Source organism: Brachyhypopomus gauderio, chromosome 7, assembly GCF_052324685.1.
Source record: "Brachyhypopomus gauderio isolate BG-103 chromosome 7, BGAUD_0.2, whole genome shotgun sequence".
NCBI lineage: Eukaryota > Metazoa > Chordata > Actinopteri > Gymnotiformes > Hypopomidae > Brachyhypopomus > Brachyhypopomus gauderio.
In genome coordinates, this window is record NC_135217.1 from 3,369,766 (window position 1) to 3,513,944 (window position 144,179).

Consider the following 144,179-nt stretch of genomic DNA (forward strand, 5'->3'; position numbering starts at 1 on the left):
CTGCTCTTGGGCGTCCGGCTGGGTGTGACTCTGCCATTGGCTGGGATCACCCACCCAATCACAGGGCTTAGACCACTGAGCCACTCAGGAGTCCCAAGGACGAAAGGTTTTCAAGTGATATAACTTTCACATTATGCTATTGGCCATAAGACAGTAACACAGTCAGATCAATTTCATCAGTCAAGTTGAGAGGGTTGGAGTGATCTGAGGTTGTTAATGCAGTATTAAAGCAAAGCAATCAGGGGTTGGAAGAATGGACTCTTTTCAAGTATTTTCTGTCATTTTAACCCATCAGGACTCTTTCAAATACATGACCAAGAAACATTACATGTGGTTAAACACATTATTGTTCTCATTCATACTCCAGTTTCTGAATCTTTCTTTGACACAGAGAAGTCATTTCTCATTCATAATTCATTCATAAGCACTTGAACCTTTATTTTCAATTAGTCAGAATTCATATGAATGTAATGTATGGATCAAAGTTCTTAAAGTTCACTACATGTCTAAATATAGATATGTTTTCACGAAACCCTCTCTGATTGAAACTGTGTAGTCCTGTGCAGGCATGGAAAAAGCATGTTTTGGATGGCAGCATCCCAGTCAGCAAAGACCTGTGTGTCCACACTAACCACTTGGTGTCTGACTTGCAAAAGATTTGAAATATTTCTGCCTTAGAAATGTATGTATGTTTGAGTGCTATTCAAGAGTCTATGAATGTACAGCAGGGCTGTTTGAGGGCTAGCAGAGAGTAAGGACTGTTTAGGGTTCCACCAACCCCAAACTAGTCTCAGTACAGGAACGGCTGTGAATCTTTGTATTAGGAAAGGACAAGGCTGGTTTATTCTTATAGCGCTTTTCATGCATAGTGGCAAAGTAGCAAGATAACATGGCATTTGTAGAAACAGGCCCAAATGAAAAATTAGCTGTGTGTGTGTGTGTGTGTGTGTGTGTGTGTGTGTGTGTGTGTGTGTGTGTGTGTGTGTGTGTGTGTGTGTGTTTATACTTTATTAATCTCTGTTGCAGTGGCAAAGATGGTGTTGCTTTTGGCACAAAATCTCAGTAGTGTCGCAATCCACAGTTATCCAGAATAAATAGAACACGTTGTCATGGAAATGCCACACCTTCAAAACAATCATGCCTGTTTCAGGTTAGGCCTTGTGATGGTACACTGATACTCTTGATAAACTGTCTGACCACAGTAGTCAGAGTAGCTGACTGCTACTCTGTCCTTCCACCTCACACACATACACACACACACATACACACACACACACACTCACACACACACACACACACACACTCACACACTCACATGCACACACAAACACACACGCACACGCGCACACACGAAGTTATACAATTATACAATGTTTTGCAGTTTTTTGCTAAGACCCAATTTCTGAAACTATGTCTCTTTAAACCGCAATTACAAGGGGACAGTTTTTTTTTTGGTTTTGCATGAACACTACAGCAACACATGCTGTATATACTGTAAACACATAGACAACAAAAACAACAAACAAACAAAAAGAGAAAATAACATCAACCATCCTCCAACACCTGCTGAATGTATTTGCACTGGGGACAACGTCACATCCTTCTGCACACTGAAGTAAATCTGAATACTTTATAATAAAGACCTTGATGAGCTTTTATATCATAATTAACTAATCATGAGGGGATCAAATATTTAAGGTGATTAGAACGAGTCTCATACCTGGTTGTTCAGTTCCATCTGCTGTTCTCTGGGCTGTAGGTGGTGGATACTGCAAACACTGATAAACGTCCTGGTTTTGGTCCCTCTTCTCCCAATTTCATCTTCATCATACACATTCTGGATCACAGAACTCATCAAGGCTGCTTTATTTATATAACACATTTCATACAGACCAGCAATTCAAAGTGCTTTCCACAGGAAAAAAGAAAGAAGCTTATTACGGCCCAAGATTTATCACCTTGGGAAGGTTATTGCCAAAAAATATAATGAATAAAAATTTAAACAAGATTTTAAAGGAATAAAATAGAAAATAAAATGAATAAAATTTAAAGAAATCAAATTAACAAAGGGTTTAAAAAATAATATAGCTGTGACGCCGAAGCCGTCGGGACAGAGGCAGCCGGAAACGCAGGTGGAATGAACGGGGGTACTCAGATCGCCTCGTTCAGCCGCTGATGGGTGTCCTCCCACACCCGCTCGCTTCTCCGACACCACTCCTCGACGATGGGCTGGTCTGAGGAGGCGGCGTTCCAGGGGTAGAGCGACGGCCGATGACCGAGCACACACTCAAACGGTGTCATCCCCGTGAGTGAGTGAGGGGAGTTCTGTGTGTACTCGGCCCAAGGCAGAAGGGCGCACCACGTGTCCGCGTGCTCGCTGCAGTACGCGCTCAGGAACTTTCCCACCTCCTGGTTCGCGCGCTCCACCTGTCCATTAGCCTGCGGGTGGTAACCAGAGGTTAGGCTAACTGTGATGTTGAGCTTGGACAGGAACTCCCGCCACACACGCGAGGTGAACTGCGGTCCTCTGTCCGACACGATATCCTCAGGCAGACCGAACTGCCTGAACACGTGCCGAAACAAGAGTTCCGCTGTCTCCCACGCGGTGGGCAGGCTATGCAGAAGAAGGAACCGAACCATCTTGGAGAAGTGGTCAATCACCACCATAATGACCGTGTTCTCTTCGAAAGGAGAGAGGTCTGTGACGAAGTCCAGAGCGATGTGCGTCCACGGTTGCCTGGGTGTAGGGAGAGGGAGGAGCTTACCCGCAGGAGGAGTGTGTGGACCTGGACAGCGCATCCGCACGCTGGTTCTTCTCCCCCTACTCAGTGACTACTGAGTGTCAGGCCCGTCGCGATGGGGCAGGCAAACCAGGCAATTGCTTGGGGCCCCAAGCTGGCCTGGGGCCCCCAGACAACAACAGGTTAAGAATTAAATGCAGCGACAAACTGTGTGAGCCCCACTTTACATTCTCAAAGTCATGAGCAATGACACTGTTCTCAGAATCCCCCTCAACGGGGCCCCTCCCACCAGCTGCTGAAGGCAGGCAGACACTGTCCTGACAGACAGCCAAGTTTTAGACGCCGGCAAATATGAAACTTAACCATGAAGCGAATTCCATCAGGAAGCCAAAAGAGAAAACAAAAGAAGGAAGAGGAACACAAAAAACTAGTGGTGGGCCGTTAACGGCGTTCGTTAATTTGATACTCTTATCGGGCGATATAAAAATTATCGCCGTTAATCTATTCTTAAAGTTGGGTTGGGAACAAAATGGGTAAGCAAACTATGATGACTTTCAACTTGACAGTTTTTATTCCTAACCAAATTGCACAGTAGGGGCGAGAACGAGTTTTCAAACCTGTGAATTAAAAATCGTACGTGTGTTTACATGGATGCAGCCACGAAGTCGCCAGGTTTGCTTCATGGAAAATTCATTTTTAGGAATGTAAAATATTACCGGAACGAAGCTCGGAGCGGTCGTTTTCTGCATGGTCCTAGCGCAAGATTCGTCGCTATTTAAATATTTCTTTTTAACCGTTAAAACTGCAGAGGACCAAACCGGCTTTTGAAAAAGTCCCCCCCAAATTATGAAGTTAAATGTACTAAATGTTGGCTTACATTTCAAATATCATGTTTAGCTGAATAAACATGTTATCAACCCCTTTAATTGTACAGTATGTAGGCTTACAAATTCATGTTTAACTGAATAAACCGTTGAACACGAGTAGCCTACATTTTATTGAGTATGTTTTTTTTCTTCAAATATCAAAGTAGAACAGCTTCCTCAAGCAGTCATTGATGCATTTTGAAAACAGGAGATGAGCCCCTGGTCTAATGCACTCTCTGTATTAAGAAACCCTATCTCAAAAGCTGACTTTTAGTTATTACTTGGGTAGCACACATATGAGCCATTTTAATATAGATTAATCTAGATTAATTTCAAGATTTCAGTGAGATTAATCTAGATTAAAAAAATTAATCTATGCCCACCCCTAAAAAAAACACAAGACAGTGGTAAGTGATGATTTACACTGGATAAATTAGGCCTACCTGTACAAATGGTGTAATTTAGCAGCAGGTAGGCTAAAAACAATATATATGTCCCGGGTAATCCCATACTTAAATCTGCTATGTTCAGCTACAAGTAGTAAATTTGTAAAGTAGTTAGTTTGAGGTGTATATGCTATGGTTCTTGAAGGTGGACCGCGGCCAGATATGTTTTTTTTTTGGCCGGAGGGGGGTTTGGGCATGAGATTTCTGGTGTGGAGGTTGGGGGGGCCCCGGTTGGTGTCTTTGCTTGGGGCCCCCAAATACCTTGAAACGGCACTGCTGAGTGTATTCCAAGTGAATTTTCTGATTGTATTTCTGGTAGTTAATCTCTTTCTGGTTTTGTCTTCTGCCCCTGTCTAGCCCTCTCGTACTTCTGTCTGACCTCGCCCGAGTCCTCTGATCTGGCTGTTGGTGTCCTGTCTACCCGTATCCTATTTCTCCCCTTGCTGTTCCCTTTTGGTGTATTTTGTCCTCCTTTCATTAAGGGAACTCTGCTTGCACACTCTGCTTATGGATCCTCATTCACAGCCTGATCACCAGGCGTTACAGTATCTTTATTCCTCTTAAATCCACTCGTCTCTGTGTACTTGGCTAAATTTTGAAACATTGAACACACACAAATACACTTTCAAAATACACGTCAAACAGCTAAAGCTCAGTGTGTTGCCAACAAGCTGAGGATAATTGTCAGTAAGAGAGAGTTCAGCACTAGAAGACGAAGAACAATCGTCTTCCACCCTTCATGTTGAACTAAGAGAGGCACAATAAACATCAGCCAAAATAATCAAACATTACCTACAGAAATGATTATTTTATTAATAGCTGTATGATTAGACAGGTTCTTCTCCATTATTTATTTACTTTGAAATAAAAAAAAAAAGATTTTTGCTGTTTTTGCCCTGTTCTCTTCTGCCATTTTAAAGACACAATTCAACCCAAGATCTATGCATGCACACACCAATGTATCCATGATCAACTCATTCATCCATCCATCCATCCATCCAGTGTTACCTGAAACAGGTTGTTTAGTTCCATCTGTTGTTCTCTGGGCTGTAGTTGGTGGATACTGCAGACACTGATAAACGTCCTCGGTTTTGGTCCCAGTTCTCCCACTCTCATCTTCATCATACACGTTCTGGATCACAGAACTCCTCTGCTGCAACTCCATTGGGCAACAAACAAACACACACACACACACACACACACACACACACACACACACACACACACACACACACACACACACACACACACACACACACACCCTGATTAAACACACTTGGTTCCTGGACCTGAAACTACCCACTAAATGAAACTGCAGTCACCTCCTGAAACGTTTCTCTCTGACAGCAACATTTCTTTGCTTCTGCATTCATTTATGCTTTGTAAACTACACATTATTTATGTGTGCTAACCACTTGCTTCACATTTTCTTGCACTGATGATGCTGTGAAAATGTACAGTAACAACACAATAAAGACTTCCTACTTTGACGGATGCTGAGGCTTCTGTTTTCCATCTGACTCTATTTGTTCTGCACTGCAGTGAATCTCTGAATAGCTCATTTAATGTCAACACTGAGGTGGACAAGGACAAGACATGGTGGGTTCATTTGTATAGATACTGTCAATTCAAAGTGGCAAAGTAAAATGACTTTAGCAATTACAGGCCCAAGAGAAAAAACTAACAGAATACTGGACTCGGGACCAACCACAGTACTGTAGGCACAGACACAGATGTGAAAATGAATTCTATTATCTCTACAGAGCACAATATAACTGTTTCTGCACTGGGGAAAACCACTATTAGACAATGCAAGGCAAGGCAGCTTTATTTATATAACACATTTCATAGAGACCAGCAATTCACACAGGAAAAAAGAAATAAGCTTATTACAGCCCAAGATTTATCACCTTGGGAAGGTTATTGCCAAAAAATATAATGAATAAAAATTAAAACAAGATTTTAAAGGAATAAAATAGAAAATAAAATGAATAAAAGAATTTAAAGAAATCAAATTAACAAAGGGTTTAAAAATAATATAGCTGTCAATTGAGAGAAATTTAAAATAAGTTTAAGATAAAATAAATGATTAAAGAAGATAATATTAATGAGAAAGAGCGAGAGCGACTTCTGTTTATGCTGCAGGAATGTCAGGCACTTTGTATGTGTTTTCCCCTCCCAGCACCTTCCTGTGTTACAAGTCAACCTGTGGGACCAAATCAACCCAAGGGGAGAAACATCTGATTTAACTGGTTATTTTACATTTATATTATATAATAATACATCATATTATGATATTATATATTATATTTATATAAAATTTCTCCAGAAGACATCACCATAGGGGGAGGTTTCTGTGTGCACTGGAGCAGCTCTCACACACACCCATCCATTCACCCTCATCATATTGACCTCAGGGTCACAATCAGAATCTTCATTGTCCTGAGGAAGAGTCACAGCGATACAGATGATACAGCGAAACAGAGTAAAATTATCCCTCCAGGTCAGTGTTTCTGAACATAGTTCTCAAGCCCAACACAGAGTTCATAGTTTTTGCTCTAACACCCTCAGTACACTGGTGTCAGGTGTTCAGTGTTGTTAATCTGCTGATACAGACAAAAGTGTTTATTTCAATAATCAATATGGTAAATACCGAAAAACCATCTCCAGAAGCCTCTGATTGGTCTCTCTGCAACAACAGTTGCTTTCCATTGGCTATTGACATCAGCCCGGCCTACATAAATCCACACACACACACACACGCACCCGCACACACACACATACATAAGTATCTAATACCGTTGCTTCAGTGTTATAATAAGTGTTATGGCTGGTTAAATGGTTAAGAGTGGATAGACTTAAATATACACAATATGCATTGTCTTCTGTGTGGCTGATATGGTTTTAAATACTAACTAATAATAATACTAAGCAGGGCTCTCAAGTCTCACGCATTGAGCGTGTGACACACGCATTTGACCGTCTTCACACGCTCACACACCACACTTCCGATTTCACACGGCGAGAAAAAAAAATCTTTCGAAAAAATAATGCGCAATTTCCAAGTTTCGGCAGAAAAAAATGCGAATTAAGCCTTGTTTCCATTCATTACAGTTATGCGAATAAACTTTAGACCACGTGAGAGGACGCCAAACAATAGCGGTTTTACGTCCATCTGTCAGTTACGCATTTTTGCACGTTGAGGTTTTGAAACATTTTTTTCTTTTTCTTTTCTATACATGGAGAAGTTAAATTAAATTTTTGCTCTCTCCAGAACTGTATGCATTTTGTATGCATTTGCCAGCTTTACATCGAGATCATATACAGAACCACATGACTTGAGGCATGATACGTCATCGTTTATGCGAAAAACCCTTTTCCATCCAGTTTTTCCGAATTTTGGCGATGCGATAGTCTAACTTTTCCACCTCCTCCTAGCGTAAAAATCTTTTTGCGATATTTGGGGCTTTTTTTGAATTTTGGTCTTTTTCCATCCAGCTTTTTTCATGAAAAAAAAACTTGGTGGATGGCGATCAATCGCGATATACAAACACCTCCCCCCCCCCCCCCCCCCGCTCAATAACTTACGTTCGCCACCCCCCCCGTCAACAACTCTCACACTCTGACATGAATCCAAAACTTGAGAGCCCTGATACTAAGTCATTCTAGTGAGCAGTGAAACTGATAGAAACTTGCTATGACTGAAATTGTTAGCTAAGGAAAGATACATGTAGACAGATGTTGTGTCATTATGGGATGCCTAGTAGCTGTTGTGAATTAGCATGATGCTAATGTTTGTGCTGTGTAGTCATATTAAACAATCCAAGATAACTTCATCACTGCTTCTGTATTGATGTCTTACTCCCATAATTATAGTCAGTCCCACCAGGATTTCGCGGGCCTTTTTTGTGATTGTTGCGGGCTAAAATGTTTGATGTTGCGGGTGTTTTTCAAAAAAATTGCGATGGAAATTGCGGTGTGTTTTTGCTTTTTTGTGAGTACATTACAATAGGGAGTAAATGTTGTATGGTTTCCTCTATTTAGTAGTCCATTTTAATTATCTATTTACCTATTTATTCAGGGTTGCCAACTTTTCAAGATCGCTTGAAGTGAGATTTGAACCTGGAGGGGGTGGCGAACATTAATTGTTGACGGGGGGGGGGAGGGAGGGGGCGGAGTTAGCGAACGTAAGTTGTTACCGGGCGGCCTGTAAAATGGACACAAATTAAGTATTATATCGAGATCGATCGCCACTTGCGTGCGCTGCAGTGACTTCGCGGGCTACCGTTGCATTGTGGGGAATGTAGTGTTTGTGCGTGCAAAACACCATCGGGCGGCTGTGGCCTGGGGGCCGGTTCTAATAGTAATTAAATATCATCCAGGGGGCCATAGATAATCAATTCGCGGGTCGGATCTGGACAGTTTATCCCCGCTTTCATGTAGTGTACTGGGATACTACATTTCCCGATCTTTTTGCCGTTATTTTCGTCGCTCATGCTGCTTTCAGTCTGCTCCTCTTGAACGTATATACGGAAGTAAGGCGGGAGTTTGTCGACGTCACATCAATACGACATCAGTGATTGGTCAAATTTGCGGGAAAGTTGCGGTGATTAGCTGAAGTTGCAACACCGCCCTGAATTCGCGGGGTTTGCTTGAAGTTGCGTTGAAGTTGCAAATCGCAACATCGCGACTTTCTGGAGGGTCTGTATAGTGAGAAAAATATGTCTTAGCTACGCCCTCTTAGCTATGAATAATGGCGCATTTCCACTAGGGCCTACTTGGCGCGGTACGGTTCGATTCGCGACGGTTTGTGAGTGTTTCCATTAGTACCAGTTCCCTGTGAGGTACTTTTTTCGTACCGACTCGCTCGAGGTTCTAACCGTTCCGAAGCGGTACAGTTCTGTGACTAATAATTAGCGATCAAAAAATCCAGGGCGAACTGGACGGGGCCACTAGAAATGTAAAGGTTTTTAGCGAGGTTTCCGCGCTAATGGCCACTCATGGCTACCAGCGGTCCATTCAGCAGTGCCGGTCGGTCCAAGCTAAAAAAGCTTAAAAGCGATTACCGGGCGGTGAAGGACCATAACGGACGCAGCGGAGCAAACCGCAAAGACTGGAAATGGTTCCAGCAAATGGTTGTCATATACGGTCACCGGCCAGCCAGTAACGGAAGAGAAAACGTGCTGGACAGACACGGCAATGTTGGTGCTGGAGGCCACGGAGAATGGTGAGTGTATTGTGATTTCACAGTTTTACTACTAGGCTCGTAAAAGATGTAATATGAACGTAATATGAACGCATCTATTGTAAACGCAGGAATTTAGAGCTATCAATCAATCAATCAAATTTTATTTATATAGCGCTTTTTACAACAGTTGTTGTCACAAAGCAGCTTTACAAGTGCCGAGTCCTAGCCCCCAGTGAGCAAGCCAAGGGCGACAGTGGCAAGGAAAAACTCCCTAGTTTTTGCATGAGGAAGAAACCTTGAGAGGAACCAAGACTCAGGGGGGGAGCCCATCCTCCTCTGGCCGACACCGGTCACCATGACAACAACAACAATATAGACAGAATGTAGACAGAATGTAAAAGATGCAATAATGTCCATTTAGACCGAAAAAGATGTAATAATGTCCATCATGGTGTAGGCATCCGGTTAGGCAGGAGGTGGCCGGCCAGGATGGATCGCTTGTCTCTCCTCATCTCATTATACCTCAAGCAGGCGGGCAGCCATGTGGAGAAATGAAACAGGGAAAATTAGCTCTGTATGAGGACATATACAGGACAGGTAAAATTATAAACATTTCTGGAGTGTGGCAGCAACTCCGGCACTAAGTTAAATTATTACAGCCTAGCTAAAAAAAAAGGCAGAACCAGAAGGTAACATAGGCTTGGGGGCATTCTGAGACAATGGCATCCGTCCACTGCACTGTCAACAAACTTGAGTGACCACGAGCAGTGACAGGATGACAGCACCAGTACCCCAGTCTACCATAAAACCCTTCGTCTATGAACCCCTGGATCTGTACCTTTATCTAAGGGGGATATTAATTATCAAATGCTAGACTAAATAAGTGGGTTTTCAACCTAGATTTAAAGATTGTGACTGTGTCAGAGTCCCGGACACATTTAGGAAGATTATTCCAAAGCTGGGGGGCCTTATAAGAAAAGGCTCTTCCCCCTGCTGTTACCTTGTTAATTTGTGGAACTAATAACAGACCAGCACCCTGTGATCTTAGTTGATGTGGGGGTTCATAGTAGGAAATAAGTTCCTGGAGGTATTCAGGAGCAAGCCCGTGTAGTGCTTTATATGCTAATAATAGAATTTTAAAATCAATACGAAATTTAACTGGGAGCCAATGCAGGGCTGATAGGACTGGTCTAATATGCTGAAATTTTCTACTTCTGGTCAGAACTCTAGCTGCGGCATTTTGAACTACTTGAAGTTTATTTAGATTCCTATTTGAACATCCTGACAGTAGTGAATTTCAGTAGTCTAGTCTAGAGCTAACAAAGGCGTGCACCAATTTTTCTGCATCATCCTGTGATAATGCATTTCTTAATTTGGCAATGTTGCGGAGATGTAGAAAAGCTATCCTAGTAGTATTATCTATATATTTATCAAATGATAGGTCGGAGTCGAGTATGACGCCTAGGTTTTTGGCTACTGTGCCAGGTGTAATGGGATAGTCTGCAAGATTAAGCATTAAATTTGGAATTTTCTGTCTTGCGGCCTTAGGGCCCACAAGGAGAACTTCTGTTTTGTCCTCATTTAATTGTAGGAAGTTTAGAGACATCCAGCATTTAATATCTCTTACACAGGCCTCAATTTTTCCTAAACTGAGTTTGTCATCGGGTTTGGCTGATATGTAAAGTTGAGTGTCATCCGCATAGCAGTGAAAGTTGACACCATGTTTGTTTATAACTGTGCCCAATGGTAGCATATATAATGTAAATAATAGTGGTCCTAAGATGGAGCCTTGCGGGACCCCATATTTAACCATTGTATGTTTGGATGAAATATTATTGAGCTCTACAAACTGATAGCGATTTGTTAAGTAAGACTGAAACCATGAAAGGGCTGTGCCTGAGACTCTGAGCTACCTGTTCTGAGCTATGTTTGTAGTTAATGTTACCACCACAGTCACTACTGTACAATAGCTAGCTCTTAGCCTTGCTAGTTGCTAGTTAGCTGTAGCCATAAACACAGCATGAGCAGCAATGACGTGCTACACATTTTGTGCAGTTACGCTATATTGTTGTTGCTTTCACGGGAATGCTTGTGTTTAATATTTGTTATTTTTTACGTTCAAGATTCCCCTTCCACTGACGAGGCGAGCGGAGTTGGCGGAAAGTGTTTCCTTCAGCCGGGCTTTCCTCGGGGTGCTTGGCGAACTTGTGAACACCATGCGAGACAGACGCCAGTAAAAGCACACAAAATGTTGCTTGTAGTACTATAAATATTTATTTCATATAAAGCTATACGTATATATTTGCTTTTTGCACTTTTTTTAACTATAACTATATTATTTACATATGTTGTACTTTAAATATCTATATTTCATAATAAAGTTTGATTTAATTTGATTGTATGACTGATGCTTTTTATGCAGGGTGTGTTCAGCCTGTTTGAGTAATACCAAATTATTATCAATAATTAGAGCAACCACATACAATAATGAAGATAAAGATAAATAAGATACAATAATGCTATGTGTTAAGGGGCATCGACCGGTGTTGTGGTCGCATACAAACTACACTACACTGCGACACGGGCGACACTACAACCCGCGCGCCAACAGCGACTCCACCCACATTGGGGTGGTTCACCATTGTAATGGAAACACAACGCGACCGTACCGTTCCATTGCGAATCGACCCGTACCGAACCGTACCGCGCCAAGCAGGCCCTAGTGGAAATGCGCCATAAGTGGAAGTCTGAGAAAGTCTGATCTGAGAGAAATCTCTGTGACATTGCTGGGCTAATCCTCGTTTTGCACACAGAAGGGCAGACTAAGGCCTGGCATGCATATGTTTACAGGGAGGATTGAGGGTGGAGGATTAATCTGGCTGATGTTAGCAAGCCAGATTAATATCATCATAATATCATCATAGTAACATCAATTAAGAATATTTAATCAGTTGTATTGTGTATAGACTGTGTGAGCGTGTTTGTGTGTATGTCTACCATGTTATGGTCTTTATTCAGATGTACTGTTTATACACTGTGTGATGGTGTCTGTCTACCATGTTAAGGTCTTTATTCAAGTGTACTGTGTATAGTCTGTGTGAGCGTGTGTGTCTACCAGGTCAAGGTCTTTATTTAGGTGTACTGTGTATAGACTGTGTGAGCATGTGTGTCTACCATGTCAAGGTCTTTATTCAGGTGTACTGTGTATAGACTGTGTGAGAGTGTATTTGTCTACCATGTCAAGGTCTTTATTCAGGTGTAGGCTACTGTGTATAGACTGTGTGAGAGTGTATTTGTCTACCATGTCAAGGTCTTTATTCAGGTGTACTGTAGACTGTGAGCGTGTTTGTCTACCATGTAAAGGTCTGCTTTTGTGGCAAGCCTGGCCTTCCCCTCTGCACAGAATCTCTTAGCGCTGCTGCAGTTACCGTGGTTAGTCCAGACCAAATAGAACATGTCGTCATGGAGATGCCACATACCTGCCACATAATATACCAAGTGCAAACCCAAGTAGTCTCTGTGTTTAAACATGCACTGTGCATTCAGGAAGTCTGATCTACAGTTAACTTCTCCGTGTGATTTACCAGGGCAGCTCATACATGGCTCGAACTATTTTACCAGGAAATGTCTTTCTCTGCTTGGAATTGATTTAGATTTGGCACATGCTTTTGGAAATTTATACCTGAAAATCCTGTTAATTTTAGGCATTCAGATACATTTACAATATATATTTTTTACAATAGTGATTCTATGATTTGAATTAGTTCTGCTGTTTCATCACAGACTTAGCAACACTAAGGACTCTTAAATTATTTTCTCAGATGCTATTTCAAACCCAAACTAACATGCTGGAAAATGTAAAACTTAATTTATAGAATGATCTTCGCCTGTGTACTACACCTTTAAGTGTGTCCTGCGTGTTGATCACTCCCAGAGACTGCCTGAACTGAAAGTCTGGAAGTGCAGAAAAAATGCAAAATTACCTTATACCCATATCTGAAGAACATAAGAACATGAGAAGAAAGGATACAGAAGGTTGGAGATTTTGAAAAGAACTTTACTAAAAAAATATTTCAACATCATGTATCTGTCAGACCTGGAGTCATTACCTCCGTCGGCCACCAGAGGTCACAATCACCAGAGTTTTAGGTATCAGCTGTTTTCTATCAAAGTTAATTAGAACCAGTACTAAAGCCCGTCTCCTCCAGCCCAACCTCGCGAAGTATTGCCGTCTCTTTACGAGTGACTACTGAGTGTATTCTAAGTGAATTTTCTGAGTGTCTTTCTGGTGCTTGATCTTGTTTTGTTTTTTGCCCCTGTCTAGCCCTCTCGTACTTCTGCCTGACCTCGCCCGAGTCCTCTGATCTGGCTGTTGGGTGTCCTGTCTACCCGTATCCTGTTTCTCCCCTCGCTGTTCCCTTTTGGTGTATTTTGTCCTCCTTTCATTAAAAGAACTCTGCTTGCACACTCGGTTTATGGATCCTCATTCACAGCCTGATCACCAGGCGTTACAGTATCTTTATTCATCTTAAATCCACTCATCTCTGTGAACTTGGCTTACTTTTGAAACATGAAACACACACACAAATACACTTTCAAAATACACGTCAAACAGCTAAAACTCACTGTGTGTTGCCAATAAGCTGAGGATGATGATCAGTAAGAGAGAGTTGAGCACTAGAAGAAGAACAATCGTCTTCCACCCTTCATGTTGAACTAAGAGAGGCACAATAAACATCAGCCAAAATAATCAAACATTACCTACAGAAATGATTATTTTATTAATAGCTGTATGATTAGACAGGTTCTTCTCCATTATTTATTTACTTTAAAATAAGTGTAAATAAATTTTTATCATGTGTTTTCTTAAAATTGCTGTTGTTGCCCTGTTCTCTTCTACCGTTTTAAAGACACAATTCAACCCAAGATCTATGCATGCACACACCAATGTATCCATGATCAACTCATTCATCCATCCATCCATCCATCTAGTCTTACATGAAACAGGTTGTTCAGTTCCATCTGCTGTTCTCTGGGCTGTAGTTGGTGGATACTGCAAACACTGATAAACGTCCTCGGTTTTGGTCTCAGTTCTCCCACTCTCATCTTCATCATACGCATTCTGGATCACAGAACTCATCTGCTGCAACTCCATTGGGCTACCAACACACACACACACACACACACACACACACACACACACACACACACACACACACACACACACACACACACCCTGATTAAACAGACTTGGTTCCTGGACCTGAAACTACCCACTAAATGCAACTGCAGTCACCTCCTGCAACGTTTCTCTCTGACAGCAACATTTCTTTGCTTCTGCATTCATTTATGCTTTGTAAACTACACATTATTTATGTGTGCTAACCACTTGCTTCACATTTTCTTGCACTGATGATGCTGTGAAAATGTACAGTAACAACACAATAAAGACCTCCTACTTTGACGGATGCTGAGGCTTCTGTTTTCCATCTGACTCTATTTGTTCTGCACTGCAGTGAATCTCTGAATAGCTCATTTAATGTCAACACTGAGGTGGACAAGGACAAGACATGGTGGGTTCATTTGTATAGATACTGTCAATTCAAAGTGGCAAAGTAAAATGACTTTAGCAATTACAGGCCCAAGAGAAAACAGAATACTGGACTCGGGACCAACCACAGTACTGTAGGCACAGACACAGATGTGAAAATGAATTCTATTATCTCTACAGAGCACAATATAACTGTTTCTGCACTGGGGAAAACCACTATTAGACAATGCAAGGCAAGGCAGCTTTATTTATATAACACATTTCATAGAGACCAGCAATTCACACAGGAAAAAAGAAATAAATAATCCCAAAAAATATAATGAATAAAAATTAAAACAAGATTTTAAAGGAATAAAATAGAAAATAAAATGAATAAAAGAATTTAAAGAAATAAAATTAACAAAGGGTTTAAAAATAATATAGCTGTAAATTGAGAGAAATTTAAAATAAGTTTAAGATAAAATAAATGATTAAAGAAGATAATATTAATGAGAAAGAGAGAGAGCGACTTCTGTTCATGCTGCAGGAATGTCAGGCGCTCTGTATGTGTTTTCACCTCCCAGCACCTTCCTGTGTTACAAGTCAACCTGTGGGACCAAATCAACCCAAGGGGAGAAACATCTGATTTAACTCGTTATTTTACATTTATATTATATAATAATACATCATATTATGATATTATATATTATATTTATATAAAATTTCTCCAGAAGACATCACCATGGGGGGAAGAGTCTAGGAGGTGTTTCCTGTTTCTGTGGGCACTGGAGCAGCTCTCACACACACCCATCCATTCACCCTCATCATATTGACCTCAGGGTCACAATCAGAATCTTTATCGTCCTGAGGAAGAGTCACAGCGATACAGATGATACAGCGAAACAGAGTAAAATTATCCCTCCAGGTCAGTGTTTCTGAACATAGTTCTCAAGCCCAACACAGAGTTCATAGTTTTTGCTCTAACACCCTCAGTACACTGGTGTCAGGTGTTCAGTGTTGTTAATCTGCTGATACAGACAAAAGTGTTTATTTCAATAATCAATATGGTAAATACCGAAAAACCATCTCCAGAAGCCTCTGATTGGTCTCTCTGCAACAACAGTTGCGTTCCATTGGCTATTGACATCAGCCCGGCCTACATAAATCCACACACACACGCACCCGCACACACACACACACACATACATAAGTATCTAATACCGTTGCTTCAGTGTTATAATAAGTGTTATGGCTGGTTAAATGGTTATGAGTGGATAGACTTAAATATACACAATATGCATTGTCTTCTGTGTGGCTGATATGGTTTTAAATACTAACTAATAATAATACTAAGTCATTCTAGTGAGCAGTGAAACTGATAGAAACTTGCTATGACTGAAATTGTTAGCTAAGGAAAGATACATGTAGACAGATGTTGTGTCATTATGGGATGCCTAGTAGCTGTTGTGAATTAGCATGATGCTAATGTTTGTGCTGTGTAGTCATATTAAACAATCCAAGATAACTTCATCACTGCTTCTGTATTGATGTCTTACTCCCATAATTATAGTGAGAAAAATATGTCTTAGCTACGCCCTCTTAGCTATGAATAAGTGGAAGTCTGAGAAAGTCTGATCTGAGAGAAATCTCTGTGACATTGCTGGGCTAATCCTCGTTTTGCACACAGAAGGGCAGACTAAGGCCTGGCATGCATATGTTTACAGGGAGGATTGAGGGTGGAGGATTAATCTGGCTGATGTTAGCAAGCCAGATTAATATCATCATAATATCATCATAGTAACATCAATTAAGAATATTTAATCAGTTGTATTGTGTATAGACTGTGTGAGCGTGTTTGTGTGTATGTCTACCATGTTATGGTCTTTATTCAGATGTACTGTTTATACACTGTGTGATGGTGTCTGTCTACCATGTTAAGGTCTTTATTTAGGTGTACTGTGTATAGACTGTGTGAGCATGTGTGTCTACCATGTCAAGGTCTTTATTCAGGTGTACTGTGTATAGACTGTGTGAGAGTGTATTTGTCTACCATGTCAAGGTCTTTATTCAGGTGTAGGCTACTGTGTATAGACTGTGTGAGAGTGTATTTGTCATCTCAAGGTCTTTATTCAGGTGTACTGTAGACTGTGAGCGTGTTTGTCTACCATGTCAAGGTCTGCTTTTGTGGCAAGCCTGGCCTTCCCCTCTGCACAGAATCTCTTAGCGCTGCTGCAGTTACCGTGGTTAGTCCAGACCAAATAGAACATGTCGTCATGGAGATGCCACATACCTGCCACATAACATACCAAGTGCAAACCCAAGTAGTCTCTGTGTTTAAACATGCACTGTGCGTTCAGGAAGTCTGATCTACAGTTAACTTCTCCATGTGATTTACCAGGGCAGCTCATACATGGCTCGAGCTATTTTACCAGGAAATGTCTTTCTCTGCTTGGAATTGATTTAGATTTGGCACATGCTTTTGGAAATTTATACCTGAAAATCCTGTTAATTTTAGGCATTCAGATACATTTACAATATATATTTTTTACAATAGTGATTCTATGATTTGAATTAGTTCTGCTGTTTCATCACAGACTTGGCAACACTAAGGACTCTTAAATTATTTTCTCAGATGCTATTTCAAACCCAAACTAACATGCTGGAAAATGTAAAACTTAATTTATAGAGTGATCTTCGCCTGTGTACTACACCTTTAAGTGTGTCCTGCGTGTTGATCACTCCCAGAGACTGCCTGAACTGAAAGTCTGGAAGTGCAGAAAAAAGGCAAAATTACCTTATACCCATATCTGAAGAACATAAGAACATGAGAAGAAAGGATACAGAAGGTTGGAGATTTTGAAAAGAACTTTACTAAAAAAATATTTCAACATCATGTATCTGTCAGACCTGGAGTCATTACCTCCGTCGGCCACCAGAGGTCACAATCACCAGAGTTTTAGGTATCAGCTGTTTTCTATCAAAGTTAATTAGAACCAGTACTAAAGCCCGTCTCCTCCAGCCCAACCTCGCGAAGTATTGCCGTCTCTTTACGAGTGACTACTGAGTGTATTCTAAGTTAATTTTCTGAGTGTCTTTCTGGTGCTTGATCTTGTTTTGTCTTTTGCCCCTGTCTAGCCCTCTCGTACTTCTGCCTGACCTCGCCCGAGTCCTCTGATCTGGCTGTTGGTGTCCTGTCTACCCGTATCCTATTTCTCCCCTCGCTGTTCCCTTTTGGTGTATTTTGTCCTCCTTTCATTAAGGGAACTCTGCTTGCACACTCTGCTTATGGATCCTCATTCACAGCCTGATCACCAGGCGTTACAGTATCTTTATTCCTCTTAAATCCACATCTCTGTGAACTTGGCTAACTTTTGAAACATGAAACACACACACAAATACACTTTCAAAATACACGTCAAACAGCTAAAACTCACTGTGTGTTGCCAACAAGCTGAGGATGATTGTCAGTAAGAGAGAGTTGAGCACTAGAAGAAGAAGAACCATCGTCTTCCTCCATCCATGTTGAACTAAGAGAGGCACAATAAACATCAGCCAAAATAATCAAACATTACCTACAAAAATGATTATTTTATTAATAGCTGTATGATTAGACAGGTTCTTCTCCATTATTTATTTACCTTAATATAAGTGTAAATAAATTTTTACCATGCATTTTCTTAAAATTGCTGTTGTTGTCCTGTTCTCTTCTACCGTTTAAAAGACACAATTCAACCCAAGATCTATGCATGCACACACCAATGTATCCATAATCAACTCATTCATCCATCCATCCATCCAGTCTTACATGAAACAGGTTGTTCAGTTCCATCTGTTGTTCTCTGGGCTGTAGTTGGTGGATACTGCAGACACTGATAAATGTCCTCGGTTTTGGTCCCAGTTTTCCCACTCTCATCTTCATCATACGCATTCTGGATCACAGAACTCATCTGCTGCAACTCCATTGGGCCACAAACAAACACACACACACCCTAACTAAACACACTTGGTTCCTGGACCTGAAACTACCCACTAAATGCAACTGCAGTCACCTCCTGCAACGTTTCTCTCTGACAGCAACATTTCTTTGCTTCTGCATTCATTTATGCTTTGTAAACTACACATTATTTATGTGTGCTAACCACTTGCTTCACATTTTCTTGCACTGATGATGCTGTGAAAATGTACAGTAAAAACACAATAAAGACCTCCTACTTTGACGGATGCTGAGGCTTCTGTTTTCCATCTGACTCTATTTGTTCTGCACTGCAGTGAATCTCTGAATAGCTCATTTAATGTCAACACTGAGGTGGACAAGGACAAGACATGGTGGGCTAATTTGTATAGATACTGTCAATTCAAAGTGGCAAAGTAAAATGACTTTAGTAATTACAGGCCCAAGAGAAAAAACTAACAGAATACTGGACTCGGGACCAACCACAGTACTGTAGGCACAGACACAGATGTGAGGCAAGGCAGCTTTATTTATATAACACATTTTATATAGACCAGCAATTCACACAGGAAAAAAGAAATAAGCTTATTACAGCCCAAGATTTATCACCTTGGGAAGGTTATTGCCAAAACATATGATGAATAAAAATTAAAACAAGGTTTTAAAGGAATAAAATAGAAAATAAAATCAATAAAATAATTTAAAGAAATCAAATTAACAAAGGGTTTAAAATAATATAGCTGTAAATTGAGAGAAATTAAAATATGTTTAAGATAAAATAAATCATTAAAGGAGATAATATTAATGAGAAAGAGAGAGAGTGACTTCTGTTCATGTTGCAGGAATGTCAGGTGCTCTGTATGTGTTTTCCCCTCCCAGCACCTTCCTGTGTTACAATGAATTAAAATAAGAATAAGTAAAAGACAAATAAACCTAGAAATAATGTCACATTTTAGGTACAATGCTTCAGCGCCTACACAATAATTTACAAGACTAACCTCAACCAAAAGCCTGACCAAAAAATAAGTCAGTTTTTGTCTTAAATTAAAAAACATCCAGTGTTGGAGCACTTCTAATAGCCTCTGGCAGCTGGTTCCATTTAGAAACGACATATAGCTAAATGATGCCTCTCCATGCTTATATTTTACCTGGGGCAGGACTAACTGATTAGTTCCTAATGAACTAAGACTCACAACGGCCTGACTCTGCCTGCCTCATAGCTCTGCAGCATATCAGATGGACTAAGAGGGCAACAGCACACAAAATATTTAATTTAAAAAAAGCACTAGCAGGAACATAAGATTTACTGTACATTATACAATAAAAGTGGTAAAAACATCAAAGGCATCATAGTGCTTAGTCTGATTGTGTGATTTGTGTGTGACTTGTGTATTTGTCTGTATTTTGTGTAATTTGTGTGTTAACGGGCCGCCCAATGGAGGATGGGTTCCCTTTTGAGTCTTGGTTCTCCCAATGTTTCTTCCTATTCCCTACCATCATAGGGAGTTTTTCCTCGCCACTGTCGCCTTTGGCTTGCTCATTAGGATTCTGGACCCATAGTATTGTTAACCTTTTAAATCCTGTAAAGCGCTTTGTGACAACATGTGTTGTGAAAAGCGCTATACAAATAAACTTTGATTGATTGATTGATTGAGTGCCACTGTCAAATAAATTCGGCAGTGACCAAATCAGACCAAGGGGAGAAACCTGCACATCTGACTCAAATTTCACGTTGGTTATTTTACATTTATATTATCTAATAATACATCAAAATATGATATTTACATATTATATTTATATAAATTTTTTTCAGAAGACATCACCATGGGGGGAGCAGTTTCCTGTTTTCCAATTGTGTGCACTCGGGCAGCTCTCACACACACCCATCCATTCACCCCCATCGTACTGTCCTCAGGGTCACAATCAGAATCTTCATCGTCCTGAGGAAGAGTCACAGCGATACAGATGATACAGCGAAACAGAGTAAAATTATCCCTCCAGGTCAGTGTTTCTGAACATAGTTCTCAAGTCCAACACAGAGTTCATAGTTTTTGCCCTAACACCCTCAGTACACTGGTGTCAGGTGTTCAGTGTTGTTAATCTGCTGATACAGACAAAAGTGTTTATTTAAATAATCAATATGGTAAATACCGAAAAACCATCTCCAGAAGCCTCTAATTGGTCTCTCTGCAACAACAGTTGCTTTCCATTGGCTATTGACATCAGCCAGGCCTACATAAATCCACACACACACACACGCACGCACGCACGCAGCACGCACGCACGCACGCACGCACGCACGCACACACACACACACACACACACACACACACACACACACACACACACACACAAACCACTCAGGAAAGTATAGCCACACATACACACTAACATAAGTATCTAATACCATTGCTTCAGTGGTATAATAAGTGTTATGGCTGGTTAAATGGTTATGAGTGGATAAACTTAAATATACACAATATACATTGTCTTCTGTGTGGCTGATATGGTTTTAAATACTAACTAATAATAATAATACTAAGTCATGTGTCTACCATGTTGAGGTCTTTAATCAGGTGTACTATGTATAGATTGTGTGAGCGTGTGTGTGTGTCTACCATGTCAAGGTCTTTATTCAGATGTACTGAGTATACACTGTGTGATGGTGTGTGTCTCCCATGTTAAGGTCTTTATTCAGGTGTACTGTGTATAGACTGGGTTAGTGTGTGTAAGTAATAAGTAAGTAATTAAGTGTTTAATTATATAGCACTTTTCCAAGTAGGCCTATAAACTGCTTAACAAAAAATTCAAGCATAAAAAAATAAAATAAAAATTTAAACATAAAAAAATAAAACACTACGTAAAAACAAATAAAAGAAGTCATCACAACCAAATGCATAAAAAATGACTAACCTCATGACCAGCCATGACCAACCTCAAATGCTACACCGTACAAGTATGTCTGTGTGTATTTGTCTACCATGTCAAGGTCTTTATTCAGGTGTACTGTGTATAGACTGTGTGAGAGTGTATTTGTCTACCATGTCAAGGTCTGCTTTTGTGGCAAGCCTGGCCTTCCTCTCTGCACAGAATCTCTTAGCGCTGCTGCAGTCACCGTGGTTAGTCCAGACCAAATAGAACATGTCGTCATGGAGATGCCACATACCTGCCACATAATATACCAAGTGCAAACCCAAGTAGTCTCTGTGTTTAAACATGCACTGTGCATTCAGGAAGTCTGATCTATGATTTAAATTAGTTCTGCTGGTTCATCACAGATACTTGGTGACACTAAGAACTCTTAAATCATTTTGTCCAAAGCAAAATCACACCCAAACTAATATTCTAAAAAATGAAACCTTTAATAACACAGGATTACAAAAAAATATTTTTTGTAAATTGTCTATGTTTTGAAAACTGATTTAGGACAATTTTGCACTGCTGAATCCAAAAATAACGTCCTTTTTTTCAATCAGATCAAGTTTTTGTGATAATTAGATTGTTAAAAATCCTATTTTCTGTCTAAATGGATTACATTTTGTGACATTATTGGCTGAGTTTTAGCAATATTTCTGATCCAAATTAGATTTCTAAAAGAGAAATTGTTTTCAGATACAATTTATTAAAGAATTGAATGTTATAGTCAGGCCCGTTGACAGTCTTGCTGGGGCCCAGGACAAAAAAATTTCATGTGCCCCCACCCATCCCCCTCCCGCTTACGTCAGTTGAATTTCCTATGTAGCAGACAATATAGTATATAATATAGCCACACATCAAAGCGGTTTCTGACAGCTGACTGGTTTATACTTGATGCGTCGCGGCGCGAGTGTCTGCGCGACGACAATGATGTCATCATAGTGGCACCGCCCAAGCGAGTGCCTCACGCGCTGTCGAGGTCGTGCACCTCTCGCTGCGCTTCAGCACAATGAACAAAGTCATGTTTGCAGGGTTCATACACCTTTGCAAGGTGGAATTAAAACACTTGTATGTCACTTTAAAGGTCCATTTCAATACTTCCCAGCATGTTAAACTTAATTAAGTTAAATATTTATACATTTACTTGTAATGATTCGAAATAATTAGCTTTTCATCACATTATTTAATGGTTGTTTATTTTCAAAAAGCCCAATCTTAACGTCTTCACGTTCTCTCATGTTGCGTCCTGGAATTACAAGAGGCTCGTATTTGTTAACGTAATACGAGAGAACTGTTCAGTCAGATAGATATTTGTTGTGAAACGAAGTAGTTACAATTTCAAGCATTTTCAAGTACTTTAGCCTAAATTCCAGCACTTTTCAAAATTTGTCAGGTAAATGTTTTTCCTTTCTTTTTTGCGCTCCAGATTTCTGTATTTACTTTAACTATCCACCACTGTATTTCCCGCTGTTGGGCGGGTACCAGCCGGTTACGGTCGGTACTGGATCAAACCATTTTTCAGTGGGAGGCGGGGGTGTATGCACTTAATGGAAAATATGCAGATAGGTAAAAAACATATATATTTTTGCCATTGAGCTTATTTTGAGTACAGAATTTTATATTAATGAAAGATTTCAAGATTATTTAAAGTTATAGACTTAAATTGCTGGGCTCTTTGATGGGCCCCCCTGGCCCTGGGGCCCGGGACAACAGACCCGGTTGTCCCCCCCTGTCGACGGGGCTGGTTATAGTGGGCATTAGTAAAGGTACGTACATGTTAATTGCATGTTACATCTTCACTGTTGGAAATTTAGGGCTTGAACTTCTGTTTTTTGGAAATCCTAGAATGCTCAGCGACTGGGGTGTCTCTCTTCAGAGTCCAACAGTAATCAGCCATCATGACTGATCATCATGACATCATGATCCCAGATTCTCAGGAAATCAATCTATATGTGAGAATAAGTAATGCATTTTGATGCTCATGTTGCATCCGAGGTTTCTGAAAGCAGTCAGCATATTGGTGAGTTCTGAGTAGTTGCTGGCCTTGGTGTTGCCAACAAAGTTCTTCACAGCCAAAACAAAAGCCTTCCATGCTTCCACTTCAATTTTGTTCATTGAGTTCTCAAAGTCTGGATCTCTGATGAGCTGAAGGATATGAGGACCATCAAATATTCCAGCTTTCAACTTCTATATGGTCAATCCTGGGAAAGCCTGGCACAAGTAAGTGAAACAGTCACCATTGTTGTTTAGATCTTTGGTAAACTGTTTGATCAAGCTGAGCTTGATGTGCAGTGGTGGGAAGAGTATCCTGTCTCTATCCACCAGAGGGTTGTTGATGACATTCCTTGCTCTGCAAGGCACCAATTCCTCCCACACAGGCCAGTTCCTCTTCGTGTAATGCTGAGCAGTGTCCCTACTATCCCACATGCACAGAAAGCATAGGTATTTGGTGAACCCAGACTGCTGTCCCAACAAAAAGTTAACCATCTTCAGGTAAACACAAATGAACCACTCATGCTGATCATAATAATAATAATAATAATTTCGACTTCTATAGCGCCTTTCAAAGTACCCAAGGACGCTGTACAGAGAGGAAATATATATATATATATTGTGTCTATTTAGAGTGTGTCTATTTTGTGTGTTCCCATAGAACCGACCTAAGTTGAGGAAGATGTGAGAAAATGTTGATTAAATAGATGGGCCTTTAGTTGAGCCTTGAATGTGTTAAGAGATGGTAAGAGACGGAGGGAGAGGGGAAGAGAGTTCCAGAGAGTCGGAGCCGCCACACTAAAAGATCGACCACCCATGGTGCTCAACTTGAATCTGGGAACAACTAAAAGTCCAGTGTCAGATGACCGAAGCCGGCGAGTTGGGATATATATATAGCCAGGTATATGGGAGCCAAACCAGAGAGTGCTTTGAAAGTAAGTACTAGACTTTTGTACTGGATACAGAGACTTATCGGAAGCCAATGGAGATGCTCTAGGACAGATGTTATATGGTTGTACTTCCTTGACAGGGTCAGAACACGAGCAGCAGCATTCTGAACAGTCTGAAAGGACCGAAGAGACTTAGAGGGAAGACCATAGAAGAGAGAGTTGCAGTAGTCAAGTTTGGAAGTGTGTTGAGCATGAACCAAGGTTACAGCAGATTTAGGAGACAGAAATGAACATAGGCGGGAGATATTGCGGAGTTGGAGGAAGGCTGATTTAGTGAGTGAACGTATCTGAGGTTCGAATGAAAGAGTCGGATCAAACAGAACCCCAAGATTACGTGCAACAGGTGATGATTTGACCGGCATACCAGCAACAGTAAGCGATGTATTGGCAAGGGAAAGGGCCACAGACTTAGTGCCAATAATAAGAAACTCAGTCTTATGGGCATTTAATAGAAGAAAATTAGCATGTAGCCACAGGTTGAGGTCAAATATACATTTAGTGATGGATGGGGGTGGGAAAGGTGCATGAGGCTTAAAGCTGAGATAAAGCTGAGTGTCATCAGCACAGAGATGGTATTTTAATCCATACTGTCGTAACAACTCACCGAGTGGCAGAATATAAATAGTAAAGAGCAGTGGTCCTAGCACTGAGCCCTGAGGAACACCCTGAGCAACTGGAGCTAAATCTGATTTACAATTACCCAAGCGTATGAACTGACGCCTATCCGAGAGGTATGAAGTGAACCAAGAAATAACGGTACCAGAAAACCCAAGATCATGGAGCCGTGAGAGCAGTATTGAATGTTTGACTGTATCAAAGGCAGCAGTAAGATCGAGGAGTAAAAGAAGAGAGGCATGGCCATTATCAGAGGAGAGATTATCAGGGCAGTCATGGCCTTGCGGTTAGGGAACTGGTCTTGTGACCGGAGGGTCGCAGGTTCGATTCCCAGACCTGAGGCCATGACTGAGGTGCCCCTGAGCAAGGCCCTAACCCTCAATTGCTCACTTGTATAAAAATGAGATAAAAATGTAAGTCCCTCTGGATAAGGGCGTCTGCCAAATGCTGTAAATGTAATACCAAAATAGGCATGGTAAGCATGCTTTATGAAACTTGTGACTGGATTTCTGTTAGTCACAATGGTGTATTCGCCACAGATGTAGCACAATACGTCGGGTTTATTTTTGCAAGATCTTCTGGTTGAAGCCATTTTTATCACCAGCAAAAAAATGGTGTGGCTATAGTTCAAAAAGCTGACCTGATGCAGCAAAACCAATGTGATTTTTGGATTCAGTAATTAAAAATTGTACAAAATTTAGCAAAAAAAAAATTAGACAATAAATTTTGTGTTGACCAGTGTTATGCTTGTGTACTACACCTTTAATTGTGTCCTGGGTGTTCATCACTCCCAGAGACTGCCTGAATTGATAGTCTAGAAGTGCAAGAAAAGGTTTAATAAATCACAATTACCTCTTTTACCCATATCTGACGGATATAAGAATATGAGAAAGGATAAAGAAGGTTGGAGATTTTGAAAAGAACTTAATTTAAAAATTATCCAATAATCTAAATAATCATACATTCTTTATTCATCTGAAATTATTTTGTCTATATATTTTACTAATCTTTGACACATACACAAATACAATTTCAAAATACACGTCAAACAGCTAAAACTCACAGTGTGTTGCCAACAAGCTGAGGATGATGGTCAGTAAGAGAGAGTTGAGCACTAGAAGAAGAAGAACCATCGTCTTCCTCCCTCCATGTTGAACTAAGAGAGGCACAATAATAGTCAGCCAAGTAATCAAACATTACCTACATAAATTATTATTTTATTTATAACTGATCAGACAGGTTTTTCTCCATTATTTATTTACTTAAAAATAAATAAATAAATAAATTTAACAAACATTTTCTTAAAATTGCTGTTGCCCTGTTCTCTTCTACCATTTTAAAGACACAGTTCTACCCAAGATCTTTCCATGCACACATTAACGTACCCATAATCAACTCATCCATCCATCCATCCATCCAGTGTTACCTGAAACAGGTTGTTCAGTTCCATCTGCTGTTCTCTGGGCTGTAGTTGGTGGATACTGCAGACACTGATAAACGTCCTCGGTTTTGGTCCCAGTTCTCCCACTCTCATCTTCATCATACACATTCTGGATCACAGAACTCATCTGCTGCAACTCCATTGGGCCACAAACAATCACACACACATCCTGACTAAATACACTTGGTTCCTGGACCTGTTATGTGAGCTGAGTGAAACTACCCACTAAAAGTCACTACACTCACATCACCGCAACATTTAATTTCTTCTGCATTTATTTTTTTGGTAAACCACAAACTATTTTTGGTTGCTAACTGCATGCTTCACATTGCCCTGATGATGCTGTGAAAATGGATAGTACAATAAAGACTTCCTACTTTGACGGATCCTGAGGCTTCTGTTTTCTCAGAACACATCTGCAACCCACACACACACACACATACACTGACACACTGACTAAACACACTCTAGAGCCCCCATACTTTTTAGGCCCGTTGGGCATCTATTTCTGGCCTGCGAGCTGTTTTGAATTTTTTTATTATTTTTTTTTATATGTCAAGAAACTGTCGCGGCAATAAAAATGTGCAATGTGAAATGACACTATGAATCAAAACTCAAGCATTTTGAAGAGACATTTCCGCAAAACTTTGAGATTAGAACAACAAAATGAAATGCTCTTAAAGCATCATATGAAACATCCAACCGAATCCTCCACACTTCTTTGACAAAACAACAAACGGCAACACAATGCTCCCTTAGAGTAGCGTGGGTTTTGGCGAAGCACATGAAGCCATTCACCAGGGTTGCCAACTCACGCATGCCAATTGATACGCATTTGACTGTCTTCTCACGCTGAAAAAAATCTAGCTTATTTATCTCTGATCTACATCTATGATTCAACGAGTTACTACACCAGCCAACCACTGGTGGTCGATCTCTTTAGGTGAAAGCACCCCCACCCACCCCCCCGGTCATAAATGAATGGCCCCTTGAGTCATTGGAAAAAAAATTGTGGCTCCTCATCATTTCTATTTGAGTACCCCTGCCCTAGAGGGTGCAGACCCTTCAGGAAGGTTTTGGTTTCTGGACCTGTGTGTGATCTGAGTAAACAGCTGACTAAAAACACCTACAGTCACATTCTGAAATGTTTCTGACAGCAACATTTCATTACTTCTGCATTTATTTATGCTTTGGAAACCACACATAATTTTTGTCTGCTAACCGCATGCACATTTTCTTGCCCTAATGATGCTGTGAAAATGGACAGCAAGAGCTCAATGAAGACTTCCTACTTTGACTGATCATGAGCCTGCTGTTTTCTAAAGATATATCATCCTATTTGTTCCATCTTTCTGCTCTGCAGTGAATCTCTGAAGTAGCTTCTTTACTGTCAAAACTGAGGAGTGTAAACAAGGACAAGACATTGTAGGTTAATTTGTATAGCACATTTTCATGGATAGTGGTGATTCAAAGTGGCAAAGTAAAATGACTTTAGCAATTACAGGTCCAAGAGAAAAAACTAACAGAAAACAGGACTGGGGACCACAGTACGGTAGCCACAGACACAGATGTGCCTTCACTCCATAGAAAAGCCCCTTACATTTGCCCCATTGGATGCCCTTCCATTTGAGCAAATGTGATGATGAAAATAATCTCAGTGAAGACAGCTGCCCAGCAGTCTCCGCTACATGTTCTCTGCAGCAGGATTCTGGGGTGCCTTGATCCATCCAGTGGTGCAAAAAGGGGGTATGCAGCGTATGCGACGCATAGGGGCGCTGCACTAGAGGGGGTGCCAAATTGATGCCAGAAAATTATTTGCCGAGTTGGTGGGGGTGGGGGTGGGGGGTGGAGTGCGGGGGGCGCCGATAGTATGTTTGCATACACCTCAGAAAGTATGTAGTTGCAACCCTGGATCCATCTGTATGTAGAGAGGAGTCAGTTGAGCTGGTTCTGGCATCTGGACCTTCCTGGTGAGGCGTTCCGGACATGTCCAACTGGGAGGAAACTATGGGGATGACCAAGGACATACTGGACATTTCTGGTGGAACCAACATTTGCAAAAACTGCACTGTATCTATACAGTAAAAAAAATCAAATCTGTCAGCCAGTGTTTTTTATAGACAGACATAGGCTTATGTATTACAAACGTTCAAGTACTTACCCACTCTGTGTAACAAAGATATGACTACCGTGCACATGTGACATAAATCATCCAATCTGTCTGAAATTAGTCATTTTGGAGAAAATTTACTTAACAGTTATAATTGTGCACCAGTGAACAGTTCAGGTAATGCTAGACATTCAAATGGCCAGAAATGTCCAGAAATGTCTCACAATGACCAAAGGTGTCAGAAGTATTCACATTCATTACTCAGGTGTCACATTACAGCCCCTGACCCCTCCCCTTGGGGCGTGTGCAGAGGTGGGTAAAGTATTCAACAATTTTACTCAAGTAAAAGTACAGTTACTTGAACCAAATGTTACTCAAGTAAAAGTAAAAGTATGCATCCCAAAAATTTACTTGAGTAAAAGGTAAAAAGTACTTTGATTAAAAGCTACTCAAGTAGTGAGTAAATGCATGAGTACTGTCTCGTGTCAGTAAATTACATCATGGGAAATTGAATTACGGGAAACAATGACTTTTAATGATAAAAATAATTTATTATAAATAAATATTATATATATAAATTATTTATTATAAATAATATGTATTTTTGTTTGTTCCTAATTATTAGGCCTGTGTAACTTTAATGTGTTCCACAAAGGCACTAACTGATGAGACTGTCAGCCAATACGTGTAGCTACAACTTGACACCAACTGAATCAATTTGTAGCAGACTTAATCATCGTATATTGCTAGTGTACAATCAGTGTGAGAACTGGTTTTTAGGCAAGGCAAGGCAAGTTTATTTATATAGCACCTTTCATACACAATGGTCATTCAAAGTGCTTTACAAATGAAAAGAAAACACAGAAAAATGTAAAACAATAGATTTAAGAAATTAATCACATATATAAAGAAAAATATATAATAAAATAACATAGAATGTAAAAAGTACAGTAAATAAAATAATAAAAAGTAAATAAGATCTAAAGGGGGGGAGCAAAGATAAGAACAGTAAAAATAAAATGTTAGACTTAAACATAAAAAAAAGAAACAAACACAATAAAATCTAAAATAGGAAGCATGATTAAAACAGTAGATTTAAAGGAAGTTAAATTAATGAAGATAAAAGTGCCGTTACAGAGTAAAGGTAATTAAACTGAGCTGAAGGCCTGCTCAAACATGAAGGTTTTCAGTCTGGATTTAAAGGTATCTAGGGTTTGGGGCTCTTCTAATGCTCTCTGACAACCGGTTCCATTTCTGAACGGCGTAGTAGCTAAACGCCGCCTCTCCATGTTTAGTTTTTACCTTAGGCTGCACTAACTGACCAGTTCCTAATGATCTGAGAGTTCTGCTCGGCTCATATTGTTGGAGCACATCCAATAAATATACTGGTCCTACACCATTAAAGACATTTATAGACCAGTAATAGTACCTTAAAGTCTACCCTGTAACATACGGGTATCCAGTGTAAGGATTTAAGAATGGGAGTGATGTGCTCCCTTCTTTTACTCCTAGTGAGAACTCTGGCAGCTGCATTTTGAATCAGCTGAAGCTGTTTAATTGTCTTTTTTGGGAGTCCAGTTAGGAGCCCATTACAGTAATCAATCCTACTAGAAACAAAGGCGTGGATGAGTTTCTCCAGGTCTGCTTTAGCCATACAATCTCTGATTTTGTTGATGTTTTTGAGGTGATAGAAAGCTGATTTGGTGACAGCTTTGACATGACTGCTAAAGGTGAGATCAGAGTCCATTAGTACACCAAGGTTACGTACTAGTTCTTTAGATTTTAGGCCTCTCGAATCTAGATAGGCAGCTAGTCTGTGTCTTTCATTGCTGTTCCCAAATAAAATAATCTCCGTTTTATCTTTATTTAACTGCAGAAAGTTGTGTTTCATCCACTTGTTTATGTGCTCAAGGCATTTACACAGTGAGTCTAGGGGATCGTAGTCGTTTGGGCAGAGAGCCATGTAGATCTGAGTGTCATCTGCATAGCTGTGGTAAGATATCCCATAAGAATGCATGATTTCACCCAGAGGAATCATATATAAATTAAATAAGAGTGGCCCAAGAATTGAACCCTGGGGTACACCACAGGTCACTGGCACAGTCTCAGAAACATTACTCTCCATTTCCACAAAGAAGTTCCTTCCTTTAAGGTATGAACTGAACCATTTTAGGACAGTTCCTGAGAGTCCAACCCAATTTTCAAGTCTATTTATGAGAATTTTGTGGTCAATGGTGTCAAAGGCAGCGCTGAGATCGAGCAGTAGAAGAACAGACATGTTTCCTGAGTCTGTATTTAGCCGAATGTCATTGATAACCCTAATTAGTGCAGTCTCAGTACTATGATTAGGTCTGAAGCCAGACTGAAATTGGTCTAGACAGCTATTTGTGGACAGAAAGTGCATAATTTGCTTGAAGACAATTTTTTCTATTATTTTTCCAATGAATGGTAGATTAGAAATTGGTCTATAATTATTCAACAAGCTTGTATCTAGGGTTTTCTTTTTCAAGAGAGGCTTCACAACTGCAGTTTTTAATGCACTCGGAAATACACCTGACATGAGTGAGGAATTTACTATTTGAAGAATGTTCACAGATATTGCAGGAAAGACATTCTTTAAAAACTTGGTTGGTAATGTATCAAGGCTGCAAGTGGATGATTTGAGATGACTCACAGTATCAATTAAACCTTCTTCATTAATAGTACTGAACTGGGACATGTTGAACATTTTGCGTGGTTTTGGAGAGAAAATCGGCTCGTTGGTGGACGTAGGCGTACAGATGGCTTGTCTGATATTGTGGATTTTAGTATTAAAAAATTTTGCAAACTCATTACATCTCTCAATTGAAACTAGCTCAGGGGCCATATATGTAGGTGGGTTTGTTAGTCTGTCAACCATAGTGAAAAGCACTTTGCTATTGTTAACATTATTGTTAATAATGCTAGAGAAGAAGGATTGTCTAGCTTTACACATTATTATATTGTAATCACGCAGCCTATCTTTGAAAATCTCTTTATGTACGTGAAGGTTGGTTTTACGCCATCTGCGCTCAGCCTTTTTAGTATTGCACTGCGTTACATTTAATAATTACATCATACAAACGTTATGCCTCAGAGATATAGCATTACACAAAATTATACATACAGCAAACGTTATCGCATCGTGTTTCCTCATATTTGATGTTGAGTTCTTGTAGGCTGAAATATCCACACGTTTGCAGACACAATTGGCAGCGCCAAGGCTGCAAACTCTCACGTCTTCACACGCTCTCACGCCACACATCCGATTTCTCACGCCAAAAAAAATCTAGTTTATATACATCTGATCCACATATATGATTCAATGAGTTACTAGTTCGCTCTGGCGCCGACCACTGGCGATCGATCGATCGCGATTTAATACTTAATTTGTGTCTATTTTACACCCCCCCCCCCCCGTCAACAATTTACGTTCACCACCCAAACCCCCACCCCCACCCCAGTTTAAATCTCACTTGAAAAGTGATCTTGAAAACTTGGCAACCCTGCAGCGCATTATATAACTGTCCTTTTACACGTTTGTAATGTAAACATTGGCTGTATGAGGTCAGGGATGCTCGGGAGGTTTTTCTGTCACTTTCTTGCTATGGTGGAGAAAGTTTGCGTATGTGATCACGAGATTGACCGGCTTCATTTGATTGGTCACTCGTACTCAGGTGAAGAGACGTTGGTCAGTCTTCTCACTGAAAAGACGAATTATTTACAAAACGAAAGTAACGGTAACGCGCTGCACAAATCCGATTGTAACGGAGTAAAAGTCGCGTTTTTCTCACCACATATTTACTCAAGTAAAAGTAGAAGTCTTTCATATTAAAACTACTTCTACAAGTACATTTTTGTCCAAAAATCTACTTGAGTAAATGTAACGGAGTAAATGTAACGCGTTCCTACCCACCTCTGGGCGTGTGTTTACGTCGTCTACGTCTAGACATCTGTGTCTGTGGATCTCCGTGGGTGTGGTTGTGTCTGAACGTGTTCATTGGTCTCACCTGTGGCTCGTCTCATCAACACTCGTGGTTTATGTGGTTTGTCTATTTAATGTGCGTTCGCGCAGTGTCCCGTGCTCGTCTTTGTCAGAGTCATATATGTGTAATTGTTGCACGTGGGCTGTCTGCGCTATTTGTATGTCATATAAAAATGACGTTGTTGAAACCAGCAGACTCCTGCCTCTTCTGTCTCCCTGTGCCCAACATCACATCAGGAAGTTTAAAAATACTTCTGTAGAAGTTGACGTATCAACTCAACTTTTTTACTCAAGTAAAAGTGTAAAAGTACTGCTTTCAAAACTACTTAAAGTAAAAGTAATGTAAGGGAAAAAAAGCCATTAAGGACAAAAGCTTATGTCGCACCACAGGGGTCTATAGTGCACTAGCCCACCTCCCCAAAAACCCCATTCCTCTAAAAGCCATGACTATATTGTTATATTATGTTGATGTTGAAAAATGGGCACATATGCCCATTGAAAATGAATGTACTTTAGTACAAGGGTTGGTTGGTCTTCCTGGCTACCAACCTCCTCGCTGGTGCTTAGTTGGGACACTTTGCTCGAATTCTCTTGAGTCTCTGCCACGGACATCTTTATACTAAGCTACATACATCTGCTACGTCCTTGCTGGAGTGTGACATGTGCAGGTGCGGTAGATCATGTACAAACCAATAGGGTGTCAGAATATTATATGTTTATACTTCTCATCCAACCACAATCAAATTCACTCTATCCGGATGGCGCGATTAGTCAGGATAGGGTTTTTTTTTTAAACAATGACATGCCGGAATGAAAACAAGTCAAAATGAAATAGCAGTAACGAGGCTATTTTTTTAATTTAAGGAGTAGAAAGTACAGATAATGGTGTGAAAATGTAAGGAGTAGAAGTAAAAAGTCAGCTGAAAAATAATTACTCCAGTAAAGTATAAATAACCAAAATTTCTACTTAAGTTAACGAAGTATTTGTACTTTGTTACTTGACACCTTTGGCAATGACACATGAAGAATGGGAGACAAATGGGGGGGTCATGTTATTTAATAGTGAGCCACATGTATTCTTGTCCACCAATGCAAAATGTAGGAAATCTGAGCTATAATATTTTCACAAGTGTGAGAAATGTTTCACAAGTCCAGATACACATGAGATGCATTGCTCTTTGTATGTACTTGATACTTATGTGTTTATAGGTTCACATGTTCAGTTGCACATGTTTAAAAGTTGTACTAACCCAAGACTTTTATTTTGAAAAGACGTCTTAGCACTGAAGCGCTTACTGACTAGCATGAACTCGTTGTTAATTCATACATGTGATCTTTTCACATCTTCTAAAACTATCTTTATTGAAAGCCATTGTGTGGGGATAAATTAACAATATGTAGGAATTGCATAATATGTATTTATAGCATACACTATCTGATATTTTTAAAATAACGAGCCAATTCTTTCGTGAATGTCTGGCGAATATAGAACGCTGAGCCAACTTTACCGCGGGCTTGTACTGTTTTATGCACCTATTTATTTGAATGAGTAATTATTTCAATAAATCCCCCTCTCCTGCATTTGCGTCTCGCCTGCCCTAGTTTTACCCTACATCTGATAAGTCTGTATGTAACGTAGCTTGCGCCACGGAGCGAGGAGACGGACACAAACGCAGAGAAGAGCGAGATTTATTACAGGGCATTCCATAATCGTAGTCGAAGTCACGGGCAGGGGTCACAACGGGAGAGCCATCCAGATGAGACAGGTACAGGGGCATGATGAAGACAGACACGAAACAAAACCAGGCTGAAATAACACAGAACAGAGAAATAACCAACTGAGAGTATAACACCGGGAACAGGGCACACGAATACAACAGCGCGAGGGAGAGAACAATCAAACATCCAAAACAACCGACAAGGGACACTCAGGGACTATATATACACAGAACACCAAACATGGATCAGGTGCAAACAATGATGACAGGGGCGTGGTAACAAACGAGGAATCAGAGACAACGAGCTGGGCGGGATAAACAGGCAGAGAATAACAAAACCACGAGGAACAGAGACGTTGGAGTGACAGCGGGGAGAGGGGGCGTAGCCATACGTGACACTGTACTTTGACTGCGTTCATCAGCTGACTGTATTCTGACTGTGAGCTGTGTGATTTATTACAGGTATCAGTAGCGAACCGTGACCATTAAACCTGGGCCCGCTACAACCCCCCCCCCCTCGATTTTTTTCCTCTCCTAATAAACTGCACTAAAGAATAAAGAAAAAACCGAGATGACAGTATAGCTTTAGAAACGCATGTAGTGCGTTCAAATAACATTTGTACTAGATAACTTGTTAAGCAAAATAAGTTTCCAAACAAAATAAGGTTTCACAGCTCCGTGGTTCTCGCAAGCGGAATATGTAAATGAGGACGTCAGGACTGAATCGAAACTAGCTAGCGGCGGTAGGCTATCGACAGCTAGCGTCGCCACAGCGAGCGGAAATTATCATACAGTTAAGCCCGCCCACTAAGAGGGAAGATATGATTGGTCAATTTTACTGTCATTTGAAACTGGTATTGCGTTGAATTATAACTGCCAGGCCCTATGGTGTCAATATAGGACCTAATGTTTTGAGAATCAAAAAACAGAATCCATAACCAAGAAATTACGTTTTGTAATTGAGAAAACTGTCGTTAATATTGAGAGTTTAAAAAGCTGGTTTGTAAACACAATATTTATGTTTTCAATAGTCTATTTTGAGTTTAATATTCTTGAAGAATCCGTTTTCGTTTTCGTTGCGCCTTTTCTCGTTCGCGCTTCTCTCGGTCTCGCTCTCGCCTCCAGAAGTTTCTCGCTTTTGACTTTTGGACCTGTTTTTAAGGGTAGGCGGGATTTACACAGTCAGTGGCTGATGGAGTTAAGCCCCGCCCACCCATGCCATTCTACACACATGATTACAATATACAACAGGGTAGTCGTAACTCCACAACAATCTACTTCAGTCTATCTACTGTGGGTTACTAAAATAGATAATCGTTAAAAATAGCTGATATGAGAAAACATAAACACACATCTTGCCTGTGTTTGCCGGTGTTGTGCCGAATTCCGACTCAAACTAAGAATTACGAGAACAGTAACACACTTGATATACCGAAGTTCACCTCCGACTACGTGACCTCGCCATATTACTTTGTTCCACGTCGTTACAGACAACCGTGCATCTTATATATCTTAATGACAGTGAAATAAGTTATAATCACAGTACCCAAACCCACCCCGATTAACGGGAGTACTGTGATTATAACTTATTTCACTGAGCACTCTAGGTTTGTCCTAGCTACATAATAAGATATATTTAGGTAATAATTGTCTATTTTATATTTTATTTTATTAAAAATTAAATAAGTCAGGTCATTAAGATATATAAGATGCACGGTTGTCTGTAACGACGTGGAAGGCCCTCTGTAAACGAACAGCGGGCATCACAGTTCTGATAGGGGAAGACACTTAACCCCTCACCTTCCAACACAGATTGAATAGACACGGTTGAATATTTTATTTGCTTATATTTTTGTAATTGTTTAGATGTCGATTGTAAAACTGTAAGTAGATAAAATAAAATTGGATAATTTTATATATATATAATGTTTTAAGAATATTTTAGGCCCTCTGAGAGGGCGTAGAGGGCCCTGACGGTTCCCCACTGACAGGTATAATACACCCACATTACCACAGAGCTGTGTGGTTTATTACAGGTTTAATACACCCACACCACCACAGAACTGTGTAATTTATTACAGGTTCAATATCAGTCATTGTAAATCTGATCAGTCTGTACTTTGTGTTCCTCAGCTGACTGTATTCTGACTGTGTGCTACCAAAGTATCGGTTGATACAGCTGACTGTATTCTGACTGTGTGCTACCACAGTATCGGTTTACAGCAGCTACAGTCAGCAGGGTCTCCACTCTTAATAATATCAGCTCTCAATAATCCACACTGGTCCTTCATATAACACGTACGTAAGTTGTTGGGGGGAGGGGGGGGGTGGCGAACGTAAAATGGACACAAATTAAGTGTTATATCGCGATCTATCGATCGCCGGTGGTTGGCGCCAGAGCGAACTAGTAACTCGGCTCATTGAATCATATATGTGGATCAGAAGTAAATAAACTGGATTTTTTTTCGGCGTGAGATATCGGAAGTGTGGCGTGAGAGCGTGTGAAAACGGTCAAATGCGTGTGTCTCACGCTCAATGCGTGAGAGTTGGCAACCCTGCAAGCAGGCATGGGTCGAACCAGAAAGGCAGTCAGAACAATTACCAAAACCAAGACGAAGCGACATTACCAAAACAGAACACAAAACCAACCGTAATGCAGACACACGAAAGAACACGGGGCAAAATGGCAGGAACAGGAACAAGGCGAGTACATCCAACAACAACAAACCGCCACACACAAGATTAAACACCAGGATTAAACAGACCAGGGTAAATGAAGAACACATGAAACTCTAACGAGAGAACAGGGTTACAAAATACAAGGAGGGACTATGTACACACATGGCTGACAAAACAAAACACGACTGAATGACAGGAGGAGGAGGGGCTAGTCGTGCTTATAGGTTTTAGTTGTAACTTATAGCATTAGCTTTTGATACATCAGTGTGAAGTGTTTTAATGTAAGGTGCAAAAGGTAGACATATTTAACAATTGAAAGCCAAGTTCTGATCCCTTCAACAATGAGCACCTTCAAAATTCATGAACTGATGAACTTAAATAGCTCGGATGCTCCTCATGGAATCACTGAATATGAAACTTGAGTCAGATGCAGCGTCGGTACTTTATTAGTGATCCTTTGTAAGAGTAACAGAAACAGCACCTCCCCTCCTCAGCAGGTCTGTAGAACAGACACCACAGGGGCAGGTCTGTGCTTTTTAGTGCAAAATATCAAATATAAAGTTAAAAGATCTTTATTGATTTGATGGATTTATTAATACTGCGATTATCTGATGGTAAGCTTTTATAGAGTTGATTTACATGTTATTTTCATGCTTATTTATTTTTATTGTGCACTTAATTTAGGGTCCAAATGTGACTGGATCCAGTTGAGTCTCTCATACCTGTATTGTTATTTCAGAGTTTAAAGAGGAGAGGTTTCCTAGACCTGCTCTTAAGAACCTAATGACCTTGTTGGAAGGATGGAAATCATGGAAGTATCAGCTGAAGGAAACTGAGACTGAACTGGAGCGAACAGACAAACAAACACCCAGTAAAGGAGAATTAGAGGAAGAGAAAATGACACAAGAGGAGAGAGAGAGCATCAGTCAGATCAGAGTGGAGATGAGAGAGATGGAGGAAAAAATAGTGAGAGAAAGAGTGGAGATGAGACAAAGAGAAGAGCAGGAGATGAGAGATGCAGTGAGGGCTGTGGTGGAAGCTCTGAGGAGTTCAGCAGAACCAGTGGAGAAACTGATTGAGAAGATAAAACAATACAAACATCAAAAACATGAATATAGAAATAGGTTATCAGAGGAGAGAGATGATGAGAAGAGGAGAGAACTGGAGAGAGAACTGGAGAGAGAAGATCAACAGATGAAGGAGGCAGAACAGGAGCTTAGAAGGATGCAGGAGGAGAGGAGGAACATGATGAAGAACCTCAGACTGGAGATGAAGAGCAGAGAGAAGAGTGCAGCTACAGCAGTAGAGACAGACAGACAGCTGATCAGGATTGTGCCCGTATATATTATCCAGACCCTTATGACACAGAAACAAAAAGAGTTTGATAGTAGGATGGATAGTAGTTTATACCGAAGCACCTGGCGAATTAAAGCTACTTTTATCCTATGGAACTTAATGAAATAACCTAATTATTTATATATTTGAATATTTAGGACAAATGAATTTTGGTTTCTCATAATCTATCATAGCTAGATTATTGCTCAGCTGTTAACTCTGCCTTCTGAATAACGTGTTCTCCATTCTGTCTGGTTCTGCTGTATTATAGTGAGTTTAGAGACTCTAGACACTGCAGAACCAGGATATAGGAGGAGAAAAAATATGGAGGGACTTCCTCCACGAAGTAAGTGATATATAGATTTTCATATAGTACCTTTAGTACTGTATTAACTGATTTACTAAGTTGCAGTAAATATTATGTGTCAAATGATTTATTCTTGTTCTTTTCCAGTGGGTGGAGAATCCTCCAGTCCAGACTCTCCAGTGCTGGTTCCTGTACCAGAACTCAGGCTGGTGCTGCTGGGGAGGACTGGGTCTGGGAAGAGTGCAGCAGGAAACACCATCCTGGGCAGAGAGGAGAGGAGCCAGGCTGCTACATCTACACTCCCCCAGCAGAGTGAGAGCAGACAGGGGGAGGTGGCTGGGAGGAAGGTGACTGTGGTGGACACTCCTGACTGGTTCTGCCCTGAACTCTCTCTGGAGGAGGTGAGACAGGACATGGGACTCTGTGTCCATCTGTCTGCCCCAGGACCCCACGCCTTCCTCCTAGTAATACCAGTGAAGCTGCCTGCAGGAAAGGAGAGAGGGATGCTGGAGAAAATGGAGGAGATGTTTGGAGAGAGATGTTGGAGGAACACCATGATCCTCTTCACTGTTACTGAGGAAGAGCAAAATCCTGAACAGTTCATTCAGTCAGGAAACCAAGAGGTCCAGACACTTGCGGAGAAATGTGGGAACAGGTTTTATTGTCTCAACATTAAGGAGAGTGGGGATGGGCCTCAGATCTCAGAGCTGCTGGAGAAGATAGAGAAGATGGTGGAAGGAAACAGAGAGAGATTCTACAGCAGTGAGATCTATCTGGAAACAGAATCTCAGATCTGAAAGATGGAGAGAAAAATCCTCAAGGAAAGAAGTGAAAAAAGCAAATGAAGAAAGAGAAATGAAAGAGAAAATGGAAAATGAGATGCAAGACTGAAAAAGATATGAGTGATACAGCTCCGACGGATAGAAATTGAAGAAAAGGTGAAGAAACTGAAAGAGAAAAGAGAGGGAGAGAAGAGAGATGGAGGAGAGAGACTCTCAGAACTCATAGAGACTCAGTCACTCAGTCAGATGTGAATTAATCTAAGCTAAATTGTATGCAGATTTTTCAAAGTCTGTGGGAATTTTTGTAAGTATACATTTTCTAATAACTGATTATCCAGTGTGTACTACTATTTACTGGAAATTACTTTATATATGTAATTAGGTTGTACATATTTTTATTAATTGTGGGTTAAGTGCAATTTCTAAATGTGAATCAAATAAAATGTAAATACTTCAACATTTTCATGCTTTTATTTCATCCTTAAATGTGCTATATGTTGTCAGTACAACAGTACAACAGTAGGAAAACGCACATGAAGTGATTATTAGTGCTGATGGTGAAGAGGAACGTGGCCAGGACGTTCCTGTTTGTGTATTTCCAGACACTGGCCTGTTTCTCTCCACATAATCCTTCTCTTTAGAGTATGTTTCTACCCTCCACTGAGTCAGTCGCTACAGGAGTGTGTCCAGGTTCTGTAAGAGTCTGTTCTACACGTTCTTCTGCATCTCCAGACACTATTGTTGGTTGTTGTGCTTTGCTTGCTTGTATTACTGGTTTGCAGCACAGTGGATCTTAAGGATGCAGCGTGCAGGGAGAGAGAGCAGCTGTGATCTGACCAGGAACCACAGCTGCCCCTGATGTCTCCTCACTCCATGGACTTCTCCGGGAGAGGAGCCAGGGCTTTGTTAGTTGGGCTAGCTCCTCCCTCTCTGTCTGCAGGTGTGAGTGTGGAGGGCGTGGCTGACGCCCTTTTGTTCCTGAGGTCACTCCATCTGCACACTTCTTCTCCTGCAACTGCTCCCTTCAAGTGTGCAGCCACACTGGTTCTTGTATATCCTGCTCACCAGAGGGGGTTTGATAGGGAGCTTTTTTAGTGTCACCAGAACCTGAACCTGAAACCATTATTACTTGAAAAAACAGTCTGTGAAAATCATTCAGGTATGGGCGCTTTTCCTACTGCACCCCATTCTCCCCTTCTTGTGCACCCCATTCAGTCCCCCAGGGGGCTGTGGCTTCCGGTAGAGAGTATGCTGTGTGCAATTGGCTGCCTTTCTCGCCGGTGTGTGTGATTGGTTGTCTGTGACTTGTACCTGTGTTAAATTGTAAAGCGCCTTGGGTATTCTGAAAGGTGCTATATAAATCAAACATTCATTCATTCCTTCATACTGCACCCTGTCCTCCGGTGGGCGCTGTCTCAGGGATGATGTTATCACAGGAGGCACCACAGAGTGGGTCATTTTAACTGGCTGATGCTGAGACTGTTACGTCAAAAGCTAGGTTTATACTTGATGCGGTAGTAATTCGCCATTCACTTTTGGTAATTCGTCATTCACCCCCGCTCAACAACTTACACTCGCCGCACCAAAATCGACCCCCCACCTATTTTTTTAGGACTACACCACTGCTCACAACCAAGCGTTAGTATGGTTAGTCAGGAGTGTGGATGTAGTGTTTTACTTGGTTAATCTTCTCTGAACACTACTGTCTGAACACTACTGTCTGTGTATAAGCAGCCAGTGGAAACTGAGGTTGTCAAAGTCAAAGTCAACTTTATTGTCAAATCTGTGATACGTACAGGACATACACAGGATTGAAATTACATTACTCTCAGACTCCATAGTGCAGTGGTAAACATTTACTTCTTAAATTAACATTAACTAAAATAGTAAAAAAAAAAAAAAACAATAGTAATGGTAAAAATATAACTGAGTTGTGTATATATATATATATATATATATATATATATATATATATATATATATATATATATATATATATATAATAAAATAAATAGAAGGTCTCTGACATTTACATTCAAGTAAGTGGCATATGCAGCAGTAAGTAAACATACTGTTTGTGCAAAGTGAATGTATGAGGAATCTGGTGTAGTTAGGATTAAAGTGAACGTATGCAATGAATTATAAATATAATGTGGAAATGTAAACAGGAGTGCAAATTGAGTGAGCGTTAGACTTCTACAGTGATGGGTGTAGAACCAGTTCTTATCAGTTTATAAGAACTTATCAGAGTTCTTTGTTGAACTTAAGTGTTGTAGTTGTTGATTTTGAAATGTGTCTTGTTTATTAAGGATGAAAGAGTGGAAGAGCAGGGAGTGAGTTGTATTTGATGTTACTGACTAAATGATTTCTAACTCTGAAGTTGTCCTCATGTTCCCAGTTCTTCCTATTTTAGAGAATCTTTGAATACATATATACTATTTTTTGCTGAATTAGGTGGAATAATTAAACTGTTTTTGTGTCTGCTAGTGTTCAAGTAAAATGTAAATTGTAACTTAACTTCAGACATCTACTGCCCCCCTGTGGCTAAAAGTTCTTAATTCTTTTAATTACTACTTTATGTATGATGTACAGTAATTCCACAGATGGAGAAGTATTACCCACGTATCCACTGTTAAACACCAAACACAAGAACCTTTAGAAAATTGAAAATATTTGACAGTTACATTTGACTAATACTTCTTATAATATCGTGGCCTGCTAGCGGAAGTAAGAGTGTCACACGGGTTTTGCATAATTCTTCCAACAGTTTATTGACCCTTTTTGAGGCAAAGGAGGAACTGCACATTTTCGTCTCTCCCCTTTTCATACACTGCTCAGCCTGGGTCGTCACCCTCCAATAACTGTTACAAACAGCATTATTAGATGTTGGTATGTGTTGAAATTACATGTTGATTTTGCTTTGCAAACGGTACATGGACAAAAAAAAAACATCGCTGTATTGTGAAGAGATGTCGACCCTAAGAGCAGAGTTGAATAATCCAGGTTCAGAAAGTAAATGTCCTCACCAGGATTTTGCACAAGCTTGCTAGAATTTCTAATTAGTGCAATCCAGGTAAAATGAGTGGAATCAACACAATCCAGGAAGCCTGAGCAAAATCCTGGTGAGGACTTTTACTTTTTGAACCTGGATTATACAACGCTGCCTAAGAGTGACGCTCAAATGCTGCGACTGGAATAAATGTAAAAGTGAAAGTACTTCAGTCTTTCCTCCTGCAGAACAAAACGGAGATTTGGTTTGTACCATGTGAACGTTTACTATCCTACTGTATACTGTCCTACTAGTCATGCTGTTATAAGACAAAGATCCAATTAGAGTCGCTCTCAAATGTCCACACAGTCTACTTGACCTAAAGCAGCAGATGTGTGTGAAGAACCGTGAAGGTAAGATGAGTTAGCATCATGCTAAAGGGCCCTAGTCACCAACAAGACTTAAGACTTAAGATTAAACAATCCACCATATTACAGAAAATACTAACCATCTCTCTCTCTCTCTCTCTCTCTCTCTCTCTCTCTCTCTCTCTCTCTCTCTCTCTCTCTCAGATTTTATGAGTTTGAACCTTTAGGAGATCAAGATGGCAGCTGCGAGTATCAGTAAGTCCAGAGTTCATCAGTCCACAACTTCACTTCAGTTATTTTAATCAGTATAGTGGTAATAATCAGGAGACACATGAAATCAAAGTAATTTTGTGTGTGTGTGTGTGTGTGTGTGTGTGTGTGTGTGTGTGTGTGTTTTGCTACAGATGAGTTTAAACTAATTTGCCCCTGTAGAGAGTTTCGGTTTGGTTCTGCTGTCACTCTCTCCTGTCTCCTGTCTCCTCAAACCAGTGCTGTTGCTATGGAGATCAGGTGGTTTAAGGGGACAGACTGTGTTTGTCTCTATAAGAACGGACAGGTGACAGAGGGGAGGGGCTACGAGGACAGAGTGAGTCTGTTCACAGAGGAGCTGCAGAGAGGAAACGTCTCCTTACAGCTGAGAGACTGCAGAGAGCCAGACATAGGATATTACCTGTGTCAGGTGACCAGTGGAAACACAACACAGGAGCTCACAGTAGTAGTATGGGGTGAGTATTCCAGAGCTCCACTACATAATCTCAACATCACCATCAGTCTCATCTCAGAATGAACATGAACAGACAGAAATACCAAACCCACATGTTGATAATCCTGTTGTGTTCAGATAAATGAGGTTCAGTGTACAGGGGGTGAATGAATGTGGAGTGAAGGACTGATGGTTCATATTGGTGGAACAAACAGTAACAGTTTCTCACTCTGACACAGGTCTACACATCATGGTGTAAAAGCAGTAAGATGAACAGGTCTGGATTAAAACTGTAGACTAGTAATATAGACTAAATTACAGATTGGCTCAGTATCAGTTAGGGGTGTAACGGTATATGTATTTGTACTGAACGGTCATGTTACGGTGGTCCCTGTTCAGTGTGCAAAGTCGCACGGAGAATAGTATATGTATCCTATAGTACGGTGGCCCTGAAAGTCCATCGTGCTGCAATAGACGCTGCAAATACTAAAGGCTAATGCATCAAAATGACAACGCATGCACTACATTTGAGAAATGTGCTGCAAATTTAGAAATGCTGCAAATCCAGCCCCAACACAATGGAAGTGGCCCAGAACACAACGGAAGTGTTTCTGGAGGAAACGCAGGGAGTTTGGAGGTTTTTAGCCATAAACAGTAGTTGTGTTATACAGTTTTCTTTTTCTAGTTAAAAATGCTAGTGTTATTCCCTTTGTCTTACCAGGTTGTGTTTTGTCTATTTTGGTGACATAATGCCTCATTTAGCTAACCCATGATAAAATCCCTTACTTATTACTAGGTAGTCATTGCCTATATCATGGGTCAAATCAAATCAAAGTTTATTTCTATAGCGCTTTTCACAACACATGTTGTCTCAAAGCAGCTTTACAGGATTTAAAAGGTTAACAATACTATGGGTCCAGAACCCTAATGAGCAAGCCAAAGGAGACAGCGGCGAGGAAAAACTCCCTATGATGGTGGGGAACAGGAAGAAACCTCGGGAGAACCAAGACTCAAAAGGGAACCCATCCTCCATTGGGCAGCCCGATAACACACAAATTACACAAAATATAGACAAATACACGTCACACATAAATCACACAATCAGACTAAGTAAAAGGTTAAAATGAAAGTTCTGTAAATGTAAATGTCACTGTAAATGTCTGTTGATGAACGCCAGGCTTTCATTCCGTGTCGGAGAAGTAATGCTGATATTGTAGGCTCCGACTGCAGTGTTACTCCCCAGGTGAACCTCGGAGAAAAAAGATACGTGATGTGGTAAATATGTAACAGTTTAATCAAAGGCCAAAGTAAACAGATAAGTTTTTAGTCGGGATTTAAACATTGAGACCATGTCTGAGTCCCGAATAGAGGCAGGAAGATTATTCCACAGTTGTGGAGCTCTAAAAGAAAAGGCTCTTCTTCCTGCTGTGATCTTTTTGATCCTAGGAACAATTAATAACCCTGCGTCCTGCGAGTGAAGTGAATGTGCTGGGTTATATTGTTCAATAAGTTCACTAAGATAGTCTGGAGCTAAGCCATGCAGTAGGGGTGGGCGATATGGGAAAAAAATAGTATCACAATTTTTTTCATAAAATCACGATTTCGATTTTTTATCACGATCTTCCATCCAAAAAAAATTGGGGCTACAAAGCTTTCTTTTTAAGCAGATTTAAATGAATGATATTGCAATTTTCCATGTGCAAACATTGTAAACAAAAAATGTAAAACAACACACTGTGTCACGTAGGGCTACGCCCCCCTTTCCTAGCTGTCACTCCGGTTTCCCTGTTCCTCGTGTCTGTTATTCCCTGCTCCTTGAGCCCGCCTTGTTGTGTGTTTCTATGGTTTCCCCACGTCTGCCACGCTCATGTCATTATTGTCTTTACCTCTTTCTATAGTTGCCAGGTTTGCGGTTTTCACGCCAAATTGGGCTTGTTTGAAATTCCAGCCGCGGGTAAAAATTTTGGGGTCGCGGGGTGCGGTTCCCCCCCCCCCCCCGTCAACTACTTTGGGCTTTGGGCTAGTTTAGGCTTCTGAAGGGCGGGTTTTACACTGACTTTGTGCGGGATATTTTTGTAGGACCTGGCAACCCTGCCTGTTTCTAGTTTAGTTCAATGTATTTATAGTCCCCGTGTCTCCCATGTCGGTATTGGTTATTTTGTGCTACTTACCTGTTTATTCTCTTGCCTCGTTCATGCTCTAGTGGTTTTAACTGTTTCTGTTTCGTCTTCGTCGTAAGTGCCGTTCAGCCTAGTCTTTGTTTCCCCTGCCTTGTTTTGTTCTTTGTGCCACCATGCCCGTTTATATTTCATGTTCGGACTGCCTACCTGTTATCAACCCTGCCCGGTATTACGACTCTGTCCATTCAATAAATCTCGCTCTCCTCAGCGTTTGTGTCCGCCTCCCTGCTCTGCGTCACGCAGTTCCTTACACTGTTAAAGTGCACTATTGCATGAAATATTTCCCAGCACTTTAAACTTAAAGTTAAATATTTATACATATAGTCGAAATGATTCAATATAATTTGCTTTTTTATCACATTATTTAATGGTGGTTTATTTTCAAAACGCCCAATCTTAACGTCTTCACGTTCTCTCATGTTTCGTCCTGGAATTACAAGAGGCTAACGTAATACAAGAGAACTGTTCAGTTAGACAGATATTTGTTGTGAAACGAAGTAGTTACAATTTCAACCATTTTCAAGTACTTTAGCCTAAATTCCAGCACTTTTCAAACCTGAAACACAAAGCAACATTAAAATTGGTCAGGTAAATGTTCCTTCCCGTTTTTGAGGGATGTTTCTTTATACTACCACATATCGTTTGCGCGAGGTGTGGTGGAGTCGCACGCTATAGTCACTTGTGAGGCGGCTGCCCGCATTGTTTCACTTTCGGCATATTACTTGGGATGTCTACATCTCAAGTGATTGAATAAATTTGTTGTACTGGCATCGGACGTTTTCACGTGTTCTTTGCACACTTTACATATCGCTGTAGTTTGGTCTTGGTCATTGGAAGAAAATCCGAATCAATTTCAGATTACAGAGGTGGATTTCCTCTTTACCAGTTCCTCGGTTTGGCTTTCAGCCGTCGTTGTCCACGCAGTTTTTAGTTTTTACAAACACAACATGGAGGCATGGAAGACGCACAGTTCGCTGTGATTGGTTAGTCATACGCCTTACGTCTGACGCATCGGTGGGAAACAGCATAAAAAAGTCATTGCGCTGATTGGCAAAGGCGATCTATACGATTTCTCTAATTTGGTAGATCGCCTGCGATTCTCCACTCGTTATCGCCATTCACGATTTTATATCATCATATCGTGCACCCCTACCGTGCAGTGTTTTATATGTTAATAAAAGTATTTTATAGTCAATACGGAATCTAATTGGCAGCCAGTGTAATGACGATAGTACGGGACTAATGTGATCAAACTTTTTAGTTTTTGATAAAACTCATGCTGCTGCGTTCTGAACCAGCTGGAGTTTGTTTATCGATTTACCAGAACATCCAGCTAGGAGACTGTTGCAATAATCTAGTCGAGAGGATATGAATGCATGGATTAGTTTTTCCGCATCACTAGTATTTAATATCTTTCTAATTTTAGCAATGTTGTGTAAGTGAAAGAACGCTACCCTAGTTATATTATTAATGTGTGTATCGAATAAGAGATCTGGGTCTACCTCTGCGCTGGGGGTTATATAGCTACATTACGTATCTTGTCTCTCGCAGCCCTAGACCCAACTATTATTAGCTCTGTTTTATCGGGATTTAGTGCTAGAAAGTTACACGCCATCCAATGTTTTATCTCTTCTACACATTTCTCGATTTTACCATTTACGCCTAAATCATCGGGTTTTGCCGATAAATATAGCTGAGTGTCGTCTGCGTAGGAGTGGAAACTGATGTTGTGCTTATGCATAATCTCGCCTAAGGGTAACATGTACAGTGTGAATAGAAGTGGTCCTAGGACTGTCCCTTGTGGGACATCATATTTAACCTGCACAGATTTAGAGGTTTTATTATTAACACTTACACATTGGAAGCGGTCGGTCAAATATGATCTAAACTAGGAGAGTGCAACTTCTTTAATACCTACCATGTTTTCTAGTCTATCCAGCAAAATGTTGTGGTCTACAGTATCAAAAGCTGCACTAAGATCTAACAGTATAAGGAATGAGACGAGCCCATTATCGGCCGATATTAGTAAATCATTCACTACCCTGAGTAAAGCTGTTTCAGTGCTGTGGTTTGGTCTAAATCCTGATTTAGACCAAATGGGAGATTATAAATGGGTCTATAGTTGGCTAGAATCTGCGGATCGAGATTCTGTTTTTTAATCAAGGGTCTAATTACGGCGCATTTTAATTCTTTGGGCACGTACCCTAGGTTAAGGGAAGAGTTATTCATATTAAATAAGGGCCCTGCAATGGCTGGGAGTAGGTCTTTAAATAGACGGGTTGGAACTGGGTCGAATATACATGACGTAGGCATAGACGAATTAATCAGTGTTGTGAGCTCTTTTTGCGATATAGGATTGAAGCCATTTAGCTCAGTAATATTTTTGGATAGTTACTAATAACTAAACTACTGGTGTTGGATTGGAGATTAGGGTGCGATGTAATATGACTCTGTAGTCGGATATTATCAATTTTATTATTAAATGTGTGTAAGTGCTGTATTAGAACTAGTGTCGTTGATATTTCTTGTTAGTTTAGATACCGTCGCGAAGAGAAATCTAGGGTTATTTTTGTTGTTTTCTATTAGTGTCGAATAATATGAGGCTCTAGCTTTTATTAGGTCATTTTTTTTTATTAGGTATTTATGGGTAAATAGCTAAATGCTCTTTAAATGTAGCTAGCTAGGTGTTTAGACAGAAAGTAAGGCTTTAAAAACCCTAAAAAAAATCCCATTTAGCACAACTTAGTTTCTATCTAAATAGCTAGCTATGGTCTTAATTATTAAAGCTCTTACAATGTAGCTAGCTATGTTTAAAGCGCTTTACTACTTAAGTCCCGTTCAGCGTAATGAGAAACTGTATAACACAATTGTTGCTTAAGGCTAAAAACCTCCAGAGTCCCTGCGTAAAACAGTTATTTCAAAAACACTTCCGTTATGTTGTGGGCCACTTCCTTTGTGTTGTGGCTGGATTTCACAGGCGAGTTGCACCCTGAAACCATAGCTGTACACATTGCTAATCAAATCTCACAATATGGTCAAAATACTACATACTGTATACTGTATACTGCCTATTACATACTGTATACAGTATACTGTGCTCAGTATATACTGGATACTGCATACCAGTATGCGACAAAAGCAAACCATACTAGGGAGCATGCAAACATATAAAGCTCCACCTATTTTGACACTAGGGGTGGGCGATATGGGAAAAAATTTTATCACGATTTTTTTCCATAAAATCACGATTTCGATCTTCGATCACTGACTCTGTGTATTTCCCTTGTTTGCTGGTTATTGTTGATCTTAGCCTCTGTTCTGTTATCATCAGCCTCATGGGTTCCTGGCCTTATTTCTATTCTAGCCTTTGTTGTTGTGTAAGCCTGTCATGTTTTTTTATGTCTGTTTGTGTTGGTTATATATCTATTTTAGATTTCAATGCATCCACGTCTATATCACTAATTGGAGTGATTATAAATAAGTATATTTAGCTAAACTAAGATAATATAAATGTTTTCAAGCTTACTTCAGTTAAAAACTTCAAACTGAAGATTTGAGGTACAATGGAGTATTAATTTATACAAGTATTATATACAGTATATTCATTTGTACCAAAAGAAGCACTATGTTTGTTTATTACAGGAAATAAATACAGAGTGATTGTAACTGGAAACACCCTAGGTGCTCATAATGAGTTCAAAAGAAGACTCCATGCACAAATACCAGCTCTAACAGAAGTGTCAATAGTGGAGGACTTTGATTTCATTCTGACATTCTGCCCTGTTGTTTCACGAGCTGGAACTGACATAAAAGCAGCTCTGCGTGAAATTAATCGTGTATCAGGTATGTAATGACTCTGAAACCCTTGCATTTAACCCTTGCATTATGAAATATGAAATATTATATTTATTATATAATATATTAAATTCTCATTTTGTTATTTCACATGTTATGGACATTCTTATGCTATTATGACTATTTATCTGTCTTTGTTTTGTGTAGAATCAAAGCCTGCTGTTCTAGTGGTGCTCCATCACACATTTGACCCAGACTGCACTGTACCAGACAGCAGCAGATCTGTAACCAGGGAGAACACGACCACAGTGGACTGTCTGTTCCATGAGGATCAGGGTCTGCTGCAGTGTACAAGAAATGATGAAGCACTATCACGAGTTACAAAGCATCTTAAACATCAGGTATTTTTTCTTTACCAAATTATGTTTTATGGTCTTCATTACATCACAGTTGATTTTTAACCCTTTCCAGTTAGCCCACTCTAACTTTAAAAATCAAGATGACTTAAATAATTTTATCTCAGCTGTCCCATCATGAATGCCTGTAACTGAGGAGGCACGAGAGACAAGAATTTAGTAAGGTAGAATTAAGCACAAACAAACAAGCTGACCATGCAGCAAATAACGGCTAAATAACCACATTTTGATGTTATTGGTTAAGAGGAGTGAAATGCTAACAGTTTTAGTGGACATTAGCACTTAAACTAAGTAGCAAGCCCAGCTTTGTGTGATGAATCAGGGCTGTCCTGTATGTGAACACAAAATATGATATGATTGGACACTACCGCACAAAAATTAGACATACCCAAATCACACACAAATACACACATACACACACATGTGCAAATGGTTCCTTTCCCCTGCTCCAGTGTCCTGTATACAAGTGTGCATTTAAAGTCTGGACTGACTGTGAAGTCCTTTTCAGAAGCACAAACAATAACATGGTTGTCCACCACTGTATCCTAATCCTGCTAAAATCTAAATTCGATGTTATTGTCAGCATTCTGAACTCATAATTCTGTTGGTTACAATCATTCACCTAACATAATAAATTAACAAAATAGATTTATTACAGATTATTTTTATCAGTATTTTAAACCACTGCTTGGAAGTGCCATCATATTTGTAGAATTTAGGGAAATGAAAATATTTAATATCTTTTGATTGTTAATTTGTAAATTGTTATGTTGGGTGAATGATTCTAGCTGACAGCCAGCTCCAAATTATGAATTCAGAATGCTGTTTGATGATAACGTCAAATTTAGATTATAGCAGATTTAGGTTTAGAGTGGTGGACAACAAAAGGAATAGAAGTTAAAAACAATTATTACAGATTATGTTTGCCAGTGTATGCTCATGTTATCCATGCCATCAGCATCAAGCTATGTGTGATTATCTATACCTCTGGAAAGCTGTAAATACCGATGTTATGTGTGTTATGCCTTGAGACAACGTGATTTGACAGGCGTCATTTAAAAGTGATAAATGAAAGGCTGGTGGAAGAAATCCGATGGCTTGTAGTCACTCACAGTGGCAGGAGCCGCTCAGTGGTTGATGGCTGATGCTTTGGCTTTTAATTAATTGTTGATTGTCACCAGATCTTTCTACACGTTCTTGTTTATTTTCCTCACTATTTTCCACACCGATCATATTTGCCAACATTCAGTGATCCCAGCCTGTGTGCATACAGTCTCAAGGGACCTTACACAACATCACTAGAGAACTTTGGTATATGGGACCCCTCAGATATCATCACTCTGACATTTTCAGACACTTCTTAAATACATTTACATGATGTAAAGTGAGAGATGAGTGTTTTGATATTTGTGTATTAAGTTGTGAGTCTGTTGGTTTATGTTATTTTCCTCATATGTAGAGAGCAGTTTTGTGAGATAACACAAGCTGTGATGTGGGTGACACAGAGGGGCTGAGAGACGGAGGGAGACTGAAAGGATCTTTATTGATCTTTAGTGTTCCTTATTAATCCTTGTTGGGTCTTAATCTTTCCTTAGGGAGATCTGAGTGAACAGCAGTAATGTAATGTGACATTTGCAGACAATAAAAGCTGTTTTTATTGGTAGATGGATATTCCAAAAACAAAGTCATATAACAGGAGACATGATTAGACTTAGTCATGAGATTGTTCTTGCTTGCTTTATTGATCCCAGAGGGAAATTCTTCACATCCTTTTTTTGTGGCTCACCCCAACCCCCCCATCTTTGGAGGAGAACATTGTTTTTATGTACAGATCAAATGATACAAAAAAAAGAGGGGGAGAGAAAGTAAAAAGAGAAAAGACAGAAGGGCAGAAATAAACACAGCTCAAATGACCACTGAAATGGTTCACCAACTGCTGCTCCTAAAAGAAGAGTAGAAAGTGTACCTAAGACATACAGCACAAATGACTGTGATGTATGTGTGAGTGTGTGTGTTTATGTAAGAAGAGCAGAAAGTGTACCTAACACACACAGCACAAATGACTGTGATGCATGTGTATGTGTGAGTGTGTGTGTTTATGTAAGTGTAACATAGGATAAATGTACAGAATGTACTTACTAGCAAGGGTAGAAAGTTGCGACAACATTCCCCCAGAGGCAGGCAGAGAAAGACCAGGGAATCCCACCCGACCGAGGCCCCTCCAGGAGCAGTGGAGTCCCAGGGCCGCACTTCCCAGTGACCCCCGCCTGCCTGCCCCAGCGGCCAGGAGGGGGAGACCCCGGACAGCACCCCCCCAACCAAGGAGCACAGGCCCAGGGGAACCAGAGGAAACAGAGCCACCCCCCAGGATGGCCCCCGCCCACCATGGGCCTATAGCAAGGCCCCAGCCACCCTTCACCCGGCAGGGCCCCTCGAAATTCTTCACATCCAGTAGTAGTCAGACATAGTATACAGAGTTATAAAGGAAGGATACTGTAGACTACGATAGAAATATACAAAATGAATGATAAAAAATAAAATATACAAAATAAAATTAAGTTATAGTAATTAAGGTATAGTTTTTCAATGTCACTGTTGACGACAGTCCAACAAACTTCAAAGTCGTCGAGCGGCTGAATAGGGGAAACTAATGCCCGACGTGTTACCTGTTCCAAACATAAATCCAAGCTTCAGTTAGCGTTTATTTTGTATCAAATCAAGTATTCAAGAATTAAAACATCAGCATCCACAGACCTTCACAATCCACAAATGGCATAAAATCCAGATACAAGGAGTAATCCATTGGCATTGTTCACGTCAGCAACTTACAGCATTTAAACAGTCAGCAAAAGTAGGCTTCCCCCATCACCCACTCACTACCCCTCTCACCTAGCAAGTGCACAGGTGATATTACAAATCATTACCGCCACCGACACCACGTGACCCAAATAGTACACGTCACTACATAAGTGCACACAAGACCTAAACCCAAGTCTACGCCTGTCCACAACAGTCACTATGTAGTGGAAGTAGTGCAGTTGACTACTGAGTAGAGCAACAGTGTACAACTGTTGCTGTGCAAATTGAGATGACTGATGCCAGCTATACAGACAGTGCAAGTATATAGGTAAAAAAGAAAGAAAAATAAATTAGCAGTGCAATTTTGCAATATGTAAACAGTGGACACTGAATAAACGAACATTGCAGAATAGTGCAATTGCCGAATAGTGCAGATATGGTACAAAAGTAAAAATAGGGTAGCTAGGATGGTGTGTTAGCAGAGAGGGGGGTATGTCCATTAGAGTGCCCGGAATGAAAGTGTCTCAGATTTCTTGGTTCTTAGTCTGTTGTGCTGAGAGGAGTTAAAAAGTCTAATGGCCTGGGGGACAAAAGACTTCCTGAGTCTGTCTGTGAAGCAGGACTGGGACAGCAGTCTGCCACTGAATTAGCTCCTCTGCCTGGTGATTGTGCTGTGAGGAGGATGGTGAACATTGTCCATGATGTTCAGCAGCTTGTTGAGGGCTCTCCTCTCTGCCAGTGGTGTTAAGGACTCCAGCTCTAATCCCAGCACAGAACAAGCTTTTCTCAACAGCCTGTCGAGTTGTCCAGCATCCCTCTTGCTGATGCTGCTTCCCCAACACACTAAAAAGGACACTGGCTACCACAGACTGGTAGAACATCAGCAGGAGCTTCTGGCAGATCCTGACGGACGCAAGCCTCCTGATAAAGTACAGTCTGCTCTGGGCTTTTCACCGACCAGTCCAGCTTTTCATCCAGGTGCACACCAAGGAACTTCTGGACTTTACCATCTCCACATCGACCCCATCGATGGAGACTGGCTGCTGAGAGGGCCTGGACCTTCTAAAGTCTATGCACATCTCCTTGGTTTTGGTGATGTTTTGGTGATGTTTGCTATGCACCACACCACAAAGTCCTCAATCAGGCTTCTGTACTCCGTCTCCTGTCCATTACGCACACACCCCACAATTGCAGTGTCATCAGAGAACATCTGCATGTGGCATGACTCTGAGTCGTATTTGAAGTCTGATGTGTACAGGGTGAACAGGACTGGAGAGAGGACGTTCCCCTGTGGTGCTCCTGTGTTGCTGATCACTGTATCAGAGGAGCAGTCCCCTGATCCTGACATGTTGTGGTCTCCCAGTCAGGTAGTCTGTGATCCAGGTAACCAGGTGCATGTCCACCTCCATCTTCACCTTGTCTCTCAGCAGTAGGGGCTGGATGGTGTTGAAGGCGCTGGAGAAGTCAAAGAACATGACCCTCACAGCCCCACTCCCCTTGTCCAGGTGAGAGTGAGCTCTGTGCAGGAGATGGAGGATGGCGCCTTCCACCCCCACCTTCTCCCAGTAGGCAAACTGCAGTGTGTCCTCAGCAGTCATGGTCCTCTGGTAGGGAACTAGACCGGAGGGTCGTGGGTTCGATTCCCAGGCCTGAGGCCATGACTGAGGTGCCCTTGAGCAAGGCACGTAACCCCAACTGCTCCCCGAGCAAGGGCTAGGCCTGCCCACCGCTCTTTGCATATGTGCACCACAGCCCCCTAGTACTCACTAGTGTGTGTATGTGTTTGTGTGTGTGTTCTAATTGCACAGATGTGTAAATGCGATGAACAAATTTCGATTGCGGTGAAAAATCACAATTGAAAAATATGGCACATTTCACATTTTGCATGGTGGGCCTGAGGTCTGAGGTGACACAGCAGCAGTCGCTCCATGGTCTTCATCACGTGAGATGTCAGAGCAACTGGCCTGTATTAATTCAGCTCCTTCGGGTGTGCCTTCTTGGGAACTGGAATGAGGCAATTTGCCTTCCACGTGTCAGGAACCTTCCCTAGGTGTAGACTCAGGTTGAAGACATGTTGAAGCGGCTCCCCCAGTTGGACAGCACATGCCTTCTGGGGCACACACTGTCCGGGCCAGCTGCCTTTCTGGGGTGTAGTCTCCTCAGCTGTCTCCTGACTTGGTCTGTAGGTTGGGGGACTGCGAGAGCTGATTTGTCCTCCCACAAATGTAATATGGTCTGAGGCTCACCACTAACAGTTCAATGTCCCGGCAGCAGATAACCTCCTTCACGTATACATGACCAGGTTTGCACCACCTGGTGTTTATGAAGAGCGCGAGCCCCCCACCTTTGTGCTTCCTGCTGAGCTTCGAGTCCCTGTCCGCCCACACTAGAGAATCCAGGCAGCTCTACGTTAGCGTCTGGGGTGTCAGGGGTGAACCAGGTCTCGGTGAAACACAGCACACTGCACTCCCTGTAGAGCTTCTGATTCTTCACCAGACTAGCCAGCTCATCAGTTTTGTTAGTGTTGACACTAACAACGAGTTGACACTAACGAGTTGACATTCCCCATTACCACCGATGGAACCAAGGGTTTGTACCTCCACTGCTTCTCCGTCTTCTTAGCCTTTAGTTTAGCCTTTAGCTTAGCTCTGGCTCTGCAGCCCAGATACTTCCGCCTCTGTCCTCGCTGTGCTGCATATTAATGATCCAGTATGCTTAGGATATAAATAAGATGCACACTGGGCATGCGTAGAAACACACAGACAATAAATAAAGTTAAAAGACTTTAACGAGAAAAAGAAACACAAAGACCACTGGAAAAGGCAGCCACTCGCGTCGGCACCAGAAACCATATCAGGGGAGAGTGCGAACGCAGTCCCCCACTACCAGATATTATGCAGTCGAGATTTCCACATTTGGGGAATTTGCAAGGATCAGCACAGCCTAAGTGCAATGGCTGAGCCTCACCTTGGGCGAACCACATTCCTGATCATGGTCTTACCCCTGCCAGGTAAATAGGAACAAAGGAGAACAGTCAGAAACAATCCAAGCCGTAGTGTCAGGGCAGGCTCCAGGGTCACCCCTCCTGTCGCCACAGGAGCAGGCTCGCGAGCCAGCGCTCGTTTTTGAGTACGCTCGCTCCTTCGACGATTCTGGGCATTCTCAAGTTTTCCTGCTCTGTTATTTCTCTGTCTAGTTTTGTTTGTTATTTTGGGAAGGGTTTTTTTTTTTTTGCTCACCATAGTGGTTAGAGAGCCAGCTACTTCCCCTGGCATCTTCTGTTCATTCGCTCGTTTTTTCCCCTCTGTGACGCGGGAGGCGGCAGATGGACGAGACACGGAATCCGCTGGTTCAGACACGGTCACTTTAATTCTGACACAGGTATTGCGCAATAGCGCACGAGCAACACAAAACAAGCATACACAACGTGCAGACTTAGACAACGACGAGCACAGGACACTGCGCGAGCGCACATTAAATAGGCAAGACACATTAGCCCCACGTGATCACGAGACGATTCACAGGTGAGATTTATAAATGACACGACAAAACCCCAACCACGTATATCCACTGACGCAGACAAAGCACGTGGACAACGTTTACACATGCCCAAAAGGGAGGGGCCGGGGTCCTCAACGTGACACCCTCGCGTTGAGTTGTCCGCAATCTTTTAGTTCTCTTTCTGTTTGAGTTATCTTCGTGTTTCATTTTCATGGAGGTTTTTCCCGCATTCCTTTTGGCGGAGGTTTCAGTTCACTGTTTATTTTGTGATTGGCGTTTGGGTTTTTCCCGGTTCAAAATTTCACACGTCATATGCGTGTAACACGGAGAAAAAAACTCAGCAGACCACCAAATCCAAGCAGGGGTGTCTAAAACCAGATTCCAGAAATACAAAAGATCCGTCATACACAGGAATGGAAAATACACAATAGAAACACTCAGTATGCTCAAGAAAACAGAGTCAACACTTCACAAAGTCATAGAACATGAACAGGGGTTTATAAGGAAGAGAAATGAGGAGCATGTGGATCTAATTAGTGCTCTGGGGATGATGGTCTCAATATAACTTTCTGATTGGATGGTTACTGACCTGGGGATTCCGAGAAGTGCAGGGTGGGACCAGAGGGCATTTTTTCATTGTTAAAATAGTTAACGTCTTACTGTAAATCATGATGTGGGCTTATTTGAGACACACACAGGCTTAAATGGTGACACAGTCTGTAACACCTTGAGCAGGGAGCTAGAAGGACTAGGAGACTAGAGTTAGGGACTAGGAGATTAGGGTTAGGGACTAGTAGATTATGGTTAAGGTTAGGGTTAACAGCATGTGTAACACCTTGAGCATGGAGTGACAAGAAGGCGGATGCGTGTGTGGAGTAGAGTGAGATTTAAGTGCAAATCAACGAGAAGAGTCATAACAGTCCAGGTTCATAACAGATGGGAAATCAGACACAGAGCAGTATCCAATACGTGAAGACATGATGGACTAAGGTAAACCCCAAAAAACACTGTAGAAACCAAATTGGAGAGATGCTAGTGATGGGCAAATGATACCGAAGCTTCGGAGTTTGTGTCGAGAAATCCAGGAAGTGGTTTATGAAGCACGTATCGAGGCTTCGTTTAGGGCAAGTGACGTCGCTCATGATGTTTGAAACCTTGCTGATTCAGCACGTGGTTCGAGTATCGACGTGATTTTTGAACATATACTGTATAAAATCCAATGGATCCCTGCAAAACTTGTGCTTACTGTTCATGTTGGCATTTCGCTAGTTTGACTGTGACATAGAGGAACTTGTTTTCATGGATCCTGGTAAGAGGAGAAGCTTCAAGCGCTCGATGGAAAGATTCAAGGGCTCATGAGGCTTCATCTGGCCATCACTAATAGATACATGGAACATGTCAAGACAAAACAAGGCTTAAACTTAGCACTAGAATATAGGTAAAATCCAGACCACAGAAATACAGAGATTAGAACTCCTTTTAAATCATTAAATAACGTCATTAAATATCTTTATATTGTAAAATGTAAGTAAGTAAGTAAGTAAAATTTATTTATATAGCACTTTTCTCAGACAAAGGCCACAAAGTGCTTTACATATAGAATATACAACTAAAATATATAAAACACCACACAATATATAAATAAACATGAGAGAACGTGAAGACGTTACGATTTGGCGTTTTGAAAATAAACAACCATTAAATAATGTGATAACAAGGCGAATAATTTCGAGTATATGTATAAATATTTAACTTATCCCAACAAACATGCGACGTCAGAAAGACGTTAAAATCAAGTCTGTATCACGTCGGTCAGTCCAGACCCATTTTTGCATGTCTGGTGGACGTTCAAAACTGGTTCAAAATCTGACAGTGTGACTAGGACCTTAACCTTTTGACTTAACATGAACGTCTATGACGAGTTTTCTATCTGAACGTCTGACTAGGACCTTTATTGGATGTCAGGACGTGCAAAAACTGCAACTGAACGGCAGTAATAGACGTTTAAAAAAGACGTTGCTAAAACTTTCATTCTGGCTTTTCAGTGGACGTCTTTTGACCGTCTGACAAAGTGTCTTTGCTCGTGCTGGGAAATACTGAAATGGACCTTGAAAGTGACATACAAGTGTTTGAATACCACAAGGTGTATGAACCCTGCAAACATCACTTTGTTCATCGCGCTGAAGCGCGGCACACGCGAGGTCGTGCACCTCTCGAATTTTGTAACTTCGCGCGCGCCGCGCCTCAGCGCAATGAACAAAGTCATGTTTGCAGGGTTCAATTCAAGCGCTTGTACCAATATTTCCCAGCACGTTAAACTTAATTAAGTTAAATATTTATACATATACTCGAAATGATTCGAAAAACTGCGCTTTTAATCACATTATTTAATGGTTGTTTATTTTCAAAACGCCCAATCTTAACGTCTTTGTCATGGTGAGGGGGCCGGGTCGCCACCAGAGGGCGCGCAACCCGGCCAGCAGCCGATCCCAGCACACACCCCCGCGCACGCCGCCACTCCCACAGTCGCAATCACCATCATATTGAGCACCTGTTTCTTGTTTACTTTGCACTTCTTAAGCCCGCAGGTCGTCTGGTCCAGTGCTGCACATTGCCGCTACACGAGCGTCTCTGGTTGACAGCACGTCCCTACCGTGTGTGTACGAGCTTCACCTTGCATCCACAGTGTATGCGCTACGAGCTTTACCTTGCATCTCCAGTGTATGCGCTACGAGCTTTACCTTGCATCTACAGTGTATGCGCTACGAGCTTTACCTTGCATCTACAGTGTATGCGCTACGAGCTTTACCGTGCATTACGTGCTGTGTATGCACTACGAGTGTTACTGGTTGCCATGGATAATAAACCACCTTCTGTCCAACCCACGTCTCCGGCTGCCTCTGTCCCGACGCCCCCGGCGTCACAGTCTTCATGTTCTCTCATGTTTCATCCTGGAATTACAAGAGGCTCGTATTTGTTAATGTAATACAAGAAAACTGTTCAGTCAGACAGATATTTGTTGTGAAACGAAGTAGTTACAATTTCAACATTTTCAAGTACTTTAGCCTAAATTGCAGCACTTTTCAAACCTGAAACACACTGAAACACAAAGCAGCATTAAAATTCGTCAGGTAAGTGTTCATTCCCCTGTTTTGAGGGGTGTTTCTTTTATACTACCACATATAGTTTCGGACAACACTGCAAAGCGGAAAGCCTCCACCGCTCGCGGAGGTTCGCGCGAGGTGCGCGCGGAGTCGAGCGCTATGGTCATTCAACCAGGCTTTAGCGCCCTTCGTTGAATTGTTCCAAAAGCACCGCTTGCAAACGGGCTTGTTCATGTCCTTTGGTTTTCCAAAGTGCTGTTATCTGCTTCGAATCCAACAGCACTGCGTTTGCTTTAGCTGCCATATTAGCATTACAAACTGTCCTGTGCATTACGGCAGCTTGGGTGGGTCAAACGAAAGCGCATTTTATGTAAAAAGAATCGATACTTAAGGGAAACGAGTATTGTACCGTTTCAGAATGTTCAGTATCGATACGTATCGATATATCGATTTTTTTTGACAACACTAGTAACATGTATAACACCATATGAGACTGTTATACACCTCTGTAGTTGTTCTGTGGACGGCAGCAGTTGACATGCGACCTCATGAATGAAAACCTCACACTGTTATTCACTTTTACAGACCCTTAAACGACCATCAAAGGACAGCAAACTAAATGGTGAGTATGAGTGAAGCAGAGTACTGGAGTGACTGCAGGACTGTGGTGTTCTGTGGTGTTCTGTAATGTTCTATGATGTTCTGTGATGTTCTGTGGTGTTCTGTGATTCTCTACATGAATAAACCTTTTATTCTGTAGATTAAATATATGTGGCCACACTGTGTGTCCAGTGTGTCCACTGAGTGTTTTCACCGAGTTTGACACTGTGATGCTTCTTTATTTCTTCTTTATATATGCTTCTTTATAATAAAGTAAATAATTCTTTATTTACCTTTATTTATTCTTTATTTATCTCAAACCTCATTATGTACTTTAATTATTTTTGTTACTTTTTTCCTGCCCTCCTCAAATTGATGAAGTCGTCATTTGTCAGGTAAGCCCTGGTCAGGTGTGAGTGATCTAGTGTGTGTAAGTGTGTGTGTGTCTATGTGTGTGTGTCTATGTGTGTGTGTGTGTGTGTGTGTATGGGTGTGTGCATGTGTGTGTGCGTGCGTGCGTGTGTGTGAGTGAGTCAATGGGTTTGTCCATCGGGCTGGCCCAGGGTGGATCTCTGGAAAGTCTTGTCTCTCTTCGTCTCAGTATTTATCGGGAAAATTTATTTGCCATTTGGGTTAGCCATTTGGAAAAAGAAAAGAAGGGAAATGAGCTCTGTTACAGGTTTAATCCACCCACATTACCACAGAGCTGTGTGATTTATTACAGGTTTAATATCACTCATTGTAAATCTGATCAGTCTGTACTTTGACTGTGTGCTACCAAACACGGTATCAGTTTACAACAGCTACAGTCAGCAGGGTCTCCACTCTTAATAATATCAGCTCTCAATAATCCACACTGGTCCTTCATATAACACACAGTATGACATCATGGACCCTTCTCTCTGTTTAATTCACTTTCACAGAGAGACAGAAGATGGACAGAAGAGGAGAGAATGAAAATGGAGCAATCTGCTCAGACTGGTGAGGAGGAGAATAAGAACTTTTGTACCATGTGATTTTATGCATATGTGGTTAATAGTGTGGTTATAATCACTGCAGTTTATAGTGTGGTAATAACCACTAGTTTACAGTATGGTTATAACCACTGTAGTTTATAGTGTGTGCTTATAAGTTTCAGTCATGGGTTTGTGAGGGTTTTGTGTTATTGATACATCAGTAGTAAATACTTTTAATATTGCAATGCCTGGGGCATCATGGAGCGATGGAGCAGACACATGTGCTGAGAAGAGCAAATAAAGAGCATATCTTTTGGTTTATTGAGGGCAAATTCACTAACAGAGTCGGGGTCACGGTCCAGGGTCAACAAGCCTGACAATAACAGGCAGGATAACAAGGATTCAAAGTTTATATACCTGTTCCTGTAACGAAGCTCGCGCTGCGGAGCGAGATGACGGACACAAATGCTAAGAAGAGCGAGATTTATTAAAGGGCATTCCATCATCGTCGTCAGAAAACCAGTCCGGGTTCATCACGGGAGGGCAGTCAGAATACAGGGTACCCACGGGTCCTTAAAAAGTCTTAAAATGTCTTAAATTTAATTTTACATATTCAAGGTCTAAAAATGTCTTTAAATGTCTGGAATTTTAGGAGGGGAGGCATTAAATAAGTGTGTTGCTCAGTTTTTCTGTTTTATTTTACCGATGTATATCCCACAATAATTATCATTTCCGCAACGGCCGTATACTCCGCCTGCTAAATGGCAGTAGTACGTCACCTAACAGGTGGAAACAGCAGAACAATCAGGGTTGCCAGGTCCTACAAAAATATCCTGCACAAAATCAGTGTAAAACCCGCCCTTCAGCAGCCTAAACTAGCCCAAAGCCCAAAGTTGTTGACAGGGGGGGTGGAGGTAGGGGATGGCGAGTGTTTAAAATGGAGACAAATTAAGTGTTGACTTGTAACTCCCGTGGTAGCCCAACTAAGGGCGTACTCACACTAGGCTCTGTGATCCGGGCCCGGGCACGATTCCCTGCCGAAGCACGGTTCGTTTGGCTAGTGTGAGCGCTCCAACCATGCCCGGGCCCGGATCAGTTAACCGTGCTCGGGCCCGCTTGAAGAAGTGGGCCAGGGCACGATTCATGTGGACTCGGGCACGGTTCGCTTCTAGTGTGAGCGCTATCCGTGCCCGGGCCCGCTTGGTGCCTCGTCTGATTGGTTCATTTCGCTGGAACTCAAACATGACATCAGTGATGCGACGCTCACGTTAAACAGTCATAGCGGCAAAGTGATTCGCAGACAATCGTTAAATTATCGATAAATCTTGCTTGCACCGTGTTTCTGCACTCCCAAAACGACTCCAAAAATACAATAAAAAGAGAATCGTGAACTCCATAGTTTTGTGCAAGCGCGCTTTTTTCCAAATAAAGCGCCGTTGTGATGATGTAAGCGTGCTCGGGCCGGGTTGCTGAAGCGAGTGTGAGTGCAGGCCAGAGGGGGAGTGGGGAGGGGGGATAACCGGGCCCCAGCACGGAACGAGCAAACCATGCCTAGTGTGAGTACGCCCTTAAAAGTAGCCCAAAAAACCTAACCCCGCGACCCCAGAATTTTTACCCGCGGCTGGATTTTCAAACTAGCTCAATTTGGTGTGAAAACCGCGAACCTGGCAACTATAAGACCAATGCTTTAGCTGCCTAGCACGCTGCTTTTCTTATTTGAGGCCTGCGGCGGGAACAACAATACAAGGCTCCGATGCAGACATGGGTAAATGTCGATTCAGTGAAGTGGCTGGAGGATGAAAAATATTGTGGCTGGCTGAAACCTTCCAGTGAATCGTATGAGGCACGATATGAACTTCCAAAAAACATTCAAAGTTGGTACCATGGGCTGTAAAGCGCTGGATTCTCATATGAAATCTGAAAAACACAAGCGATATGATAGCACTCCTAATAGTAATATGCATATCGAGTCATTCGCTGCTAACTGCAGTTTAACTGTAAGTACCAAAAATGATTTGTCTACTGTGTAGTGTGACCAAACGTCCGTATTTCCCGGGATGTATTTCACATATTTCTGAATATATGAACACACCACAGAACCGAGACAACTAAACAACCAAAACAACCGACAAAGGACAAGGGAGACTCAAGGGCTATATAACACAGACTGAGAACAAGGAACAGGTGATCACAATGACACGGGGCATGGTAATAAACGAGGAATCACGGAGACAAACGAGCAGGGCGGGATGATCAGGCACGGAACTCTGGCTGTGTTCGAAATAGACTACTACATACTGGATACTGCATACTGGACTCAGTATATACTGGATACTGCATACTGGTCTTCGTAGTAGTATGCAGTACAGTTTCCAGTATGCGACAAAAGGAAAGCACACTACGGGGTCACGTGAACATAGCGTTGCATGATGGGATGCAGTACACCACGAAGATAGCTCTGTTCGCATACTGGAATATTTTGCGGAAGTAGTAGGTCCGGGTATGTTTCGCGTACTGGAAATTTTCATTTTTGTCACATACTGCATACGACATACTGATTTGGGGCTCGATCAGTATGCCAGTAGTATGTAGTAGACTATTTCGAACACAGCCACAAACACAAGGGAACCCGGAGTGACAGCTAAGTGAGGGGGCGAGGCCATACGTGACAGTTCCAATTATTTAATTTTCACAAGAAATAATAAGTTGGCTCAACTGTGAGTGAATTTCTTAAAAACTTAAGAGTTTGAGTTGGGATCAAAACTAAAAAATCGAGTGCAGTAAGTTGCCTTGAACTTTTTCGTTTTTACAGTGTAGACGGAAGTTTACTGTTTGGCTAACTCAAGCAAGGCTCGCTCCAATAAGCATCACTTTCATGATCTCGCTTCATGGAATAGCCCCCAGGTCAATAAAGTTGTTTGGTAATTGTTTTTGTATATATTACACATACAAACAGTAATATTCTGTAACTGGTTAATAAATGTTTCATTTTGTGCAAGTGTGTATAATGACTATTACACCATTTATATTTTAGTCATCTAAATTCTTTGATAATTAATCGACTAAATCCTAATGATAATTAGTCGACTAGTTAAAAGACTATAAGACTAAAACTAAATCAAAAATTACTGTCAAAATTAACAATGCTTGGAGTGATGTGTGTCAGGTTTATTAATGAAAAGAAGAGGAAATATAAGTATTGTGTATGTTTGATCTTCCTGTGTTCTTACTCATTTTCCTGGCGTTGGTCCTCAGAGTTTGTTAAGGGAGAGAGAGTCAGAGAGCATCTCCACAACACCACCACTGGAGGAAACAGTGCCGTGGATACAGGGAGTCATGTGGGGACACAGGGAGTCATGTGGGGATACAGGGAGTCATGTGGGGACACAGGGAGTCATGTGGGGACACAGGGAGTCGTGGGGATACAGGGAGTCATGTGGAGGGATACAGGGAGTCATGAGGGACACAGGGAGTCATGTGGGGATACAGGGAGTCATGTGGGGGCACAGGGAGTCATGTGGGGATACAGGGAGTCATGTGGGGATACAGGGAGTCATGTGGGGATACAGGGAAACATGTGGGGATACAGGGAGACGTGGGGATACAGTGAGTCATTTGGGTATACAGGGAGTCATGTGGGGACACAGGGAGTCATGTGGGGACACAGGAAGTCATGTGGGGACACAGGGAGACGTGGGGATACAGGGAGTCATGTGGGGGCACAGGGAGTCATGAGGGATACAGGGAGTCATGAGGGGACACAGGGAGTCATGAGGGGACACAGGGAGACGTGGGGATACAGGGAGTCATGTGGGGACACGGAATCATGTGGGGGCACAGGGAGTCGTGGGGATACAAGGAGACATGTGGGGATACAGGGAGTCATGTGGGGGCACAGGGAGTAATGTGGGGATACAGGGAGGTATATCTGAGGAGGTCTGGACATAATTTATACTAAACTCATGTGTAGTTTGTTCTTAGTTAGAACTATTTGTTTGATATGTTGATTATTTCAGCAACTAATAGCAAGACAATTTTATATTTTTCTACTTTTTATTACAGTGTACCTTCAGATGAAGGACAAGACACCAAAAGAGAAGGAGACACAGCTCAAAAAAAAAGAACTGAGACAAAGAAGAATGACATTAGAGGAGAATCAGAGAGAGCTGGAGGAGAAACACTCACAACAGGAGAAAATGAGTAAAGTGCTGAGTGAGAGAGAGACACTACTGGAGAACACTGTCAAAGAGGCAGAAACCAGTAAAAACCAACTGGAGACACTGGGAAAGGAACTACAGGAGAAGAGCAGCCAACTCCAGGAGATGATGATCCTACTGGAACAACAGAAAACTGAACTAGCAGAAAAGAACAAACAGATTGAAGAGAAAGACAAGCAGGTTGAGGAGAAAGACAGACTTCTACAGGAGAAAGACAGACTTCTAGAGGAGAGAAGCAGGCAGCTGCAGAAGAGGACAGACCCAGACCCACCAGTCCCAGTCAGGAGAAGACGCAGCAACGAGTTGGAACCTCCAAACAGTGAGTCATTTTGTCATTTTAAAAAGAACACTTTAAAAGAAGGCTTGTTATTGTGGTGGATATTCAATTTTTTTGGCCTTGTTCAAGAAACACAAAAAGTCTTGGTGCTTATTCAGCATAATTTTAAAGGTTCTATCACCCTTCACTGGTCATCTGACACAATGTGACCAACTGGCCACACAAATACAGTATAATACAAGTTATCTTTTTTATCATAGATTACTTTAATAATGCTTTATTAAGTGATTTATTCTGATTCATTTCCAGTGGGTGGAGAATCCTCCAGTCCAGACTCTCCAGTGCCGGTTCCTGTACCAGAACTCAGGCTGGTGCTGCTGGGGAGGACTGGGTCTGGTAAGAGTGCAGCAGGAAACACCATCCTGGGCAGAGAGGAGAGGAGCCAGGCTGCTACATCTACACTCCCCCAGCAGAGTGAGAGCAGACAGGGGGAGGTGGCTGGGAGGAAGGTGACTGTGGTGGACACTCCTGACTGGTTCTGCCCTGAACTCTCTCTGGAGGAGCTGAGACAGGACGTAGGACTCTGTGTCCGTCTGTCTGCCCCAGGACCCCATGCCTTCCTCCTAGTCATACCAGTGAAGCAGCCTGCAGGAGAGGAGAGAGGGATGCTGGAGAAAATGGAGGAGATGTTTGGAAAGAGATGTTGGAAGAACACCGTGATCCTTTTCACTATTACTGAGGAAGAACAAAATCCTGAACAGTTCATTCAGTCAGGAAGCCAAGAGGTCCAGACACTTGTGGAGAAATGTGGGAACAGGTTTCACTGTCTCAACATTAAGGAGAGTGGGGATGGGTCTCAGATCTCAGAGCTGCTGGAGAAGATAGAGAAGATAGTGGAAGGAAACAGAGAGAGATTCTACAGCAGTGAGATCTTCCTGGAGACAGAATCTGAGATCGGAGAGATGGAGAGAAAAATCCTCAAGGAAAGAGAAGTGAAAAAAGCAAATGATGAAAGAGAAATGAAAGAGAAACTGGAAAAGGAGATGCAAGACTCTCTGAAAAAGATAGAGGGAGTGATACAAGGACATGAAGGAGATATCAGACAACTTAATGATCGAACAACCAAACTGGAGAGAAAGATTAAGGAAGAAATGGATGAAGAAAAAAAGAGAGAAATTAAACGAGAGCTGGATAGAGAGGTAGAGCGAAGGACAGAAATGGAAGAAAAGGTGAAGAAACTGAAAGACAAAAGAGACATGGAGAGGAGAGAGATGGAGGAGAGACACAGACAGGAGATGGAGGAGATCATGGAGATGTATGAAGGAGAGGCCAGGGTGGAGGCGGAGAGGAACCTCATGAAGATCATCATGCCTGAACTCCAGAGAAACATTTTGCTCTCAAAGTCCAAGATGCAGGAGGAGTTTAACAGGCAGGTGGAGGAGAAGGACAGAGAGCTGGAGACACTGAGAGAGAGAGTGAAAGAACTCAGTAGCACCCTTCTGGAAGAGGTTTATAAATGCTCAGATATAGTGACTCTCACAGACTGAAGCAGGAACAGATAAATAAGTGTCTTTACCATTCACAGGGTACCCACGGGTCCTTGAAATCCTTGAAAGTTTGTGAATCTGAAAAAATAAGTTCAAGGCCCTGGAAAATTTTTTCAAGTTTCTTGAAAGATTTAAACTTGATGTGGATTCATGTACCTTTTGTAAGATGAATTTAGCAATGCACCTGTGAGAAGGAGACATTCACGTAAAGCGGCTACACATACGTTAACTACATACAGGAAACACTAGCTTTTGGTGCTGAACAAACAAACGAATGACCAAACTTTTGCAAATTCATTTAAAGGTCCTTGAATTTGATGTTAACCAAGGTATGGGAACCCTGCATTCAGTGAATGATTCTTCACTGCTGGAGACACTGAGACAGAGACTCTCAGCTCAGCTCAGTCAGCTGTGCTGAGCATTGCAGAGACAGAGAGAACAAACGCAGCATCAGGAAAAGACTCTCAAGAATGGGGACAGTCAGGACTGCTGAGGAGGTTCTGGAAACAGGATTATGATAAAAAAACAACAAGGAGATGTTATGTATATATGAATTCTATCACTTTCATTTTAATAAAAAGTAATTTTTAAATTAAAAACAAAGAACAAAAACTTTGAAACCCCCTAACATAATGTCTCTTACAGTGTCCCAATTAACAAATTGTGCATATGCATTTGTATTACTTACGGGGAAAATGTGTATACAAATATAATAAATGTGGATTACATATTGGGGGGAATTTGAAGCATTGTCACAAAATTACAAATTTATGGAGCTGCAATTAGTGATGGGTGGATGAAGCCTCACTGAAGCATTTGAAGCTTCTTCCTGATTGTGCCGAAATAGCTTCGAAGCATTGAAGCTAGTGATGGGAAGATGATACCTCAAGGAGTGTATTGACACACTACACAAACTGTTGACACTGTATTGACACTGTGTTGGTCACTCAATAGTGACCCCTGCAGTAGTTATAATATCATTGTAGGTAAACAAAATGAACATAAGTTGAAAAGCATCCTGAAAACAAAAATCAACTTGTGAAATATTTAATCGACTTTTTTTTACATAAAATATAATCTCATCATTTTCATTTGCTCAATTTGTTTGCTGACTTCAGATGTTTTTTAGACCAAAATTTGCTTATAACCTTGTGTAAATGTTGAACTAACTGTAAAATATAGTAAATTTGTCTAATAAAATTCAGCTAAAATGTGGAACTTATGTATGGGTTTTCATTAATGAAAGTTAAATAATATAAAATAAAAGACAAACAATGACAAGAAAATGCATTCCAGACAGTGGAAAACTTCCTGGTTCGATCCATGATCCGTGAGGGCAAAAATACAAAAGCAACCGCAAAACTCCATCCAAAAAATCTGCGACATTGGTGATACAGTTTGCTTCCTTATAAACACAATTTGGCACGGCACATCCAAATGATACACTTCCTGTATCGGTCACGTGATTTTTGTTTTAAGCAATACACGCACCAATACAGGGTTTCACTCTTGTGTGCTCGGCACAGTGTTGACGCACCAGTGTCGTTTGTCCCATCACTACACCTCGGTATTCTCCCAGAAGAGCTAGAAGAGGTGACTGGGGAGAGGGAAACCTGGGCCTCTTTGCTTAGGCTACTGTCCCCGCCTATAATGGACATTCCCAGCAGGTCCCCTCGAAGTCCTAGCGGAATGTTCCCACAGACACATTCACAGTTAACTTCATCACTGCTTCTGTATTGATGTTTTACACCAATAATTATAGTGAGAAAATTTTGTCTTAGCTACTGTGACAGGCAGGGTGAGCAACTAAAAAGGAAGCGATCACGCCAAGTCTCAGGAGAAAAGGATGGTTTAATTGAAAGTGTGCAAACCAAAAACCCGTGCAATAGATCCAAATTAAGGATATAATGACCAGCGGTCAACTGGTACAAAGACAAGACATATATAGGCAAACAAACGACCCTCAGGTGAGACGGATCACGGGCTCCGCCCACCTGAGGGACGCACACGACGTAACAAAACAACAACAACAACAACAGCCGCTGTGGACGGAGGCGACCGGTAGGGGGCCGCCTCATCGTGACAGCTACGTCCTCTTAGCTATGAATAAGAGGATGTCTGAGAAAGTCTGATCTGAGAAAAGTCTCTGTGGCCTTTCTGGGCTAATCGTTGTTTAGCACACAAATCAAATCAAATCAAAGTTTATTTGTATAGCGCTTTTCACAACACATGTTGTCACAAAGCGCTTTACAGGATTTAAAAGGTTAACAATACTATGGGTCCAGAACCCTAATGAGCAAGCCAAAGGCGACAGTGGCGAGGAAAAACTCCCTATGATGGTGGGGAATAGGAAGAAACCTCGGGAGAACCAAGACTCAAAAGGGAACCCATCCTCCATTGGGCGGCCCGTTAACACAATTACACAAAATACAGACAGATACACAAGTCACACACAAATCACACAATCAGACTAAGTAAAGGTAAAAATGAAAGTTCTGGGTTTTGATATTGTCACTGTAAATGTCTGTTGATGAACGCCAGGCTTTCATTCCGTGTCGGAGCAGTGATGCTGGTATTGTAGACTCTGACTGCAGTGTTACTCTCCAGGTGAACCTCGGAGAAAAGATACGAGATGTAGTAAATATGTAACAGATTAATCAAAGGCCAAACTAAACAGATAAGTCTTTAATCGAGTTTTAAACATTGAGACTGTGTCTGAGTCCCGAATGATGGCAGGAAGATTATTCCACAATTGTGGAGCTTTAAAAGAAAAGGCTCTTCCACCTGCTGTGATCTTTTTGATCCTAGGAACAGTTAATAACCCTGCGTCCTGTGAGCGAAGTGAACGCGCTGGGTTATATTATTCAATAAGTTCACTAAGATAGTTTGGAGCTAAGCCATGCAGTGTTTTATATGTTAATAAAAGTATTTTATAGTCAATATGGAATCTAATTGGCAGCCAGTGTAATGACGATAGTACGGGACTAATGTGATTAAACTTTTTAGTTTTTGTTAAAACTCGTGCTGCTGCGTTCTGAACCAGCTGGAGTTTGTTTATCGATTTACCAGAACATCCAGCTAGGAGACTGTTGCAATAATCTAAATGAGAGGATATGAATGTATGGATTAGTTTTTCTGCATCACTAGTATTTAATGTGTTTCTAATTTTAGCAACGTTGCGTAAGTGAAAGAACGCTACCCTAGTTATATTATTAATATGTGTATCGAACGAGAGATCGGTCTATTGTGACGCCCAAGTTCTTTACCTCTGTGCTGGGGGTTATAGTAAAAGAATGTAGATTCAATGCTATATTACGTATCTTGTCTCTCGCAGCCCTAGACCCAACTATTATTAATTCTGTTTTATCGGGAAAAGTTACACGCCATCCAATGTTTTATCTCTTCTACACATTTCTCAATTTTACTGTTTGCGCCTAAATCATCGGGTTTTGCCGATAAGTATAGCTGAGTGTCGTCTGCGTAGGAATGGAAACTGATGTCGTGCTTATGCATATTCCCGCCTAAGGGTAACATGTATAGTGTGAATAGAAGTGGTCCTAGGACTGTCCCTTGTGGGACACCACATTTAACCTGCACAAATTTAGAGGTTTTATTATTAACACTTACACATTGGAAGCGGTCAGTCAAATATGATCTAAACCAGGAGAGTGCGACTCCTTTAATACCTACCATGTTTTCTAGTTTATCCAGCAAAATGTTGTGGTCTACAGTATCAAAAGCTGCACTAAGATCTAACAGTATAAGGAACGAGACGAGCCCATTATCAGCCGATATTAGTAAATCATTCACTACCCTGAGTAAAGCTGTTTCAGTGCTGTGGTTTGGTCTAAATCCTGATTGGAACTTTTCATGGATACTATTTGATTGGAGATAGTGGTTTAACTGATTGGAAACTGCTTTTTCTAGAATTTTAGAGATAAATGGGAGATTAGAAATGGGTCTATAGTTGGCTAGAATCTGCGGATCGAGATTCTGTTTTTTTAAGAGAAATCTAGGGTTATTTTTGTTGTTTTCTATTAGTGTCGAATAGTATGCAGCTCTAGCTTTTATTAGGGCATGTTTATATTTGACTATGGCGTCTTTCCATGTGATTCTAAACACTTCTATTGAGGTGGATTTCCATTTTCGCTCCGCTGCTCGAGCTGCCTGTTTTAGAAGACGAGTGTGGTCGTCATACCATGGAGAAAGCTTTTTCTCCCCAATTAATATTGTTTTAACTGGAGCTACACTGTCTAAGGTATTGCTGAGTGTGGAATAAAACTGCAGTGGCATAGTGTTCGGTAGCTCTGGCAGTACGTTTATAAATGTTGCTGCAGTGTCGGATAGTGATAGTGATAGTGCGCGTGGTTTTTGTATGGCGCATCTGATGTACATCGTATAAAGCCATTTCATATATTAGTAGGGAATAATCTGAAATGGCGTCATTTTGGTGGATGACTGCCAAATGTTCTATGTTTAATCCGTAAGTAAGTATTAAGTCTAAGGTGTGTTTACAGCGGTGGGTAGGCCCTGTCACATTTTGGGCTATAGCCTACCTACTGAATTTAGTATGGAGTCAAACGCGATTTTCAGTGGGTCATTTTCATAATGAATGTTGAAATCACCCACAATTACAAATCTCTCGATGGTTAAGACTAGTTCCGAAAGAAACTCAGCAAATTCCTGAAGAAATTCTGAGTAGGGACCCGGCGGTCGATAGATGGTCACTAATTTAAGCTTTGTTTTATTGCCTATAAGATTATTGCCTATTTCACAAGCCTCAAATGAGTTAATAGAGGTGGTTGGTTTTACAGTAAAACCTATATCTGTGTCATATATTGTGGCACCTCCACCTCCACGCCCTGTGATACGGGGCTGATGTACATAACTGTATCCAGGAGGAGCTGCTTCATTAAAACTTACATATTCGTTTACTCTAGCCCATGTCTCTGTTAAACAGAGTGCATTTAGTCTGTTATCTGAGATTATTTCGTTCACAGCTTTTGGTGCAAGCGATCTAATGTTTAAAAGTCCTAGCCTTAGCTTAATATTGCTGCTTACTTCATGTTGATTATTTAATTTAATTTTAATTAGATTTTTAAAACACATCACCCTGTTATTCCTATATCTGCCATGGCTAACAGACACAGTCTCAATGGTTTTGTAGTTAGGGAAGTAAGTTCTACTTAGCTGATTTGTGTGGTTTGTTGTGGCTGGTCAGGCCCGGCGTAGCACGTCCTCGATGTTCCTGGAGAGGACTGCCGAGCCTAGGCGACTGGGGTGAAGTCCCTCTCGGCGGTAGAGTGATGGACGCTCACAGAAACTCTCCCAGTTGTCGACGTAGTCCACGCCGATGCTGCCACAGGTGTCCCGGAGCCAGCTGTGGAGACAGAAGAGATGACTGTATGACTCGCACCCTCGCCGGAACGTTGGAAGCGGCCCGGAGACAACAAGCCTGGCCGACGTCTTCTTCCGCGCAGTGTCCAGAAGCGAGCAGTAGTGCTCCTTGAGGATCTCGCTGTGCCGGGCGAAGGTGTCGACAGCCCCCACGTGAAAGACGACGGTGCTGAAGTCATCTCGCTGCTTCAGCGCCGAGGGAAGCCGCCTGGCCACGTCCAGGACACGAGCACCTGGAAAACAGGACACAGTGGGGGTTCTTTTTGCGACTGGCAGGTGAATCTTTAGGTGTCTTGTTATTGAGTCGCCGATAACAAGGATACCACCCTTATTCTTCTTCGGTGCCGGCGGTGGTGAAGGTGGTGTCGGACGCAGGGGTGAGGGCGAGGCGGAGGACCCGGAGCTGAGCACCTCGAACGGGTTAGCAGAGGAGAAGTCCGGCTGAGGTAGGGGTGACGACGCCGGCTGCCTTCCGCGTCCTCGCTGGCGCTCCCAGCCTGGAGCACGGTCGCACTGAGCCGCCGTGACGAGGGAGTGGAGAAGGCCGAGTAGGCAGCGTCGCGGGCAGCCTCGAGCCTGGTCTTCTCCTGGGTGAGCTCCGCATGCTTCTCCAGAAGACGCTGGATCTGCCGACCCAACTTGTCCAGCTCCGAGCCGAGCCTGACGAGAGCCCATTCCTCAGCGGTAGCCATGAAAAACAGGGGAGACAAAACAGAGGGAGAAAGAAAGAAACAGGGGGAGAAAACAGAGGGAGAAAGAAAGAAACGGGGAGAAAACAGAAACGGGATAAAATGATTAGATGCCGGTAAGTGTATTACACTGATTTAGAATTGTAGTGTTTAATGTAAGTGTATTAGGCTATAGCTAAGCTATGCTAATGTGATACGTGAATCCGCGTTTGCGTGCGAGCGTGCTGCCGTGCGCCGGTGAAACAGGAACAGAAGGACAGACTACGGTCTGGCATGCATAATAATCTTTATTCAGGTGTACTGTGTATAGACTGTGTGAGAGTGTATTTGTCTACCATGTCAAGATCTTTATTCAGGTGTACTGTGTATAGACTGTGTGAGAGTGTATTTGTCTACCATGTCAAGGTCTGCTTTTGTGGCAAGCCTAGCCTTCCTCTCTGCACAGAATCTCTTAGCGCTGCTGCAGTCACCGTGGTTAGTCCAGACCAAATAGAACATGTCGTTGTGGAGATGCCACATACCTGCCAAGTAGTCTCATACAAACACACACACACCCTGATTAAACACACTTAGTTCCTGGACCTGTTGTGTGAGCTGAGTGAATCTACCCACTAAAAGACATTGCACTCACATCCTAAAATGTTTCTCTCTGACCGCAACATTTCTGTTCTTCTGCATTTATTTTTTTGGTAAACCACAAACTATTTTTGGTTGCTAACCGCATGCTTCACCTTGCCCTGGTGATGTCAAAAGTCAAAGTCAAATGTATTTATATAGCGCTTTTCACAACACACGTTGTCACAAAGCAGCTTTACAATTGTATGGGTCCTGATCCCTAATGAGCAACCCAAAGGCGACAGTGGCAAGGAAAAACTCCCTATAGGGCGGGGATTAGGAAGAAACCTCGGGAGGACCAAGACTCAAAAGGGAACCCATCCTCCATTGGGCGGCCCGTTAGCACAAGTCCGTGGTCGCAGGGTGGTTCCAAAGTTCCACAGCAACAGTCAAGGCTCCTGTTCCCCAGCCAAGCAGCCACAGTCCCCTCGGTGAAGGCGGTGGGCCTCAGGCGGGCCAGCATCAGCACAACCCCTCGTGGCAATGGCTCATCGAACCCCGTCATCAGCACATCCACCGGCAAGCCAGACCATCCCCCAGGTGCCAGCTGGTGCCTGTATCCAATCGTCTTGGGTAGAGGCATGCACAAAGATAGACAATACAGATTGAGTGGACATGAATTTAAACCACCATTGATTTAAATGTACATAGGTCACGTGCCAGTGATGAGCATGTGGCTCCGGCAGGCTAATCTATAGCAGCATAACTAAAGGGAGGGGTTCAGAGGTGACCACAGGCATGAGGGCTCACTGAGACATTGCCTTCCAGTCAAGTCATTGTCACAAGTAACATAAAACAGGAAGATGATAAATCCTGCACCTAACATCCAGAGTCATGCAACAGGCTTGGCTAGGATGTATTAACCAACCAACAACCATGATCTAATAATACCTACACAATACTACTAAGAAGACAAGATAGATTTCACACACCCTATGCACACACTAGTTGCTTGAACAGAACACAGCAGCAGCTACAATCTGATACTGGCTCGACAAGGATCCAGAAGCACAGCGCACTATGTTCATGGTCCATTGCCTCAACTGCCAAGTACTCAGACCACCAAACAAACCTGGACTGACCTTCAAAACAAAGTGACATGGACACACACAATACCTTGCAAGCTTTTCCTTGGGGTCATCAGGAAGGCACCTCCCTTCGTTGGTGTTTCGATGAATTGAGCCCCCAACACCTCCAGAAGGCTCATCAGTGGAGTCTGGCGTCCCAGACCCACCCCCCTCCAAGCTCACAATGTAGCCCATCACAAAATTACCAACAACCCTGCTACCCGACGGCTATCGGAAAAGCCAAGTGACAATCCTACCCATATCTCAACATCACACCCACCAAACAATTTATCTCTTCAAGTACTATCCTTACCCCACCTACCCTCAGCCCTTCTTAGCCACACCCACTGACTAGATCTCTCAGCTACCTCTGACAACTCCTTTACCACTGCTCTCATCCCACAGCCTCTAAATCCAAACTCAGCCAGTAGTCTTGTGGCAGACTTCGCCACGAAACCCCTAGCCCCTACCTCTACAGGTCTAATATATGCTTGCCAGCCCCGCTCTCTTACCTCAGCCACCAAATCTGCATACTTCAACCTTTTCCTTTCATATGCTGCATCAACTTCGTCCTCAAACGGAACAGTTAGCTCTATGAAATACACTATTCGCTTACTTTCAGAGTACAACACAACATCTGGCCTCAAGTTTGTGACAACAATACACTCTGGAACCTGCAATTTACAGCCTACATCAACCAACAGTTTCCAATCTCTTGCATCAGCCCACTTATCGCCAACTTTTGAAAACTGTGCTGGCTCCTTGCTATGCTGCCCCTCACACACAAACCTAATTACTCTATTGGAACTAGCAACTGGCATGCCACTAACTTCCAAACGCTTCTTATCAAGTGCACCTGCCAGTGATTTAAGTACCTGATTATGCCTCCATGTATAACGTCCCTGTGACAAACTCACCTTGCATGCCGACAGGATGTGCTTCAATGTACCACTTCCTGCACATAGCTTACAAGTTGGATCCTCACCTAACCACTGCCCAAGGTTTTGTGGAGTTGACCCTAGTCCTGCCCTACCATTTTGCACCTGCCCTACAACATCTCTATGCTCCAATGCCCTCTTTGCTGCCTGAGTTGCCTCTTGGGAATTCCACTTTCTTCCTGTACGTGTCACTGGTGCCGCTGCTTTGATCAGTGCATCTTTCGACCCCATCAACAACATTTCTCTGCCTACCTTGGCACATTTAAACTCCTCAACTAAGCTTGTTAGTGGCAGTTCTAGTACTCCTCTCCCGAACCATGCCACACTACTAAGACAATGTGGAACCCCAAGCCATTTTCTTACAGCCTTATTAACAATTCTTTCTAGCCTCTCAACTTCAGTCATTGGAATATCATACACTGTCAGTGGCCACCTTAGACGAGGCAACAATCCAAACTGCAAACACCATAACTTTAATTTACCTGGCAAAAAGGACTTATCGATACTATTAATAGCCTCACCCAATTCCTTCCTTAACTCTACAACCTGCTCTTTGTCGTTCAGTGCTGCGGTGTACCACCTACCTAGACTCTTAACTGATTTCTCCAGAATAGACGGTATAACTTCTCCCTCCATCACATACTTTTCTTGTGTCACCTTCCCTTTCACAATTGAATCACACCTAGACTTACTGGGTTTAACCTTCATCCTAGCCAGCCTAAGATTATCACCTAGCTTCTCCAACAGCCGCCGAGCACATGGAACAGTTGTCGTCAATGTAGTCATGTCATCCATGTATGCCCTAATCGGTGGGAGCCGGGTGCCATCATGCAGCCTCTCCCCACCTACAACCCACTTAGAAGCCCTAATAATCACCTCCATTGCCATTGTAAATGCCAATGGTGAGATTGTGCACCCTGCCATTATACCTACTTCCAGACGTTGCCAAGATGTAACAAACTCCTCTGTGCTGAAACAAAACTGAATGTCTCCAAAATAAGCTTTAACTAACCTCGTAATCTCATCAGGAATCTGAAAAAATTCAAATGCTTTCCACAACAGAGCATGTGGTACCGAACCAAAAGCGTTAGCCAGATCCAAGAATACCACATGTAGGTCTCTTCTCTCTGCTCTTGCTGTTTGAATCTGGTGCCAAATCATGCTACTATGCTCTATACACCCTGAAAAACCTGTAATCCCTGCTTTTTGCACCGATGTATCAATTAACTTATTCTTTTTCAGAAACGCTGCCAACCTACGTGCAACTACACTGAAGAATATTTTACCCTCCACATTAAGCAAGCTTATGGGACGAAACTGCTCTATGGCTACAGAATCCTTCTCTTTCGGAATAAGAACACCACCTGCCCTTCGCCAATCCTTTGGGATAATCCCCTTCTTCCACACTATAATCATCAACCTCCATAACAACTTTAAAACATCTGGCGCACTTTTATATAATCTATATGGAACTCCATTAGGCCCTGGTGCTGAACCTGCTTTTGCACACCGCACTACATCCTGTACCTCACTCCACTTAAGGGGATTAACATCCATCTTCCACTGTATGTCACCTACTGGCGGAATATCTGCTGGCAATTTCAACTCACTAGTCCTTTCCTCCCTTGAGTACACCTTCTGAAAATGCCCCTCAAGCTCCTTCTTTCCTACCTTTAGGCTCCCTGACTTCTCCTGACTAAACAACGTTTTAACAAATCTAAACGGATCCTTAAAGAATGCCTCTCTAGCGCGCTCTTTCTTCTTCCTTCTTTTCCTCATAGCTTCTGCTCTCCGCAATTTCCCTAACTTACTTTTCAACTCGTCTTGCAGTAACTCAATGCCCTCTCTTTCCTGCTCATCACCCCGCTTCCACTGCTTCCTCAATAACCTTGACTCTTTGACAAGTTTTCTTATTTCTACCTGCCTCCTTGATTTACAAACCGCCTTACTCATTCCTTTCTTCTGCACAACACCAAATCTTGCAACACCATAATCATAGATAACTTTACCTAGCCTGTTCAACTTACTTTCCGCTGTTCCCTTCAACCCTTCCAACATCCTTTTCAAATCCTCATTAACACTCCTCCACAACATTTTATCACCTGCCCCAGGCCATTTAACCTTCGATCTGTGCCTTAACCCTTTCTCTCTTCCCTTTTGCTTTCCACTAACACCTGGCCCATCACCGCTATCCTCCTCTCCACCTCCTGTGCTTGAGTTGGCCTCTATAGTAACAAGGGTGTTGATATCCTGCGGACTGTGGTAACTAACCTGCCGCTGGACTTCAGCCGACTGACTCGAACAATTCTGTGCAAGGTATTGTTCAATGCGGGGCCCCTGCACTCCTTCACTCAAACATTTCATCTTCCCTTGGTGAATCCTCAGCCCTCTCACTGACGTGACCTTGCGCCACCCACACACGCAAGTCTGCAGCGCCTTTTCCCCTACCACCCTGCCTGCCTGTATGCTCAACCCACTTCTCGTAGTCATGTCCGTTCCAGAGTCCGTAACCGTGTTATCCACCTGTGAGTCATCTTCCACCCCTGCTCTCGCTGACTCTTGGGGTATTGCTTTTTTATTCCTCAATGTAGCTTACTTGGTTGCACACACATGGGTACCATGGTGGCTGCTGCCATGAGTTGCTAGCCCATGGCAGCACCGTTAGGGTCTGTTCCCTCTTGTCAGCTGTCTTTCCAAGCTGTCACAGAGTCTTTCCCCTGTTGTCAGCTGCCCTTTTCACAGCAGTCACTAGTTTAACTAGACACCAAGTAACATAAAACAGGAAGATGATAAATCCTGCACCTAACATCCAGAGTCATGCAACAGGCTTGGCTAGGATGTATTAACCAACCAACAACCATGATCTAATAATACCTACACAATACTACTAAGAAGACAAGATAGATTTCACACACCCTATGCACACACTAGTTGCTTGAACAGAACACAGCAGCAGCTACAATCTGATACTGGCTCGACAAGGATCCAGAAGCACAGCGCACTATGTTCATGGTCCATTGCCTCAACTGCCAAGTACTCAGACCACCAAACAAACCTGGACTGACCTTCAAAACAAAGTGACATGGACACACACAATACCTTGCAAGCTTTTCCTTGGGGTCATCAGGAAGGCACCTCCCTTCGTTGGTGTTTCGATGAATTGAGCCCCCAACACCTCCAGAAGGCTCATCAGTGGAGTCTGGCGTCCCAGACCCACCCCCCTCCAAGCTCACAATGTAGCCCATCACAAAATTACCAACAACCCTGCTACCCGACGGCTATCGGAAAAGCCAAGTGACAATCCTACCCATATCTCAACATCACACCCACCAAACAATTTATCTCTTCAAGTACTATCCTTACCCCACCTACCCTCAGCCCTTCTTAGCCACACCCACTGACTAGATCTCTCAGCTACCTCTGACAACTCCTTTACCACTGCTCTCATCCCACAGCCTCTAAATCCAAACTCAGCCAGTAGTCTTGTGGCAGACTTCGCCACGAAACCCCTAGCCCCTACCTCTACAGGTCTAATATATGCTTGCCAGCCCCGCTCTCTTACCTCAGCCACCAAATCTGCATACTTCAACCTTTTCCTTTCATATGCTGCATCAACTTCGTCCTCAAACGGAACAGTTAGCTCTATGAAATACACTATTCGCTTACTTTCAGAGTACAACACAACATCTGGCCTCAAGTTTGTGACAACAATACACTCTGGAACCTGCAATTTACAGCCTACATCAACCAACAGTTTCCAATCTCTTGCATCAGCCCACTTCTCGCCAACTTTTGAAAACTGTGCTGGCTCCTTGCTATGCTGCCCCTCACACACAAACCTAATTACTCTATTGGAACTAGCAACTGGCATGCCACTAACTTCCAAACGCTTCTTATCAAGTGCACCTGCCAGTGATTTAAGTACCTGATTATGCCTCCATGTATAACGTCCCTGTGACAAACTCACCTTGCATGCCGACAGGATGTGCTTCAATGTACCACTTCCTGCACATAGCTTACAAGTTGGATCCTCACCTAACCACTGCCCAAGGTTTTGTGGAGTTGGAAGCACATCATAAGTAGTCACAACTAGAGTGATGCCATGACACAGCTGGATGACAGCATCAACATCTCAGATCACCAGAAATCTCAACGTCTGGGGGCCCCCGAGCCCCTACACCTTACAAGGGGAATATTAGCTGAAGGCTTGATTAAATAGGTGCGAACGTAAGTTGATGACCGTGCTATGCTATGGTGCTGGGTGTTATAGTTCGTTTAATTTGGTAGCGGGGTGGCCGATGAATACAGTCAGTTAAACACAACTCAGAAACGGCCTCACTGAGGAAGAATTGCTAAACTGGATATGTTAATACCAAATGAAAAAACCAAGTCTAAAGTATGACTACAGTTATGCGTAGGACCCACCACATTCTGAGTGATACCCATTGAATCAAGAATTGCTTGAAAATGTATGCTAAAAGGGTCACACAGATTTTCAAAATGGATATTAAAATCACCAACTATAATCACCTTATCGGCTGATAGCACTACATGAGACAGGAAGTCTGAAAACTCCTGCAAGAACTCAGAGTATGAACCAGGGGGCGGTAAATAGTAATGCTGTGAAAATGGATAGTATGAGCACAATAAAGACTTCCTACTTTGACGGAACGTGATGCTTCTATTTTCTCAGAACACATCTGCTGTAACGCCATTGGGCCACATACAAACCCACACACACACACACACACTGACTAAACACACTCCAGAGGGTGCAGACTCTTCAGGAAGGTGTTGGATGGTTGCTTGTGTGTGAGCTGAGTGAAAACCTGACTAAAAACACCTGCAGTCACATTCTGAAACGTTTCTCCCTGACAGCAACATTTCATTACTTCTGCATTTCATTTATGCTTTGTAAACCACACATTATCTTTGGTTACTAACCACATGCTTCACATTCACACTTGCCCTGATGATTCTGTGAAAATGGACAGCAAGAGCTCAATGAAGACTTCTTACTTTGATGGATACTGAGCATTCTGTTTTCTAAAGATATCTCATCCTATTTGTATGAGATTTGTTTCCCTTTGTTTCCATATCTTTCTACTCTGCAGTGGAGCTCTGAAGTAGCTTCTTTAATCTTGATACTGAGGTGTGTAAACAAGGACAAGACATGGTGGGTTCATTTGTATAGCACATTTTCATGGGCAGTGATAATTCAAAAGTAAAATGACTTTATTAATTACAGGTCCAAGAGAAAAAACTAACAGAAAACAGGACTAGGGACCATAGTACTGTAGCCACAGACACAGATGTGCCTTCCCTCCATAGAAAAAACTCCTTACATTTGCCCCTTTAGATGCCCTTCCATTTGAGCAAATGTGATGATGAAAATAATCCCAGTGAAGACAGCTGCCCAGCAGTCTCCACTACATGTTCTCTAGGGCAGGATTCCCAGACAGCGTGCCTTGATGATAGTCTAGGCATGCCACCAACTGCTTTGATAAGATTGTGAATTTAACTCTCTGACTTCATGGGCTCTGACAGTTTGTGGTTATGCACCAAAAGGCAGTTCAGAGTAACCGGCCTTCTTGGTGTCATTGGAGGGGACACTGGACGGTGTCCCTTCTGGGGATTATATTCTTCTGCTGGGGAACTTCAACGCTCATGTCGGCAAAGACAGGAGGACTTGGAAGAGCGTCTCCGATCTGTATGTACAGTGGAGTCAGTTGAGCTGGATCGGGCATCTGGTCCAGATGCTCCTTAATGGTGAGGCTGTTGCACGGATGGACGGCGGTGAAGTGGGCAGAGAGATACAATGAAGCTTACTTCCCCAAAATAATGCACGTTTTATTTATTTTTTCTTTTTGACAACTTTTCTTCAAACAGTGCAAGTATTTACAGTGTCCCCAAAATAAAATAAAAAATGCAGAACATCAACTAGTCAAACAAAATATCTAAATGCAAAAAAATAAACAGGCTAAATCTAAATGAATGACCCTGAACACCACTTCTAAACAGCCACGTCACAGTACAGTTTGCCACGACGTTCATCCCTCAACTCCCGCTCTGGAGCCTCTTCTTCTATACCCGTGGCCCCTCCCCACAGATGAGCCCAATTGCACAAGTAAATCAATCAACTAAATAACAACATTCTAAATGAAAAATAACAACAGAAGAGAATAAACACAAAATACATAAACACCCAAAATAATTTGCACTAAACAAAAATCCCCGCTACACTTTATAAAATACATTTCCCCCAAACTCAGTAAAACACCCCCGCTAAAATAGTCTGGGCCACCCAGAGCGCACTGACCCCCTAATAATTGTAGAATGGACCAGTCCCTCGGTTTCGTCCGAGGAGACGAAAGTGTTTGGTGTGCTGGTGAGTCTACAGAACCTGTGGCAGAGGCGGTCTTTGCATAGAGGCGTTGCTAGGCAATTGCCTTGGGCCCCTCCCACTGTAGGGCCCCCTTGTCTAGCTAAAGCCAGGTTCACACTACACGACTTTTCAGTCATCAGGTTTTTGTGCCGTTCGCACTACACGACTGGTTGTGCTGTAATCGCGAGTCTTTCAGTTGTTGTGGCTTTCACACTACATGACTGATCGGCAACGCGGGCTCACGAATTAAACGACTGGGGAATCGCCGACTCATCTGGCTGCCGTCCAAAAACACGAGAACACGAAAACGAAACACTCGCGAGAACCAGCAACACCACGAAGATGATAAAAACAATGTACATGTACTCCACATTTTCGTTATTATTATTATTTTTTTTACCGTTTAACCACTCCATAGTCCCAAATTGCCAGAATTATTTCATCTCTCCGTTGCAGTGAACATAGATATAGTCAATCGCACTATTTCTCCAGTGCTGTCACAATAACTTAAACACAGTGTTGTAGTAAAGTTGTATGAAGCTAGACGCTGCTGTTGACTCACAGTCGCCGACTGGGCTAGATATGAAACATGCTAGATATTAAACATGCTAGATATCTGCCGGTCGTCTGCGATGAGTTGGCGGCCACTCGGCGACGGCTCGGCGAGCGTCTTTCAGCAGTTCACACTACACGACTGAGCGAGCGCCGAATGATCCCCGATTTGCCTCCGACCACAAGTTTCTGTCGGCGATCTACAAAAACAGTCGGCGACTGAAAAACCAGCCTAAAATCGTGTAGTGTGAACCTGAACGTATTTCTCGCATATTAATGTTAATGGGCCCCCTAGCTAAATTCGCCTTGAGCCCCCAAATTGCTAAGTCCGCCACTGACCTGTGGTATTTGTAAAGATCGCTAAAACCATTAAACATAAAAACGGACCTGTGTGTATTTGTGTTTTACTGCCACCGGTACAATGTTTTAAACAGAGGAATGAATGTGTTGGACTATGGTGCGTATTGAAAACGCGAGTGGTGAAGTGGAAACAAACAAATGCTACAAAATGGGGGTGGGGCTCCCTACACACTGTAACAAATGCGAATAAAATGCTACAGCAAATGGTGAGATGTGGAATGCTTAAAAAAATGCTTTTTCTAACAGAGACTTAGCTTGATAGCAATGGAGCAATAGTGCTAAATGAAGCTTCGCCTCCTGACTTTAACTATTTTAATGTGTCTAGAGTAAATAAGAGAAGTGGTGGTGTTGTATGTTTTTACCATAAAGCATTCCGCTGTAAGCAGATCTCATTAGGGCAGCGTTTCTCATAAAGTGTGGGGCATGAGTATTGCAGGTGGGGCGCAAGCAATTGGAAGAAATGAACCTTTTTAAGCCTGTCGTTTTAATGCCTACTCGTTTCGCATAAGCCCCGAATGTTTAAAATGTCTGCGGAACAGTGTGAACCAGGGCTAGATTCGGCCCATTAACCAATTTGTATCGGTCAAATTACGTTCGCCAAACCAGCGGGGACTATTGCTGACAAAACCAATGGTCATCTTTTGGCTGGCGGACACCAACAAAAGAAAGCGCATCAGCGTAGTTTACGTAGCATTCGTAAAGCGCTCGTGCCTGTGAACAGAAACTGCGACATAGCGCCCGCACTGGTCACAAAACTCGACGGTCACAGAATCTGGTGTAACACTTGTTATGAAAGATAAACACGTCCGTCAGTTTGATCGGTAAACGAATCTGTAATTCGTCATGCTGCTCTAGGACACAGATCCGGTACGAGTTAATCAGCAGATGTGTGTGTGAAGAACAGCAAAGGTAGGAAGAGTTATCGTCATACTAAATCACGCTAGTCGCAAAGAAGACAGAAAAACGAACAACGTCTCTCTCAAATATGTTAATTTGGCATGACCGCGCAACTAGCCTATTGTATCGTCGGTGTAATGGTGACTCCGATATTGCTCTACGTGATGTTGTGATTGTTGTGTTATGATGGATGTGTGTAATTATGTGGGTTATTTAGTTTACGTCTCCCCTTATAAGTTTATGTATATGTGTACAGTTGTGAGTATGCCCCGTTGTGTTTGAGTAGTGTTGTTGTGTTAATGTTTGTGTAATATTCTAGTCTGTTCTACGTGATCACGGCTCCTTACGCGGTTACGTTGCTGAGGCAATCATTAAAAGAGCCTTGTTTCCTTAACAACGGATCTGCCAGCTGCCTCTCCTTTCCACACAACGCCACACTATGTTGTCACACACGTACAGTGGGGTCGTATGTTTGTCGCGAAGTCTCGCTTTTAGTTTCGCTTTGATGCATGTGAAGCGAGGGGCTTTCTTTAATTTGCGAGGCCCCACTCAGCGTGCGTAGTGAGCGTATAGTCCGTGCCGTATGGAGTGACATTGCTGTCCTTATTATGAGAGCGCAAAGATAAGGTTAAATCGAGCAAGTAAGACAAACTGAACACGCAAAATCAAGAAAACCGAGGCATTTGGAGGTAATGGAGTCATATCAGTTGCGAGCTGAAGTGGTACTATGTAGCCTACAGTATAGATTTGCCCCCAGAGCTCACTGGTGTCACTAACCCTCTCTATCTAGATATCAGGTCTCTCAGGTCTTCAAACAGTAATCTACTGGTGATTCCTAAAAGCCGATTAAAGATTGGCGAGGGTGCTTTTAGCCACTATGGCCCAAAGCTCTGGAATTCTCTTCCTGAAGAGCTCAGATGGCATTTCATCCCTGCATAGTTTTAACAGCAGTCTCAAAACATTCCTGTTTAGATCCGCTTTTAGTTAAGAAACTCTTATCTTAATAGTTTTATCTTATTTACTTTACTTTTTATTATCTTAGTTCACTTTTTACTTTTTATGTTATTTTAATATTTTTATCTTTAATTTCTTTTAACATTTTCTTTTTGTCTTTTTGTCTTTGTCTTATCTCCTCTTAATGTTTCTTTTATTTATACTGTAAAGCACTTTGAGTTACATGTATGTATGAAAGGTGCTATACAAATAAAGATTATTATTATTATTATTATCTGTGACTGCCCCAGAATCAGAAGGTTATACAACAGATGGAGTCACAGTCACAGATGGAGACCTCTGTCCACTACCACCAGAGCTGGCCCTGACCAATGTGGTGCCCTAGGCGAGATTTTGGTTGGTGCCCCCTGCATCATCAATCATCGGATTGATTGTGTCACTATTAAAGAAACAAATAAAAAGCAAATGACTTAAATATTACCATATAACAAGCAATAAATATAAAGGTGTTGCACAAAAAATATTTTAAAACTATTTTACATAACGTAGTGCAGAGAACAACTTTTAAATATTAATAATAAAAAAAAAACAAAAAAACAACAACTACCACCAGTGCAAATCAGGGCAATTTGCCTACTACAACATTATTATTTCAAAAGTGCATCTGCAATGAACAGAGGATCATATGTGTGTTTTAATATATATTCAGGGTTGCCAACTTTTGACGTTCGCTTGGAGTGAGATTTTAACCTGGAGCCGGTGGCGAGTGTATTTTGTTGAGCGGGGGGGGACGTAAAATGGACACAGATTCAGTGTTATATCGCCGGTGGATGGCGCCAGAGCTAGCAAACTAGTAACGTATTGAATCATATATGTGGATCTGAGGTAAATAAACTGGATTTTTTTTTTCGGTGTGAGATATCGGAAGTGTGGCGTGAGAGCGTGTGAAAACGGTCAAATGCGTGTGTCTCACGCTCAATGCGTGAGAGTTGGCAACCCTGTATATTTATTTTAAAACTTGCTGAGCTAAGCTAATCATAGCACCTACTAGGATTGGGCAGTATGATGACAGTAGCGGTTTTCACTAAGATCATACAGAGGGGAAAAAGCCACAATGACGATTGAGTGTTAGTTGTGAGTCAAGCGAGCTCAAAGAAAAACACAACAGCTACAGATTGGCAACATTTTGGATTTGTTTCAAATAAAAATGAGAGACCATTGGAGTGCGCCCCCACGATTCTAATTCGATAATATGATTGGTTGATAAAACTGCCAAAAGCTCTCAATGTAAAAGGCAAGGGAGCTCTAAAATATGTGACAGATAAACAGAAGTTCCTGGGGGAGGGCCTTTCTCTCTTTTACCTAGAAACAACGGTGTGAAATATTCTGATTGGTTGATTTTTTTATTTCAGCACTACGTTTTTTTTCCAGCAATAAGCACTAAAAGTGGATTTGAAAGCCGATTTATAGGAAAAATACAAATTATTGGTGAAGCGTTATTAACATATATTACATATAATATAAGATAAAGCATCCTTTTTAAGATCAATTAAGAAACCTCAAATTTCAAAGACTGACTTTTAGTCATTACTTGGGTAGCACACATATTCTGAATGAGCCATTTTAATCTAGATTAATCTAGATCAGGGGTCACCAACGCGGTGCCCGCGAGGACGTCACGAGTCGCCCGCGGGCTTGTTTTAAAAATAGCTCACTATAGTGCCATGCACCAAAGCGCTGCATCGTTTATGTTTTTGCTACTATTATAGATTGTCCGCGGTTGCTAGCGGTGTTCCCGCTTAGCAATTGACACTCGCACACGCAACCCCCCCCCCCCCCCTAACTTTTCGTTAGATTGATGCGAATTCATCTGGTAGCCCTCTGCAATCTCCAAGAAGTAGCTCCCAGTTTCAAAAAGGTTGGTGACCCCTGATCTAGATTAATTTCAAGATTTCAGTGAGATTATTCTAGATTAAAAAAATAATCTATGCCCACCCCGTCAAGGACGGATTAAGGATGGTCTGGGCCCCTGGGCAAAGAGTTGCACAGGACCCCTCCCCAAAAACATAAATAAATTAATACATTAAACAACCTGTCACTAACTAACCCTAACTCAAGAGTCTATTTTATATAAGTTTCTTTCTACTCTTCTTTCTTGCAAAGTCATCCACTAATTCATCAAAATGAAGCTGTCTGACCAAATCTGATTCAATGGCCAGAAGTGACAGTGAGTTCAGGTGGTTTTAGCGCATCCTAATCCTGAGTTCATTCTTAATACGAGCCAGTTTGGAGAATGAACGCTCCCCTTCACAATTTGTGATAGGCACAGTCAAAAAAAGTCTAAGTGCTATGCAGACATTTGGAAAGGTTGACTGTAAATTCAAATTTATCATGGTTTTGAGCATTTTACTAGGATGTTTTTCTTTTTCTGTTATGAATGATTTGTATTGTATCAATTCATCAGCCAAGCTCATGTTCAGATCTGAAGGATATGCTGCAGCGAGTGAGTTAGCCTTTAAAGTGAGCTCACTGTTGGACATATTGTCAGGCATGAAAAGAACATCAAATAGCTCAGTTAAGTGTGTGTATGTATTCAAACGGTGGTTGAGACAGGACACAAGTTTGTCAATGACAACATTGAAAGTTTCGATCCGAAACTTGTCCTTTCCATTAAATGCTACACCTGGCTCTGCACTATCATCAGACATAATTTTCCGCTTCTTTGTAAGCTGGAGGTCATGCCTGTACTCTTGGGAGACAGCAGTGGTGACATTTAAAGCTGCCCCTTCAAACACCTCAAAGTTATCTCGTAGTTTCGTAAAGACAAGAGAAGTTGTGTAGCTGTACATATGTCAATATCATGCTTCTGCAGCTGCAGGCTTGTGGCTTGGAACCTCTGTAGTATTGTGTCCCAGAAGTATGCCATGAAGGCCATCTCCAATGTATCCAATTTGTCACAGAGTGCAGAGGCTTCACTTCGAGTTACACATTTCTCCTCCATATCTTTAGACAGAGGTGGGACCAAGTCAGTGTTTTGCAAGTCTCAAGTAAGTCCAAGTATTTATCCTCAAGTCCCGAGTCAAGTCTCAAGCAAAGACAGTCAACTCAAGTCAAGTCTCGAGTCAAGACAGGCAACCGTCAAGTCAAGTCCCAAGTCTGAAACTTGGAATTTCAAGTCCTTTCGAGTCTTTTTTTTTTACAGGCACCAACTCTTTACGAATGCTACGCTGATGCGTTTCTTTACTCGTTTTGTTGGTGTCCGCCAGCCAAAAGACGACAGATCATTTACATTTTATCTTTTCCTAATTACATAAATGTACTTAAACAAGAATGTTTCGTTACATCATTTTACACGAAAATAGCAAGCTTCATCGTAAGCAAGATGCTGTCATTACGAATGGTTATTCTAAACATTTGGATAAAATGTTTAAATATAGACTAATAAAAGGTTAGGGTTATTTTTTCATTGTTTTCTGTTATTGTGGGGTCACGGTGTAGGCTACTATTGTTACCTGGAGATTCAGTGGGGTCACATATTCTGATGGCTGCCGTCAGAATTGGTGACCCCAGTTAAAAAGGCTCACCTGTACATCCCATTCATGATTTCTTTGTTGGCTGCAATGGTGAGGGGATGGTAAATCTTGTTTAAGTACATTTATGTAATTAAGAGACGATAAATGTAAATATAAACATCTGTCATATTTTGGCTCGTGGACACCAACAAAACGAGTAAAGAAAGTGCATCAGCGTAGTTTACGTAGCATTCGTAAAGCGTTTGTGCCTCTGAACAGAAACTGTGTAATAGCGCCCCCTGTGGTCACAAAACTCGACGGTCACAGAATCTGGTGTAACGCCGGTCTGCGTCAGAAGGACGGAAATGAAATTAATGAGGCGCACTTTATAAACATTAATATGCATTTTAAAATTTAGATTTGGGGTAAAAAAATCAAGTCTTTGCAAGTAAACAGGTTCAAGTCCAATTCAAGTCCCAAGTTATTGGTGTAAAAGTCCAAGTCAAGTCTAAGTCTCTGAATATTTTTTCAAGTCAAGTCAAAAGTCTTAATATTAATGACTCGAGTCTGACTCGAGTCCAAGTCATGTGACTCGAGTCCCCACCTCTGTCTTTAGACATATCATTCAATGCCTCTCTCAGTTGTGCATAATATTTCCAAAGAGCCTTAGTTGACTCAGCTCGTGCGCTCCATCGAGTACCTGACAGTGATTTCAGTGTGAGTTTGATATCAGTATCACGGAAAACCTTTCCCCACCTGTGTGTAGATGATGCACAAAATGTGTACATTGCCTGTACAAAGTCAAAAAAACGTCCAGCTTCTGGGCTACTGTCAACAGCATTGACACCAACTAAATTCAGTGAATGTGCTGCACAGGGGACATAACAAATCAAAGGGTTTCTTTGTTTAAGATGAGCTTGGAATCCACTTTCCCGACATGTTACTTGCATTATCATATGACTGGCCCCTACAGTTGGATAAGTCTAGGCCCAGATTCTCCAACATAGCAACGACACACTCTGCCAAACTGTCCCCACTATGGCTTTCAATAGGCTCAAAAGCTAGAAAACGCTCAACTACATGTCCGTCATTATTAACAAACCTGAAAATAAAAGTAAGTTGGTCCACATGAGCAAGGTCTGGAGTGCAGTCAACTATAACTGAGAAGTATTTTGATTCTTTGATCTCATTACCAATTGCCTGCTTTGTTCTCTGTCCCATCAAATGGATCAATTCTTCACACACTGTTGATGATAAGTAGGACACAGAACCTTTTCCCTTACCTCCAAACCTTTGGAGGTGCTCAGCTAGGAATGGGTAAAATTTGGCTAAGAGTTCTATAATGCCCAAAAAATTACCATTGTGGGCTGATCCTAATAGCTCATCATCTCCCCTGAAAGCAAGTCCCCTCTCCCCTAAAAACTGGATGACTGCAACAACTCTTTTCAAAACTTCCCGCCAGTATTGTCTTTCTGCATCAATTTGTTTGACAATATCAGAAACAATTGTTGCTGTGCCTCTGGAGCGATTATATAATGCTACCATGCAAGCCCTATGCTCCACACTCCCCTCATGCTCACCAATCCGCTCTGAACGTTTCCAGTCAGAAAATCCATGAACAAAAGTATTGTGCTTACTGGAAAACAGTTTACAAGCAAAACAATACACACAGCCAGTTGAAGGAGAGTAAAGTAGCCACTGCCTAATCACAGTTTGCCCGTTGGGTAGAGAGCAACTGAGTAGAGCATTTGTAAAGCTCCCACTGGTACCCCCAATGCCTCTATCCCTGACTGAGGCTGGGTACTTGGCACTTCTGTTTTGAAATGCAGTTTCTCCTCTACTAACAAGAATCGACTTGGCTTGGTCGGTAATGGTACAGGGCCATAAAGCAGGGTCGTTGACCGTTTCACACCAGGAGTTGGGGTCCTTGCCCTCCTCATTTGAAAAACGACACTCACACGATGCAGCTGGCTGGTCTGATTGTGGTTCTGACACACCTGCAACTTTCCATTCATGGTCTTTCTGCTGCTAGTCTGTGGTAGCCTGGCAGGGCTGTCATTCCTGCTCTGCACCTGACTGGGTCTGCAAAGGTACATAGTCACTGACAGGTGACACTACGCCAGTGGTGAAGTCAAGGAGCCATGGTAAACGACTTCTATGAAAGTCAAGGGCCCCATAGCAGGGGCCCTCATGATCAAGGGCCCTCTAATGGTATGCCCTGCTCTCCTCTAGGGCCCCCTGGTAGGGGCTCTCATAACCAGGGCCCTCTAAAAATATGCCCCCCTTTCCTTAGGACCCCTAATAGCCAGAAGTCAAAGTCAGAGCAGTGCCACAACGCCTCATCCATTTTCCTAAGGGGCCCAAAAGCATGGCTAGGGGCCCCAAGAGGCCCTGGGGTCAAAGTCCCTAATAGTCAGAGGATCCTTAAAATGGAGGGCCCTCGGAAATAAAAATAGATTGTACCATAAATGTTGATAGGCATCGCAAAAAGTTTTCGGCCAGGGCCCCCCTGGGGCCCCCTGACCTCAAGGGCCCCTGGGCACTGGCCCCACTGGCCCGGTCAGTAATCCAGCCATGCACCCCGTATACAGTGGGATGCGAAAGTTTGGGCACCCTTGTTAATTGTCCTGATTTACCTTTATAAATCATTTAATGTTTGGATAAAAAGATTCAGTTAAATATATCATATAGGGGACAAACACAGTGATATTTGAGAGGTGAAATTAAGTTTATATGATTTACAGAAAGTGTGCAATAACTGTCTAAACAAAAATAGGCAGGTGCATGGGCACTGTTGTCATTTTGATTTTTGATATTGATTTCAAAACCTTTAGAACTAATTATTGGAACTCAAATTTGGTTTGATAAGTTCAGTGACCCTTGACCTCCATACACAGGTGACTCCAATTATGAGAAAGGGTAGTTAAGGGTGACAATTGTATGTTTTTCTCCTCTTTGCATCTTCTCTGAAGAGTCGCAGCATGGGAGATTCAAAACAACTTTCAAATGACCTGAAAACAAAGATTGTTCACCGTCATGGTTTAGGGAAAGGATACAGAAAGCTATGTCAGAGATTTCAGCTTTCAGTCTCCAGTGTGAAAAACATTGTGAGAAAATGGAAGAAGACAGGTACAGTTCAAGTCAAGGCTTGAAGTGGCAGACCAAGCAAAATCTCGAATAAACAGAAGCAAAGGATGTTGAGAAGAGTCCACCCACAGACCAGCACCAAAGACCTACAACATTCAGTCAACCCACAGACCAGCACCAAAGACCTACAACATCATCTTGCTATTGATGGAGTCACTGTGCATCGTTCAACTATTCAGCGCACTTTACACAAGGAAATGCTGTATGGAAGAGTGATGCAGAGGAAGCCTTTTTTCCACCCACATCACAAACAGAGCCGCTTGAGCTACGCTAAACCACATTTGGACGAGCCAGCTTCATTTTGGAGTAAGGTGCTATGGATTGATGAAAACTAAATTATTTTATTTTTTTTTATTTGGCCATAACAAGGGCCGTTATGCATGGAGGAAAAAGAGCACATCACTCCAAGAAAAACACCTGCTACCTACAGTCAAATTTGGTGGTGGTTCCATCATGCTGTGGGGCTGTGTGGCCACACTGTAATCAATGTCTGTAGTTTTCACAGCATTATTACTGTAAATGATCAAATTCTTACTGTAGAACCTGTTTACAGCATGTTACTGTAAATCTGCAAAGCATCATGGTCAAAATTCAGTGGCGGGTGAATTCTACAGTAAATATAATTTTGCTGTGAATCATAATACAGTAATTTTGAGCGGGATTTATTCAGCAATTTAAACAGAAATCCACTTTTGCTAATGGTAGACAACATCCACACAGAGGATAATGTCTTTATATCCTTCATAGCTGATACATGCTGTGTAGTTAGCTGTATGTTTTGGGTTGGTTTTGTCTTTGTTTGTTGGTAGGGAGATTGATTTGTGTGTTTTCTGTTTGGGATTAGATGTAGCTGTATTTCCTTTCTAGTGTGGGGTTTGTTTATTATGTTGGCATATGTCACTTCTGAAACAATACCAGAGTTGTTTGGTGTATGTATAAGTATTTCTTTTTATATGATTATAATGACTTAAAGCCTATAAATATATAAAAAAGTATCTAATACAATCACGCTAAAGTAGAACCCATGTGTGCTGTCTTTATTCAGTATTTAAAGTTATTATTACTTTTGTCAGCTTGGACGCTGTTGTGGCCTATAGCCTAGAATGGGTCGTAACAATATATATAAATCCGTGATGAAAATTAAGGCGGGTTTATATTAACCCGTGTTAAAATCACTGTTTTTATTGTAGGCGCGTACACCAGCAGCCAGTCTTCTAGTGCTAATGGTTAGCTCAGCTAACGCTACTAGCCGAACCTTTTTTAGCTTGCTGTCTGTGCCAGTCTGTGTCGAGGTAGTAACTGGTACTAAGCGAGATAAATAGCATTGAAAGCTTTGCTTTCATCAGTTTATTCCAGTATAGTGTAAATGAACATGAAGCCGGTGTTTATCAGCTCTCACTTCCACCATTCTAAGGTGCTGCTCTGCTACATAATCCTACACTGCACTGGGAGAGGAAAACGGTAGAAAGGCACCTTCCTTAGCTGCTAATGTGCGTTAAATTACCAAAACTTACTCATTGTATATGACATTTTGATAGAATTTGTTATTTTGTGACATTTAGTGGACAACATCATCAGTTTGCTGTAGGAGTAACGTGACTGCATAAACGTTAGTGTTTGCTAGCATGTATGTGTTTGTGTGCCAGCTAGCTGCATTTAGTGAAACTCATCACTCGTTTTTTTGCTAGCCGTGAGTACCAAGTACGGAAGACCAGTGTTGCCAACTTAGCGACTTTGTCGCTATATTTAGCGACTTTTCAGACCCAATTCAAGGATTCCCCAGCCCAGAAAGGAGGAATTTAATTGAAAAAAAGGCCCAAAATCGGTAAGCTGCTGAGTGCAGGGCTTCTATTTCTTTACAACTCCCCTGCGTTAACAGTGCCAGGCTTGGCTTAGCCCAATAGTATATTGTACATGTAACATCGGATTATTAGTGTTATTATTCAGATAACTCCAAAATCTGGATTTTAGTTGATTTTTAAGAACTGTAGGTTAAGTGACAATAACATCCAGTCACTCACTTTGCAATGCTGATGAACAAGCTAGGGTGTATTTTACTCTCAACATGCCTGTTGCTCCTAAGGCCATAGTAAATAAAAAGTATACATATATATATATATATATATATATATATATATATATATATATATACAGTATAGAGGTGTAAAAATAGGGGTTAAATATGGAAATGTTTTTAAATGTATTATTTTGCTGTATTTATTCAGTGGGTCAGCATTTGGAGAGTGAGGTATCAACAGCTAGTAGCAGTGAAACAGCTTTGGCATGTAACAGTGCTGTGGAAGAGCAGAGAGATGCAGCAGCTACTGAAGTGGCTGAGGATGTGAGAGTGAGACAGGCAGCAGAATGTGAGGTAGCCCAGCCAAGCTCTGCACTTGACAGTCACCTTGGATTTTTCATAGATGCAACATAATCTATTGAGGAAATAGTACAGGCCGTGTGTCAGATGCCTGATGACTAAAAGTACAATTTGCTGAAAAACCACGTCAGACCTTCGAAAAATGTCATTTTACCAACTACATTCATTGGTGGGTGCAACAGGGCATTCAGGTATGAATGGTTTGAGGAGCATGGATGGTGGCTGGTTTACAGTATGAAACTTGATGGCGCTTTCTGCATATGTTGGGCTGTCTTTCTCAATGCCACAGAGAGGAAACAGTCAACTTCATTGATAAATGCACCCTTCAGTAAATGGCATAAAAAAAACGAAGATAATTGGAAGCCACCAATCGAAAGCAAACCATTTAGTGGCATTTGAAAGAGCAATATGAGCAGCGAAAATGTTGGCATTCAAGCTTTGAAAAAGGATGCACCTAAGGCAGTTTATATGCACTGCAACGGGCATTGCTTGAACCTTGTCATTGCATGCTCTTGTGCTCTTCCAATTGTGCGCAACATGATTGATAAGATGAAGTACAGCGTCATGTTCTTCACCAGCAGCCCAAAGAGGGAACTCCTTCTCAATGAGGTTGTAGATAAGGAGGCATATTCTACTGGAAAGCGGAAGCCCCTGATTGACCTCAGCCACACAAGATGGGCAGCACGGCACAATGCCTACAGTCACTTCTACAGTGCCTTTGTCTTCATTATTATATATCTGGAAGTCATGGCACATGGCCTCCATACAGAGGAGTACAGTGAAGATGTCACCAGTGGATGGGAGGGCCAGTACAAAGCAGACACCTATGGTCTCTTGAGTGGGTTACAAAACTTTGGATTCATTCTCACATTCCTCACCGTATACCAAGTTTTATTTTTATTTATTTTATTTAGCTGACGCTTTTATCCAAAGCGACTTACAATACTACAAAATAGTAGTTACAATAAAATTCAGACTTGGCATAAAATGGATTCCTTGGCTCTCATCCATACCCACTACGACCTGGATCTGGATGAAGCTGTCAATCTGTACTCAAAAATGCACCCAAGACAATTGGAGCTGATGAGCGTTCTGATGTCATAGAAGCCATAGAAGAAGAAGAGAGATAGACAATGAAGTCACATCACAGATGTAGGAAGTTTTATATATTATATTATATTCAAATTTATGTTAACAGTGGGGAGCAACAGACGACCAAATAAGGACAGCAACAACAGACTCATAACAAACTTATAATTAATAAAATATGTCTAAATTAAAAGGTTTGAAGTGTGTTTGTGTACTTAGGGGGCATTGGAATAGAGAGCCAAATGAAGTCGACTTTTGGGGGAAAAACATCCCCCCCATCACAATGCTGGCTACGGGCCTGTACCTTGTATTTAAATGTTCAAATGTTCTAAAATGTGTTAAAATATTCAAAGTGTCGTGGAAATTTTCTAATAAATGGATGAGGACTCAGACGTGGTTAAATGATTAATTTATTACAAAAATATAAATATATATAAATAGGACAAAGACAGATACAAGACAGACACAGACATGAGAGTCTCATTCAAGCATGACAACTCTGAAGACAGGGGGGCACTCCCCCGGCTTATATACAATCTTAAACACAATTCAGCAGTTCTAACAGCAGGTTATCTTTAGCACAGCATGTTCCAAAACATAAGCGTCCAGCAGGCTACTTTGTCTCACATGTGTGTATCTCCTAATATGGACTTCCCTAGAGTTAGCGGAAGCAACTGATGTATCAGTTGAACACAGAGAAAGCTAAATGACCCAAGACTAGTAGCCTAGTGACTACCAGTTAACAGAGTGCTCTTACCCTCAGCACTCTCCCTGACCTGGGTCACGTAGCACACATGCATAATATGAACTAAACATGGTTACACTGAATCACACTACTTCATTATTGTAGTCCTTCTGCTTAGTCAGAATGGACATGTCCTAAATCATAAAGTTCATAATGATCTCTTATAATAACTAAACATGATCTAATCAATGATGATTAGTCAATAATCAATAATTTCTCTCACAAAAGCAATACAATAAATTGAATTTTGTGGGACAACAATGTCGTCTTCATTTTACAGTATATTAGGGGTGTATTCAACTAAGGATTTTCATAGTCGAATCTGATTCGTCAGCTTTTCCCTTTAGTCGACTAATAATGAATGAATGATGAATGTTCAATTTATATAGCGCCTTTCCAAATTCCCAAGGCGCTTTACAATTTAACACAGGTACAATTCACAGACAACCAATCACACACACACACCGGTGAGAAGCGGCAGCCAATTGCGCACAGCGTACTCTCTACCGGGATCCACAGCCCCCTGGGGGACTGAATGGGGTGCAGGAAGGGGAGAGAGGACAGACCCTAGTGGCAGAGCACCATCCACCACTGGGCATACAAGCACACACACGCACGCACGCACACAGACACAGACACTACTTTTTTTATTGAACATAGAGACACAGACACACACTCAGGGAGAATTTTTTGTTGACTGCCAATTTACCTAACCTCCATGTTTTTGGACTGTGGGAGGAAACCGGAGATCCCGGAGGAAACCCACACAAACACGGGGAGAACATGGAAACTCCACTCAGATAGGGACTTGAACCCAAGACCCCAGTGCTGAGAGGCAAACGTGCTAACCACCAAGCCGGGTTTATTTATTTATTAGAACACCTTAAATGGGATCCCGTTCTCATTCAGGACTTTTTTCCACTTCAAAGTAAAAACCTAAAACACTCAGATAAATGAATAAACATGGTAGGTTGGCTTTATTCAGCTTTTATTTATTTACTTTTTTTTAAATGAAACGTTATAGAACATTAACCGTCAGTGCGCATTGCGCATATCGAACTGTCAGACAGGCACTGTGCAAAATGTCAAACATATTTTAAATAAAATATTATTCCGCCACAGATATATGTAGAGAGCGTTCACGAGATATGCCGCAGTCTCTGTATATAAGCTAATGGCAGTTAGCAGAACTCGCGTAAACATTCATTCCCGATGTTCAAGCTTCCATGAAAATAGATGCGTGAAGAACGTTTCTAGGTACTTTATTTGTCATACCTTGAGAGAAGAGATGTTGTAATAACGCGGTCAAAACAGAATGCCTTTCTAAGCTGAGGGTGAAAGAATAATGGCTCCTCGGACACACCGGCAGAAAAACACAAATCGAAAGCGAATGATGCGAGAAGAAGGGCGGAGTTACAGAAGCAGAGGGTCAAGGGGAAGATTTTTAAAGAGCCCTGCACACAATAACAATGTCTGGGAATCAGCACAGCAGAACATAAGAAAACACTGCAAGAATCATGAACAATTATGCATAAGTGATAAACAACAAGACAGGAATAGTTCTTTTAGCAAATGTCCTTAGCAAATGTCCCTGCTGTAACAGCATACTCCCCGTCTGAAATCCTTGGATTTCACTACTAAAACATGAATGTCCATCTGGTGTATTCTAGAACCTGAAAGACAAAATGCAAACAAGAAAACAACAATAACTGCAAACAGTATTCAGGAACAGTTCAAGTTGGATATGTCCAGTCCGCTGTAATCGCCGTTCCTGGAGTAGTCCAATGACGAGTCAACTGAGTCAATATACTGCAATGTTCTTTTGCTGACTCATTCCTCGACAGGTAGCAGGAGAACAGTCTCAGATGCGGGTCTGACGAACGTCTTGGAATCTCCTTGTCGTGTGATGGTTACTTCCACCTTACGGACTTTTCCATCCTCGCTGGGGAAAGTTTTTGAAATGAGTCCCATAGGCCAAGCATTTCTTTCCACTTTCTGGTCCTTCATCAGAACAACGTCTCCCACCTGTAAGTTAGGTTTTACCTGCTGCCACTTTCTTCGTCCTTGAAGAAGAGCCAAATACTCTTTTTTCCATCTGCTCCAGAAGCAATTGGCCAGATGCTGAACGTATTTCCACTGCTTCCGATAGATGTTTCCAGATGAAAGCTCTTCAGGAGGACTAGGAACAGATCCGAGCTTCTGAGTGAGGAGAGTCGCTGGAGTAAGAATAGTAGGAGAATCCGGGTCCACGGATACAGGAACAAGAGGTCTGGAATTGACAATAGCGGAGACCTCGGCTAGGAAGGTGGTTAAAGTCTCATGGGTGAGCCTAGAGGAGTTTGAGTCCATAAGCATACAGTCCAGTATTTTACGGGTGATGCCTATCATCCTTTCCCATGATCCGCCCATATGTGATGCATGAGGAGGGTTAAAGATCCATGTACAACCATTGTCGGCCAAGTAGTCCTGAACTGGCTTAGAGTCGATTTGCAGTTCTCTGCAGGCTCCTGTGAAGTTGGTTCCACAGTCGGATCTCAATTGCTTTACTGGTCCTCTGGTGGCAAGAAAACGTCTTAAAGCATTGATAAAACTTGAAGTGTCCATGGATTCTATAACTTCAATGTGTATGGCACGTACACTCATGCATGTAAACAACACTGCCCATCGCTTGCTTTCAGCATGACCACCTCTGGTTCTGCGTGCAGAGACAGTCCATGGCCCAAAAACGTCCAGACCAACGTAGGTAAACGGTGGTTCAGTGCGGGTCCTGTCGGCTGGCAAGTCAGACATTTGCTGTTGCTGCAATTTTCCTCTTGACTTGCGACATGGCACACAGTAGTGAATTAATTGAGCAATCTGTCTTTTTGCACCTAGTATCCACAGGCCTGCAGCTCTTAAAGCACCCTCAGTTAAATGTCTGCCCTGATGCTTGACTTTTTCATGATAATGCCGTATGAGCAATGTAGTAACGTGGTGGCGAGCAGGAATAATGAGAGGATTCTTTTCAAATGTCTCTAACTCGGCCTTGTTCAGGCGACCTCCAACCCTCAGCATACCATGTTCATCAACCACTGGCTTCAGGTTGACAATAGGGCTGCTTTTAGGAATGTCCAGTTTGTCACGAAGACATTTCAGTTCCATGTGAAAGACACTCTGCTGTACATTACGTATCACTAACATCTCACTTAGTATAATGTCTTCTGCAGAGAGGGCCTTGTGACAGATGTGCCAACCGTGGCATTCAGTGCTGTCGTTCTTGGTGTGAAAACACTGTGCAATGTGGACTAACCTCGCGATGGTGCGTACAAGCTTTAGCCATCCGGAAAAGCGTTCAAAGCGGTGACAGTTCAGGCTGGACCTCCTTTCAGACTTGGTGATGAGGGTTCTCACTTCAGGACGAATCTCAGGATCGTTGTCAGGATCTTGAAGACTGAAGAAGTCTTGCTGAGATGTTCCCCCTCCCTCGTTCAGCAAGAACTCTGGGCCTGTAAACCAAGAAGATTTGGCAAAAGCACTGACAGATGATGGTCTGGTGGCACAGTCTGCAGGATTGAGATGAGATGGGACATAACGCCACTGCTCAGGGTTAGAGGATTTCCTAATCCTTTCAATGCGGTTACTGACATAGACATAAAAGCGTTTTGTCTGGTTGTTTATGTAACCGAGAACGACTTTGCTGTCTGTGTAGAATTGAACATCGTCCACATGAATGTCCAGCTCAGTCTGTATAAAGTCTGCGATCTCTGCAGCCAGTACAGCGCCACAAAGTTCAAGTCTAGGGATGGTGTGTTCGGGTTTAGGAGCTAGTTTAGCTTTTCCAAACAGAAATCCAACATGAACTTTGGAATGGTTGTCGGTTACCTTCAGGTAGGCAACAGCTGCGATGGCCTCAGTCGATGCATCTGAGAATATGTGGACTTCTCTTCTTTGGCTTGTGGTGAGAGATGCTGGAGTGTAGCAACGTGGTATTTGAATCCCGTCCAAGGCATGTAGGGATTTTTTCCAGGACTCCCACTTAGGCTGCTTATCATGTGGCAGCGGAGCATCCCAGTCCTCAATGGTCTCTGAGAGCTGTCTCAGTAGGAATTTGCCCTGTACAGTCAATGGTGCTACAAATCCCAGTGGATCATATAAGCTGTTCACCACTGAGAGGACTCCACGCTTAGTGAATGGCTTGTCTGCACAATTAACCTGGAAGCCAAGAGAATCGTGTAACAAATCCCATCTCAAACCCAGACTTCTCTGTACTGGAGGATCGTCTACGCCTAGGTTCAAGTCTCTGAATTCTGTGGCATGATCGCTGGGTTGGAAAGCTTTCATGACAGCAGTACTGTTGGAGGCTATTTTATGCAACCTCAGACAGGCTTTAGAAAGCATACCTTGAGTCCTTTTCAGCAAGTCTATGGCTTCCTCAGCAGTGGGTAAGGACTTGAGTGCGTCGTCCACGTAGAAGTCTCTTTTGACAAAGTGACAAGCATCCTTTCCAAACTCTGATTCACCATCAGAAGCAGTCCTTCGTAGGCCATATGTTGCAACCGCAGGTGAAGGACTGTTGCCGAACACGTGCACTCTCATGCGGTACTCAATCATTTCCTTGCTGGTATCATTGTCTCTATGCCACAGAAACCTTAGGTAATTACGGTGGTCTTCTCTTACAACAAAACAATGGAACATTTGCTCAATGTCAGCCGTAATGGCGACCGGATCCTTTCTGAATCTCATTAGCACTCCTACCAGGTTGTTGGTCAGGTTTGGGCCTGTGAGGAGGACGTCATTCAGAGATACGCCACGATGTTTGGCACTTGAGTCAAATACCACCCTGATCTGCTTGGGTTTTCGTGGGTGATACACCCCAAAGGAAGGGAGATACCAGCGTTCTTCATGCTCTTCCAAAGATGGAGCTGGCTCGGCATGGTTGTTGCGGAATATCCTTTCCATGAATGCCACAAAGTGATCTTTCATCTCAGGCTTGTTTCTCAGCGTACGTTGCAAAGAGATGAACCTAGATAATGCTTGTTCCCGGTTGTCAGGAAGTTTGGCTCTTTCAGTCCGAAAAGGTAAGGGTGCAACCCAATGGTTAGATTGATCCTTGAGGCATTCACTGTCCATTATTTTGATAAAGTCCTTATCCTCCATGGACAAGGCTACTCTGTTGTCTTCTTGTGTTGTACGAAACACTGTGGCTCCTAAGTCATCATGAGGCGTGGGAATGATGTCTGGTGCCCTTTTGAAGTTAAGAAGATGCTCCTTTACCTCGTAGTGATGAAGGCATGGCTCAAAGTAGGTTGTACGTCCATTGTTGAGCACAAAGGTTTTGAAGGAGTTCACTTGAGATGACATGAGACTCTTATCTAGACAGACATTGCCAATGATTACCCAGCCTAAGTCAAGTCTTTGTGCATACGGGGCATCATGTGGACCATTGCATTGTTGACGTACCTTATGTACTCTGAGAATGTCTCTCCCGAGCAAGAGTAGGATATCAGCAGTCTCGTCAATAGGAGGGATCTCCTTAGTCAGGTGTCTCAAGTGAGGATGATGATACGCAGCTTCCGGCGTAGGAATTTCTTCCCTATCATCAGGCATCTGGTCACATTCAATTAACGTTGGTAGGGATATGTGAATATTCCTGTTAATTGGAGAGATGAGGTATCCAGCGGCTCTTCTGCCAGAAGTCTCTATGCGACCAGAACAAGTGTTAAGAGTGTACGGTATTGCGTCTCCCTTTATACCGAAGATCTCAAAGAACTTAGGCTTTGCTAGAGACCTGTTGCTTTGTTCATCTATTATGGCATACATCCTGATGGCCTTTTCTGGTTGCCCCTCTGGGTAGACATTCACCAAGCACACCTTGGCACAGCACTTGGGACCATTCTCTTTGCCACATACCTCCATGCAGGAGGAGGAGACTGTGGTGGTTGCTGTGGTTTGAGCTGATGGCTCCCCGCCATGCGCTGTGACGGCTTTAGATGCTGCTTGAGGTTGTGAGTTGTCAGATGAAGAGGTAGGATGCATGGCCGCAACATGTTTGTCGCTACTGCATTCAGTACATTTGATGACAGCTTTACAGTCTTTAGCAAAATGTTTTGAAGCGCAACACTTGTAACACACTCCTAGCTCCTTGAGCATGTCTCTGCGTTCTTGCAAAGTCTTTGCCCTAAGTCCTCTACACTCTTTCAGGGGATGAGGCCTTTTGTGGATAGGGCACATACGATTAGGGTCTTTGTCTTTGAGGACAGGAGTATCCTGTTTAGTGGTGTAGGATGCAGTCATTGGGACATCTGTCTTCCTTACAGATACTGTTCCCCTTGAGTCTCTACGTTTGCTTGTTTCATACCTTGAGCATGATGATGAAGCTGGTAGAGCAGATTCTGTGAAGTCGAAGCTGGGATCATTTTTCTTCCGAGCTTGGTCACTGATGAATCTGGAGAAATAAGAGAAAGGGGGAAAGGACACGTTGTGGTCTCTTTTGTATCTGGAGCCCAGGTCGGCCCATTTTTCTTGCATGCCATATGGTAGTTTGGACACCACTGGATTAACGCCATGAGATGTGTCAAGGTAACAGTCCTGACAGACGTGGATCCATTTTGGCTAACTCCAGTTCCTTTAGCAGATCGCTCAGATCTTGCAGCTTGCGGTTGTCCTTGTTGGTGATTTTTGGGAACATATGAAGTCTCTTGAATAAGGCACTTTCAATAGCTTCAGAACTGCCATAAGTCTGTTCAAGTCTCTCCCATGCTGCAGCAAGACCTTCCTCTGAGTGACCCGCATGAACCGCTCTCAATGTCTTTACACGTTCTGCAGAATCTGGGCCTAACCAGTTAACAAGCAAGTCCAGTTCTTCCTTGGCAGTGAGGTTAAGATCACTGATTACTGCTTCGAAGGTGGATTTCCAGGCTCTATAATTCTCAGCATGGTCATCGAACTTTGAGAGACTAATGTTTATCAGCTCCCTGCGTATCATATATCTGGCAAAGTCTGACATGTCTGACCTCCCATCTCGTGTCACCAGATTACCTTGTGATACCCTTGGGGCGTACAGATTCTCTGGCATATGGGGCTGAGATAAATCAGGATGAAATGATGTAGCATAAGGGTTAAGCTGTGGTTTAGTCTCTGGAGGATCTGCTGGTATAATGCTGGAAATTACCTTGCTCTGGGTAGGTGGCATCGTCTGATGCTTCACAGGTGCAGCCGTGTAGTCAGTCTGACGTGGTGCTGGCGCATGCCGCTTAACAGATGGTTCAGGAGATGATTGCTTCAGCACATAGTTGGCAGTGCGGTCAGCTGGGTCTTCCACTTCTGCAGGGATGGAGCAGTCTAGGTCTGAGTCTTGGTCTAATGCTTGTTCAAGAACTTTTAGCTTGGCTAAGGCAGCTGCTTCCTCCTTTTTCATTTGGAGAATTTTTAATTGGGCTTCTGTCTCTGCTTCCAACTGCGCTACCTCTGCTTGCCTTTTCGCCATGTCGGCCTTTGCTTCTGCTTGCCTTTGCGCCATTTCTGCTTCCTTCTCAGCAAAAGACCTTCTGACACTGGCTTCCTCTGCATCAGCACGGATCTCAATGAGCTTATCCTGTAATGCTGACCTTCTGGAACGAGAGGATCTGGAAGATGACAGCGTATGCTTGGTTGAGGCTGATCGATGGGACCTCACCTCTTGCAGGTGTGCGATGCGGAGTTCTGCCTTATGTTTGGCGTTTTTCACTGCAGCATCTTTCGCTTGAAGTAGGTTCTCTCTTTCAGCTAGCTCTGCTGTGGCATCTTCAAAATCAGCGTTGATCAGAAATGTGACGTATTTTGCAGACAGTCGCTGATAGCGTTCATAGGCGGCAGATAAGTGGTTTAATTCAGTAGTTAATTTTGCTGCGTCGCTGTCATGGCGTGAGAGCGCCGCTATATAATGTTCAGTTCTTTGCCATAAATCATCAAGGTTATCACAGAATTCTTCTTTAGTTATGTAAAAGTTCTCTTTAATCTTTTGCGTGGGTTTGCTGACACGTTTTAATCGCCCAGTTTGTAAAACCTGAAACATGGAGTCTGTTTCCTGCATGTCTGTGTCGCTGATAGCAGGATGCACTGTCCCAGATGCAGTGATTGGAGAATCCACCGAGTCTGTGGACATGCTGGCTTTGTGAGGTAATGTTTTTTATTTTTATTTTTAAATGGCGTTTCTCCTTATTCACTAGACACGCGCTCAAAAATGGAGGACGGCTGAGCTCCCGTCAGGCTGTGTGGAGGCTTGCAGATACACTTTGCCCTGGCTGTGCTTGCTTGCAGGCTGTCTGTATATCTTGCAGGAAACTGCGGGTAGCCGTGTTTTCAACTAGAAAGCTCTGTTTTGACTATTCCGCCACAGATATATGTAGAGAGCGTTCACGAGATATGCCGCAGTCTCTGTATATAAGCTAATGGCAGTTAGCAGAACTCGCGTAAACATTCATTCCCGATGTTCAAGCTTCCATGAAAATAGATGCGTGAAGAACGTTTCTAGGTACTTTATTTGTCATACCTTGAGAGAAGAGATGTTGTAATAACGCGGTCAAAACAGAATGCCTTTCTAAGCTGAGGGTGAAAGAATAATGGCTCCTCGGACACACCGGCAGAAAAACACAAATCGAAAGCGAATGATGCGAGAAGAAGGGCGGAGTTACAGAAGCAGAGGGTCAAGGGGAAGATTTTTAAAGAGCCCTGCACACAATAACAATGTCTGGGAATCAGCACAGCAGAACATAAGAAAACACTGCAAGAATCATGAACAATTATGCATAAGTGATAAACAACAAGACAGGAATAGTTCTTTTAGCAAATGTCCTTAGCAAATGTCCCTGCTGTAACAGCATAAATATGCCTGCCTGAAAATATAAAAAAATTGCCACACAACAGCAAAAAAATATAAGGAAAGGTTCAAGTAACGGGGTTTAAAAGCAAACAACAACAAAAAAATGTTTATAGGCCTACTTGCCAAGACACACCGCGACGAGACAACACGACCGAAACGACAAACGGCTGAACTGTTTTTTCGCCTTACGTGTTTTAAATGGTATGCCATGTTGGTTGTTGTCGTGCAAAATGAAAGACGTTAATGACATAACTTGCACTTTACTTTGTTTGATTCATCTTTATGTTTTTCAAAATACTTTTGAAGTTTTTTAGTAGCCAAAATACTTCAAAATACTTTTGAAGTTTTTTTTTGTGTAGTAAGGAAGATGCCTATTGTTAATGCGCAAACATCATTTAAAATATTTATTAACAGAAATTAGGATGATTTTATTTGACAAAAGTTTGTTTTCGTATATATAACGAAAACAAAGACATTTCATGTAACAACTAATGCTTATCTGCATCCTTGGGCACCCCCATGCAGTTAGAATGGTACATTCGACTATGACGTTCATAGTCGACTAGGGGGTATAGTCGACTATAGTCGAATCAGCGACTATTGCAGGTCACCCCTACAGTATATAATCCTTTTTACAGTAATTAATTTACTATATCAAAATGAATACAGTAATTTTAAGCTGTAAAGCTCTTACAGTAGTTTAATAATTACTGTAATAGAAAATACAGTAATTTTACTGTGATTAAATGTACACATATTTTTATTTAATATGCAAAAATACTTAACATTTGAAAGCAAGTTCTGCTGATCCCTTTAGCCATCAGCAGTCATGTTGATTGAAACTAAAAATTAATCCAATCCAAAAACATTTTCAGGGTTAAAACTTCAAAGCTTTTTTTGGTCTCTACTGAAGAACTTAATGTCTGTAATAGATGGACATAAAGCCATGAGGAGCGCTGAGTGTGAAGATCAGCTAGAGAAGACAGAGACCTACAGCAGACATATTCACCAGGAGATCAGACTCCTACAGGAAGAGAACCAAAATAAAACCATCAACAAAAAGAACAAAGTGTTAAAGAAGAAAGAGAGACTACTGGAGAAGACGGTGAAAGAGATGGAAACCAGTAAAAACCAACTGGAGACACTGGGAAAGGAACTACAGGAGAAAGAGAGACTTCTGAAAGAAAATACAAATACACTTCAGATGAAGGACAAGATGATAGAAGAGAAGGAGACACAGCTCAGAGAGATTAAAGATGAACTGAGACAACAAAGAAGGACATTAGAGGAGAATCAGAGAGAGCTGGAGGAGAAAAACTCACAACTGGAGAATATGAGCAAAGTGCTGAGTGAGAGAGAGACACTACTGGAGAACATAGTCAGAGAGGGAGAAACCAGTAATAACCAACTGGAGATACTGGGAAAGGAACTACAGGAGAAGAGCAGCCAACTCCAGGAGATGATGGTCCTACTGGAACAACAGAAAACTGAACTGGCAGAAAAGAACCAACAGCTTGAAGAGAAAGACAAGCAGGTTGAGGCGAAAGACAGATGTAACGGAGTTAAAAATACAATAATATACTACTTGAATTCCTGCTCAATGTCTGTGTTTTATTTTATAATTTAATGTGAATTTTATCATTATTTTGGTCTTTTATTTTGAAAGACCAGAAACACTCTGCGCACCCGCGAAAGTTATATTGGGCTGTCTCCCCTCCCCCCTCACAGTGGCGTTTTACACTGATGAGGGTAAGTTCGCCTCCGTAACGTTACATATATTTTATTCAGTTAAAATACTAATTCTGTTTTCATATGAGCATATGTTGTGCAGAAAATATTGTATGTTGTAGTTCTACCGTTATAGTGTACTTTGGAGGGTTGATGAGAGTTTAAAAAAAAAAGGGAAAGACGCTTTTAATCAGCCTCAATTTTATTTTAGCTAGCTAACTGCAAGCTAATAGGGCAGCCATCTTATGACAGTTTTTATTTCATAGGGAGCCAGAGTGTGCGCGACATGTGAAGACAAAAATTGTGTATTTTCTGTCTGTCACAGGTATGTTCATTTGATTTTGAAGGTGAAAGTTCATTTGTGTATTGTATTTTCTTGTGAAAAATGACACATTCACACAAGGGAATTTTGTATGGAATTATTTATTGTTACAAGTTCATACATGGTTCATTGATTATGTAGAACGAGTTAGCATAATTCATACTATGTCTTGTAATATGGCCAGTGTGTATTTATGCAATGTTAAGGCTTCCTCCCCCTGACAGTGGCGTTTTACACTGATGAGGGGAGCCAGAGTGTGCGCGACATGTGAAGACAAAAATTGTGTATTTTCTGTCTGTCACAGTAAACATGGTGAACTCCATCCTGTGTCCTGTTATCTGTACACGGATTGTCGAAGAATTCACATCCGTTACATTGGTGCCGTGACCTGTCGGATCTTCTAATCAGCTCTACGCCGATCACCGTGGTTGCTCTCCTGCACTCCCTTCGTCTCGTCCGTGCTTCAGTTGGTTCACCTCGGTGGCTGATGTTGTAGTAAGGACATTTAGGGAGGTGCTGGTGTACAGTTGTTTTCTGCTTTCTCTGTTTTGGACATCTCATACTGTTTTATATATATATATATATATATATATATATATATATATATATATATATATATATATATATATATATTTTTTTTTTTTTTTCTCTCACAACGCAAGTATTATTATAATTATAATAAGTATAATTATTGAAGACAATGGATGAGTTTACAACTCCTGTTTTGTCTAAGGGTAGAGGTTGGTGGCTAAGACATGATGCAAATGATGGTAATGTTGGACGACCGAATGTCACATCTGACAGTGACGATACTGGACTAGGTGTGGGTCGTAGATTTTCTCGTGTTGATGGGCTTCAAGGAGAAAACATGCTAACCTCTACTCCCATGAGTGACGTTAATGCTATTCACCAGCTTACAGACATGATGGGACAATTAGGTGCCCAGATTGGTGAATCTATTGTTGCTAAGCTAATGTCTGCTGGCGTTGTCAATGTGTCCAGTGATACGCGGACATCCCCTGCCACCCAGTCTACTCAGTGTAATTATGCCAATTGTGATTCCTCTCACGTGACTGTACATGTTGCCCCTGACAGAGACCTCCCTTCATTTAAAGGTGACGGTACTGACAAATTCTCAGTCCAGGACTGGATTGACATGACTAAGACTTTCCTCAGGAAAAGAAGTACTCCAGTACATGAGCAGGCAGAAGAAATCACTAGTCACTTGATGGGCAAAGCCAGGGACATTGTGAAGATTGCACTACGTGGGGACCCTGATGTTGTTGCTTCCAAAAAGCCTGCCCTAATATATGATGTTCTTCTCAGTTATTTCAGTGATGCCTCCTCATGCCTTCCCCTTGCAGACTTTTACGCCACCCTGCCTGTGGCCAGAGAGAACCCGGTAGACTACTGGATAAGACTGAACAAGGCCGCCGATCGTGCAAGGGAAGGTCTGCAGAGACAAGGGACTGAGGCGAGTAATTTGAATAGTGAGGTCGCTTTCATGTTTGTGAAGCACTGTCCGGACCCAGATCTGTCGTCCACATTTAAGTGGAAGCCTATACATGAGTGGTCGTTGAGCGATGTTCAACTAAGAATTGATGACTATCAAAGGGAATCGCGAGTGAGTCGGAAAACTACCAGTGCATCCCAATTTGAAGTTCATGCTGCTACAGTTGTTCAAGACCAGGCCTGTCTTCTGTCAACGACCCCGCCGCCTCCAGTGCAGTGCCCCCAAGTCTGTGGTCACCCTTACTATCCTGATGTTTCGCTCCACTCTTTGCACTCCCCCAGGTCTCCTCCTTCTGTAGTTCATGTTTCGCCCAGTCACACTCCAAACACCCCTGGTTGCGCTTCAGTTCCGGTGGTGGCTCAGAACACGCAGCAATCGGAGGAGAGGATTCTCAGTCGTATGGTTGAAATGTTCCAGGAGGTCATGAATAGAGTTCAGCTTCATGGTTCCCGTCCTGCTGGTGGTAATGGCCCATCTCGCGCTCGTCAGAGGCGCCCTAAAGAGTCGGCTTGCAAAGTTTGTGGTGACATGAGCCACACTACTGTCTCACACTGCATGTCAGAGAGACTCTGTTTTGAGTGTCTTGCCCCCGGCCACACCAGATTACAGTGTCCTGCCAACACTTCTAAGCCTTCTCCTTCCCTGCCTCAGGGAAACTGAGTGACCCGTATTTGGAGGGAGGCAGTATGGGTCTGGAGACTAACTCCCAATGTGGTGTGCTGTCTGATGCTGAATCCGTATATTATTCTGCTGTGGTCTCTTGTCCAAGTCATGAAGTTGTGGTGTATCAAAATATTCACAAAGTCGGTAGCAGTGACAGCCTTTTCTACACGCCTGTGACAATTGGTGGCTCAGTCAAGATGGGTGGGATGCTGGACAGTGGATCCATGGCCTGTAGCATGAGTGAGGATGCTGAGGAAAAGCTGAGTCAAGCTGGCATGCTAACGAATATGAGACTGTCGAAGGTGGATGTGGTTCTGGTTGGTTGTGGCGGACTCCGTGTTAAGCCCAAGTGTGCTTATGAGCTAGAGATGGAGGTTTATGGCTGCAAAATTTTAGTTCCCACGCTTGTTGTCCAGGGCCAACATGATGACATCATCCTTGGTGCAAATGTTATTAAGCACATATTGAAAAAATCCAAAAAGTGTGAGTCATACTGGCAAACACTGTCCAGTCCTTGCTCTTCACAAGACCATGATTCAGTGCAGTTCCTGTCCATGCTTGCTGGCCTAAACCCCTGGCAAGGTGTTTCCGTCCCAGACAGAGTCGGTACAGTAAGATCAAACTCGGCTGCTTGTATTGAACCAGGACAGGAGTATCTTGTCTGGGGCAGACTGCCCAAAGGTACAGTTGTGTCTCCCGGTAGCACGGTGCTGACCGAGCCCACTTCATCCCGCTCTGCACCTAGAGGTGTCATTGTCGCCAAGCTTGTGACTCATCTGTGGGGCGATAGGTGGGTCCCCTTGAAGCTCATTAATACCTCCAATAAACCGGTGAATGTTAGACGTAATGCAAAGCTGGCAGACGTGTATACATGTGTTGCTCTTGAGGACATTGATGGGGCTGAGCAGCCTAACACGTTACTATCCAACCATGCCATGTCTGCAAAGCCATCTACAGTCGACCTTGAGTGTGTGAAGGAACAACTTGGCTCCTTGGGGCTCTCTAATGTCGATGTTGACTCATGTGAGGTGTCGGATGTGTACAAGCAGAGATTGGCGAACCTTGTATTGCAGCACCAAGATGTCTTCTCACGTCATCATCTGGACTGCGGTGAAGCGAAGGGCTTTGTGCACCGAATACACCTTTCTGACAACAGACCTTTCAGGCTTCCTTACCGGCGTGTTCCGCCTAGCCAGTATCATAAGTTGCGCCAAGTGTTGAGTGAGATGGAGGAAAAAGAAATAATAAGAAAATCGACTAGTGAGTATGCGTCGCCACTAGTGCTAGTATGGAAGAAAAATGGCGATCTCCGTATTTGTACTGATTTCCGCTGGCTAAACAAAAGAACCCTGAAAGACGCCCATCCACTTCCCCATCAAGCAGACTGCTTGGCAGCCCTTGGAGGCAACTGTCTCTTCAGCACCATGGATTTGACATCCGGCTTCTACAACATGCCGCTCCATGAAGAGGATAAGAAGTACTCGGCCTTCACTACTCCCATGGGCCTCTATGAGTACAATCGTCTGCCACAGGGCCTCTGTAACAGTCCGGGAAGTTTTATGAGGATGATGACCAGCATTTTCGGAGATCAAAACTATCTGAGCTTGCTGTGCTACTTAGATGACCTCTTGGTCTATGCGCCTGATGAGGACACTGCGCTTAAGCGCCTTGAGATAGTGTTTGAGAGATTGCGTGGCCACAACCTGAAACTAGCACCTAAGAAGTGCTTTTTCCTGCGCAGGTCTGTGAAATTCCTAGGCCATGTCATCGATGAGTGTGGTGTTTCTACAGACCCCAGCAAAGTTGAGGCTATCGCCAACATGTGCTGTGCCGACCTTATGGAGCCTGATGGTGTAACACCTTCCCAAAAACGACTCAGATCATTCCTAGGGATGATAAATTACTATCAGCACTTTGTACCGAAGTTTTCTGCCATAGCGAAGCCCTTGTTCGAGCTCCTGAAGGGTGAGAAGAGAAAAGGGAAAAACAATAAGTCAAAGCTCCAGTACAGAAAGTTGTCTGCTGCTGACTGGACAGCTGCGCATGTTCAAGCCTTTGAGAGCCTGAAGGAGAGTTTAATGCAAGCGATGGTCCTAGCCCACCCTGACTTTTCCCGTCCCTTTGTGCTTTCCACAGACGCATCTCTGGATGGGATAGGTGCAGTGTTGTCTCAGATCAAGGACGGTGAGCTCCATGCCAGACCCATAGCTTTTGCTAGCAAGTCCCTCACTCAGTCGCAAAAGAACTATCCAGCCCACAGACTCGAGTTTTTGGCATTGAAATGGGCCGTATGTGATAAGTTCAGTCATTGGCTGAAGGGCCACAAGTTTTCAGTCTGGACGGACAATAACCCGCTGACTCACATTCTGACCAAACCAAAGCTAGATTGCTGTGAACAGCGTTGGGTAGCCAAACTTGCCAGCTATGACTTCGATATTAAATATGTTCCTGGCCGCCAGAACATTGTGGCAGATGCTTTGAGCCGTGTCCCTTTCATCAAGGACCCAGTGGGCCGAAGATTGTTCACAGAGCCCTATCAGAGTCTTCTCAGTGAGGTTCAAGGTATGTCGACTGCCTCTATCCAGCAGGCCTTTCGCACGTCATGTGATCCAGACCAAGTACAACACAATTGTCACCAGTTCGTACAGGGCGCTCTCCAAGCTCACTCCCAAATTATGGAACGGGAGGTGGTGTCCGCAGTCCTGCAGTCACATGTATGCTGGGATACTGGCCCTTCTGTTCGTGCCATGGCAGCTTTGCAGTTCCTTCCACAACTGGTCAGTCAAGGGTCAGATCCTTTGCCAGCTTACACTGAAAAGGATCTGCGTGACAGCCAGTTGGGAGATTCTACCCTTTCCCGTGTCCTGTTTTATGTTGAGAGGCGTCAAAGGCCTACAAGGAGAGATAGAGCTAAAGAGCCAATGCCAGTGATGAAATATTTGAAACACTGGGAGAAGCTCTCTGTGATCAATGGTGTTCTGTACAGGGTCTCGAGAGATCAGAGAACAAGAGCCAAGCGTCACCAATTTGTGGTTCCTGACACACTTATGGCTGAGGTCCTGCGTGGTGTGCATGACGAGGCAGGTCATCAAGCCCAGTCACGGAGTTTGGGCTTAACTAGACAAAGGTTCTTCTGGCTGACACTTGACAGAGACGTGAGGGACTATGTCCGGCAGTGCCAGCGATGTGTTGTGAGCAAGACAGCTGAACCTGAGGGGAGAGCACCTCTAGAGAATATTGTAACATCTAAACCGCTTGAGCTGGTCTGCATTGATTTTTGGTCTGCTGAGGACTCCCGTAATAAGTCGATCGACGTGCTTGTTATCACGGACCATTTTACAAGAATGGCGCAGGCCTTTCCCTGTAAAGACCAAACAGCAAAGCAGGTCGCCAATGTTTTGTGGAATAAGTACTTCTGTGTCTTTGGATTTCCAGAAAGAATCCATAGTGACCAAGGACCTAACTTTGAGAGTCATCTGATCAGTGAGCTGCTGAAGGTGTCTGGTGTCAAGAAATCACATACCACACCATACCATCCCATGGGCAATGGGTCTGTGGAGCGTTTCAATCGAACCCTGGGTGGGATGATTCGTGCCTTGCCCCCTGCAGCAAAAGTCGATTGGCCGAAAAAGTTACAGACTCTAACCTTTGTGTACAATTGCACTGCCCATGAAACAACGGGCTTTCCCCCATTTTATCTCATGTTTGGACGTGTCCCGCGCCTGCCTGTGGACATCCTGTTTCGTTCTGTCTTGCATGATTCTAATGTGTCGAGCTATGACAAATATGTGGAATCCCTTACCAGTGCTCTTAAAGACGCGATGGTAGTTGCCCAAGAACATGTTACCAAAGAACAACACAGACACGCTTTGCTGTACAACAGAAGGGTGAAAGGCTCCAACATTGAAATAGGAGATCGAGTGCTTTTGGCCAATAAGAAGAAAAAGGAGAAAAAGAAACTGGCCGATAAATGGGAATCAACCATCTATACTGTCCTGGATGTCAACCCTGATACTCATACCTACAAGATCAGTGACAGTGTTTCTGGGAGAGTGAAGATTGTCCACAGAAATCTTCTGTTGCCGGTTAATTTCCTTCCAGTAGAGGTTTGTGACATGTCTGACAACGTTTCGACATTTGTCAGTGGTGGTTCTATCCCCACTGTCAGTGATGTGGATGAGACTCGATCAGAGTGTGACAGTGAGCATGAGACCGTGCGTGTCCCGATGCCATCAACGGATGATCTGGGCCCCGTGGATATTGCTAAGCATGCTGATTCTAACAGAAGAACTGTTGAATGGATCACACAGTTGTCTGACTCAAACCCAACACAAACTGATGTTTCTGAACTGGCCAGTGACACTTCAGTTCCCCGAGAGATAGTTGGCCTGTCACCGGGCGGATGCCCTGACCAGCTCACTTCCCCTGACTCTGACCTGGTAACTGGCCCTGCCGATGACTTTACCACCAGACTGTCGGACTGTGATCCTACTGTTGATCAGGCTACTCATGCTCCACCTACTGTTGACCAAATGACTGTTGCACGACCTGTTGTGCCTGCTAGTCAGTCACAGTTACGTCCTCGAATTCGTCGTTTGATTAAGCCTGTGAACAGACTTATACAAACTATGACTAGACAGGATGTTGTTCCTACCCATACCAGTGTTAAGGGTGTCTGCAGATCTATGCTTCAGGCCCTGGTTGATTAGTTTTTGGCCCTATTGTGTCACTTTTGGACCTACATTCGTTCTAATGCTTCTTTACATTGTTCAGTTTAATGCCTGATGCCACTTGGGCCAGTATTGTCTAGTCTGTGTTTGCATGCAGGATTTGTGGGGTGTAAAAGGCACCCTGTTACCAGTAGTTGGGTTGAGGGTTGGCACCACCCTCATCCCACTTCGTCCTTATGGGACACTTTGTTTGTTGGTTTGCCTTATTGGTACCTGCTTTTGTTTGTGATCCTTTGTCCTGCATAACTGAGGCTCAAATTCGATAAAATTCAGTGGGGGTGAGTGTAACGGAGTTAAAAATACAATAATATACTACTTGAATTCCTGCTCAATGTCTGTGTTTTATTTTATAATTTAATGTGAATTTTATCATTATTTTGGTCTTTTATTTTGAAAGACCAGAAACACTCTGCGCACCCGCGAAAGTTATATTGGGCTGTCTCCCCTCCCCCCTCACAGTGGCGTTTTACACTGATGAGGGTAAGTTCGCCTCCGTAACGTTACATATATTTTATTCAGTTAAAATACTAATTCTGTTTTCATATGAGCATATGTTGTGCAGAAAATATTGTATGTTGTAGTTCTACCATTATAGTGTACTTTGGAGGGTTGATGAGAGTTTAAAAAAAAAAGGGAAAGACGCTTTTAATCAGCCTCAATTTTATTTTAGCTAGCTAACTGCAAGCTAATAGGGCAGCCATCTTATGACAGTTTTTATTTCATAGGGAGCCAGAGTGTGCGCGACATGTGAAGACAAAAATTGTGTATTTTCTGTCTGTCACAGGTATGTTCATTTGATTTTGAAGGTGAAAGTTCATTTGTGTATTGTATTTTCTTGTGAAAAATGACACATTCACACAAGGGAATTTTGTATGGAATTATTTATTGTTACAAGTTCATACATGGTTCATTGATTATGTAGAACGAGTTAGCATAATTCATACTATGTCTTGTAATATGGCCAGTGTGTATTTATGCAATGTTAAGGCTTCCTCCCCCTGACAGTGGCGTTTTACACTGATGAGGGGAGCCAGAGTGTGCGCGACATGTGAAGACAAAAATTGTGTATTTTCTGTCTGTCACAGTAAACATGGTGAACTCCATCCTGTGTCCTGTTATCTGTACACGGATTGTCGAAGAATTCACATCCGTTACACAGACTTCTAGAGGAGAAAGACAGCCCTATAGAGGAGAGAAGCAGACCGCAAACAGCTCCAGAAATCAACATGTGGCCACCTCCACAGAGTGAGTTATCTGGTCCTGAAAAATAAATAAATAAGTGTTATCATGGTGAGGAGAAGAATAAGAACTTGTGTACCATGTGATTTTATTCCTAAGAGCTAAATAGTTTTAGGTGATGTAGTAATTGATTAGGACAGTAGTTACTGCCATGGTTGTTGTGTCCCTGTGTGAAGTGGTAGATCCAAAATGAACTGATGGAATAAAGCATGTGCCAGGTGGGGAACGCTTGCTAGTATAATTGGAAAGATGGAGCTGGCAGCACCGAGTACACATCAAAAGTGTCAGTTGGGCTGGGTACGGACGTAGTGACCGGGAAGGCCAGCATGGGTTTTATGGGTTGTGTTTGCTAGAGGCCTGGTGCTTAAAGAGGTGTGCTTGGGTTTACAAGTGAGTTCAGTTGAGCCTTCTGGAGGTGTTGTGGGTATAATTCAATAAAACAACAATGAAGGGAGATGCGCACCTGCTGACCCCTGAGAAGAGCTCGCCATGATCTGCTGGCTGGAATCAAGATGGTCAGCAGGGCTGAAGCTCTTTCAGCTCTAGTGCTATACACTGTAAAAAAAAAAAGTTCAGCAAACTAAAAAAAAATTGTCAACTTATTACAAGTGATTTTTTGAGTAAATTGAACTTTTCACTCAAAAGTCTGCCCAACTCAAAATATAAAGTTATATTATGAGTTCACTTAACTTAAAATATTTTGTCCATAGAATTAATTACAGGACAAAGCAGTGTTAGTTGGGAGAACAAAAGCTATCACAACTTATAAAAATGAGTCCAGTCAACTTAATATTTTAAGACAAAGGCAATATAGTATTTTTATAGCAATAAAGAACACAATCCAACAAAATGAACATTAATAAAACATTTATTAAAGAGTATTACAAAATTTCACATTTCATTACAACATTAAAATGTACATAAAAGCAGCATCTATTAACATTTACGGCATTTAGCAGACGCTCTTATCCAAAGCGACTTACAAAAGTGCTTTGCATCCGATCACAGAATTCATCCTAGGTAATAGTACAGATAGGACAGAATTCAAGATACCATTGAGTCAGACTACTACTAACTACAGGAGTCAATGTCATTACCAAGTGTTTTGCAAGTTAGACGTTTTCCAAGAAGCACAAATAACCATAGACGACAGACATACAATATTAAAAATATCAATGCTGAGAGAACTGCTTAAATATTTACATATTACAGTGTCACAGAAATGTTCATATTGAAATACACAGCAGGACACAAGCCTAAAGTGAAGAACATTCACTCAGAATTCGTTATATGTGTTCATTTAAGCGGCACAGGGCGGGAGGCCTCTTTTCCACTGCTGGTGGTTGCTAGCTAGCCTGCTAGCTAAAGTCGCAAATGTGAGGACCCGTTAGACCGTCTACGGTTTATTTCTCCATTTGCTTTGTTGCTACATCAGAATTAGGACGTTTACAACATCTCAAAATGATTGTTTGACAATAATGTCCTTTACTTATACACTACCAGGCTAATGTAAGAACGTCTGCATACATTTAGAACTATGCTAACACTGTTACACCTTAACTGCATTGGCCTTTAGTGGAAACGAGACCATTAACACACATTAAAACTTTGTTGAAAGTGACTTATTTGAAAATAACATTTTCTATACATGTTTATACAAGACAGCTGGGCATACAGTCATATATAAGTTATTTGGCTTATTATATTGAAACATTTGATTTTAACCTAAAGAATTACGTTGACCCTTTAAGTATACAATCTTGAGAAATGTGAAAATAAAGTAAATTTATCTGCAACATGACTTACTACTGAAAATGTACTCCATTCCTCGTGCGGTTGCGGTAGCTAAAGGACTTGCAAACGTGCATAAGCTCCTGCACAGCGGGGAAACCCCGTAGCAAACGCTACTAACTTGAAGTGCGCATGCGTTCATTAAACAAGTTAGTTCAGTGGACAAGAAACGTAAAATAGTAAGTTACATCAGCAAAGGAAAATAAGTTAGGAATACGTTGGAGCTGAATTTTTGAAATTACTTAAGATGATATGTGAACCTCACCAACTTTTTTTTTTAGTTCAAATTTCATTCTTACTTTAGTTTCGAGAACTAAACAAAAGTTGGATTTTTTACAGTGTAGTATACTTGCATGCTAAACTGTAGTTTATACAGAAGCACCTGGTGAATCAAAGCTACTATTATACTATGGAACTTATAAATAACTAGGTTATTTCATTATTTAGCTATTTAGGACAAATGAAATTTGGTTCCTCATAATCTATCATAGCTAGATTATTGCTTAGCTGATAACTCTGCCTTCTGAATAACATGTTCCCTATTCTGCCTGGTTGTGCTGTATTACAGCGAATGGAGAGACTCAAGACTCAGCAGAACCAGGATATAGGAGGAGAAAAAGTATGGAGGGACTTCCTCCACGGAGTAAGTGATATATAAGGTGTATCTCAATTCAGGGGCTGCAGCCCACAAAGTGCGCATTTGTAGGCCGGTTACGTCACTGCGCCACGACGAGGCTGTCCCAATTCGTGGACTCCTTCTTATGCGGCCGACGAATGTAGCCTTCAAAACCCCGAAAACGAAGGATGCATCTGAGTATCCTTCGCGTCCCACCATATCCCAGGATTCATTGCTCTATGAACAATAAACAGGCGGAGTCTAGTGTACGGGCCGAAGAATTCGTTTTTAAATGTCGGTATTTTTTAAATATGGACATTTATACTGCAGTATAAATGCTAAATAACATGCCAGTTATTAATGATATTGCAGGTAAACATGTGCTTTGAGTATTTACTAAAGAGTAACGTTTATAAAAATACATTGAATTTTGTTATGAAGTTATACTTCCCGCCAAACATGTGAATACATGTTCAACGCATTTTCTTTTAGGCATTTGTGGGTGATGTGATATTTGTCGGACAGCTCGCTAACACGTATGTAACGTATGTAACGGGGCAGAGTGTGGTCACGCAAACATACGTCTTGCGAAGACTAGACTGTCTCATTTAACAGCCGTGAGATGCAGCCTACCCGGCCTTCGAAGTGTGTGGCCACCGTGGGCTGCGGTCTACACGGTCTACATAGGCTGCAGCCCCTGAATTGAGATGCAGCCATAGAGTTTCATATAGTACCTTAAGGATTTATTAACAGCCTATTTTCCAGATTGCAGTAAACTATTCTGTTAAATTATTTATTCTTATTCATTTCCAGTGAGTGGAGAATCCTCCAGTCCAGACTCTCCAGTGCTGGTTCCTGTACCAGAACTCAGGCTGGTGCTGCTGGGGAGGACTGGGTCTGGGAAGAGTGCAGCAGGAAACACCATCCTGGGCAGAGAGGAGAGGAGCCAGGCTGCTACATCTACACTCCCCCAGCAGAGTGAGAGCAGACAGGGGGAGGTGGCTGGGAGGAAGGTGACTGTGGTGGACACTCCTGACTGGTTCTGCCCTGAACTCTCTCTGGAGGAGGTGAGACAGGACGTGGCACTCTGTGTCCGCCTGTCTGCCCCAGGACCTCACGCCTTCCTCCTAGTAATACCAGTGAAGCAGCCTGCAGGAGAGGAGAGAGGGATGCTGGAGAAAATGGAGATGTTTGGGGAGAGATGTTGGAGGAACACCATGATCCTCTTCACTGTTAGTGAAGAAGAGCAAAATCCTGAACAGTTCATTCAGTCAGGAAGCCAAGAGGTCCAGACACTTGTGGAGAAATGTGGGAACAGGTTTCAAAGTCTCAACATTAAGGAGAGTGGGGATGGGTCTCAGATCTCAGAGTTGCTAGAGAAGATAGAGAAGATGGTGGAAGGAAAGAGAGAGAGATTCTACAGTAGTGAGATTTACCTGGAGACAGAATCTGTGATCAGAGAAATGAGGATAAAAATCCTGAAGGAAAGTGAAGAAAATAAAGCAAATGATGAAAGAGAAACTGGAAAAGAAGATGCAAGATTCTCTGGAAAAGATAGAGGGAGTGATACAAGGACACGAAGCAGATATCAGACAACTTAATGATCGAACAACCAAACTGGAGAGAAAGATGAAGGAAGAAATGGATGAGGGAAAAAAAGAGAGAACTGAAACAAGAGCTGAAAAGAGAGGTAGACCGAAGGGAAGAAATGAAAGATGAGGTGAAGAAAATGAAAGAGAAATGAAAGATGGAGAGGAGAGAGATGGAGGAGAGACATAAACAGGAGATGGAGGAGATCAGAGAGATGTATGAAGGAGAGGCCAGGTTGGAGGCAGAGAGGAACCTCATGAAGATTATTATGCCTGAACTCCAGAGAAACATTTTGAGAGAAGATGGTGGAAGGAAACAAAGAGAGATTCTACAGCAGTAAGATCTACCTGGAGACAGAATCTCAGATCAGAGAGATAGAACACGCATGGAGGGAAGAGATGAGAATAAAGTAAGTAAAGAAAGAGAAATGACTGAGAAGATTCAGGAGTCTGGCGAGTGTAAATTATTAGCTGTGAAGACAGTCAAATGCATGTTTTCCACTACGCCGGTTTTAAAAGTATTAGTGGCTCGCTAGGCTTGTAAACTAACCGCGCACCACGAAAATGTAGCAGTGTGTCGCCCCGTTTGTGCAGGTGAGCCCGCGGACCGGCTGGGGAGCCGCATGAAACCAGGCAAAGAGCCGCGGGTTGGCCACCCCTGATATATACACTGTAAAAAAAAATCCGTTAAATTTACGGTAAAAGACTGGCAGCTGTGGTTGCCAGAATTTTACCGTAAAAAAAACGGTGACAATGTAAAAAACACTACGGTATCTTTTTTGACAACGGTAAATTTCATCATTTAGAACTGTTCTTTTTACGGAAAATGACTTTACAGCTTACAATAATACACTGTAAAATTAACAACTTTTTAAAATAAACCTATTTAGGGTGAATAATTTTAAAAACAACTGTTTTACTGTTAACTCTATGATGAACACATTACAACCATTATTATTTTACAGTATTTGATTGTAAAGTTCAACTTCACAGTAAATTACAGGTAGGCCGCCATCACTAGGGCCTCCCAGTTGTTGCCACCAATGATCTATATTATTATCTATAAGTAGTATATACTTACTAACGCGTGCGAACGAGATAATTAACGCGTGCGAACGAGATAATTAAGTATTACTTTATATAAAGCCAGGTTTATCTTCCTTGGGCAGTCAGTTAGTGTACATCCCCTCCTTGCCAGTCAGTTCACGAACAACCCTGGGATCTGCTTGTTTTGCTGTGAAAAAATTAACTTTGTTGCCGCGCGTGAAAGGCGACATTAGTATCTCATTCCCACGCCTTAATGATCTTCGCACGCGTTAGTAAGTCGTGGCCACGCGTTATTTTATTTTTTACATGATGTCACCACAGTGAATGGTTTTCACTGTAAATTGAAATGTAGGCTACTCATCAGCAAAATCTGTAATTTAGACTGAATATTTTTTTTATTTTTAGGGTAATTCCTTGTTTACTACATTACGGAATTTTCCAATATATTTTACCTAAAGTATTGAAATTAACATTAAAAATGTGTGCTTTCTACATATTATGACTGTAAAAATTAATTTTATATACTGTTTATTTTTTTAAAGTAAACTATTGCATCTGTTACAGTGAAATACTGTTTTCTACTTTATGATCTTTTACTGTTGCTATTTTATAGTTTATACCGTAAATTTAACAAACATTTTTTACAGTGTACTATACAGTGACTAACATACTCGCTTATAATAAATGTGCATAAATAGCCTGTGATTGTTTGAAAAGATCTATACAATAGCAAGTATTAAAGCACTAGCACTTTATTGTATTCATGTGCACTAGTTTTGTAGCAGTAGGTTCTTGAGTCTTCACTCCTCCTGTGTAATGGTGGAGAGGTTCAGCAGGTTGAGGTCTGACAGCACATTAATGCACTTCTGCTGATACTTAACATATATACACATCACACTCGTTCATGCTGTACGTCACGGTGATGGCAGGAGAGGTGTGTGATGTTGGCATAGAGACAGAGAGAACTGCTGGAGAACACCGTGCTGCTGCGTGAACATTGTGGTACAGTTAATGCATTATATAACATGCATGAATGTGTGAATGCATTTCATGTATTTTCTGAATTGTCGTATAATTGAATTGAATCACTTTATTTATCCCCAAGGGGGCAATTAATATTGGGCACAACATCACAAGACAGACAAACAAACATGAATACCAATCACAAGCAAGGAGTCTAATATCCAAAGATAAATATCAGTGTTCATTTAGTAATCTAATGGCTTCAGGAACAAAGGTCACTCTCCGCCGAACAGTCCGACATCTAAGACAACGATACCTACCTCGCTCCGTTGCGTATGCAACGTTACATACGCAACGGAGCGAGGAGACGGACACAATCGCTGAGGAGAGCGAGATTTAATAAAGGGAATACCAAAATCAGGGTCGAGAAGGAATGCATGGGTCAAATCATCGAGGGAGTCAGAACAAGAAACACTGAGCGACATAACTGGACACTGGGAAAACAAAACACGGGTAAAACGCAGAGCTACTGAAACAAACAGATAACACAGGGCGAATGAGTAGCGATGACGAGACGTACTTACAAACAGGAATGACTAGCATGAACACAGCAACACGAAGGCATGGAGTGAACAAAGCACAAACCGTCTGAGCAGACAAACAAAACCATGGATACTAGACAGGGGGAATACTGGGACTTTTATACAATGACATTTAACGAGGGACAGGTGATAACAATGACACGGGGGCGTGGCAATACACAAGGGAATCACAAGATAACCGAGTGGGGCGGGAACAACAGGCACGGGACACAGACATGAGGGAACTCGGAGTGACAGCTACGTGAGGGGGGCATGGTCATACGTGACAATAGTCTCTGTGTTGTCTTCGAATTTTAATTTATCATCAAGAATTAATTAATTACCTCATATATGCAAGTTACATTTCGCCTGTGTGTGCTTTTGTTATTGCAGTTGACACGCCTTGTTGTTTGTTACTCGTTGTCGCCCTTCGTTATTGTTCTTGTGTGTAGTTTAATTTCATGATTATCTGTAGTTTTAAACCCTGTATGTTTCACTTGTTGTTTGTTGGTCATTGTGCCCCCATGTTGGTTTCCAGTGTTTCTGTATGACTATGTTGATCACTCTAGTTCTCTCTAAAACATTATACTGGGATGTGTATAATGTGTTGCTGGGATACTTGCCAGACCACATTTATCACTAAGTATCATCAAATACTGGACCTCATGTCTGTCTGTGTGTCATTGCAGGAGACCATATTGTGTGACCTTTATCATTAAAGCATTTACACTGAACCCCATAATGGCGTGTGTGTGTTTTATATATTATATATCTGATGTGTCCCGTGTCTCCGCGCTGCGTGTTCTTCGTTTTTCTCTCGTCTCGTATCTCACTACAGTTAAAACAAACGAGAGGAAGAAAATGATGGACACATTTGTAAGGAGTGAGATTGCTGTCTTTTTATGTGAGAGTGCTGACACGAGATTAACTTGAGCAGGTTGGACAAAAGGAGCAAAATTAAGAAAAACGCAGCACAAACGGCAACAGCGAGAGCCGAGAAACAAGAACTGTGCCTTTCAGACGCACCACACTGGGGTTCATTCATTAATTTTCAATTATTTGGGTAATGCTGTGCAAAATATCGTGCAAAATTCATTTTGCATACCTGTAGGGACCAAAAGAAACTAGGAATGTGCCATATACCCATGTACTTTCTTTCTTTGAGTTCTGTCCTTCTTTCTATGAGTTAATCTGTATGAACTTGAAACTCAAACTTGAATGCAAGCTGACTGCCTCCACTGGATCGTAGAGGTTATCAGGCAGCCTGATCCTATGCACCTGACTTCCTGACCCTGGCTGTGTGCTGTCCCCTTCCTGTTCTGACGCTGTGCAATAACAGCCTGATAAAAACTTACTGCCTGGCAGGTGGATATCAGCCCTGGTGAACTAGTTCATAACAGGTGAAACATGCCATGTAAATTTTAAGATAACATTTGTTCTGTCTGGAAGTTGGTAGGTAGAAGGTGGTTATATGCAAGGCACAAACAGGTCAACTATGCAATGCACAGCAACAGAATCAAAAGCTGTTTGTAATAAACTCGGCAGTAAAGAACATGTAACAGATGTAAACATAAACTTGCATATATCTTATGAATTTCAACCTTACAGTTCATTTGAATATTTCCCAAATGTTATGACAGGTGTCTGTATTATCTGTGTGCATTCTACAGGTTCTGCTTGCAGACACAATTGGAGCAGTCATGCAGGTGCATGTGAGCACACATGGGTGCACTAGAGCACAGCAAAACCCATCTCTCACACACACACACACACACACACACACACACACACACACAGTACTGCCTCTTGCTTCGTCATCTGAACCGGAGCAGGAGGGTTATGTAAGGTTAATATGTAAGCATAACACACCAATGACACACACAAGTAATTGCGGGATTATACAAATATACAAATGAAAACACTTAAAATACACAGTGAACACTACGTTACAAACACAAGCATACAAACAAAAATATACAACCCCAAATAAGACCACCTTATACTAGCTATGCATTGCAAATGAAAATATCTCTAGTTTACATTACCTGTTTTGATCAAAACTCAATCCTTAATGATTAATTGGCTTTAACTATGTTGGAAAACATGGATCCATAAATGCCCCATATGATCATATTAGCACTGCTCCAAACACCATGACATTCAGCTCACACACTCCTTCCCCAGGTGCAGACAGTCTCCATGGGATAACGATGCCCAGGAAGAGCAAGCTGTCACAGTATTTTCACTTATGCAGAATTTGTTTTCACATGTTCATAATTACAATGTATTTGTACTTATCTGCTTAATCCAATTTTCTGTGGAAAATTTCAGCAGTAAGAATTTGATGTGCTACATGGAAAAGAGTTACTCATTAAAATACTGAACAGCCCTCCTGCCAGAAACAAGATGCAGGAACGGAGTTCCATTCTCAGTGTTAATCATAAACTGTGGTGTGGGTTAAAGTAAGTGATTATCACAAACACTCAGCTATTTACTCTCGTACCAGGACACAGGGACACGGCTTTCTGTAATTTACTCTGCAGTTTACTACTGAAAAAAAATATTTTTTTTCATTTTCCAGAGGGACAGCCAGAGGATTTATTAGTCATTACTGCGCTCACCTGTTCCTCGTTTGTGTCATTCAGCTCACAGGACACCCCTACATGTCTCTGCATCCACGCCTGTAGGAGCCAGGACAGACTATGTCTCAGGACAGACTGCGACTCCGTTCTCTGAGTGTTTGTTCTTTTTGTTTTCTGTGAGAAAGACACTCATTTGTAGTTGTGCTTTGGTCCTCTTTACTCATGTCACAACGGACAGTTTGTTGAGACACTTCATCTACAGAAACAGAGCGTAACGGTGAAGGTAAGAACCCCCCCCCCCCCCCCCTTATGGTTAATAAGAACCATATTAATCAAAAATTTTAAACAAATTAGTATTGTTCTTAGTCATTCTGTAGACATTGTGGTTTAAGAGGGTATAGCCGGTAGTCCTAGCCTTATCAATAAAAATGGCTAAAAGCATTTAACTTCAGTTAGCTTAGGTGAACCATTACGTGAGCCACTAATAGGAAACCTAACTAGCTAGCATATTAACCTTTTAGCTATTGCTCTTTCAAACATTGGCACTGATTACTATTTTATCTCTGACTTTTTAAAACACTTCATATAAATAAAATCAAATATCCTAAAATGTCTCCTCTGAAATCTCTGTTTACTGTAGAGGATGGTATCCACAGTGAGTCTGGCCTCAGAGGTTTACTCAGATTCAATTATATGCATGTTAATCATAAATAAAAGTTTTGCCTATCCACAGGCTGTATAAAGATATTATATAAAGATTACTGTATTAAATGTTTCATGACGGACACTTCATTTATATATTATTAATATTCTAAGTCTGATGAAAGTTAATAAATATTAATTCTTTCAGTTTTGCATAAAACACCCAGCAGCAGGGGTGTCTTGAGGGGAGGCCCAGGTCAAAATAACAAACAATTTCCAAAATCTGACTACGGTACAACAAAACACAAATTCACTCCCTGAACAGGCAAAATTACAAACCAACGTCTGTGCATGATTTATTTCTGGTGCATTTACAAATACAGAAAACCTATAAAAGTATTCCAAAACATTATGTTAAAGGAGCAAGACATAAAAGGTTTTAGTGTCATAATTCCACTGCCAAAACAGTGCCACCTGGTGGATTTTAGAGGTTATAGTAGCTAGAGGTTCAAAACTATGCGGCACAGCAAACTACACAATAATCCACTAATTCAAGGTCAAGACTGTTATTTTCTTTTGACTTTGAAAGGCCCAACCGTTGAATCCAGACCAGACTTTTAAATCAAAAACTAAAAATGAACAAACTTGAACTGGTCAGAACAGATAAATGCATTTATCTGTTTTATCTCTGTCCATCCCATCAGAAGAAGACACAGCAAGGATCTGAAGCCTCCAAGCAGTGAGTAATTTATTTGTTTTAAAGGATTATAAGAACAATGCATCCAAATGATAAACAGTAAATCATGCACAAACAAAGTGAAGAATTAAAGTGTAATACCTAAACTATGAGAGCAGATATTTTGGCAAATACAATTTTGCAACTCCAAATTGATTTCAAGTGTACTTTCGTAAAGGGCTGTGTGCTAAAACACTTTTTGAAGATCAGCTATTGCTGTATCTTAGTTAGTGGACAAACTCCAGTTATAGATGCACCAGACAGGAGGAGAAACAGCAAGAAGGAATCTCCAATGAGTGATTCAGCCTCCGTCTGTCCCACCAGGAGGAGAAGCAGCAAGGAGGAACCTCCGATGAGTGATCATCGTTCCATACAGTACCTTTAGCATGTCTATGAACCACATAGTTACCAAAATACAGTAAAGTATTTGTGGTTAAAAGACTCATTCTTGTTCACTTCCAGTGAGAGAAAATTCCACTTGTCCAGATGGAGGGAACACAACACAAGAACCAATGATGGAAGCAATGACCAGGGTGATGATCAGATTAAGAGCGCTGTTCTGTTGTAATAGAGAAAGAAACAGTCCTGTGGAGCTCTGTGATCAATGACTCAACTACAGGATCAGCTGATAGATAGCACTGAATATGAACCAGCAGATACAGAGATTACCGGAGCAGATCCGGTCCAATTATACATGGACATTTTCATGCAGTGGGAAACAGTGAGTGAAGTGTAAGCATGTTCAGTGTGGTGGTGCTGCAAAGTTCATGGAGTCTAAATCACACAGAGGAAAAGAGATCCTGGAGGAACACAGAGGAAGAGGAGGAGAAGGAGGAGGAGGAGTGCAATGGTTTCAGTTGAAAATTCAGTAGGAATCTATCACTAAGCTGTATTGGTAAAAGTACTTTGAATATGTTGATGTTTGAGAGACAAAGTTCATTGCAGTCCACAGCAATGTGGAAAGTGAAGCAGCTGAAACCATAAACAGCATTGCTATTATTCTGTGATGTACAAATGTACTATATACTGTACAGTGTAATTTTCTATTGACATTTTCAACTCCATTAGACCAAGAGTGCATGTAAATGTATCGTGGTGACCCTGCAAGGTCCACACATGGAGTGCTGTAACTATAAACAGGATGACATCAAATGTCCTGTACCAAACTGTTAGGTGCAGTCCAATCACAACCCTGTCATCGGGTGGGTACCTCACTTTGCATTCTTGAAACCAATATGGCCAGAAATAGAGTATTGATGCTATTCAATGCGTTACGGCCGTGCCTCTGTGTGACCTGCTCTGTCTGTTTCTTGTGTCTGTCGAATCATCGGTGTCCCTAGGTGTCCCTGATCCTGGATGGGTGTGCTGGGTGTTTGTTCACCACAATATTATAGCCTTATTCCTGTGTTGCTGTAGGTTTACTATATTGTGTGTGTGTTGGTTTTCTGTGTGTATGCCAAAAGGGGTAAGTGAGATTTTCTTTAGGGTAAAACTTTTTCTCCAGTTTAGCTTTAGTTAGAGAAGTTGATTAATTGTTTGTCATTTGTTTCTTTTGTGTAGGTAAGCTTGTATTTTGGGTGGACTTAGCATGAGTTTGGTTTCTTTTGGCCTGGTTGTTGTGCATACAGATATTTTGTAAATCTTCATACACTTTTGAGAACTATGAAAAACCACCATGAGTTCTTAGCCATCCATGGTGTATACATTTAGTACTTTTCCTAGACAGGAACATTACAAATGTGTTTCTTGTATTTAAATTCACCAAGGTATTAGTTTGAACTTGGGCCACATGAATGTGCACTGAGGCGTGTTACACCCATGGTGTGTGATTAGTGTAATTTTACAGCTGCAAAACTGTAATAGGACTTCTAAATACTTGTATTATATTGTATACAATGTTATGTAATGCCTGTCTTTTGAAATATTGCCCGTTTTAGCTGGCAGTCAAACCCCATAATCAACTTTTATGGAAAAATGTGGTTTATGTCCCTAGAGTTTCTTTCGTTTCTAATCATAGAGATAAAAACAAGATAAATGACAAATATGTTAGTTTCACTTTTGTTTTACTCTTATTGGTCTTTGTCTGGAAAATTTTGTTTGTTCTTGGTTGATCTTTCCTCTGTGTTTGAGAGCCGGTTTTCTCCACACGTCCCTTGTTCCTTCTCCCTGTGGAAACAGTAAGAGGAGGTGTTATTTTCCCTGCTGCTGTTGCCTTTTGGAGCCAACATTCCCTTCACTGCTCACTCAGCCTCTACGGTCTAGCGGTGCTGTGTTACAAACGGCATTTGTTGATGGGCAGAAACGAACATGTTAGTGGGAGCTACAGCATATCGTTTAACTTTTAAAATGCAAACTCAAAAGAAAATGGTGGATATTTTTCTCCAATTACAAAAAAAATGGGCTTAGCACCAAATTCTGGATCCCATGCAAACGCATGTTGAATAGAGAACAACATGATATTTTCTACATCAGTTCTGATATCTCGCCTAGATATGACTGAAACTGAACATAAATATGCTGAAATGCGTCACCTAGTAGCTAGAGCTGGTGAAGGTGAAAGTAACCCCCCCTCCCCCCTCCCACCACTGTAAGGATTCTGCGGTATGAGGTAAGTCATGTAATGAGCAATGTCTACCTGATGGATCGTAATTAGTGTAAATTCTTTAGATATTTACATGTATTCTATAGAATATATGGTAATAGATGGTAATTCTTTACCTTTGTAATCTTCGTTCTTTCTCTGTAGGATAGAGAGTGAACTTTCAGAGGTTCCGTAGTTGATATGAGTTGAACTATAGGGGAGACTTTGTATGATTGTAACACTTTTTGCTTCAGCAACTGTAACTCACAGAATTTTTGAGCTAGACTTCTCAAACCTTTATACAAAGTACACCCATTTGTTTACTACAAATGGCACCAATTCAAACTTCAATTGAAATATCACAGCTGTCGTGAGTTGATGTCAAATACAAGGTGTTCCCTTGTTACAACCTACCCCGGTAGGGTAACAATTAGACAAAAGAAGCAAAAACAGAGGCCAAACCATGCAAAATGCTTCAAAAATATATTTATTTAATAAAATAACAATCCAGAACAATGTATCTCACTCTGTGACTGACCATAACTCATATTCACTTTCTGTTTTACTCAGAAGTGTGTGTGTCGTGGGTGTGTAAATTAGTGTACTAGAACAAACTTATTTAACAATATGTATGCTTAATGAACACTAATACAATGTACCTGTGTAAAGAACATGTAGGTCAAATAATAACCAATGTCAGTGTGTGTGTGTGTGTGTGTGTTACATGGCAGATACCATGTGCCTTTGTAACTGATCTGGGGTGGGTTTCCCGAAACGTTTGTAGCGCTAAGTACTTCGTAACCTCGTATGAAACGTATGAGGTTAAGAAGTACTTAGCGCTACGAACGTTTCGGGAAACTCACCCCTGACTGACTTGCCCTTATTTGTAACATTTGCAGGCACACCTCTGTCAGTCTTTCTTTAAAATTATAAAAAATCAATAAAGTTTTCTTAGTTGTATGTAAGGTGATGGCTGTAACACGTTTTAAAGCTGTGTTACAACCATCCTCACCCCTGTCAGCCACTGTTTAACTAGCTGTATTAGCAAGGTGATTTTAAATTAACGGGAAAAATTCATCACGATTTAACTGAGAAACTACAGTTTAATGTATATGCAGATATCATATGGTTTTATCTGCAATAGTATAAGTACTAAACAAAATATAGTCTTGATTCAGAAATTTACTTTCTCACCTCAAAATCAGTTTTTTCGTGGTTGAGTCTGCATGTGCCTGTTTACAGCCTTGATATTCACCATGTGGGATCAGGGAGGAATTGGGTAAATACTGAAATGATCATATGACTCCTAACTTATCCATGATCGGTGGAACCAGGGGCGCAGATGGCACTGGGGACGGGGGGGACATGTCCCCTCCAGATTTATATTGACCCCATCCGAAATCTAACATCTACAAGCATAAACGTATATATTGTACAGCTTGGTCCCCCTCACTTCAGAATTTCCATCTGCGCCCATGGGTGGAACTGATGGTGTTACAACTCTCCCCATGTTACATAGGGTGACCATATTTTTGTTTTAGAAAACCAGGACACTGTGTGTAAGGTATCGAGCGGGGGGGGGGGTGGCGAACGCAAGTTGGGGGGGGTTGGGGGGGGGGGGGGGGCGGTGGCGAACGTCAGTTGTCGAGCGGGGGGGGGGGGGGTGGCGAACGTAAGTTGTTGGTTCTCCGCCAGTTGAGTATGATGAGGCTCAACTGATGAGGCTCAGGGATTCCGTGTCATACAGCGCCGTGCTCAGGGTCCTAGTGCCTGTAGAATTAATGGCCCGATTAACGTAATTTAAAAACCAGGATATTTCCACAGTTTTAAAAAATATCCCGGGACGCCCGGAACAGGACGTGAAATACGGACATGTCCCGGGAAATACGGACGTTTGGTCACCCTATGTTACAACCATACCCGGTCTCCCCTACTGATAATTTTATTTCCGCAAACTTTGATCTAGATGTATACAAGTATTTTTTAATCTTTTAACGGATATTTTAATGTAGCATGGAATTTCCCTCACCTCATCTCCAAAAACCACTGTCTTTGCCTCTTGGTGTTTTACCGTCCTTGGTAGTAACATAACTCGTTTCTTATAGTGCCCCAATAATACAACATTCATTAACCCCCACCTCATGGACTGACCACAGAACCTTTACATGCCACGACAATAAACACAAACAAATTTACATTTCCTTTCAGGACAAAATCATTATGCCTGTTTTAGAGTCTCTTTGAATTGTTAAAGCTGACACGTTTAACTTAAGGCTGGTAGCAAAACTGGAACAGCTTGGTAATAAATGAGAATACAAAACTTAGCTTTAACGCTAATGTTAAATCTCTCTCTCTCTGTCTCTCTCTCGCTCTCTCGCTGTAATATAGGATTTAAGCTGTGAAATATAAAACAAATGCAAATGGCAAATGCAAACACATGTAAGTCAAACTACCCTTGCACATCAGTTGTTATTTTTTGCCCTATCAGTAGGCCTACTTTTTATATGTATTTCTTATTTTTTTGTAACGCAAACATTGGAGAATATTTAAGTACAATTTCATTTAATCATAATCTGATTAACATTATATATATTTGTGTTTCTGTGTATCCCAGCAGTGTTTAAACTCACACTCAACACTCAGCTTTCCGGGTCTCAGTCTGGCTCTGCTGTCACTCTCTCCTGTCACCTGTCTCCTCAAACCAGTGCTGTTGCCATGGAGATCAGGTGGTTTAAGGGGACAGACTGTGTTTGTCTCTATAAGAACGGACAGGTGACAGAGGGGAGGGGCTACGAGGACAGAGTGAGTCTGTTCACGGAGGAGCTGCAGAGAGGAAACATCTCCTTACAGCTGAAGCCAGTCAGAAGCTCAGATTCAGGAATTTACTTGTGTCAAGTCACTGATGATCACAGGGCGGAGATTACCTTAAGATTATTCTGGGGTACGTTTCCCAGAGCTCCACATATTCCTCATCATTAATAGTGATCTAAAGGCACAACTGTGATGCATTAGTATAATGTATGTAGATTCATTATCCAGCAGCTGTATTCAGGCAGCAGAAATCCCCCTGTTCTCTTAAAACTGAAAGCAAAATACAAACACATTCAGACAGCAGAACATCACAGTCTCTATAGGAAGTGCAGGTTTTGAAAGTAAAATTAATAAAAACAATTATTTCTTTGTCATTATCAGATCATAAACTTCAAGCCATTATACGGCAGGTGAGAAGGTCATTTATTTATCTTTTAATTGAACATGTTGGTTTCTTGGTTGGTATGTTTAATAATTTAAAATAAGACACAGTCACTAATTCACCTTTGTTTTGTTTCACACTAACATTAATAATAAATGAATAAATGCATGCTATGTAATGTACGAGATGTTATTACAACTGTTTCATAGTGGAACATGAAATGGACAGAAGAAGAGAGAAGGCAAATGGACATGTCTGTTCTGAGAACAGGTGAGATTATGTTCAGCTAATTCTTAATCTGTGTGTATTAATGCACATGTCTGTTCTAAGGACAGATGAGATTATGTTAAACTAATACTTAATCTGTGTCACGGTGAGGCGGTCCCCTACCGGCCGCCTCTGTCCACAGCGGCTGTTGTTGTTGTTGTTTTGTGACATCATGTGCGTCCCTCAGGTGGGCGGAGCCTGTGATCCGTCTCACCTGAGGGTCGTTTGTTTGCCTATATATGTCTTGTCTTTGTACCAGTTGACCGCTGGTCATTATATCCTTAATTTGGAGATAGTGCACGGGTTTTAGGTTTGCACACTTTCTATTAAACCATCCTTTTTCCCTGAGACTTGGCGTGATCGCTTCCTTTTTGTTGCTCACCCCTGCCCGTCACAAAATGACCAGCCACCCTTCGGAAGCCGCCGAGTCTCTTTTTCTTTCTCCTTCGTTCGTGGTCAGGTCTCGTGGTAAGTGTTTGTCTGCGTCGTGTTTTGTTTGAAGAGCTCCGCCGTGCTTTTGTGTTTTGTGTGTGTGTGTGTGTGTGTGTGTGTGTGTGTGTGTGTGTAGCACGGCGAGGACCAGGGCAGTCTGCCCTGAGACAGCTCTTCGTGTCCGTTGTATGTTGCGGGAGTTTCGCCGTGCGCTTGTGTGTATGTGGCACGGCGAACACCAGGGTGTCTATACAGGTGACGGACGTGTGGACCAGTGTGCGTGCTCGTTATGTTCTATGTTGAATGTTTTATGTGTGACGCGGTTGCCGCTCGTCACTGTCGCCTCGCTCCCCGTGTGTCATGTGTTTAATGTGGGGAGCGACTGCGGCTCTGAGCGGCGCGCGTCACTGTGTGTGTGTAAGCAGAGCGCGCGTGTGATGGGTTCCGTCTGTCTGTTTGTACACCGTTTTTTGTTTGTCTAGTATTTGCGTGTGTGTTTTGTCTTAGCGTGATGTCAACTGTTAAATATAATTCCACACATGCTCCTCCCCTTAAATGTGTGTTTGGGGGGGGGACCGGCTGTGGTCCCGTGCCATGGGGTGTGGCACGGAGGGCGTCTCTCCCGAGGGAGGCCCTGAATAGGGTAGGGCGCGTTTGTGTTTCGTGTTTGTATATGTGTGTGGTGTGTGTGTGTGTGTGTGAGGTTGTGTTCTTTGTGCAGGTGCTTCTCCTTGGCAGTGTTCCTGGACCTTGTGGGGGTCTCCACCTGGCAGGAGCCCCCTTGTGTTGTGGGGTGACCGGAGCCCGGTCGTGAAGAGCCCCTCCCTAGAGGGCTGGGGCCCCCGGATGTTTGGGGACCATGGGGCTCCGGTCTGAAAAGCTCCTGCTGGGGATGGAGATCCTCCCTCCTGCCCAGGGTGACCAGGAGGCCCTTGGGGCTGCTCCCTAGCCCGCGTCGGGGGTGCTCTGGGCCTCGGTCTCTGGCGCTCCTGGCTTGGGTGGAGGAGTTACACACACACAGTGACCCCAGGAGGCTGGGGTGACCCCTAGCAGAAGGCAGGGGTCAGCTCTGGGAGGAGGTAGGTCCAGGAGGTGAAGTAGCCACGCCTTGGAGAGGTAGCCTACACACCCACACACACACGAGGGACGAGAGAGGAGCCGTAGCCCCTCGTCCTCACACCCATGGGGCTTACCAGCTGAATGCCGGTTAGGGCGTGAGGGCCCTGTGACCGACCGGGGCGTGGTTTTGTGTTGTTAACGGCCCGGTCGGTCCAGGGTCCCGCCCGGGGAGGTGAGCTGTGTAATGTTTTGTGTTTTATGTTTCAGCTCCCGGACGGCAGGAGGTGTGTTCCTGCCTGTCTCTGCCTTCCTGCCCCTTCATGTTTTGTGTGCAGCCGCTGTGTGCCACACACCCAGTGGAGGGGAGTGCGGCTTGGTGGGGGGGTCTGTCACGGTGAGGCGGTCCCCTACCGGCCGCCTCTGTCCACAGCGGCTGTTGTTGTTGTTGTTTTGTGACGTCATGTGCGTCCCTCAGGTGGGCGGAGCCCGTGATCCGTCTCACCTGAGGGTCGTTTGTTTGCCTATATATGTCTTGTCTTTGTACCAGTTGACCGCTGGTCATTATATCCTTAATTTGGAGATAGTGCACGGGTTTTAGGTTTGCACACTTTCTATTAAACCATCCTTTTTCCCTGAGACTTGGCGTGATCGCTTCCTTTTTGTTGCTCACCCCCGCCCGTCACAATCTGTGTCTATTAATGCACATGTCTGTTCTAAGGACATATGAGATTACATTTAGCTAATATTTAATCTGTGTGTTATAATGGACATATCTGTTCTGAAGACATATCTGTGTGTTTTAATGGTCCGTAACATACCTTATACTATGGCTGGTTAGTTTGCAATCCTCTGAGTTATTAGTAAATACTGTATGTATGCCATGTGAGATAGTGTCCAGAACTTTATGAGGAGACAACATGCTTGATTTTTTTTTACCTCATCTCTTTGGCTGTGTGGGGGATCAGTTAGGTTTTGGAGAATGGAGCCTGGAGAAACAACACAAAACTGGTTCCTTGATACCACACAGATCAGTAGGCTAAATGTATTAAGTTTCCATATTGTCAATTGTGATTTTCACCCCAATCGAAATTAGTCCTCCACATTTTCCCATCTGTGCAGTGAGAACACACACACACACACAGAGAGAGAGAGAGAGAGAGAGAGAGAGAGAGAGAGAGAGAGAGAGAAAGCGGTGAGCCCGCCAGGAAGAAGTTGGGGTACTTCAGTCATGGCCCAGGGCCTGGGAATCAAACCCACAACCCTCTGGTCACAAGACCAGTTCCCTAACCACCAGACCATGACTGTCCCATGATTTATTGTTATAGGAAATATTTTATTTATTTAATATTTAAAGACATTCAGGGAACAGAAATATGCTACGAAGAAGAAATCCTCGAGGAAACACTTCAGGTGAAGGACTTGGAATTAAGCGATAAAGACGAGAGGATGGAGGAGTCGTCAAACCAGAAGACAGGTGAGTTATTGTACCTCAGATTTGCAAATCTGAAATCAGAATCTGAAGTAACTTAGTAAATGTGAAGTAAACCGTAAACGTAAACCTGACGCATTTCAGGGAGGTGCAAAAGTCGTAACCTACCAGTGAGAAACACAGTTCACAAATGTATGAAATAAGCCCTTTTGTGTATTTGTGGTTTCTGAAGAAATGTAAATGACATTGTCATTTTACAGGGGATGAAGATAGTTCATCACTCAATACAAGAACTGAAAGAAGGACTGGAAGCAGCGATGCAGAAAAGCATCCAGAAAGTAAATAATTCAGTAAAGGATTCAGTTGTATAAAGATAATTTTAGAGGTTTGATATTAATTAAGGCCTTTGGAGTTTAGTGACTTCTTTTTCCCCTCATTTCCTGAAGTAAAGTATAATTTATTTCAGGGTTTCATCCGTGTAACCTCAGGCTGGTGCTGCTGGGGAGGACTGGGTCTGGGAAGAGTGCAGCAGGAAACACCATCCTGGGCAGAGAGGAGAGGAGCCAGGCTGCTACATCTACACTCCCCCAGCAGAGTGAGAGCAGACAGGGGGAGGTGGCTGGGAGGAAGGTGACTGTGGTGGACACTCCTGACTGGTTCTGCCCTGAACTCTCTCTGGAGGAGGTGAGACAGGACGTGGGACTCTGTGTCCGTCTGTCTGCCCCAGGACCCCACGCCTTCCTTCTAGTAATACCAGTGAAGCAGTCTACAGGAGAGGAGAGAGGGATGTTGGAGAGAATGGAGGAGATATTTGGACAGAGATGTTGGTCGTTTACCATGGTCCTTTTCACTGTCTTTGGTGAGCTACACGATTACAGCTTTGAACAGCATTTTGTAGGGAGCCCAGAGTTGATCAGACTGGTAGAAAAATGTGGGAATAGGTTTCACTTGCTAAACATTATGGAAAATAAGAATAAAATTCAGGTCTCCAGGTTACTAGAGAAAATTGATGAGATGCTGATTCTAAATAATAATAGACTTTACAGCAGTAAGGTCTACCTTCAAACTATGTGTCAGGTTAGGGAGATAGAGAAAAGATTTGCAGAACAGAGAGGGGAAACCAAACAGAGAGAAGAAAGAAAAGCAAAAGAGAAACTGGAGAGGAAGTTGCAGGAGAGTTTGACCAAGTTCACAGAATCTGCTGATAAATGCCAAACACAAATAAATAAACGTGAAGAACAAATAAGTCAACTTGAGAGAATAGTAACAGAGGAACATGATAAGAAAAGAAAGGAAGAGATAGAGAGAGAGCTGGAGAAAGAGATTCGGCAGAAGAATGTTGCTCACTTGGAGCTAGAGAGATTGAAAAAGGAGAGTGCAACAAAAAGGAGAGAGATTGAAGAAAAGCATGAAGTGGAGATGGAGAAGATCAGGGAGCTGTATGAAGGAGAGGCCAGGATGGAAGCGGAGAGGGACCTGATGAAGATCATCCTGCCTGAACTCCAGCAGAGTGTTTGGGCCCGTTTGGAAAGTAAATGATGGTGGTGATGATGCTTGGAGTCAATTTGATATATGAAGGAGACATTTTACTACTCGTTTATATTATATATTCATATATACTTGAACTCCTGTTTACTATTTGTTTATATATTCATATATACTTGAACTCCTGTTTACTAAACGTTTATATTATGTATTCATATATACCTGAACTCCTGTTTACTACTCATTTATATTCATATATTCATATATACCTGAACTCCTGTTTACTACTCATTTATATTATATTGTGACGTCGGGTGCAGCGCGAAGGATGAGACACAAATCCCAGCTTGGTCACAGACGTCACGTTTATTGTGACACAGAATAGCGCAGTATGCGCACGTTTAAACACGTAACGTAGACCTGAAACGTTCAGACTTAGACAACGTTCACAGAGAACATTCAGACTCAGACAACGACGAGCACAGGACACTGCGCGAGCGCACATTAAATAGACAAACCACGTTAGCCCCGCATGATTACGAGACGATGCACAGGTGAGATGGATATTCACAAGACATAACCGCACCCACAGACAACCATAGACGCAGACGAGTACACATGGACCACGTAAACACACGCCCAAAAGGGAGTCCTCACCGTGACAGACGCCCCCTCTAAGGGCACTACCCGTCCCGGGGTGCCAACAGGACCGAGTGCCCCAAACCCACGACGATGGGCAGATCCGACGCGCTCAGTCCTGCGTCTGGGAGGTGACCGCCCTTGGCGAAGCGTCCGCCACGGACCGCCTAGAACACCCTCCCTGGGAAGACGGGGGAGAAGACGTTAGACAAACACAACGGAACGTTCACAAACACACAAACAGGTACACTTACACAAATAGGCACAAACGGGAAAAGGGGGTTTGGCAAACATACGGGAAGACTTACGAACACTGGCACACACACACATGAAACAGGCACCAGGCTGCGCGCCAGGAGGAGAGCTAACAGGGGATAGAGACTGGGAGCTGCTGGCGCTGCGGTGGGCGGTCCTCCTCCAGCCTGCGCTGCAAACCATCCACCGGGTGCAGCGCGGCTGGCGGACGCGCCTGGTGCAGCGTGGCTGGCGGACGCGCCTGGTGCAGCGCGGCTAGTCCCTCCCCTCGGTGGGCCATATGGGAGTCCGTCCTCGCCCCGCGATCGCCCTCTGGTCCCGGCAGTGGGAGTGTCTTCCTCCATAGCCTCCTCACTGCCACGGCTCCAGCTCATGGGCTGCTCCGGGCTACCACCCCGGGAACAGTCCATATCGCTTCCTGCGGAGCTCTCGGGGAATGAGCCCGCCTCCGGACTCCTCCTCCCCTTCACCGTCCCGGCGGAGAGCTCCGAAGGGGGTGGACTCTCCTCCTCTTCCTCCTCCGTGTAGGACCCATCATCCGTGCACCCGGAGCCACCCGAGCACACAGACGGAGGGTAGTCCACCTCCTCCTCCCTCCCACTGTAGTCCACGGTGGAGGCGGAGTCCTCAGACGGACGGTAGTCTTCCTCCTCCTCCCTCCCACCGTAGTCCACAGTGGAGGTGGAGTCCTCAGACGGAGGGTAGTCTTCCTTCTCCTCCCTCCCACCGTAGTCCACGGTGGAGGCGGAGTCCTCAAACGGAGGGTAGTCTTCCTCCTCCTCCCTCCCACCATAGTCCACGGTAGAGGCGGAGTCCTCAGACGGAGGATAATCCTTCTCCTCCTCCCCCTCGCTTGGCGAGTCCTCCTCCCCAAACTCGCTCTCTGGAGTGCTCTCCATAGAGCAAAGCACGAACGCACCCATCCTCAGAGGCGAGGGGTCTCGGGAAGGAGAGGGGTGTCGCTCTCGCCACATCCGCCGTGCCTGCTCGCGGAAGTTGTCCGCTATCTCGGGGACGGAGGATTCCCGAGCCATGTGCAGCGTATAGGCGCATAGCGGGTCCTGCTCCATGAGCTCGGGGTTGGCAGTGGCTTGGCAGCGCTGGCCAAGGGAAGAGGCACGATGGCGCCGCTTGCTGGCTCGATTGATTCGGTCAGGTGGCGTAGCCCGGCATGGTGTCTCACACGGCTCGTCGTTCTGTGACGTCGGGTGCAGCGCGAAGGATGAGACACAAATCCCGGCTTGGTCACAGACGTCACGTTTATTGTGACACAGAATAGCGCAGTATGCGCACGTTTAAACACGTAACGTAGACCTGAAACGTTCAGACTTAGACAACGTTCACAGAGAACATTCAGACTCAGACAACGACGAGCACAGGACACTGCGCGAGCGCACATTAAATAGACAAACCACGTTAGCCCCGCGTGATTACGAGACGATGCACAGGTGAGACAGATATTCACAAGACATAACCGCACCCACAGACAACCACAAACCACAGACGAGTACATGTAAACACACGCCCAAAAGGGAGGGGCCGGGGTCCTCACCGTGACATATATATTCATATATACCCGAACTCCTGTTTACTACTCATTTATATTATATATTCATATATACCTGAACTCCTGTTTACTACTCATTTATATTATATATTCATATATACCCGAACTCCTGTTTACTACTCATTTATATTATATATTCATATATACCTGAACTCCTGTTTACTAATTGCTTATATTATGTATTCATATATACCTGAACTCCTGTTTATTACTCATGTAATGCAAGGGCATCAGTGAGTGATGAGGTGGATGCATGTGCTGAGCAGAGCAGGTTTATTAAGGGCAGATCCATAATCAGAGTCAGGGTCACAGTCCAGGTTCAACAAGCCAACACTGAGATTCATAATGACAAACAAAGAGAAACGAAAACCAAACTGGAAATAACTTACAGGTTAAACAGACAAATATCCAGCCCTGAACAAAACAAAGAACAGGGTTCAAACACACTGGACTAACAAGGGACACAACTAGAAACAGGTAGGAATGATAATCATGGGGTGGGGTTACAAATGGCTTGGGAGTGGCAGGAGAAACACATGGGGAACCAAAACAGACACATGGCTAGAAAAACAAAAGGTACATTTGACAGGTGGGGTGGCAAGACGTGACAACTCCTTTATATTATATATTCAGATGTACCTGAATTTCTGTTTACTACTTTTTTATACTGTTTGTCCTTTTGATAATGCCACTTTGTTAACTTTCAGTGGAATATGCAAGTTTGACTAGCCAAGCCCTCTTATTTGGTTGTAAATAGGACTCTTTCCCCTCTCCTCTCTCCTCCCCTCTCCTCTCTTCCCTCCTCTCTCCTCTACTCTTATCTTCTCTTCTCTGCTCCTCTCCTCTCCTTATATTACTGGTTCTGCTCAGTTCTCTCCCACTTAATCAACCAAACCTGCTGGCCTTCCATTTAGATTTGTTTTGAATTCATAACATATTGTACCTCAGTTTCAAAGCTACATGAGTTGAGTGTAAATTCAACTTTCTGCTGTCTCTGTTTCAACATTTATTACTTTTTTTTTTTTCAAGGACCCATTTTTCAGACATGTTTCAAGATCGCGTGTCTTTTCTGCCAGCCAAGCAACACTGATTCTCCCCATTGATGTTAATGGAGTTTAACAGGTTTTGTCAAGATGATAAATTTTTACAGGGTTCTGGTATGCAGATGGCATGATCACTTTCTGTTCCCTCCCTGCTTTTCTGGTTGAGTTTGACATAGTGGTTGACCTTTAATCTACCACATCAGCATTCCTGCACTCCTGTGGTCTACATTGTATATGTTCACTATAATAAATGTGACCTTGCACGTATCCTCAAATTCGCATTTGAGTTAAACTTGTAAACTAAATGTCAGGAATAGCCGATGACATCATCGAGTTCACCTGTTTCACCACCACGCCCACATTCCTTACGTACTTAAGCACCAGAACTACACTTCAATCAATCAATCAATCAAAGTTTATTTGTATAGCGCTTTTAACAACTCAAGTTGTCGCAAAGCAGCTTTACAGGGTTTACAAGGTTAACAATACTATGGGTCCAGAACCCTAATGAGCAAGCCAAAGGCGACAGTGGCGAGGAAAAACTCCCTATGATGGTGGGAAATAGGAAGAAACCTCGGGAGAACCAAGACTCAAAAGGGAACCCATCCTCCATTGGGCAGCCCGTTAACACACAAATACACAAGTAACACACAATTCACACAATCAGACTAGGTAAAAGGTAGAATTGAAAGTTCTGGGTTTTGATATTGTCACTGTAAATGTCTGTTGATTAATGCCAGGCTTTCATTCCGTGTCGGAGCAGTGATGCTGGTATTGTAGGCTCCGACTGCAGTGTTACTCCCCAGGTGAACCCCGGTATCAGCACATCCACCGGCAGCCAGACCATCCCCCAAGTGCCTGCAGGTGCCTGTATCCAATCGTCTTGGGTAGAGCCATGCAAGAAGATAGATAATACAGACTGAGTGGACATGAATTTAAACCACCATTGATTTAAATGTACATAGCTCACGTGCCAGTGATCAGCATGTGGCTCCGGCAGACTAATCTATAGCAGCATAACTAAAGGGAGGGCTCCAGAGGTGACTACAGGCATGAGGGCTCACTGAGACATTGCTTTCCAGTCAAGTCATAGTCACAAATAGAGTGATGCTAAGACACAGCTGGATGACAGCATCAACATCTCAGATCACCAGAAATCTCAATGTCTGGGGGCCCCCAAGCCCCTACACCTTACAAGGGGAATATCAGCTGAAGGCTTGACTAAACAGGTGAGTCTTAAGTCTAGATTTAAAGATTGGAACTGTGTCAGAATCTCGGATTGGAGCTGGAAGGCTATTCCATAATTGAGGGGCTTTAAAAGAGAAAGCTCTTTTAATTAGTTTTACTAATTTTTGGAACTAGGAGAAATCCAGCATTTTGGGAGCGCAAAGGGCGAGATGGGTTGTAGTAATCAATGAGTTCACTCAGATATTGTGGGGCAAGACCATTTAACGCCTTATAGGTTAACAGGAGAACTTTAAATTCAATGCGATATTTAATCGGCAGCCAGTGTAGTGCGGCGAGAGTGGGACTAATATGATCAAATTTCCTAGCCTTGGTTAGGACTCTAGCATCCAATTTTGTACAAGTTGTAGCTTCTTTATGGACTGTTTAGAGCAGGCGTACTCAACTAAATTTGTCCGCGGTCCAATTTTGGCAGATACCTGTGCCCTGAGGTCTGGTGCGGCGGGGGGTGGCGAACGTAAGTGGTTGAGCGCGGGGGGGGGGGGGGGGGGGGGGGGGGGGGTGGTACGGTGCGCGAACAGTGGAGGCGTTTATACTTTCGCGAGCATCACTGCAGTGTTCTCCGCACCGATAGGCGTTTTGTCCGAAACGATATGTGGTAGAAACACCCCTCAAAACAGGGGGATGAACATTTACCTGACCAATTTTAATGTTGCTATATGTTTCAGGTTTGAAAAGTGCTGGAATTTAGGTTAAGGTACTTTAAAATGCTTGAAATTGTAACTACTTGGTTTCACAACAAATAGCTGTCTGAATAGTTCTCTTGTATTAGGTTAACAAATACGAGCCTCTTGTAATTCCAGGACGAAACATGAGAGAACGTGAAGACGTGAAGATTGGGCGTTTTTTAAATAAACCACCATTAAATAATGTGATAAAAAGCGAATTATTTCGAGTATATGTATAAATATTTAACTTAATTATGGTTAACATGCTGGGAAATAATGAAATGGACCTTGAAAGTGACGTACAAGTGCTTGAATTCCACCTTATAAAGGTGTATGAACCCTGAAAACGTGACTTTGTTCATTGCGTTGAAGCGCGGCGCGAAGTTACAAAATTCGAGAGGTGCACGACCTCTCGAACCGACAGCGGGCGAGGCACTCGCGCACACGCGGAGCCACAGCGATTACGTTATTTTCGCCGCGCGGACCCTCGCGCCGCTCACGCAGCGTCAACCAGGCAGGCTTGTTGTTGAGCAGGGTGGCGAACGTAAGTTGTTGAGCGGGGGTGGCAAACGTAACACTCGTGACGGAGTGTTTTGTCAGTAGTCCTGAAATAAATGCTATGGTTTTGTTTTGGTCCGTATCCAGTTAATCAGGAATGAGATTGGGTCCGGACAGGACTGCGTTCGGGTCCGGATCCGGACCGCGGTCCGCCAGTTGAGTACCCCTGGTTTAGAGCATCCAATTAGAAGACTATTACAGTAGTCCAATCTCGACGAGACAAAAGCATGAACTAGCTTCTCTGCATCAGCTAATGAAAGTAAGTGTCTCAGCTTGGCAATATTACGTAAATGGAAAAAGGCAGCCTTAGTGACATTGCATACATGTGTGTCAAATGAAAGATCAGAATCAATAGTGACACCTAAACTTTTTGCAGTAGATTTTGGTGTTACTGAAAAACCATCTAGGGTAAAGGGAATATCAGCCCAATTGCTTCTAACAGCTTTAGGCCCAAGAATCAGTACCTCAGTCTTGTCAGAATTTAGTTTAAGAAAATTAGACGCCATCCAGTTTTTAATATCCTGGACGCAGTTCTCAATCTTGAGAGTTGTGGTGGTATCATCTGGATTAGAAGATATATACAACTGAGTATCATCTGCGTAGCAATGGAAGCTAATACCATGCCTACGAATGATAGTGCCCAGTGGTAGCATATATAATGAGAATAATATGGGGCCCAGTACAGATCCTTGTGGGACACCATACTTTACTTTAGAATGCTCAGAGCATTCGTTATTTACTAGCACAAATTGGTAATGATCTGTCAGGTAGGACCTGAACCAGGAGAGTGCTTGACCTCTTATGCCAATGAGTGTCTCCAGTCTATTAAGTAGAATATTATGATCAATGGTGTCAAAAGCAGCACTGAGGTCTAGCAGTATGAGAAACGAAATGTGTCCTTTATCAGAGGATATTAAGAGATCATTCAGTACTTTAGTTAGTGCTGTTTCAGTGCTGTGATGAGCTCTAAATCCAGACTGAAATAACTCTAAGACATTTTCTGTCTGTAAGAAGGAAGAGAGTTGTGAAGAAACTACTTTCTCTAAAATTTTGGATATGAATGATAGATTAGAAATTGGCCTATAGTTGGACAGTTCTTGGGGGTTAAGACCAGGTTTTTTAATTAGCGGCTTGATGACTGCAAGTTTAAATGAACTGGGAACGTAGCCCAGGCTCAGAGAATAATTTATTATAGTAAGCAACGGTTCTACATTGCTGTGCAGTAATTCTTTAAGTAGATGTGTTGGTACAGCATCTAGTATGCATGTGGAGGGTTTAGCAGATTTCACCAGTGAAATAAGCTTCTCACGACCAATTGGGGAGAAGGACTCTAACAGGGCATCAGAGCTGACCAGACAGCTGTCAAGGTGCATTGGCATGTTGACAGGCTCTGAGATAGCACTACTAATGTTTTCCCTAATTTTATCAATCTTATCATTAAAGAATTTCATAAAATTGTTACTGCTACACTCTAGTGGAATAAGAGAATTGTTTTGTTCATGACTCCTCGTAAGGCTGGAAACAGTTTTAAAAAGGAGTCCTGAATTGTTTTTATGTTTTTCTATTAAGGCCGATAAGTATAAGGACTTTGCCATATGGAGGGCATGCTTATATTCAATAAGGCTGCTTTTCCATGATAGTCTATACACTTCTAACTTCATATTTCGCCATTTACGTTCCAGGATCCACGCGGCTCGTTTGAGGCTACGCGTGTGCTCATTGTACCATGGCGCTATTCTTCTCTCCGTGGCTCTCTTATATCGTAGTGGTGCAACTTTGTCTAAAGCTGTACGAAGGGAAGTCTCGACGTGCTCGGTGAAACGCTCTAGTCCTTCCGGAGCTACAAGTGGATCAGTGTTTGTCAGACCCAGTAAAATATCAGTGAGCGCGGCTATGGTGCTGGGTGTTATAGCTCGTTTAATTTGATAGCGGGGTGGCCGATGAACACAGTCAGTTAAACACAACTCGTACGTTATGAGGCTGTGGTCAGAAACAGCCTCACTCTGAGGAAGAATTGCTAAACTGGATATGTCAATACCAAATGACAAGACCAAGTCTAAAGTATGACTACAGTTATGCGTAGGACCCACCACATTCTGAGTGATACCCATTGAATCAAGAATTGCTTGAAAATGAATGCTAAAAGAGTCACACAGATTTTCAAAATGGATATTAAAATCACCCACTATAATCACCTTATCGGCTGATAGCACTACATGAGACAGGAAGTCTGAAAACTCCTGCAAGAACTCAGAGTATGAACCAGGGGGGAACACTTCCTGGTTGCGAAGTATTGCCTCCATGTTGTCGCGTACCAAGCCTTTATTCCTGACTGTCTCTCTGTGCACCAAACTCTGCTTGTTCCCTAGACCACGTCTCCCGCCTGACCACCCTAGACCACGTCTCTTGACCACCGCTACTCCGCTGCAG

The 144,179-nt window shown here is 42.4% G+C and overlaps 7 protein-coding genes and 1 non-coding gene across 13 annotated transcripts; 5 read left to right on the plus strand and 3 right to left on the minus strand.

Moving 5' to 3' along the window:
* Positions 1-2,334: 2,334 nt before the first annotated feature.
* On the minus strand, positions 2,335-18,945 carry LOC143518476 (uncharacterized). Of its 2 annotated transcripts, XM_077010961.1 has the most exons (15): positions 18,577-18,945; positions 18,206-18,298; positions 17,483-17,536; positions 16,937-17,061; positions 15,847-15,927; positions 15,513-15,635; positions 14,240-15,379; positions 13,868-13,957; positions 13,142-13,195; positions 12,596-12,720; positions 6,707-6,787; positions 6,393-6,495; positions 5,062-6,259; positions 2,766-2,900; positions 2,335-2,439 (listed from the first exon to the last, which is right to left on the minus strand). In XM_077010961.1, exons 7-13 carry the CDS (start codon positions 14,394-14,396, stop codon positions 6,255-6,257), a joined length of 615 nt encoding a protein of 204 aa, XP_076867076.1. In that variant the 5' UTR covers positions 14,397-15,379; positions 15,513-15,635; positions 15,847-15,927; positions 16,937-17,061; positions 17,483-17,536; positions 18,206-18,298; positions 18,577-18,945; the 3' UTR covers positions 2,335-2,439; positions 2,766-2,900; positions 5,062-6,254. The 2 variants fall into 2 exon arrangements, with proteins under 2 accessions (XP_076867076.1, XP_076867075.1); XM_077010960.1 differs by lacking the exons at positions 2,335-2,439; positions 2,766-2,900; positions 5,062-6,259; positions 6,393-6,495; positions 6,707-6,787 and having other exon boundaries at positions 9,387-12,720.
* Positions 18,946-19,245: 300 nt separating this feature from the next.
* LOC143518474 (uncharacterized) lies at positions 19,246-26,798 on the minus strand. Of its 2 annotated transcripts, XM_077010959.1 has the most exons (7): positions 26,623-26,798; positions 26,260-26,352; positions 25,957-26,010; positions 21,765-21,889; positions 20,875-20,955; positions 20,547-20,663; positions 19,246-19,609 (listed from the first exon to the last, which is right to left on the minus strand). In XM_077010959.1, the coding sequence occupies exons 1-7, from the start codon at positions 26,777-26,779 to the stop codon at positions 19,571-19,573; spliced, it is 666 nt and encodes a 221-aa protein (XP_076867074.1). In that variant the 5' UTR covers positions 26,780-26,798; the 3' UTR covers positions 19,246-19,570. The 2 variants fall into 2 exon arrangements, with proteins under 2 accessions (XP_076867074.1, XP_076867072.1); XM_077010957.1 differs by lacking the exon at positions 19,246-19,609 and having other exon boundaries at positions 20,093-20,663.
* A 10,937-nt stretch (positions 26,799-37,735) lies between these two features.
* Positions 37,736-39,992, plus strand: LOC143518473 (GTPase IMAP family member 4-like). Its single transcript, XM_077010956.1, has 2 exons — positions 37,736-38,828; positions 38,937-39,992. The coding sequence occupies exons 1-2, from the start codon at positions 38,807-38,809 to the stop codon at positions 39,584-39,586; spliced, it is 672 nt and encodes a 223-aa protein (XP_076867071.1). The 5' UTR covers positions 37,736-38,806; the 3' UTR covers positions 39,587-39,992.
* Positions 39,993-42,771: 2,779 nt separating this feature from the next.
* On the plus strand, positions 42,772-68,228 carry LOC143518462 (uncharacterized). 2 transcript variants are annotated; one of them, XM_077010938.1, is made up of 10 exons: positions 42,772-42,973; positions 43,133-43,183; positions 43,333-43,653; positions 49,454-49,654; positions 49,814-50,007; positions 60,012-60,048; positions 60,408-60,421; positions 60,950-61,007; positions 65,045-65,518; positions 65,786-68,228. In XM_077010938.1, exons 2-10 carry the CDS (start codon positions 43,165-43,167, stop codon positions 67,021-67,023), a joined length of 2,556 nt encoding a protein of 851 aa, XP_076867053.1. In that variant the 5' UTR covers positions 42,772-42,973; positions 43,133-43,164; the 3' UTR covers positions 67,024-68,228. The 2 variants fall into 2 exon arrangements, with proteins under 2 accessions (XP_076867053.1, XP_076867054.1); XM_077010939.1 differs by having other exon boundaries at positions 43,418-43,653.
* LOC143519795 (U1 spliceosomal RNA) lies at positions 55,676-55,839 on the minus strand. Its single transcript, XR_013132538.1, has one exon. It is a non-coding gene; the product is annotated as a U1 spliceosomal RNA (small nuclear RNA).
* Positions 68,229-83,707: 15,479 nt separating the features above from the next.
* Positions 83,708-114,008, plus strand: LOC143518470 (uncharacterized). Of its 2 annotated transcripts, XM_077010953.1 has the most exons (4): positions 83,708-83,935; positions 105,462-106,335; positions 106,581-107,131; positions 113,940-114,008. In XM_077010953.1, exon 2 carries the CDS (start codon positions 105,506-105,508, stop codon positions 106,211-106,213), a length of 708 nt encoding a protein of 235 aa, XP_076867068.1. In that variant the 5' UTR covers positions 83,708-83,935; positions 105,462-105,505; the 3' UTR covers positions 106,214-106,335; positions 106,581-107,131; positions 113,940-114,008. The 2 variants fall into 2 exon arrangements, with proteins under 2 accessions (XP_076867068.1, XP_076867069.1); XM_077010954.1 differs by lacking the exon at positions 113,940-114,008 and having other exon boundaries at positions 105,462-106,639; positions 106,941-106,961.
* A 644-nt stretch (positions 114,009-114,652) lies between these two features.
* LOC143518468 (GTPase IMAP family member 7-like) lies at positions 114,653-128,687 on the plus strand. Its single transcript, XM_077010951.1, has 5 exons — positions 114,653-114,787; positions 117,141-117,215; positions 118,002-124,233; positions 125,297-125,684; positions 125,791-128,687. Exons 1-3 carry the CDS (start codon positions 114,769-114,771, stop codon positions 118,787-118,789), a joined length of 882 nt encoding a protein of 293 aa, XP_076867066.1. The 5' UTR covers positions 114,653-114,768; the 3' UTR covers positions 118,790-124,233; positions 125,297-125,684; positions 125,791-128,687.
* Positions 128,688-129,587: 900 nt separating this feature from the next.
* LOC143518465 (uncharacterized) lies at positions 129,588-139,545 on the plus strand. Of its 2 annotated transcripts, none has more exons than XM_077010943.1 (7): positions 129,588-130,348; positions 130,524-130,850; positions 131,102-131,130; positions 131,312-131,372; positions 134,215-134,334; positions 134,550-134,627; positions 134,756-139,545. In XM_077010943.1, exons 1-7 carry the CDS (start codon positions 130,324-130,326, stop codon positions 135,826-135,828), a joined length of 1,713 nt encoding a protein of 570 aa, XP_076867058.1. In that variant the 5' UTR covers positions 129,588-130,323; the 3' UTR covers positions 135,829-139,545. The 2 variants fall into 2 exon arrangements, with proteins under 2 accessions (XP_076867058.1, XP_076867059.1); XM_077010944.1 differs by having other exon boundaries at positions 130,527-130,850.
* The last annotated feature ends 4,634 nt before the right edge of the window (positions 139,546-144,179 follow it).

What these genes read in the sequence shown, in the direction of transcription:
- LOC143518470 (XM_077010953.1), top strand. Translation starts at nt 105,506, where the DNA reads ATGTCTGTAATAGATGGACATAAAGCCATGAGGAGCGCTGAGTGTGAA.
- LOC143518476 (XM_077010960.1), bottom strand. Translation starts at nt 18,733, where the DNA reads ATGGAGTTGCAGCAGATGAGTTCTGTGATCCAGAATGCGTATGATGAA. An exon ending in AACTGAACAACCTGTTTCAT is followed by an intron (nt 18,299 to 18,576) that starts GTAAGACTGGAT and finishes TGCCTCTCTTAG; the next exon opens with TTCAACATGGATGGAGGAAG. An exon ending in CACGCAGGACACACTTAAAG is followed by an intron (nt 17,062 to 17,482) that starts GTGTAGTACACA and finishes GTTATGTGGCAG; the next exon opens with GTATGTGGCATCTCCATGAC.
- LOC143518473 (XM_077010956.1), top strand. Translation starts at nt 38,807, where the DNA reads ATGGAGGGACTTCCTCCACGAA. An exon ending in GGAGGGACTTCCTCCACGAA is followed by an intron (nt 38,829 to 38,936) that starts GTAAGTGATATA and finishes GTTCTTTTCCAG; the next exon opens with TGGGTGGAGAATCCTCCAGT.
- LOC143518465 (XM_077010943.1), top strand. Translation starts at nt 130,324, where the DNA reads ATGCAAATGGCAAATGCAAACACAT. An exon ending in GTCGTCAAACCAGAAGACAG is followed by an intron (nt 134,335 to 134,549) that starts GTGAGTTATTGT and finishes GTCATTTTACAG; the next exon opens with GGGATGAAGATAGTTCATCA. An exon ending in TGCAGAAAAGCATCCAGAAA is followed by an intron (nt 134,628 to 134,755) that starts GTAAATAATTCA and finishes AATTTATTTCAG; the next exon opens with GGTTTCATCCGTGTAACCTC.
- LOC143518462 (XM_077010938.1), top strand. An exon ending in CAAAGCATCTTAAACATCAG is followed by an intron (nt 50,008 to 60,011) that starts GTATTTTTTCTT and finishes TCACTTTTACAG; the next exon opens with ACCCTTAAACGACCATCAAA. An exon ending in GGAGCAATCTGCTCAGACTG is followed by an intron (nt 61,008 to 65,044) that starts GTGAGGAGGAGA and finishes TTTTTATTACAG; the next exon opens with TGTACCTTCAGATGAAGGAC.
- LOC143518468 (XM_077010951.1), top strand. An exon ending in GGAGGGACTTCCTCCACGGA is followed by an intron (nt 117,216 to 118,001) that starts GTAAGTGATATA and finishes ATTCATTTCCAG; the next exon opens with TGAGTGGAGAATCCTCCAGT.
- LOC143518474 (XM_077010957.1), bottom strand. Translation starts at nt 26,779, where the DNA reads ATGGAGTTGCAGCAGATGAGTTCTGTGATCCAGAATGTGTATGATGAA. An exon ending in CAGCTTGTTGGCAACACACT is followed by an intron (nt 26,011 to 26,259) that starts GTGAGTTTTAGC and finishes TTGCACTTCTAG; the next exon opens with ACTATCAATTCAGGCAGTCT. An exon ending in CACCCAGGACACAATTAAAG is followed by an intron (nt 21,890 to 25,956) that starts GTGTAGTACACA and finishes ATTATGTGGCAG; the next exon opens with GTATGTGGCATCTCCATGAC.